General features: G+C 38.5%; 1 long non-coding RNA gene and 1 pseudogene across 1 annotated transcript; both read left to right on the forward strand.

Annotated features, from left to right (window-relative positions):
• The first annotated feature begins 981 nt into the window (after positions 1 to 981).
• LOC143676487 (uncharacterized) lies at positions 982 to 103,536 on the forward strand. The gene is made up of 3 exons (XR_013172124.1): positions 982 to 1,244; positions 99,050 to 99,131; positions 103,389 to 103,536. It is a non-coding gene; the product is annotated as an uncharacterized LOC143676487 (long non-coding RNA).
• Positions 16,775 to 18,288, forward strand: LOC143676486 (borealin-like; annotated as a pseudogene).
• Positions 103,537 to 144,179: the final 40,643 nt, after the last annotated feature.

Genomic DNA, 144,179 nt, shown 5'->3' on the forward strand with positions numbered 1-144,179 from the left:
ACTTATGGTGTTCAGTTAAGCTGTCTACATAAGTTATATTAGAAAATGCACTGGTCAAAATATAAATTTTGTACCAAATAAACACGTTTTGCTTTAGTCACACATAAGTTGAAATTTTAAAATATTACCGTCTATTTTCAGCACCCTGCAGTAATGGCATTCTTTTGTTCTTCCTCATGCAATAATATTTTTTTTAATTTGTACATTTAGTCACTATCATTATACACTCTAGGTATTCCTAGATTATGCCATCTCAGTCTTTATTGTCTGTCTTTCTTTCTGATTTCATTTGTGCCTCCACTCCTCCTCCATCATTCTCACATTCAGCTTCATTCAGTGTTTTAACATAGGTGTATCACAGTTAGGTAGTGTTGTGCTGTCCATTTCTGGGTTTTTACATTCAGTCCTGTTGTATAACCTGTATCCCTTCAGTTCCAATTACCCAATATCTTACCCTATTTCTATCTCCTGATGGTCTCTGTTACCAACAAAAATCTCCAAGTTTATTCACTAATAGTCAGTTCGTATCAGTGAGACCATACAGTACTTGTCCTTTTGTTTCTAGCTAATCTCAGAATAATGTCCTAAGGTCCACCCATGTTGTCACATACTTCATAACTTTATTCTGTCTTACAGTTGCATGATATTCTATCGTACATATATACCCCAGTTTGTTTAGCCACTCATCTGTTGATGGACATTTTGGCTGTTTCCATCTCTTTGCAATTGTAAATAATGCTGCTATAAACGTTGGTGTGCAAGTGTCTGTTTGTGTTCTTGCTCTCATGTCCTCTGAGTAGATATCTAGCAATGGTATTGCCGGGTCATATGGCAATTCTATGTTTAGCTTTTTGAGTAACCGCCAAACTGCCTTCCACAGCGGTTGTACCATTTGTTATTTCCATGAACAGTTGATAACTGTGCCTCTTTCTCCACATCCTCTCCAGCACTTGTCATTTTCTGTTTTATTGATCATGGCCATTCTTATGGGTGTGAGATGATATCTCATTGTGGTTTTGATTTGCATTTCCCTAATAGCCAGGGAAGTTGAGCATCTCTTCAAGTGCCTTTTGGCCATTTGTATTTCCTCTTCTGAGAAGTGTCTGTTCAAGTCTTTTGCCCATTTTGTAAATGGAATTACTTTCTTTTTAATGGAGTTAGAGCCACAGATGACATCAACATGCAACCTGCTCAACCTCAGACCTTCTAGTTATTTAAGCCAAGAAACTTCTTTATTTTGGAAGGTAGGTTGAATTAGGTTTTCTATTTCCTCCTGTAGCACAAACTAGTGAAAATAACTACTAGAAGTACGTGTTCTGAGTTCTAATGGTTAAAAAGAAGAAAAAAAAAGGAAAAAGAAACACTTATGGTTATATACCCATCAATTTAAAAACATTTTTGGGGTGGGCCACGGTGGCTCAGCAGGTAAGAGTGCTTGCCTGCCATGCCAAAGGACCTGGGTTCAATTCCCGGTGCCTACCCATGGGAAAAAAAAAACCAAAACATTTTTGTATATTACCAGTCACCTGATGAAAAAGCTGGAAGGACATATACAAATATATATAGTTCTGACACAAATGTTGGTTGACACTTTCCTTTATGTTAACAAGTAAGGCAAATTGAAACAACAATAACGTCCGTTGGAGCATCACTGGTGCATCAGTGAGATGAGAGGCTTATTTGCTGAATTAGATAATAATTTACAAATACCGGAAGGATGCGTCTTCAAAAAACAATTTTTTTTTTTTTTGCTATTTACAATATAATGGCTACATTACGTACAACATGCTTTTAAATTTGTTGTGCATTATTAACATTTTCTCCATCACTTCAGGTCTATTCCAGGGATTGAAAGTCTATTGCTTGTGGGTCAGGTCTGGCCTGCTGCCTGTTTTATAAAGTTGGAATGAGTTGTCATTCATTTACATATTTTCCATGGCTGGTATTGCACTATGACAGCAGACTTCATGGCTTGCAAAGTCTGAGATATTTTCTATCTGATCCTTCATAGAGAAGGTTTGCTGACCACAGGTTTAAACAATCAACAATAGTAAATCAAGCTCTGATTTTCAGCATTTGCTGATTTCTATGATGTAAATACTCCCATCATTGTTAATTTCAAGCTATCAACATGATGCAACTGACCATAAAGCTGGGAAGAGGTGTACTCCGTATAGATAAAATGCAATGGACAAAAACATCTAAACAGCATGGAGAGTAGTAAAATGTAGTAAAACAATCAGGAAGCGTTGAATTTTTGATATTTATAACCTTTATTTTAAGCATATTTTACTTAATTGTAAGTTTATGTAATTTAATTTCTAATTATGGCTGTGTTTGACAACTGGCTTGCAAAATTTCTGAAAAGTTAATAAACGATCTTTCAGGTTGATACAGGCCACCTCCAGAGAACTATTGCTTATACTACATTTATATATATATGTAGTACTAAAGTACTGCTTAAGATTTATAAGCAACTTAGGTAAGTGATGCAGACACCACTGGTGTCTATATGCATCCATTCCCCTAGGCAAATATCTTAAAGATTGTAGAAAGTTGATTGTCCTATAGCACCCTATACAGAGATTTGTACATAGTGCTTGCTCAATAAATGTTTGGCTGCTTCATTATAGTAAAGCTCTAGTGATTCTGGTACATAGAATACTTGCCCTGTGTCAGTGATTCTTTAAGCTGACCCTTGTTTTCTGATTTGTTGCCTGTATTATTTTGGCAATTATAATTTTATGCAAGCCTAACCATCAGATATGCTCTCATTAATGGAAAGTGTAGTAACTGCATTTTTTTGTTTGAGGTCCATTTATAATTAGAAACAAGTTAAGTGAGTTTGGAAAATAATTGAGGTCCAAATAACCCAAAGTTCAGGTTTTCCACACCTTGAATCCTGTTCAGGAAAATCTCCACGTGGGATGTGGTCTGGAATGCTTTAAGGATCAACCCATCTAAAGGAGGAGGATGAACAATTTCTAAGGCAAATTAGGTGAGTGCCAATATCCAGGTAATGCACCGTGTTTAGCATACTGATGCTAGGATCCTTAGTTGATGCAGCAAACCCGCTTCAAAAGATGGCCCCTTCAAACCTGGCCCACTCTCAGCCTGGAAATCGGAGGTAATTTTCACTGCCATGATTCTCTGCTGCCCTTCCTCATGTGTTTCCCACATTCTGCCTGCAGGCTGGAGCTCTGGGAATCTCTGAGCACTCACATAGAACCGAGATGTTGTGGAATCCATTGGATCACAAAATCTATTTCTGCATTAGAAGTGTATGGCAAGGGAGACCTTCTAAATCAAAATCTCTGAGAGGATGACCCAAGAATCTGTGGTTTGAAGCACACCCAGGGTGAATCACAGTAGAAGGTTGGAAGCCACTGCACTGTTTTTTTCCCATAGGAAGCCAAGATTCAGCATTTTTAGATACTTTATCAAGGCTCCTACCTAACAAATGGAACATCTGGAGCCAATGGTCATATCCCCTGACTTCCAGGCTGTGGTGGTCATCCACTGTCTCCACCAGTGGTTCCTTTCTGCTCTGTGATGCCTTATACTGTTCACCTGACACTGCTTAAATCTCAGGACTTGGAGAAAATAGAGGAAGCACTTCTTCTGAACTTGGGCTTTGGCTGTTTAAAAGGCAGTTGCTTTAACCTAAAACCCTCCTTTAATTTTTCAGGTGCTAGGTATTTTACAATTTCATCTCTATTGTATTAAATAATATGGAATGAATAATTCTTTACTGCTTCTTGAATAAATAATTACAACCTTTTTAGCTGCCTGTAAGCCATACTAAAGCTATGGCCCAACATGAGTTCTAAAGACTTAAATTAATGATTAAAGACAAGAATATTGTGAAGCCATAATTAATAAGAGATCTTCAGGCTATTAAAGCCACAGGTAGCTTGCTGCCACTGGAGAAAGCATTGACTGAGACCTACTAATATCCTAATATTTCTCACCTGCATTAGAATCACCAGGAGTGCTTGTTAAAATGCAGATTCCTGGGCCCTGGCCCAGATGCACTGAATCAGAACCTGCAGGACACAGCAGCTGTGGATCCTTATCAAGCATTTTTGATCAAACATTAAGAAACAACATGACCTTCTGTGTGACGTTGAGCAGAATTGTCTTTGAGTCTCATTTGTAAAATGAGGAGCTTGAATCTTATGAGTTCATGAAACACATTTAAGATTAGTTGTTTTCTCACAGGGCAAGAAATTAGTAAAAGAGGCAAGATTTAACTGTTCTTTGTTTAAAAATACATGCCCATGCTACTTTGTACTGTATGCCTTCTGATGCGCTTTCTCTTGCCATGGGTTTTTGGCAACAGTGGGCATTTGTGACAGGACTACTGTATATATATACAACCTCTTGGGTGTCAAATGGAGTATCATTGAATCCAGAGGGGTGCTGAATGAGTGGGTCCATCCTGTACCTGCCGTCCTGACTGCTAGAACAACGGGAAGGCTTCGGAGGGATGAGTTAAAGATGAAGTGTGCTACTTGATGGGTGCTGCAATGGCTGCTCTCAGCATCAGTGCCCTGCCTCTCTCCATGCAGGTGCCTGCTTCAGTCGGGTACACCTGGTGGGAGATGTTTTGTTTTTGTTTTTTCAAAAACGCTTCTGCTGATGATGAGTCATATTGATGATGAGAAGAAAGCAACAAGACTCTTACCAGGCTGTGTTTATTGACCAACTTTTACTTTTTTCCTACAGGATTTCAACAAAGTATTGGTGGCCAAAAATTCAGTGCTTTCTATAAATATTTCAAGATCAGAAAGAGTAGAAAGCTATCCAAAAATGTCATAGTAGCTGAATTAGTCAAGGTTCTTCAGAAAAACAGACCTAACAGGATATATACATGTAAACATTGTGAGATTTATTATAGGAATTGGCTCACACAACTTTGGGACTTGGCCAGTCTGAATCTTGTAGGGCAGGCTGTAAGCTGGGGATTCTGACAAGGGTTTCTTTGAATTCCTCAGGAGAAAATGGCTGAAGTATAGATAGAAATTTTTCTTTCTGACTGCTGAAGTCATCAATTCTCCCGTTAAGACCTTCAACTAATTGAATGAGACTTCTCTCACTGCTGACTGCATCTATGACTGATTTATATTAACAATCAACTAATGCTTTAAATCCACAAAATATCTTCACAGTAACAAACCAGAGTTTGCTTGACCAAACAACTGGATACCATATCCTAGCCAAGTTAATACATGAACTTAATCATTACAGTAGCTAAAAAGAAAGAACAGGACTTCACAAGGATACATTATGTTCCTGTTGTAATATTTCCAAGTAGAAAAATATTGCCTGTTCGATGTCTTTTGTAATAGAATGTGGGTCATTCTGCCAGCCATCCTTCATAAGGTTCTTAATTTTCATATTTCACTTATTGCCTGCTTAGGACTGTACCATTCTCTTTCTACTTCTGTTTTTATTTTATTTTTTTAAATACATATTTTTGCAGAAACACCTTAATTTTAAAAAATGACAAAATGTCTTTGGCTGCCAGTGGAAAATGAGTTGCCACAGGAAAAAACATGTGGTGGAAGCAAGAGGAAAAGACTTGGACTCCTAGGATGTTTTTCAATCATTTCCAGCTCTCACACAAACTTTTCCAGGCACAGCTTATGGAAAAGACTTGGCTGTGTGTCCTTGCTGATGAGCATTCCACAGGCACATTTTCCATATACAAAGGTTGGGCTTCCTGCAGATCCAAGTGGAGGCCAAGTGGTGATAGGGGAAGTAGACACCCCTTTTCATCTGCTCACATAAACACTTTCACTTCCCTCTTCCCTAAAATTCTGTGAACTCAAGATTAAGTAAGAATAATGAATTCTGAGGGCCTAAAGAGAAACAACTTTCCCAATCATTTTTCTAAAGTAATATTAGAATTAGGAATAATAAAGGGAAACGAGGTAAACCCAGATGATTTAAAGTCCATCAGAGAGATTTAAGACAGGAATCACTTTCATTTTCTATTTAATATTTGTTTTTTGATTTTTCTAAAAAAAGATGAGGAAAAAAGCCTATTTAAATAAGCGAAAAGTTTTGCTGCAGTTACGTGGGTTGCATTTGTTGATCAGCATTAAATTAACCCCCTTTAGTCAGTGGATTCTGTATTAGTTAGGGTTCTCTAGAGAAACAGAATCAGCAGGGAATACTCCGAAATACAAAATCGATAAAAGTGTCTCACGTGAACGCAGAGTCCAAAATCCGCATGGCAGGCTGTGAAGCCGACAATTCCGATGGAGAGTCTGGATGAACTCCACAGAGAGGCTCACCATCCAAAACAGGAAGAGCCTGTCTCTTCTGAATCCTCCTTAAAAGGCTTCCAGTGATCAGATTAGGCATTACTCATTGTAGAAGACACTCCCCTTTGGCTGATTACGAATGCAATCAGCTGTGGATGTAGCTGACATGATCATAATTTAATTCTGTGAAATGTCCTGATCGTAACAGACAGGCCAGCACTTGCCCAACCAGACAAACAGGTACCACCACCTGGCCAAGTTGGACACATGAACCTGACCATGACAATACCCTTTTTTCAGCTATTTTAAACAACAACTGGCGAATGGTTCCTGTGTATACAGTAAGTCTTCTTTCCTCCACTTCAGCCATCCTATCCCATGGTCACATCTTTGAACTCATCCACGTTTGCACACTTCTAGCATCTACTGCTCTACTCTTGGCATTCCATTCCAGCAATTCTTTGACCTCATTGAGGCCTTTAGTCTATTGGCCTTAACACTTGCTCATTATCATTCCTCCTCACCATGTTCTCTCTTTTTTCCTATCCTACTTAGATCCTGAGGTCCATTGTTGTGGTGACCTTTGCCTTTTTTTTTTTTTTTATCCCTTTCTCCCTCCAGGGTTGGCAGAGCTAACAGCCTGGTAAGACCAAAACCTCTACTTTCTCCATGCCTTTTTTCCTCCCAGTAGCTGGAATAAAGCACAACTCTACTGACTGCTCTCACTGCAGATGCATAGTACAAATCTCAAATGACTACTCAATACCATCTGATGGTTGTCCTGTACCTCTCTAATGTGCTGGCCTTTCTATTGCCCAAAATGATTATTTCAGCACTACTCTTGTCTCAAATTTCCTCTAAACCCTGTCTCCACCCTAGCAGATAACATTGCCTCACAATTCAGAGAAAATAGGAAGTTTGCAGGAATTATCATTTATCTACCACCAAAATTATAACTTATTGGGGCCTGCTTTGTCTCTAGTTATAATAAAATATCCATCTTCCTATAAAAGGTATATTCCTTCTCATGTGTTATGGATCTACTACCCTCTTGCCTTTTTGAAGACAACCCCCCTAGCCCCCAACAAATACTCTTACTCCCTTTCTATAGGACATTTCCTTCTAGCGTGTGAATATACTCTAATATCTGTCACATTCGAGGTCTTCCCTTCCCCCCGTATCATCCTCTAACTGTGTTTATATCTAAAGAGAACGTAGACTCATTCTTATGATATAGTTAACCTTGAATATGGGACATTCAGTTTTTCCTTTGGGTTAAGTTTACAAAATAACCTAGTTTTTAAATAATTTTTAAATATTTGTTTTGAAATTTTTAACTACTAGAAAAATTGTGAGAGAAAAATGAAGAACTCCTGTATTCCCTTTACTCATAATTGTTAACATTTTATCATGTTTTCTCCATATTTATCTTTCCATATACATATACACTCACACACTTTTATCATTTTCCTTTTTTCAGAACGATTTGCAAACATAATGCCCCAATACCACAGAATAATCCAGGGTACATTTCCCGCTACTGAGGGGCACGCTCTCTCATAAAAAAGTTCAGTTCAGATCTCCTGATGCTGGAAACAGTTGACTGACACCCCAGCTGATTTACCACTGCACACATATCGAGTCCATACTTGCCCTGGGCAGCTCAGCCTATGGCAAAGCATGTGGGGGTACAAGTGCAAGCACTAGAATCCTCTAATTGGTGACCTTGGCTTGAAGAGTTCCCATCTTCCTGGGTAGAACTACCTTTGGAACTCTCCTGTGTCTACTTCTTGAAGGGTTCCTAAATGGAAAGTCTGAGAAAACAAGCAGTAAGATGAATATTTTGAATTAGCTTGCTTACTACCTAGTAGGCAAAGAAAATTCCATTCTGGGGGATGTGTGAGGCATGGATTGTTCCTAGAACATGACGGGTCAAATTGCTAAGGATTTCACTGGAAGGGACCTGGAAAAATGCTCCTGTGGAAGACAGTGGCCTTGTAGACATGATGATTCAGCCATCTGAAAGATAAGAAGGCAACATGACTAAAAGGATGGTGCAGATAGCTAGTTATTTCTAAGTTTTATTGCTGACCTGCACAGGAATAATGAGAAAACCAAGGGTCATTAATAAGTAAGGTTTAAGTGTGAGAATTTATGAAGATGTCTCTATCTCATGCAGAGGCAAAAAAAAAAAAAAAAAAAAAAAAAAAAAACAGAGCTAAAGGGCAGACTCAGGACTTGATAGTAAGAGGTAGCTCCAGAGATGTGTAAATGCTCAGCTAACTTAGAGCTGTTAAGCTTAAGTCAAGACCCTGGTTGGGAAAACTCAGGACACTAAAACTAGATGGCTAGATGACTCTGAGGTTGTTGGTTCTGCAGATGTTCCCCCGCCCTGAATCTTCAGAGGTTGCCTGACAAGGCAAATGATGTCCCCCCATGAGTTACCCCACTATCCATCCTGGCTGTCAGGCCAATAGCAAGGGTCAAATCCCAGCAAACATAGTTGGGGGACTACTGGATCTGATAAAGGAGGAACAAGATTATAAATAGTAAAGGAACCACAAGAATTTGCTAGCAGGTACTGGTTGTAGCTAGAGGAATACTCTTGGGATTGGCATTTGGAATGTTTTTAATGGAGGAGGCTAAAATTTAAGAATGGATAAGTAAGAATTTGTTGACTTGGAGTACTTTTTCAGGACATGAAATTTAACTCCCTTGCAAATACCCTAGATGATGGCACAAAGTTCACTTCTAGGAGCCTCTTAGGGGCTTGAAGAAAGCTAGGTCTGTTCTGAGCGAGGTGGAGGTAATGTGTTATACATGGTAGAGGGAGGAATGAAGATGGCATTCCTGATGATGAAATAGAAAGGAGACAGACTGAAGGAGATAGCCCTAACCAACAGTCACAGTTCCTTACTTCACTGAGCTAAGTCCATTTTTAGATGTAGGAACTATCAACAGATGAAAGGGCCAAGTTCTTAGAAGAAAGAATCCTATAACATGTTTTCCATAATTGTCCTCCCATTCTTTTCCAAAGGGACTTATGGTCATTTCCTTAAGTAACTGCTCACTAGGAGGAATATCCAGGCATTTAGAAGACTATTATAGTTGCGGACCCAAAGTGTCATCATGGCCCCTGTGTTAGCTTGGTCACCTGAAGAGACCACAATAAATGAAGTCCTAGCTCATGTTCTGAAGATTCATCCAGTGGTCATTGTTACTGGGTTGGTTCCTTTTTTGTAGGCCTTTGCTGCAGAAAGTGTCAAGAAATATATGTACATATATACACATACATGTAAGAATATGTCTATCCTATGACCTGTATTTGTTTATGTATTTTTAAAAATGGATTTTTCACTTGGAGCTTCCCTTTTATTCAATATCTTTCTAATCATCCCCCTTTCCAAATTTTTAACTCCCTTATTCTGCAGTGAGTAACCTTTCTCCAGCTGAGATCCATATATATTCTTAAACTTGCTCATATGTAATTAATCTCCCAACCACATTGCCACCTCCTTGGTCCTGCCACATCCTTGGCCCCTGGCCATGACACTGCCTTCAAGGAAAAACTATGAAATAGAAGAAGAAATTTAAAAACTCCTACTTTTGAATGTTGCCTGAATATCTGCTTGTGGCACGACATGATATATTTATGATATGCAAACTGAAACCTTTTCATATTTTTATGCTGAAAGAACAATGCCTGATTTATTCTTTTTTTGTGTGTGTGTGTTCCTATTTCTCCATATCCTCTTCAACACTGTGGTTCCCTGTTTGTTTAATAGTGGCCATTCTAGTAGGTGTGAAATGATATCTCGTGGTTTTGACTTGCATTTCCCTAATAGCTAGTGCTTTTTAGCCCCTTGTATCTCCTCTTCAGAAAAACAGCTATTCACAACAAAAAACTGGGTTGTTTGTATTTTTATTATTGAATTGTAGGTTCTTTATTTATTCTGGATATCAAACTCTCATCAGATAAGAGTTTCCAAATATTTTCTCCCATTGAGTTAGCTGCCTTTTCACCCTTTTTTGACAAATTCCTTTGAAGCACAGAAGTATTCAATTTTGAGGAGGTCCCTTTGATCTACTTTTTTGTTCATTGCATGTACATTGGGTGATCCAAGAAACTTCTGCCTATCACTAGATCTTGCAAATGTTTCCCTATATTTTCTCCTAGGAGTTTTATGGTACTGGCTCTTATATTTAGGTCTTTGATCCATTTTGAATTAATTTTTGTGTAGGGTGTGAGATAGGAATCCGCTTTCATTCTTTTGCTTATGCATATTCAGTTCTCCTAACACCATTTATTGAAGACACTATTCTGTCCCAGTTGAGTGGATTTGGGAGCCTTGTCCAAAATCAATTGACTATAGATCTGAGGGTCTATTTCTGAGCTCTCAAATCAATATGATTGATCACTATGTCTATCTTTATGCCAGTACCATACTGTTTTGACCACTATGGCTTTATAATATTCTTTAAAGTCAGGAAAACTTTATTATAAAAGAAAGTTTTTTATTCTTATAAAATTATACTCACATATTTACTATACCTGGTGCTTCTATGTAATGATATTCTTCCCTGAAGTCATTACTAAAATTGGGGATGTTATCAAAGATCAATCTGTGATCTGAACTCTACCATAATGACAAGCACCATCCAACATTATAGTAAACTTGTCTTAATTCTGTGTTTTTTGCTTGCTTTTAACCATAAATTTTTAAAAATTTATTATGAAATATTTTCTACAGAGAAATGAGTGAATGCATAGGTACAGTTTAAAAAGTAATATTAGAATGGCCGTCTGTATATAAATCGCTCAGGTTAAGAGAGAGAAACAGAAGATTCCTGTGTTCCTCCCTGATGGCAACAGCACCCCTGGCCAAGTTAACAACTGTACTGAAATTTGTGTTAATCATTTCTTATAGTTTTGCCCACTATGCAAAATATGACCATGCGTACAAGTTCACCCAACACAGTCCCAATTTAAGCCTGTTGTCCCTGATAATTATGAATGGTGCTCCTCTTTAACTGTCAATCATCATTCTGTTTTGGGCTGTCTAAATCATATGGACACCAAATGTACATATGTATTCCTAAAGAGTGTGATATTTAGTTTTAAAATTGAGCAGCAAGTGGAAACCTAGTTTTGTAAATGAAGGACTTTATTACCATGTTTCGATGAAGGCTCCAAGAGAGCCTCTGGGTCAGGATTTGGCTTTGGCACTCCCCAGAGTTTACAAGAGCTCCTGCTGGAGAAATACTGGGCTAAGTAGTGAATTAGTCCTGAGAAACCTGGGACTCACCATAACGCAGGCATCTGTCAGGGCCACAGTGTCGGTCAGTTTCTTAACCATGTTTTTAAAATCTTTTAAAATGTTTAAAAAAAAAATTATTGAGGAATAATATACATACCATAAAGTATACCATAAATAATATACATACCAAAATATTCCTGAGTATACAAACCAAGGAATTTTTATATATATATATGTATATAAAACGGATCTACCACCCACATCAAGATACAGAACATTTCCAGCTCCGGGAGTCTCCTCATTCCTCCCCCTCGTAACTAACTCCCAAGATAACTACTATTCTGATGTCTGTCAGTCATGATTCATTTTGCCTGTCTTTAAAACTCATGTAAATGAAATTATGCAACATTTACTTTTGTGTCTGGCTTCTTTTGCCCATAATTATTATCTATGAGATTCATCTAAGTTTCTAAATGTATCAGTAGTCCATTCTTTTTCTTGTGTACAGTATTCCATTGTTTGGCTGTGCTACAATTTATTTATGCATTCTACTGTGGATGGACTTTATTCTTAAATTTTCCCAGTTTATTCTTATAACTGAAGCTATACGAATAATCTTAAAGATATCTTTTGGTGGACTTATTGACCAAAGAGCAATGTAGTGCAGTTGCTGAGTCATAGGGGAGGCGTATGTTTAGTTTTGGTAAATGTTGTTGAATGCTTTTCTAAAGTGGTTGTATCACCACCACCAATCAAATAAGAATCCCAGTTGCTCTATGCCTTTATCACCATGTTATTATATCACTCTTTCTGCTTTCGACCATCCGCATAGGTACAAGGCCATTTTCTCAACATAAAATTATTCAAAAGTCCGTGTCAATTATATGAAATTCACAAAAGCAATGTCTCACAATAAAAGAAATCCCTCAAATGTTATCCTTAGTTTTGCTAATTGTTTAAAAATTCTATTTCAGAAATTATCAATTTTAATGAGATTCATGAAGCTGTATAGTGTAAATAAAGAATAAGCTGGCTGAATTTAATCTAGAACTTATTCTCTTTTATAGCGTTAATGTTAGCAATTGTTTTCTACCCATGTATATTCCCCTAAAATGCTCCAGAGAAATACATTTAGAATTATTTCCCATTATGTTAGGTATGATTCTTTCCAAATTACCCTCCTTAAGAGGAACATGAAGAGTAATTTTTCTGTCCAATTTCTTGATTACATGGAAGATTATTTTAGTACAGACCAAAAGGTGACTCCATAGTATGTAAAAGTTGATCATGAGACGGTATTACTGAGACTGGTGTTTGGGCTAAGGAGTCATTCTCAGGAAAAGAAACATAAATGAGAAGTGACAGAGGTAAAGAAAATATTCAGGGTTTTAGAAAAGAGAAAAATAGAAGTTGGGGTCAACAACTTTTATGATTGTCTTGAAGGAAATCATTTAACAAAACCTTGAGAGTGAACTCAAATCTCACAAGGACTATGAGCCCAAGGAAAAGAGACTATTTCTGTGTGATCAAATTAAACTTGTTACTATTTCAGAGTAAATTCTGAAATGGGAAACTAGAAAAGCATTTATATTTGAGACATCAAGAGCTGCTAGTGGAGGCTAAATTGATCCCAGGAGGAATGAATAACTTCAGAAAATCAGTCTGAGACAGGATTTATCTCCTTTGTGATAAAGTGTGCTGAGAGGACACTGTCTTGCCTAGGGGTAGAAGCAAGGGTAGATCTTGGAAAAGATTTACTAACCCATCATAAGCATTCATGCCCAAGTTCATTAGTAAAACTAAGTTACCTAATTCAAAGAATTCATTAAGCCAGTCTTCTTGGAGTCCCTTCTCTGTTAGTCACTGTTCTGGGAGTCAGGGAAAGAGAGATCCACAAGAGGTGACATTTCTGGGAAAGAGTTAGTGATAGCTGCAGTCATGTGGGTAGAAAAATAAAGGGTGAAGTGGAGTTGCAGAAGAAAGAGCGACTAGTTGCCCAGAATATCAGAAAGTGATTTTCAGATGAGGGGTATTGAGGTCTTAACCTGGCCAGATTGCTTGTTTTCTTAATGGAGCCCCTGAGTTGGAAAGAATATGATGTGTCCAAGGAGCTTTGTGGCATGGAGTGCTAGTGGAAAGGGGTGAGGTTGGTCTGAAAACAATTGTCAAAGGTAATGGGACTGAGGCTGAGCTCCTTCAAATGGGTAGCTAGAATATGGTGCTTGATCATTTTTAGCATCTTTGGTAAAGATGAGCAAAGCCTATACAAAGAGCTCTCAAATAATGAATATATTTTTGAAATGTACTAGTATATCCAACTATTAGGAGTTATTGAAAATTTGATGTGTGCATTGGAGAATGAAAATAGTTAGCTCCTTCTTTCCACCTTTCTAGTGGCCTCCTTTGATTCTCACCTGCTAGGTGCACAAATACATTTAGGGAAGGAACACAAATTACGTGATTGATATGCTCCTAGACTCAGTGAGGCAGAATTACATGTGCATTTCAACCCAAACATAGGAGGTGTACTTTCAGATCTGTTTAGTGTTAGTAAGTTTGTATTAATTTCCCTCGATGTGTAAATATATTCTAACAAATTCAGAAACTTAGTCCCATTTATAGTTTGGAATAAAAAGTCAGGGCCAAGTTTTTCAAGTCTGTTACTCTTAGGAGAGCAATAATGGGGACATAGAGACATCTGCTAGCCCATGAGGTGTAAGGAATCTAAAGTAGGCTGGTGTTGGTCATGAGCCAACCAGCACTTACGTAAGTCCTAGGAATATCTAATCTCAAATCACATCAGCAGGCATAGGCCCCATCCCAATATCTGCACCCGCAGCAGACATGAGTAATTGATGATATAATTGTCTCCCACTGATTACAGAAGGTAAGATCTGCTCTAACTTTTACAAATGGTTAGGCATCAGGTGGGCCTCCTGGTCTTGAATTCCAGTCCTGTAGTTGCATTTACCAGTAGTTGCGCTTACCAGTGGATTAACTTTGGGCATGATCTTACCTTCTTGTCTGTAACATAAGAATAAAAACAGCAGCCAGCCAACAGAGTTCTGATGATACCATACTGCATGGAAAGAGCTCAGTGCCTGATGTTATGGATCCAAACTCTTTGTCTATCTTAACTGAATAATATGCCATGGGCAAAAGAAGCATAGGGAGATAAATATGCCTTGCAGAAAAATTCCAAATAATGCATATAGATAAGCCCTCCTTCATGAAGTGGAGCTTAATGTGCCACCCTGAGTGTGGGCAGGACTTAGTGGCTTAATTCCAAGGATAGAGTAGGGAAAATTCTGCTAATACTACCTTAATAAGTCATGTTGATATCATGTGCCCCCTGGTATGACATGGCTAGAAGGGCACTACATGTCTGTGGAATTCTTCTCAAAAACCTTTAATCCAGCCTAGTCGGGAGAAAATGTTGAGGGGCATTTTATAGACCATCTGACCAGTGTTCCTCAAAATTGTTGAGGACATAAAAGGAAAGGCTGAGGCACTGCCTCTGACCGGAGAAGACTAAGGAGATAAAAATACTAAATGCAACATGAAACCTGTTTTGGCTCCGGAGTCCAGCCAGTGCAAGCACTTGATGTCCCATCTGGGGCGAGCCCTCTGTCTCACTCCCACATGTCTGGGTACCTGCTTTGGGCTGAGGCGAGGCTGTTCCAGGGGCTCTTGAGCCCTCACCTGCCACAGAGCAGCTCAGGTTAAATACAGCCTGTGCACAAAGCCACAAGCCAAAAGCCTGATGGAATTGTTTTTATTAATTATTCAAAATTTATCTATTTTCATAATTAGTCCCTGAAGGTATACAAGGTGCCTGCTTGACTCTCCCAGACCAGCAACTTCTCTTCACTGTTTGTGATCTCCATGTCACTCTTCATACAAGCAGTGCAGCTCAGCGCTCCCAGTCCTTGCCTCCTTCCAGCTGCGGCATCACGGCACTGCGGCCTCCCCCTGCTGCCCAGGCACACCGTTTCCATGGGGTGGGGCGGTGCAGTCTCCTAAAGCTCATCTTTTTTGTGACTGTCTTAGATGATGCACAGCTTCTTCACTAAACAGCTTCCTATCCCTGTCCTGCTGCGTGGCCCTAAGTCTGGGACCTACATTTTGTTGTTGTTGTTGTTATTTATGAACTTGTTTAAAGAAAATATTACCCGGCCTTTAAATATATATATATATTAGTATTTTTAACCGGGTGTAACTGGGAAGACTGGTGACATCTGAATAAAATCTAGAGTTTTGTTAATAGTATTTATATTCATTTTCTACTGCTGTTATAGCAAAGAACCACAAATTTAGGGGCTTAAACAATGCCACTTTATTATTTTACTGTTTTCTAGAAGTGTCAGAAGTCTGACACTGTCCTCACTGGGCTAAAATCTGTGTATTCTTTCTGAAGGCTCTTGAGGGGATCATTTCCTTGCTTTTCCATCCTGTAGAGACCACGTGCCTTCCTCGGCTCATGTCCCCTTGACCCCATCATCAAGCCAGCGGTGGAGGGTCAATTCCTTCTCATGTCACAGCTCCCTGACACTTCTCTCTGACCAGAGTCTGAAAGGGTTCTCTGCTTTTAAGGGCTCATGACTAGATTGGGCCCACCCAGATAATCCAGTAAACCTCCCCATCTCAAGGTCTGTAACCATAATCGCAGCTGCAAAGTCTGTTTTGCCACATACAGTATCATATTTACAGGTTCTGGGTATTAGGGTATGGGCATCTTAAGGGAGGCATTATTCTGTCTAATGTACCAATGCATTTTTTTTTTCCATATTGTAAATGCGATTTTTTAGATATATTCACATACCTTATAATCATCCAAAGTGTACCATGGCTCACAGTATTATATAGTTGTGCATTCATCACCAGTCAATTTTTGCGCACTATCACTATTACAAAAAATAAAAGTAGGAATAAAGGTTTTTAAAATGTTTGATAAATGTATCATGGAATATAAAATGTTAACATTAAGGGAAACTGGGTAACTGGTAAACAGTAACTGTATGATTTTGAAGTCTTTCTGTAATTTAAAATTTATTCAAAAATTAAGAGTTTATTTAAACAAATAGTGCTAAGTGACCAAAAGTCTGGCAGTATCCTATCATACCTAAAGAGACAGAAATATTCAATTGCCTCCATATGTAAAAAAAAGTATTCTGTCCCTCTTGGCTGGAGCAGCCAGGTTTCCCTCTGCCCTATTTTGGGACCCGCAGCCTCCACCCAAACGCCATGGCTCTGGCTAGGAAGGGCGGCGGACGGACCACCAAGACTAACTCTTCACGGAGCAGGAAGCTCGCTTCCTTTTTCACGGACTTGGACCACGAAGCGCAAATGCGATCTAAGCAAATTAAGTCAGACAGGCGGATCCTCCTCAAGGAGGCGGGTACCCTGCACAGCACTGAGATCTTGCGGCTCCCCAAGGCCCTGTGTAAGATGGTGTTCTAGTTTGCTAGCTGCTGGAATGCAATATACCAGAAACGGAATGGCTTTTAACAAGGGGAATTTAATAAGTTGCAAGTTTACAGTTCTAAGGCCGAGAAAATGTCCCAATTAAAACAAGTCTATAGAAATGTCCAATCAAAGGCATCCAGGGAAAGATACCTTGGTTCAAGAAGGCCAATGAAGTTCAGGCTCTCTCTCTGAAGTGAGATGGCACATGGTGAACACAGTCAGGGCTTCTCTCTTGGCTGGAAGGGCACATGGCGAATACGGTCTCATCTGCTAGCTTTGTCTCCTGGCTTCCTGTTTCATGAAGCTCCCCGGGAGGCGTTTTCCTTCTTCATCTCCAAAGGTCGCTGGCTGGTGGACTCTCTGCTTCGTGGTGCTGCAGCATTCTCTGCTGTCTCTGAATCTCTCATTCTCCAAAATGTTTCCTCTTTTATAGGACTTCAGAAACTAATCAAGACCCACTCAAATGGGTGAAGACATGTCGTCCCCTAATCCAGTTTAACAACCGTTCTTAACTAAATCTCATCAACCAGGGAGATGATCCCATCACAGTCCCAAATACACAGCATTGAATAGAGACTATTCTACCTTTAAGAAATGGGATCCATATTAAAACATGGCTTTTCTTAGGGGGCATACTTCCTTTCAAACCAGCACAGATGGATTGGCTGGTCTACTTCGCCCTTGGACGAAACAAGCAGGCTTTGGAAGAGGCAGCAATGGCTGACCTAGATATCATAGAAATAAACTAACTGCAGAAGCTATTCAGACACCCCTGAAATCTGCCAAAACACAAAGAGCAATACAAGTGGATGAAATAATAGTCGAAGGAAATAAAAATAAGAATCTTCAAATTGCAAGAGTCATAAAGGTGTCCTCCATCTGAGAAGAAAACTCAGTCCATACATGGAAAAGGTAAAAACTAAAAGGGTGAAGCTGCTGGAACGCTGTTACCCCAGCTGTGGGCCAACTGGAGCTGTCCATGGTGAAACCAACTCCAGGTCTGACACCCAGGTTTGATTCAAGGGTCTTCAAGACCCCAGGCCTATGCACTCCAGCAGCCAGAGAGTGGATTTACAATATCTCAATGAATGTCAGCCCCCTCACTGACAGCAAAGAGATTTTTCTTACTGTGCAGATGGGAAGCTGAGAGAGTGTGTGATTATCGGCCAATGACTTGCAGAGATTTGATGTCATACAACTGGATCCAGAGGACTTGGGAAATATTAAAAAGCTCTCTAGCTGTCTTGCCCAGATCTGCAGCAGCATACAGAGCCATAAATAGGGCTGCTATTCTAAGAAGCCAAACCCAACATGATGGACTTTCAAAAGGAACTTCTTGGACCCTAATGAGACCTTGTCCCTTCAGATTTATTGTTTGTTTGAGTGTGAAGTTCAATCGCAGGGAACAGGGTTCCTGGGATTCCTCCTGGGGAATTCAGGAAGGGGGAAAGGGAAATTACGTTGTTCCCCCATCACTTAAAACTTTGCTACTGCTTCTAGCCTCACATGTCCCAACCCAGGGGGCCCTAGACATTGCCTGCTATGATTCCTCTTGTTCTCCCTGCTGAATTCTCCTTTTACCCTCAGAGCTGCCTTTTGCCTCCTGTAACTCATCATCCTCTTTGCTCTGCCCTACCTCCACTCAAGGTGGTATAGAAGAACCTAATGCTCTTGGGGGGGGGGTGCTGCCTATTCTCCCTTTTCAGAGAACCTCTGCATCTGGAAGTTCTGAGCATGCTTGGTGCTGGGAGGTTTAGGCAAGGAGCAGTGAGAGCTCTGGGCCATGAGAGGGCAGATGGGAGGAGCTGAACAAATCAGGTCAGGACAGAGTAGAAGTACAGCACCAGTGACCACAGGAGGACACCTGCCCCCTCCCACACCCCGCCCCTCTTTTTTTTTCTGTGTTGGATACTAAATGATGCTATGGAATCTTTCACCAGCCATGCTCAGTAGTTCTTTTAAAGTTGACCTGTGGGACAGTGTTTTCTTTCTAGCCCTGTTTTCCAAAGCCCCCAAATTAATTTGGAAGCAGCTTCCATGTTTTGCTCCTCTACCTTTGTAGTTAGTGGGAATTTGCATCAGGGACTTTCAGACCTTAATTAGTCAAGAGTTTTTACGTGACTAGTTGCAGAGTAAGGTTTATCTAAACTACCCATGGTCCAGTGGTCCTTACCCCTGGAGAGAACACCTCTTTTTTATGGTGCTTATTGTGTGAGTAGGTGTAACTTGTCTGTTGCCCTCATTCCGTGTATTTAGCATGGTCTAGTTATACAGCAGTCGGCAGTGAGGTTTCATGTTCCAGCTAACCTCTCCTTCCCAAAGTATCATGAGATGTGGTCCAGGAATATGGGAACTGAGAGTCCCCTACCCCCAGGCTTGAGGATACACAATTTTCTCATGTATGGCTCTTTGTTGTGTTTTGTATTGTTTTGCTGGGTGACCATTCTAGTAATTCAATCATGTTCATGTTGTTTCAAATAGTTTTCTTCTCCCTTTCTTGAGACTTTTGTATATGTTACTTTCCTGAGTAATGGTATCTCAAAGCTGGTTTTAATCAGAGCTATTGAAAGGTACCTGTTTTCAAAAAATTGTGGGGTTTTTTTCAGTGGTAGAACATTCACCTTCCATGTGGGTGACCTGCGTTCAACTTCTGGACCATGCATTCCCCGCCCCCCGCCAAATAGTGGGGTTTTAGCAGTTAAAAAAAAAGTGTTTTGGATTATAGAAAAGTAAAGCTCTTGTCAGACTAAGCTTAGATACCTTGTCCTAACAGTTTACCTTAAATGCATTCATTAAAAAGATGAACTCAGTTGTTCAGAAGTCTAGCAAATGTTTTATTTTAGAAATAATTTTGCAAGCCAAGTGTGATGGATAACTTGAGATCTCACTAGTAAGTGACTTCCAGTGAAATTACATTATCATCAAGCCCTTAAATTACACAGGTTTAGAGCCTCCAAAGGATTGGTGGGTCTTCAGATCCCCTCTATAAAGTTTCCTCCTTCTTCACCATCTCTTGGTGTATGCCCAAGGGAAAAAGTATCTCACATGTGCTCCCACTCTGGTTTATGCCACTACCTCTGCCTCCATCTCCACCACTGGGCATAGATTGTTCCTCCTCATCTCATATACTACCATTTCATCCTAAGAATGAAATAAATCCATTCTTTCATTTCTCTAAACCTAGTTGAAAGCAGATTCTAACTTTTATAGTTAAATTTTCTGTTTCTCCTTTCAATTATGACACTAATTTTGGAGCACCATTGTTAGGTACCTATGTATTATAATTGTTATGTTTTCCTGACAGATTGACCCTTTTAGCATTATAAAATGTCCTTCTTTGTTTCTAATAACAGTTTTTTTTTTGTCTTAGGGTCTATTTTACTTGATAAAACCATTCCAGCTCTTTTCCCATTCTTTTACTTTAACCTATTTGTGCATTTGAATCTGAAGTCTGTCTCCTTAAACAGCATATAATTGGGTCATGTTTGTTTTTTAAACCCTTCTGCCAAACTCTGCCTTTTTATTAAGTGTTCAGTACATTTACATTTAGGGTAACTATTGATAAGGCAGAATTTATGTCTTTTTTTTTTTTTTTTTAACATGGGCAGGCACCGGGAATCGAACCCGAGTCCTCTGGCATGGCAGGCAGGCATTCTTGCCTGCTGAGCCACTGTGGCCTGCCCAGGATTTATGTCTTATAACTTACTATTTGCTTTCTGATGTCTTGTGTCTTTTTTCCTCTCTGTTCCTCCATTATTGACTTACTTTGTGTTAAGTAGATATTTTTCTAGCATACTATTTTAATTCCCTTGCTATCTTTTGTAGTATATATATTTTTAGTTATTTTCTTAGTGGCTTCCCTGGGTATTAAAATTAACATCTTTTTAAAAAAATTATTTTATTATTTTTTAAATACAAAAAAGCATCAAATAAATGCAAGCATTCCTATTTTGATCATTCTGTTCTACATATATAATCAGTAATTCACAATATCATCACAGTTGCATAGTCATAATCATAATCATTTCTTGGAATATTTGCATCTATTCAGAAAAAGGAAGAAAACGAAAACAGAAAAAAAATTATACATACCATATCCCTTACCACTCCCTTTCATTGATCACTAGCATTTCAAACTAAATTTATTTTAACATTTGTTCCCCCTATTATTTATTTTTATTCCATATGTCTTACTTGTCTGTTGATAAGGTAGATAAAAGGAGCATCAGACACAAGGTTTTCACAATCACACAGTCACATTGTGAAAGCTATATCATTATACAATCATCTTCAAAAAACATGGCTACTGGAACACAGCTCTACAATTTCAGGGAGTTCCTTCCAGCCTTTCTATTACATCTTGATAACAAGGTGATATCTACTTAATGTGTAAGAATAACCTCCAGAATAACCTCTCGACTCTGTCTGGAATCTCTCAGCCATTGACACTTTGTCTCATTTCACTCTTCCCCCTTTTGGTCGAGAAGGTTTTCTCAATCCCTTGATGCTGAGTCTCAGGGTTCAATACCAGATTTGGGTTTTGAACCCCTTGATGCTGAGTCTTAGCTCATTCCAGGATTTTTGTCCCACATTGCCAGGAAGGTCCACACCCCTGGGAGTCATGTCCCACATAAGCAGGGGGAGAGTGGTGAGTTTGCTTGTTGTGTTGGCTGGAGAGAGAGGCCACATCTGAGCAACAAAAGAGGTTCTCTTGGGGGTGACTCTTAGGCCTAATTTTAAGTAGGCTTGACCTATCCTTTGTGGGGTTAAGTTTCATATGAACAACCCCCAAGACTGGGGCCTCAGTCTATAGCTTTGGTTGTCCACACTGCTTGTGAGAATATCAAGAATTCAACTTGGGGAAGTTGAATTTTCCCCCATTCTCACCATTCTCCAAAGGGGACTTTGCAAATACTTTTTTATTCACTGATCAAATCACTCTGGGATTTATCAGGGCATCACTCTGGACAGACCAACAGAATCTCATGTCCTACTCAAGGTTCCATGTACTTATGGTGTTCAATTAAGCTATCTACATAAGTTATATTAGGAAATGCACTAGTCAAAATATAAATTTTGTACCAAATAAACATTTTTTGCACCTGCAGTAATGACATTCCTTTGTTCTTCCTCATGCAAAAAAATTTTTTAAATTTGTACGTTTAGTCACTATCATTATATACCCTAGGCATTCCTAGATTATACCATCTCAATCTTTATTGTCTATCTTTCTTTCTGGTTTCATTTGTGCCCCCAGCCCTCCTCCCTCTATCATTCTCACACTCGACTTCATTCAGTGTTTTAACATAATTGTATTACAGTTAGGTAGTATTGTGCTGTCCATTTCTGAGTTTTTACATTCAGTCCTGTTGCACAATCTGTTAAAATTAACATCTTAATTTAAAATGATCTAGTTTGGATTAATATTAAAATAATACCAATAGTGAATAAAATTTGCTCCACTGTAGATCTGTTCCCTCCCTCTTACTTTGTATAATTGTCATACAAATTCTATATTTATATATTATAAGCCCACCAACACAATTTTATAATCATTGCTTTATGTGGCTGTCTCTTGAATCCAAAGAGTTACAAATATATACTTATATTGTCTTTTATAATTATTAAGTAATTACATTTCACAATGCTCTTTATTTCTTCATGTGGGTTTGAGTTATTGTCTAGTTTCCTTCCATTTCATCCTGAAGAACTTCCATTAGAATTGCTTGTAGGGAGCATCTGCTAGTGATGAATTCTCTTAGTTTTAGTTTATCTTTTAATTTCTCATTTATTTTTGAAAGGTAGTATTTCTGGATATAGAATTCTTGATTGACTTTTTCTTTCAGTACTTGAGTATGCCACCCAAATGCCTTCTTGTCTTGATGGTTTCTGATGAGAAATCAACTGTTAATCTGATTAAGGATCACTTGTACATGAGTTGCTTTTCTCTTGCTGCTTTCAAGATTCTCTGTCTTTGTGTTTTGACAGTTTGACTATCATGTATCTAGGAGTACACCTCTCTGAGTGAAGAAAAGCACGTGGGTTTCCAGGTCCAAATGACTTTTTGTGTAGCAATGTAAACGGAATCCCAACTTCCTCATCTATAAGAACACTTACATAATGTTCCTTGGAGTTGGTTGAGTTTCTTGGATATGAAAAAAAAATATTTAAGTCAATTTTGTGAAGCTTTTGGCCATTTATTTCTTTAAATATTATTTCTGCCCCCTTCTCTCTTTTGTCTTCTTCTAGAACTCCTAATATACATGTTTATATGTTTGATGGTATCCCGCAGGTCTCTGAGGGTCTTTTCATTTTTTAATCCTTTATTTTTCTGTTCCTCAGACTGGATAAACTTAGTTAAGCTGTCTTTACATTCACTAATTCTTAATTCTTCCTGCTGAAATCTTGTATTGAGCCCCTCTAGAGCAGATTTTCAGATGTCCTTTATGGAAGTTGCCTATAAAGTTACAATTTTTAAACCAGATTTACTCAAGGTTTGAAGAGAATAAAAGGGAAGAATAAAAACAGAAAAATAGGCAAATGCTTCTGAATGTGATAATTTTCAGAATCCACAAATTCAGACTCCTTCTATTGGAAAGTCTTACCAGGACTTCTAAGCTTAATTCTAACATGGAGAGCACTGATGCCCAGTCTACCTTAGCCTATTTCCCCATAGCCAGAAATGACTTGGTCCTCATTACTATAGAAGCAACAGAATTTGTTTCTTCTTTGTAGACCCATTACAAATAGCTCAAGGCAAGAAATGTGCAAGAAGTTTTAATCTTCACCTAAGTTTAAGGGTTTTCTCCCTATTTCCTAGAATTGCGTTTTCTCAGGTGATTGGTAATGGGAATATCCTCATTCTTCAAGGAAAGTCCCAACCCTACTTGCAGGGTGTGGTTTCATACTTTGGCATCAATGAGTTTATCACCTCAGAACCTGATGCTCCAAAATCAGTCTATTTTTCAAAGTCTGGGTTGACTCATATGAAATCACATGGAGATTATTAACAGTGTGTTCTTTCTTGAATTTCATTAGGTTCTCTCCTGGTTTTTTTTTTGCATCCTTTTTCCAATTTGACTTGAAGAAGCTTGTATATTTTTACCCAGGTTTCTTGGACTCCTTACCTTGTTTAAGAGACTTTGCTCAAATAAGAATACAACTACTTCACACAAACTCAGAACTATTTATGTGCAAAGCGTACACTATATCCCAATAGGAAAAAGAAACATTTTTCTCTGTCCAACTGCTCAACAAAAAGCAAGAATGTCTTCAGACTCCACTCAGTTTACATCAGCACCCTGAACTACTAGCTGCTTATTCATATTGCCAGTATAAGGGTTCATGGGGCGGCAGAATTTTCCCCAGAGAGAATGAATTAATATTTGTTTTATATTTTTATAGAAGGTGCTCATTCAGTCATAATCAAGAACAAAGAAATAAGTCTCAGTTATTATGTACCTTTATCTTGCCAGATAGAATATTTTTGCAGTTGTTAGTTTCTTTACAGCTTCTACGTCTATGGATTTGGTTATTTTAAAGGGGTCCTCTTGTTAGAAATGTACTATTATCAAAAAGTTCATCTAAACACACACAAACACAAGAAGAAATGACCCTTGTTTAAGGATAAAATACTGAATTTATATTGTCCAAGACCACAAAGACAACTATTTTTAAAACAGTGATTTAATGGTGACAAAAATACTGCTCTATCCCCTATTTCTGTTTGGAGGGAATTCAGCTTTCCCATAATCATAAATTCCAAGTTGAGTGTTTGATATTATAAAGACTCAAAGACCTGACAGATGGAGATGGAAGTATGAACTACTGCAATACAAGGTGAAGTCTTGGGTATCCAGGCAACAGTCATATAATTTCCGTTTGAAACCAGCAGAGAGATCACTGGTGTTGAATTTAGCAGAGAGCATTGTTGCAGTGAGCTTTGATGTCCAACTGAGGCCAGTCTGCTTGTGGTCAAACAGGTGATGGCTCCTTTATAATAATAAACAGAGTCAACAGTGCAAATTGGGCACAGCCTTGTCTGGCATAACTTCATCTTCTCTCTGCCTCTGAGACTTAAACTGTGGGACTTCTTGTACTGAGTGGTTAGAGAGAACTGCCCACAAGACACTTAGAAAAAACACAAAATCCCTACTTTTAGAATCTAGGGAGATCCATTACATTTATGCTTAATTCTGTAACCTACGTCATATAAGCGGAATGGAAAGTCTTGTTCTGATTCTATCAAAAGTGATGGATTGTTTTGATTCTAGATTCATCCTCACAAGTTCTGCTGCCCAATCTATCATTTTAGTGAACAGCACTATAATTAGTTATGACATTCTAATGCCTTCAATCACAAAGCAGGAATTAATATCTGATATTTAAGGATTTGCAGATGAAATGATTTAAAAAGCCTTATAGGGGTTGCACTGATTTCTATGACACTTCAGTCATCTAAATTAAGGAAATAAAATATATAGATTGTAGTATTTGTCACCAAAATTGTCACACTGATGGAGCCATGGTAAGTATTGTAAAAGATAAACTGAGGCAATTAAAAATTTTATCAAAGTTTACTCAGGCAATAAATGATTGGTGAATCAGGCAGCATGGAACTGAAAGTGGTAAGGAATGCCATTGAGAGAGTAGAAAGAGGAAGCTTATAAAGGGCAAATGTAGAAGCAAGTAAAGAAATTGTCTTTCTGATTGGATACTAAGCTACACTATCTTATTTGGGCTATTTTCTGGTGGAAAGCCCCCCTTTAAGGTATCTATTTTTAATTGGCTAGTGTTAAGATTTTAGTACAGCAGGTGTTTAGAGCAGACAGCACAGCCTCTCAAGGTTCAGTCCTTCTACTCGGGTTTGTCCATCAGGGACTGGCCAAAGTCAGTCATCTCAACCTAATGCCCTTCTTAATTTTAACAATTTACCTCCTGTGGGTCATCCTTTCAGTTCTGAGTGATTGAACCAAACTTGGGATTACCAACATTCTCTGCACCACCATTTTATTTATATTTGGCTTCATTGCATACAAAGACAAAAGATTTATTGATAGTGTCTATCTTTTGTCTTTTCTTTGTTTCTGTTGCTCAAGTTGTATCATGACCATCTGCTGGGTTAGTGGCTGTGAAAAAGCACTTAAGACTCTTGAGAAAATACAGTATACCAGGAAAACTTATGATGCCTACAAGGAAGACTAAGCAGGAGACTGGAGGAGATGCTGTAACCAAGGTCCCTAACTTCCAAACCAGTTGTTGCTGAACTGATCAAAGAAGGAATTGGAGGTAAAAAAAAAATACATAAAATCCCAGGTGTGTTCTCCCTTGTTTCCCTGCACAAATGACACCCACATTATGTGCTTTAAAATTCCTATTAATGATAACCAAGTGTGTTAAGCCCAGTCCAGAATGTTGTCCTCTCTCTTCTCATTTTAATCATTCGCACAGGGTTCACTGGTTTCTTTAATCAGGTAGGAAGTTGGAGTCATCACAATTCAGTGCCTGCTGCAACCTTTGAAGGGGACATCTCTTTAACATGATAGGATGCTAAAGCCAGATAGCAAAAACAAACACTGTGCTACCTGTGAATTTAGCCAACAGCTGGCATACAAAATCTTATGTATTGATTTATTTATTGAGCATGTGCTACATGTTAGGCCTTGTTACGTTCTTTATATGTGTTATTAGAAATTCTCATTGTAACTGTATTAGGCAGATTTATTTCCCAGCTATCTCTTTCTTTTGATTCATAAAGTTGAAAAATATATAATATCCTCAACTGGAAATAAATAAACTTATATTTCGCTATATTTTCAGATGCATGTCTAAATGGACAGTCTCTTAATATAACTTGAAGGATGAAAGGTTATTATTAGAAAGTTCTCAATAAATAATATGGCTTGTTGTTAAAAAAAAAAAAAAAAACAAAGAAGAAATTGGATATGAGGACCTTTCGTTGCCCATGGCTCGTTCGGTATTTTGTGAAACTGAGTTTTTATAGTACCAGAATTGTTTAACCATGGCACAGACTTTGCCCTGTTCAGCTGATAAGTAATCCAAGACTATCTTGTTGTCCAACACCACAGATACAAGGGAGTTGAGAGATTTTATGGGGCAGCTATTGCTTTTAATGGCTTTGTCAGTGTTCTGGTTTGCTAAAGCTGCCAGAATGCAATATACCAGAAATGGGATGGCTCTTAAAAAGGGAATTTATTAAGTTACAAGTTTATTTCTAATGCCATAAAAATGTCCAAACTAAGGCATCCAGAGGTAGGTGCCTTGACTAAAGGAAGGCCGATGTCTGTCACACAGGAACACACATGGCTGGCATCTACTGGTCCTTGTTCTCAGTTCCATTGCTTCCAGCTTCTGATTCCAGTGACTTCTTTTGTAAGCATCTTGGGCCTTCGCCTAGCTCCTCCAGGACCCAACTCTGGGTTCTGAGTTGCTTAATGTCTCATGGAAAGACACATGGTGATGTCTGCTGGGCTCTGAACATCACTGTCTAGGCAGCTCTCTCTGTCGACACTCCAAGAATCTCCAAATGTAAGCATCCCTGAAGCAACCATTCTCCAAGTGCATCTGAGGTTTCTCCAGAATGATTCTCCTTTTAAAGGGCTCTAGTAAACTGATCAAGACCCACCTTGAATGATTGGAGTCATCTCCATCTAATCAAAAGGCCACACCCAGAATTGGGTGTGTCACATCTCCATGGAAGCAAACTAACCAAAAGGTCACACCCACAATTGAGTGAGTCAATCTCCATGGAATACGTAATAGTTTCAAACCAGCACAATCAAAGTGCATTTAAGATTGCAGATACATTTTTGATTATAACTTTATTTGCATTAATTTTTAGCCATGTGAGAAGAGCCCCATCAAAGGAAGCAAGTCCTGAATTATGGATGCCCCCAGGCAAATTTCACCACACTCAATTATGTAAATTTAGAGGAGAAATCCTCTAAAAGGAACAGGGAGGAGATTAACTGTACATTGTCTGGTCATTTGCCAACTATTAAGACAATTAAGTGCCTAGGCAAACAGAGTAGTTGTTTTCTCAGAGCTTCTGTAAATAAAAACAGCCTGGGTGATCACATGTAATTCTGACCAGGTTGGTGGTGTTTCTAGATTCATTGATGAGAATGCTATCCCATGTCTTAATAACCATGGGTCCGTGACACTGGAAGTGCAAACAAAAGCAGATGAAAGTATACTAGCTTCTTAATTTTTAGTTTGTTTGTTTTTTTTGCATAATTGGCATTTGGTGCCTGTAACTGAATATTTGTTAAGAAAATTAGTAGTTTGTAGTAGCCTGTGGGCTAATATGGAAAGGTCTCTTAGTTTTGCAAAGATAATTTTTTTAGACCGTTTATATTTAAAGTAAGGTTGGGAGTACAAAAGAGATCAAAACAAGATAAAATGAATCTAGTATTCATACTCAATATGCAAGTATTGGTGCAGTTCAATGAAAAGAAATAGAAGCATTTGGAGTGAAAGAGAAATTAGTATTCAGGTAGATATAAGAAAGGGTCTCTGAAGGTCATGAATGAACTTGGATTTTTATGACAGAGCTAACATGCAGTTAGGCATTTTGCTGTAGCTATTGCTTGTGAAATCTTAATAATTGCATTATCTTTCCAAGCATAGGTGGGAAAAGCAGAAAAGGGAACAAGAAGAATATTGTAGGAGGAAATGTATTCATGGTGATAGGAAGATTGCTTGATCTGCGATCTGGGAAAGCTGTCTACTTCCTGATTTTTCCTATTTTTTGTCTTTTGTTGCAGTGTGAATGATGAGGAGTATTTGGTAGGGTCTTTTTCAGCAGGGCTCAAGAACGGTCTTTCCTTGGTTTCATTTCCAGAAGATCCATTCTCCTGGCTTTTAGATACATGACAAGTCTCAACAACTTAGATATCCCAGAATGTTTTTTTTCACCTGATGGAACTATTTTTTTGCATAATGTATTTGGGTTTTATAATACTTAGTCATGTTATAGTTTATCAGAGCAGGTGAGATACAAGGCTCTATCATCAAGGACATTAGTCTACCAGTCACTGTTTCATAGGGAATAAGCTATGTTTCCCAACAGGAGTTGATTGTATAGTCATTAATGCTAAAGGCAATTTTGTGGATTCTGTCAACTTTGCGAATTTTAGTTTTAATATGCCATTTGCTCATTCTGCCTTTCCAGATGATTGGGATGGTAAGGCAATGAGTATCTGGAGGAAATTATTAAGTTGCTCAATTATCTGACCTGTAATATGGGTCCCTCAGTCACTCAATATTTCATGAGTGGCACCCTACAATGGGGACACTTTTTTTTCAGTTTCTTTGCCACTATGATTTCATGTAACTTCCTGCACAGTAAAGCTTCAATCTATCCTGAGAACAGGCTTACTATAACAAGTTCATATTGGTAGACTTGGGCATTTGATTGATATCCATCTGTAAATGTTCAAATGGGCCAGTAGGTGGTGAAAATATGCTGCCTTAATAGTTTTAACAGACTTTAATAGTTGTTTTAGTTCACAAGCTGCCAGAATGTGATATACCAGAAACAGAACAGCTTTTAAAAGGGGGAATTTATTAAGTTGCATGTTTTACAGTTCTAAGGCTGTGAAAATGTCCAGTAATATTAAAGCAAGGCTATAGAAATGTCCAGTGTAAGGTTTCCAGGGAAAGATGGCTTAGGAAGGTTGATGGCGTTCAGGGTTTTTCTCTCAGCTGGAAAGGCACATGGGAAGATCTGCTAGCTTTCTCTCCTACAGCTTCCCCAGGGCTGTGCCCATTCTGTTGGCTCTGTCGGTTCTGGTGGCTCTCATGGTTCCAAAGCTTTTTCCAAAGTGGTTTCCTCTTAAAGGGCTCCACCTTGAGTGGGTGGAGGCACATCTTCATGGAAACCATCAAAGAGCTCCTACCTAGCAATATTGAATGAGGAATAAAGAACTTGGCTTTTCTGGGGGTACACAACAGATTCAAACTGGCACATTCCATGCTTTGGACCCCACAAAGACATGTTCTTTCCAAATGCAGAATACATTCATTCTATAACAAAATCAGAAAGCCTTAAACCATTTCAATAGCAGTATAAATACAATACAAAGTCAGAAACAGTACAAATCTCATCAGTCAGCTACAGGCATGTTCTTTCTGAAGGCAAAATTCTCGTCTGGCTCTGGACCTGTAAAAAGTTATTTGCTGCCAACATACAAAGGAGGGACAGTCATAGGATACATATTCTCATCTCCATTTCACATGACCCAGGCTGTTTGGAAAAGCTTCAGGGCAAATGCCATTGATTTCAAAGTCTGAGAATCATTTATCTTTGGAACTTTAGAAAGCAGCAGTCCCACCCTTTCAAAGGGCCTACAGCAGTCCACCTCTCTTTGAATGCAACCTTGGGGGACATTGGGGGCCACCTTTTTCTTGGCTCCATCCTCTCCAAGCACTGGGGCCACACCCTGGCTCTCTGCCATCTCTGGGGCACATGCTCAATCCCTCCATGTGATGGCATCCAGGGTCTCCCCCAAGGAATGTGCTCCACTGTCTCCAAGGCCTGAGGCAGCACAACTCTTCCACTGCAAGGAGATGGAAGGTCCACATTCTGCCTTCAGGGCAAAATCACCCTCTGCAAGTACTGGAGTGGGTCCGCTTTCCTGGCCCGAGTTCTCTTGACCTCAGACCTTAGCCTCCATGGTTCTGCCTCTGAAGACATTTTACCTTCTCTTCATCCCTTTTTGAGCCTTTTAGTCTAGACTGGCAGCGATTCCTTTTATACAGATCCCACAACACTTTTGTTTGCTTTCTATGTAGTAAGCAAGGATCATGACCATCAGACAAAAGAAGTATCCACAAATCCTTCCTGGATGACTGTATCTCCAATCCTGGCTTTTTCTGAAATGGCTGACTGGTTCCACATTATGTTAAATCCTCATCTGGGGCACTATTCTCTGGGGTTTCCTTTTCTGGAAGCCTAGAATTTTCCAGAACATCAATTTCTGGTTTCTTTGTACCCAAGAGTTCAGTTCTCAACTTATCTCTTTCTTTTCACATTTTACTATAAGCTTCAAGGAGCAGCCAGACTGCATTTTCCACATTTAGTTTGGAAATTTCTTCTGCTAAATTTCCAAGTTCATCACTCTCAGATTTTTCTCTCCATCTACAAAGAATGCTTTCCTTACAATTTGGAACAATACATTCATTATTTTTATCTAAGGCCTTATCAGAAGTATCTTTAGAGTCCACATTTCTACCAACAGTCTATTCAAAGCATTCTAGGCCTTCTCTATCAAGCTCCTTACAAACTCTTCCAGAATCTTCCCCTTATGCATTTAAAAAGCGGTTCCAACATATTTGGTATTTGCAAACCACAGAGCACCCAAAAATCAAAAGTTACCACCCACAAGTGGGTGGGTCACATCTCCATAGAAACAATCAAAAAGTTCCCACCTAGCAATATTGAATGAGGATCAAAGAACTTGGCCTTTCTGGGGTACACAACAGATTCAAACAGGCACAACAGTCTTTTTGACCATGAGTTTGGCAGACCAGACATTGGTTATAAAGCATTCCAGCCACCTTAGAACAATCTCCTCACCAATATGGTGCCATAACCTCTTTCATTGTTTTTGTATCCCTGAAAGATAATTTTATGGATCATTTTTATTATAGGTTCTTTTAGGGCCTGTGGGGCAACAGGTGGCCAGTTGGGCCTTCCCAGGATCCATTCCCAGAATTAAGTTTAAAACTACTGAAGCCACATATATTTTTAAAATTTAAAAGCATTAGCTGACTGTTAGCTTACTAATTTGGAGACATCTCACGAAAGACCTTATTCAAGCTACAAACTTTAGTTGTCTGTTCAATTTGTTGAGTTGTTAATTTTGCTAATGATCAGCCAAAGTTTTCCTTTATATTTTGGCTCAATTTTATGAGTGTAGGCCTCCATTTTCATCATGGCTATTTTTTTCTTCAGGTAATAATGCTTCTAGTAGGTCAGGTACATGTTTACCCTTTTTTATTGGGGTACCTAACCTTGTTTCCTTAACTTTCCAAAATCATGAGATTGTAAGTGTACATCTCCTGTTAGTATGAATATTAGCAGTTTTTCTTGAGTTGGATTAACAGGTTTTCTTTAAAGAATTAACTCAGCTTGGCAGAGGTGAGCTCAGAAGTTGATTAGCCTTCAGTTATTTCAACTATAATGGCTACTGCCTAACCTGCTTGATATTTTCCTGTTTCTGATTTAATATAATATCCACTTACAAATAAGATTAAGTCTGGGTTAGTCAAGGGTTTTTGTTTGTTTGTTTATTTGTTTGTTTGTAAATCTGGTAGTGGTGAGGGTAACTGAGAAACTTTACCCTCACAATCATGCAGTATACTTTCTTCAGGCAGGGCAACAGAGTTGCAGGGTTTAAAATATTCCAGTGGTGGATTTAGATATTTGAAAGGGAAAGCAACAGGATTTCATAAGAAGTCAGTCTGCTAGCTGACATATGCTGGCTTTTGTTTTGCTTTTAGATTAGAAGCTGGTAAACAGCCTGTGGTGCTTTTAACTGCAAAGTGTGTCCTTGGCCTAAATTAGTCAAATGCCTCAAGTAATTTGACAGTAGCAGCTAATGGATTTAGACAATCTGGGAATGTTCTAGTCACTGCAATCAGTTGAAGCCTGTATTATGCTATGGGTCTCTCTATGCTGACCCCATGCTTTGAATGAAGACTCATAATGTTTGATTTTGATTTTTATGCACAAATGATGGGAAAGTTCATTGTAATTGGGTAAGCTTAAAGTTGGTGGTTGTAGGGACTATATAAAATCCATTTGAAGATGTTTAAAGGACCTGTCTGTTGAGGTATTTGACCTCCATCTCACTTTTCAGTTTTACCAGGGTCACGTTATTGATGGATGGAACATGACTTACACTTGCCTTTGTTGAAGATGGAGCTGTGGCCTGTAGCTAGTTGCAAGCACATTCAGGGAAGCATCATAATGGAACAGTGTAACTGATGAGGATGTTTGGTTGCTTTGTGGCATATAACATTTTTTAAAGAGTAACTGAAATTATAACTAATAGCCCTACACTGTTGTCTAATACCATGTAATACCAGAATATCTCATGGTCAGTGAGGATATTGACATATTTTTAGGAAGTTTATATATCATTTTGAAATAATTATATTAGCACTTCATCAATATAAATCCAACCAGCAGAAGGTTAGAAAATCTCTTTTGACAGAACTTCCCGTGCAACTTATAATATGTCAAATAAACCTATTTTCACCTCCTTTCATTTAACGAAGGGAAAGACCAAATACTTTATTATCCTCCAGAGACCCTCTGGAAAATCCCAAAGACAGTTTGACATAAAAAAATGTATATATCATTTAGAGTCTGATTTGAGCATTGGCTCTCTAGTCAACTGGAGTGACAATAAAAGATTTTAAAAATAGATATAGGAGATAACATGATGGTAAAACAAAATAAAGCAAAGCACTAGTTTTTTTCTCTAAAGTGAGAGATTTATTTTTCTTAATCAAGGACATGATAAAGGCAATATAATGCACAAGAAATTATTCTGATAAACCACAGCCTCTGCCTTCTACACTGCTAATTAAAAAAAGAAATCTTTTGTTCTAACTAAGAGCAGAACAATAATTCAAGAAAACATTGTCATTTTAACAGAGAGAAAATCAAACTGTAGTTTTGTATCAGTACACTATTTGACATTCAGGCTCTTAAAAAATCTAATAGGTAGATACATTAGACTTAGACCACAAGAAGTAAAATTCCTTTGCTGCAAAATTTTATTACTTTCTGTGTCCATTCAGGTTTTTAAAAAATGAAATTATACTGAGTTATATTCACACACCAAATAATCCATCCAAAGTAAACAGTCATGGCTCATAGTATCGTCATATAGTTGTGCATTCATCACCATAGTCAATTTTAGAACATTTTTATTACTCCAAGAAAAAAAATAAAAAGAAAAAGAACACTCAAGACACCCCATTCCCCTATTGCTGTCTTTAGTTTATTATTTATCTGCCATACACTGGATAAAGGGAGTGTCAGTCACAAGGCTTTCACAGCACATAGTCACACAAGAGATTTATAGTTATTCAATCATCACCAAGAATCCAGTCTACTGGATGATAGCCCAACAGTTTCAGGTATTTCCTTTTAGCTTTTCTAATACACTAGAAACAAAAAAGATATGTCTACATAAAGCAAATTAACCTCCAGAATGATCTCTTAACTCTAATTGAAATGTCTCTGCCACTGAGACTTTTTTTTTTATTAATTAAAAAAAGAATTAACAAAACAATTAGAAATCATTCCAATCTACATGTACAATCAGTAATTCTTAATAACATCACATAGTTGCATATTCATCATTTCTTAGTACATTTGCATCAATTTAGAAAAAGAAATAAAAAGACAACAGAATAAGAATTAAAACAATAATAGAAAGAAAAAAAAAACAAAAAAAACAAAAACAAAAAACCTATACCTCACATGCAGCTTCATTCAGTGTTTTAACATAATTGCATTACAATTGGGTAGTATTGTGCTGTCCATTTCTGAGTTTTTATATCCAGTCCCGTTGTACAGTCTGTATCCCTTCATCTCCAATTATCCCTTCTCTCTTTTTTTTTTTTTTAATTAACGGAAAAAAAGAAATTAACCCAACATTTAGAGATCATACCATTCTACACATGCAATCATTAATTCTTAACATCATCACATAGATGCATGATCATCATTTCTTAGTACATTTGTATTGGTTTAGAAGAACTAGCAACATAACCGAAAAAGATATAGAATGTTAATATAGAGAAAAAAATAAAAGTAATAATAGTAAAATCAAAACAAAACAAAACAAAAACCTATAGCTCAGATGCAGCTTCATTCAGTGTTTTAACATGATTACTTTACAATTAGGTATTATTGTGCTGTCCATTTTTGAGTTTTTGTATCTAGTCCTGTTGCACAGTCTGTATCCCTTCAGCTTCAATTACCCATTGTCTTACCCTGTTTCTAACTCCTGCTGAACTCTGTTACCAATGACATATTTCAAGTTTATTCTCGAATGTCCGTTCACATCAGTGGGACCATACAGTATTTGTCCTTTAGTTTTTGGCTGGATTCACTCAGCATAATATTCTCTAGGTCCATCCATGTTATTACATGGTTCATAAGTTTATCTTGTCTTAAAGCTGCATAATATTCCATCGTATGTATATACCACAGTTTGTTTAGTCACTCTTCTGTTGATGGAGATTTTGGCTGTTTCCATCTCTTTGCAATTGTAAATAATGCTGCTATAAACATTGGTGTGCAAATGTCCGTTTGTGTCTTTGCCCTTAAGTCCTTTGAGTAGATACCTAGCAATGGTATTGCTGGGTCGTATGGCAATTCTATATTCAGCTTTTTGAGGGACCGCCAAACTGCCTTCCACAGTGGTTGCACCCTTTGACATTCCCACCAACAGTGGATAAGTGTGCCTCTTTCTCCGCATCCTCTCCAGCACTTGTCATTTTCTGTTTTGTTGATAATGGCCATTCTGGTGGGTGTGAGATGATATCTCATTGTGGTTTTGATTTGCATTTCTCTAATGGCCAGGGACATTGAGCATCTCTTCATGTGCCTCTTGGCCATCCGTATTTCCTCTTCTGAGAGGTGTCTGTTCAAGTCTTTTTCCCATTTTGTAATTGGGTTGGCTGTCTTTTTGTTGTTGAGATGAACAATCTCTTTATAAATTCTGGATACTAGACCTTTATCTGATATATCATTTCCAAATATTGTCTCCCATTGTGAAGGCTGTCTTTCTACTTTCTTGATGAAGTTCTTTGATGCACAAAAGTGTTTAATTTTGAGGAGTTCCCATTTATTTATTTCCTTCTTCAGTGCTCTTGCTTTAGGTTTAAGGTCCATAAAACCGCCTCCAGTTGTAAGATCCATAAGATATCTCCCAACATTTTCCTCTAACTGTTTTATGGTCTTAGACCTAATGTTTAGATCTTTGATCCATTTTGAGTTAACTTTTGTATAGGGTGTGAGAGATGGGTCTTCTTTCATTCTTTTGCATATGGATATCCAGTTCTCTAGGCACCATTTATTGAAGAGACTGCTCTGTCCCAGGTGAGTTGGCTTGACTGCCTTATCAAAGATCAAATGTCCATAGATGAGAGGGTCTATATCTGAGCACTCTATTTGATTCCATTGGTCGATATATCTATCTTTATGCCAATACCATGCTGTTTTGACCACTGTGGCTTCATAATATGCCTTAAAGTCAGGCAGCGCGAGACCTCCAGCTTCGTTTTTTTTCCTCAAGATGTTTTTAGCAATTCGGGGCACCCTGCCCTTCCAGATAAATTTGCTTATTGATTTTCTATTTCTGAAAAATAAGTTGTTGGGATTTTGATTGGTATTGCATTGAATCTGTAAATCAATTTAGGTAGGATTGACATCTTAACTATATTTAGTCTTCCAATCCATGAACACGGTATGCCCTTCCATATATTTAGGTCTTCTGTGATTTCTTTTAGCAGTTTTTTGTAGTTTTCTTTATATAGGTTTTTTGTCTCTTTAGTTAAATTTATTCCTAGGTATTTTATTCTTTTAGTTGCAATTGTAAATGGGATTCGTTTCTTGATTTCCCCCTCAGCTTGTTCATTACTAGTGTATAGAAATGCTACAGATTTTTGAATGTTGATCTTGTAACCTGCTACTTTGCTGTACTCATTTATTAGCTCTAGTAGTTTTGTTGTGGATTTTTCCGGGTTTTCGACGTATAGTATCATATCGTCTGCAAACAGTGATAGTTTTACTTCTTCCTTTCCAATTTTGATGCCTTGTATTTCTTTTTCTTGTCTAATTGCTCTGGCTAGAACCTCCAACACAATGTTGAATAATAGTGGTGATAGTGGACATCCTTGTCTTGTTCCTGATCTTAGGGGGAAAGTTTTCAATTTTTCCCCATTGAGGATGATATTAGCTGTGGGTTTTTCATATATTCCCTCTATCATTTTAAGGAAGTTCCCTTGTATTCCTATCTTTTGAAGTGTTTTCAACAGGAAAGGATGTTGAATCTTGTCGAATGCCTTCTCTGCATCAATTGAGATGATCATGTGATTTTTCTGCTTTGATTTGTTGATATGGTGTATTACATTAATTGATTTTCTTATGTTGAACCATCCTTGCATACCTGGGATGAATCCTACTTGGTCATGATGTATAATTCTTTTAATGTGTTGTTGGATACGATTTGCTAGAATTTTATTGAGGATTTTTGCATCTGTATTCATTAGAGAGATTGGTCTGTAGTTTTCTTTTTTTGTAATATCTTTGCCTGGTTTTGGTATGAGGGTGATGTTGGCTTCATAGAATGAATTAGGTAGTTTTCCCTCCACTTCGATTTTTTGGAAGAGTTTGAAGAGAATTGGTACTAATTCTTTCTGGAACGTTTGGTAGAATTCACATGTGAAGCCATCTGGTCCTGGACTTTTCTTTTTAGGAAGCTTTTGAATGACTAATTCAATTTCTTTACTTGTGATTGGTTTGTTGAGGTCATCTATGTCTTCTTGAGTCAAAGTTGGTTGTTCATGTCTTTCCAGGAACCCGTCCATTTCCTCTAAATTGTTGTATTTATTAGCGTAAAGTTGTTCATAGTATCCTGTTATTACCTCCTTTATTTCTGTGAGGTCAGTAGTTATGTCTCCTCTTCCATTTCTGATCTTATTTATTTGCATCCTCTCTCTTCTTCTTTTTGTCAATCTTGCTAAGGGCCCATCAATCTTATTGATTTTCTCATAGAACCAACTTCTGGCCTTATTGATTTTCTCTATTGTTTTCATGTTTTCAATTTCATTTATTTCTGCTCTAATCTTTGTTATTTCTTTCCTTTTGCTTGCTTTGGGGTTAGCTTGCTGTTCTTTCTCCAGTTCTTCCAAATGGATAGTTAATTCCTGAATTTTTGCCTTTTCTTCTTTTCTGATATAGGCATTTAGAGCAATAAATTTCCCTCTTAGCACTGCCTTTGCTGCGTCCCATAAGTTTTGATATGTTGTGTTTTCATTTTCATTCGCCTCGAGGTATTTGCTAATTTCTCTTGCAATTTCTTCTTTGATCCAGTCGTTGTTTAGGAGTGTGTTGTTGAGCCTCCACGTATTTGTGAATTTTCTGGCACTCTGCCTATTATTGATTTCCAACTTCATTCCTTTATGGTCCGAGAAAGTGTTGTGTAAGATTTCAATCTTTTTAAATTTGTTAAGACTTGCTTTGTGACCCAGCATATGGTCTATCTTTGAGAATGATCCATGAGCACTTGAGAAAAAGGTGTATCCTGCTGTTGTGGGATGTAATGTCCTATAAATGTCTATTAAGTCTAGTTCATTTATAGTAATATTCAGATTCTCTATTTCTTTATTGATCCTCTGTCTAGATGTTCTGTCCCTTGATGAGAGTGGTGAGTTGAAGTCTCCAACTATTATGGTATATGAGTCTATTTCCCTTTTCAGTGTTTGCAGTATATTCCTCACGTATTTTGGGGCATTCTGATTCGGTGCGTAAATATTTATGATTGTTATGTCTTCTTGTTTAATTGTTCCTTTTATTAGTATATAGTGTCCTTCTTTGTCTCTTTTAACTGTTTTACATTTGAAGTCTAATTTGTTGGATATTAGTATAGCCACTCCTGCTCTTTTCTGGTTGTTATTTGCATGAAATATCTTTTCCCAACCTTTCACTTTCAACCTATGTTTATCTTTGGGTCTAAGATGTGTTTCCTGCAGACAGCATATAGAAGGATCCTGTTTTTTAATCCATTCTGCCAATCTATGTCTTTTGATTGGGGAATTCAGTCCATTGACATTTAGTGTTATTACTGTTTGGATAATATTTTCCTCTAACATTTTGCCTTTTGTATTATATATATCATATCTGATTTTCCTTCTTTCTACACTCTTTTCCATATCTCTCTCTTCTGTCTTTTTGTATCTGACTCTAGTGCTCCCTTTAGTATTTCTTGCAGAGCTGGTCTCTTGGTCACAAATTCTTTCAGTGACTTTTTGTCTGAGAATGTTTTAATTTCTCCCTCATTTTTGAAGGATAATTTTGCTGGATATAGGAGTCTTGGTTGGCAGTTTTTCTCTTTTAGTATTTTAAATATATCATCCCACTGTCTTCTAGCTTCCATGGTTTCTGCTGAGAAATCTACACAAAGTCTTATTGGGTTTCCCTTGTATGTAATGGATTGTTTTTCTCTTGCTGCTTTCAAGATCTTCTCTTTCTCTTTGACCTCTGACATTCTAACTAGTAAGTGTCTTGGAGAACGCCTATTTGGGTCTAATCTCTTTGGGGTGCGCTGCACTTCTTGGATCTGTAATTTTAGGTCTTTCATAAGAGTTGGGAAATTTTCAGTGATAATTTCTTCCATTAGTTTTTCTCCTCCTTTTCCCTTCTCTTCTCCTTCTGGGACACCCACAACACGTATATTTGTGCGGTTCATATTGTCCTTGAGTTCCCTGATACCCTGTTCAAATTTTTCCATTCTTTTCCCTATAGTTTCTGTTTCTTTTTGGAATTCAGATGTTCCATCCTCCAAATCACTAATTCTATCTTCTGTCTCTTTAAATCTATCATTGTAGCTATCCATTATTTTTTCTATGTTTGCTACTTTATCCTTCACTTCCATAAGTTCCGCGATTTGTTTTTTCAGTTTTTCTATTTCTTCTTTATGTTCAGCCCATGTCCTCTTCATGTCCTCCCTCAATTTATCAATTTCATTTTTGAAGAGGTTTTCCATTTCTGTTCGTATATTCAGCATTAGTTGTCTCAGCTCTTGTGTCTCATTTGAGCTATTGGTTTGTTCCTTTGACTGAGCCATATTCTCAATCTTTTGAGCGTGGACAGTTATCTTCTGCTGCTGGCGTCTGGGCATTTATTCAGATTTCTCTTGGTGTTGGACCCAGCAAGGTTGTAATATTTTTCTGTGAAATCTCTGGGTTCTGTTTTTCTTATCCTGCCCAGTAGGTGGCGCTCGTGGCACACGTTTGTCTGCGGGTCCCACCAGTAAAAGGTGCTGTGGGACCTTAAACTTTGGAAAACTCTCGCCGTCCTGGGGGTTCGCTAGCCGAAGCGGCTTGAGCCGGCCCGGGGTCCGAACGCAGGGAGGGTTGCTGGTCGCCGCAGCCAGGGAAAGAGCCCGTCCGAATTTCCTAGTCGGCCCTGGGCAACACGCGTGGCGGGAGGGCGCCAGCGGCAGCAGCCCGCCCGAGAGAGTGCACGTTCCCCGGGAGTCACGGGGTCACCGTTCTCCGCGGCCTGGGGGTTTCCGATCCAATTCTCTCAGTTGGTCCGGGGGCTGCGCGTGGTGTGGGCACCAGTCGCCTTGGTTTCAGGGGACCACCTCTCCAATTCTCCCAGCAGGCCCGGGAAGGGGGAAGGGAGTAACTCCGGCCGCTTGCCACCCCGCCTGGTAAGGCCCACGCGCCTCGGCGATCTCACCCGAGCTGCTTCTCTCAGCCAGCCAGCCGTTCCAGGATGGGGTACGCTGTCTTTTTTATCTCTGTTGTGGCTTTGGGCGCTTTCTGTATCGTTTCTACTCCCCTAGTAAGTGTCCTGGAGAAGAAACTAAGATCCGCGCGTCTTACTAAGCCGCCATCTTCCAGGAAGTCCTAGCCATGTTTCTTCCATTTTTATATTGTTTGATTTCCTTACCCATTTTTTGTCAGGAAGGCTTTCTCAACCCCATAATGCCAAGGACAGGCTCATCCCTAGGAGTCATGCCCCATGTGGCCAAGGAGATGTATGCCCCTGGGAGTCGTGCCCCACATAGGCAGGGAGTGAGCTTGTTTGCAGAGTTGGCTGAGAGAGAGAGGCTGCATCTGAGCAACAAAAGAGGGAACTGAGATGGGGACTCTTAGGTGAATTATAAGTAGGCTGAGTTTCTCCTTTGCAGGAGTAAGTTTCATAAGGACAGACCCCAAGATTGAGGGCTTGACCTATTAAATTGGAATTCTCTAATGCATGCATGAATATCAGGAAGTCCTGAAGTAGGGAAGTTTAATTTTCCACATTTTCCCTAAGTCCCTCAAGGGGATTTTGCAGATACTTTTTTATTTTCTGCCTAGATTACTCTGTTATATATCAGGCTATTATATTAACCTATGCAAACCAACAAGATTCCACTCCCTATACAAGTTTCCATGTAATTATGTTATCCGAATAAACTGACCATACAGGTTAAATTAGATAGTGTGGTACAGAAAATATAATTTTTTTTTACCCAATAAACATACTTTCCTTCAATCTTACACAAAAATTGAAGATTTAAATTACAGTCAAAATCATCCATTACACTGTATTGGATTTACCTTAGTCCAAACCAAGTCCATTTCATTCATGTCTCTAATTGAAGTCTGATCTGTTTTTCAGCTTCTTTAAAATTGTTGTATGGAATAATGCTGACTTTCAGAGCTGCAGAACTGCAACTCTGAGTCTCGGGTGTCTCACAATACCCAAAGTTCCAAGGAAGTACCAGCTTATATACAAAGAGCTCAGCACCTCAGAATTTAGAAATAACAGTTAAAACTGAGGAATAAATCTGACTGCCATAAGAGCTTTTAATCTAGGAGCCTTTATAAAAGCCTTATTGAACATTCTGTTCTCATTTATCATTAACTGCCCAATCTCTGCCCACGGTCTATCGCCTGATAACTTATTCTCTCAAATTCAATTCTCAGGGTTTGCTCATTAGAGTTTATATTAGTAAGGCCTCACAATATTTGTCCTTCTGTTTGGGGCTTATTTCACTCAACTTATGTTGTCCTCAGGGTTCACAATTTCATTCCTTCTTTTAGCCACTCAAAATTCCATTGCATGTGTATACCATGGTTTACCCTTCTATTCATCTGTTGATGTACACTTAGGCCACCTCCATCCATTGCAAATCGTGAATAATGACACCATAAACGCCAGTGTGCAAGTGTGCAAATGCCTGTTCATGTCCCTGCTTTCAGTTCTTCCAAGCATAAACCTAATAACAGGGTTGCAGGATCATGTGGCAACTCTATACTTAGCCTCCTGTGGAACCACCACACTTCTCTCCATGGGGTCTGCCCATTCTACTTCCCTACCAACAGTGGATAGGTACACATCCCTCCACATTTTCTCCAGCCCTAGTAGCTTTCTGTTTATTTTAAAACAATTTTATTTACACACAAGCAATCCATCTTAAGTAAGAAATCAATGGCTCTGGTACAATCACATAGCTATGCATTCACCAACACAATCTATATGAGAATATTTTCATTTCTTCTACAAAGAAAGAAGAGGGAAAAAATAAATAATAAAATAAAAAGCAGAAACAACACCCAAGAATCCCATGCCTCTCCCTTATATCCCCCTCTTATTGAAATTTAGATTTGTATATTGCCTTTGTTATAATTATTACTACATATTATAATGCTGTTCCCTATAGACCAGAGTTTGCATTGATTGCATTTTTTTCTGTATACCATCCCATTTTCAACACTTTACAAAGTTGACATTCAAGTGTTCTCCCTCATGTAAAAACTTTCTTACATTTGTACACTTAATTACTATTGTCCACTCTATGTTTTGCTAAGTTATACAGTCCCAGTTTTGTTTGTTTGTTTGTTTTCATGGGCAGGCACCAGGAATCTAACCTGGGTCTCCAGCATGACAGGCAAGAACTCTGCCTGCTGAGCCATCGTGGCCTGCCCATACAGTCCCAGTTTTTATTCTCTGTCTTTTCTTCTGGTGTTATACATATCCCTAGCCTTCCTCTTTCATCTATACTCACACTTAGCTTAGTTCATTATACTTACCATATTGTGTTACTGTGATGGTTAGGCCAGGTGATGGTGCCTAGTTGTCTGGTCAAGCAAGCACTGGCCTGTTACTGCAAGGATGTTTCCTGGCTGGCTGATAAACCAGAAGGCTGGGTTATTAAATCAATAGTCAGTTGATTGCATCTGTGGCTGATTACATCTCTGATCAATTGAGGGTGTATCTTCTGTGACAGAGAATTCAATCAGCTGGACTTAATCCAGTCAGTTGAGCACTTTTAAGGGAGAAGAGAATTTTAGTTTCCTTTTTGGTCAACCAGGCTCTCCTGTGCAGTTCATCAAGGACCTTTACTGGAGTTTCCAGTCTTGTGGACTGCCCTATAGAATTTTGACTCATGCACCCCCACAGTTGTGTGAGACACTTTTATAAATCTCATATTTACAGATATTTCCTGTTGATTCTGTTTCTCTAGAGAACTCTAATACAGCTTGATACCAGGTGTGTGGTCTTGAGAAATAGGATCTTAAAAATGGGTTTTTACAATTGATTTTCTACTCTGCTTAGATTCAAAGGCACTGACAGTCTGTGGTGTGAGTTGGCAACACAGATAAGCAAAATATCACCACTTAATTCTCCTAATCATACTCTTATATGAGGCAGACTTTGGATGACAATATTATTGAATGTTAACAGAGTTTGTGGAGTTATGAGGTATAATGATCTTGGCTGGTTGCTGTTCTTAAATATGCTGGATATAATTTGAAAGAAAGGGATGTGCTGAAGGCTTCAAATTTGCAATTTAAATGTTGTATGAAAGATGCAAAAGTTTCTATGTGGGCCCTGAAAGAAAATTTTACTTCCTGTGGTTGCAGACTTGAGAGCTCTGAAAAATAGACCCAGAATCTCATTGTATGAGTAGCAGATTTCAAACATAAACTAAATTCTCAACCTTGCAGGGTATCTGCTTGTTAAAGTAAGGGCTTTGATTGGGAATGAATGGGATCCTGAAGCTTGGGCTGGGGGCATATGAGTTGCTAATGATGACAGTGGGGCTATGGAAACCTGGATTCTGCTGAGTCTTTGCTATATAGACCTATAAATTCTGTCCTGAGGAAACAACCTCCTTATCTCCAGCCTGAGGAAGTAGCTACCATATATCCAGACTACCTTTAACAAACAGCTTCCCAGCCTCCAGTGTTCCCTGAGGAGGCTGCCATCCAACCTCCACCTAAAGAGATATTAACCCTTCAGTGCCTGCTAAGCCAGTAACCACCTCCCCTGAGGAAATAGCACCTACTTCTCTTTCTGGAGTGGTTGAGCCTGTTTCTTCAAATGAAACTGCAATAGAATACCTTGAGGTAATTTGCTTGAAAGACTCATCTAATTCTTTTCATGACTCACCCCCACCAACCCTCTTTTCTTCAAGACCTATAACTAAAGTCCCAAAAGGTCCCAAAAGGTGAGGTAAAAAGTGTGACCTATGAGGAAGCACACTATGCTCCAAAGAACTGCATGAGTTTTCCAGTTTACACAGACAGAAATCAAGATTAGATATGTGGGAATGGATACTAAGTGTGCGGTATAGTGGCAGAAGAAATATAAAGTTGGATCAGGCTGAATTTATTGATATGGGCCCACTAAGCAGAGATTCTGCATTCAAAGTTGTAGTTCGAGGTGTTAGGGCATCAACAGTTTTTTGGGAGGTTGGCTGAAACATGGATCAAAAGGTGGCTGACATTATCTGAGGTCAAGATGCTAGAACTGTGCTGGTATAATGAAGATGAGGAGATCCAAAGGCTTAGAGAGATTGGAATCACAGAGTGGGTTTATCATGGGAGACCTGGTCACGTACTCCAGGAATGTCCATAGGATACATCTTTTACCAGAACTTTGAGGAATAAATTTATGATACTAGCTCCATTGTCCCTGAAGAACTCTGTAGTTTCCTTTTTTTGTAGGTCAGATATTACTGTGAATAATATCTGAGCTGTAATCCTTGAAAACAATGGGGATGATTAGATCGTGAGTTGGCAGAAGCCATATGGCAACAGTTACTCATCATAGACAAGGTGGGCATGGCTACCTTAATGGACAGCAGACTCGTAGTAGTAGTCAAAATCCTCTGACTCACAGAGACTTATGGCATTGGCTAGTAGATCATGGGGTATGTTCTAGTTTGCTGAAGCTACTGGAATGCAATATAACTGAAATGGAATGGCTTTTAAAAAGGGGGAATTTATTAAGTTGTAGGTTTACACTTCTAAGGCAATGAAAGTGTCCAAATTAAGGCATCCAGGGAAATATACCATAGTTCAAGAAGGCTGATGATGTTTGGGGTTTCTCTCTCAACTAGAAAAGCACATAGTGATGCCTGCTAGCTTTCACTCCAGGCTTTTCCACTGGCTTCTCTGGGGCTCTGTCCATTCTTTTGATTCTGTCAGTTCTGGTGGCTCTCAAGCTTTTTCCAAAATGGTTCGCCCTTGATGGGCTCCAGTAAGCAACCCCACCTTGAATGGGTGGAGACACATCTCCATGGAAACCATCTGTGCTGGTTTGAAAGGATGTATGTCCCCTAGAAAAGCCATGTTTTAATCAAAATCCTCATTTCATAAAGATAGAATAATCCCTATTCAATACTGTATGTTTGAAACTGTAATCAAATCATCTCCCTGGAGATGTGATTTAATCAAGTGGTTTCTAAGCTGGATTAGGTGATGACTTGTCTCCACCCATTTGGGTGGGTCTTGATAAATTTCTGGAGTCCTATAAAAGAGGAACCATTTTGGAGAATGAAGAAGATTCAGAGAGAGAGCAGAGCAGAATGATAAAGCCACGAGAAGCAGAGTCCACCAGCCAATGACCTTTGGAGATGAAGAGGGAAAATGCCTCCCAGGGAGCTTCATGAAACAGGAAGCCAGGAGAGGAAGCTAGCAGATGATGCCATGTTTGCCACGTGCCCTTCCAGGTGAGAGAGAAACTCTAACTGTATTCATGATGTGCCCCTCCACTTGAGAGAGAAACCCTGAACTTCACTGACCTTCTTGAACCAAAATATCTTTCCCTGAATGTCTTTGACTGGACATTTCTATAGACTTGTTTTAACAGGGACATTTTCTTGACCTTAGAACTATAACTAGCAACTTATTAAATCCCCCTTTTTAAAAGCCATCCCATTTCTGGTATATTGCATTCTGACAACTAGCAAACTAGAACACCATCTCATCAAAAGTTACCACCCACAATTGTGTGGGTTACATCTCCATGGACACAATCAAAAAGAATCCAGCCAGCAATATTGGATGAGGATTAAAGGACATGGCTTTTCTGGGGTACATAATAGCTTCAAACTGGCACTTCCACCCTTTGGACCCCCAAAACACATGTTCTTTCCAAATGCAAAATATAGTCATTTCACCACAATATCAGAAACCCTTAAACCATCTCAGTAACAGTACAAGTACAATACAAAGTCAGAAACAGTATAAAATCTCATAAAAGTCAGCTACAGGCATGGTCTGTCCTAAGGCAAAATTTCCCCCTGGTTCTGGACATGTAAAACTCAGAACAAGTTACTTGCTGTCAACATACAAAGGAGGGAGAGTCATAGGATACATATTCCCATTTCCATAGGGAGAAATTGGAAGGAACACAGGGGTCACAGGACCCAAACAGTTCTGGAAACCTGCAGGGCAAATGCCATTAGATTTCAAAGGCTGAGAGTCATTTGTCTTTGGGGCTTTAGAAAGCAGTAGTCCCACTCTTGCCAATGGCCTATACAGTGGTCCACCTCTCTCTGAATGCAACCTTGGGGGGAACCACCTTTTCCTTAGTCCGCCCTCTCCAAGCATAAGGGCTGCACCCGGGCTCTCTGGTATCTCTGGGGTACATGTTCAGTCCCTCCAGAACAATGGGGTAGCAGCTGAGCTTTCCCCAGTTGCCAAGGAATGTGCTCCACCCTCTCAAGGCCTGAGGTGACACAACTCTTCCATTACAATGAGGTGGAAGGTCCACTCTCTGCCTTCTGGGCAGACTCACCTTCTCTAAGTACTTGGGTGGGTCTGCTCTCCTGGCCTATGGTTTCTTGACTTCAGACCTTAGTTTCCATAGTTCCACCTCTGAAGTTATTTTTCCTCTAATATGTTCCTTTTCTGCCTCTCTTAGTCTAGAGTGGCAGTGGTTCCATTTATACAGATTCCACAACACTCTTGTTGGTTTCTTAAGCAGTAGGCTGGGACCATGCCTATTGGACAAAAGGACTTTCCACAGATCCTTCCTGGATAACTCCTATCTCCAGTCCTGGCTTTTTCTGAAATGGCTGATGGATTCCACATGTGGGACACTGTATTTTAGGGTCTCCATTTCTGGAAGCCCAGAATTTTCCAGAACATCAATTTCTGGTTTCTTTATACCCAAGAGCTCAATTCTCAGGTTATCTCTTACTTATGTTTCACTATAAGTTGTGAGGAAACCACCAGTCTGCATTTTCACATTTAATTTGAAAATCTCTTCTACTAAATATCCAAGTTCATGGCTTTTAAAATCTGCCTTACATCCAAAGCCAGTCAGTTTTGCTAGATTTTTTGCCACTTTAAAATAAGGATCACCTTCCTTCCAGTTTGCAATAATGCATGCATTATATCTAAGGCCTTATCAGAGTATCTTTAGAGTCTACATTACAACCAAAAGTCTCTTCAAAGCATTCTAGGCCCTCTCTATCAAGCTCCCCATAACTCTTCCAGAATCTCCCCCTTATCCATGTTAAAAGCCATTCCAACATGGTTGGTATTTGCAAACTGCAGCAGCACCCCACTTCTCCAGTATCAAAATCTGTCCTATTTTGCTGAAGCTGTTGGAATGCAATACACCAGAAATGGAATGGTCTTTAAAAAGGGTAACTTATTAAGTTGCAAGTTTATAGATCTAAGGGCATGAAAATATCCAAATTAAGGCATCCAGGGAAAGATACCTTGGTTCAAGAAGGCTAATGATACTTGGAGATTTCTCTCTTAACTAGAAAGACACATGGCAACGTATGCCAGCTTTCTCTTCAGGTTTCTCCAACAGCTCCCCCAGGGGCTCTGTCCATTCTTTTGGCTCTATTGGTTCTGGTGGCTCTCAAGCTTTTTCCAAAATGGTTCTCTCTTAAAGGGCTCCAATAAGCAACCCCACCTTGAATGGGTGGAGACATAGCTCCATGGAAATCATTTAATCAAAAGGTACTACCCACAATTGGTTGTGTCAAATCTCCATGGAAACAATAAAAAAAAGATTCCAGTCACCAATATTGAATGAGAATTAAAGGGCATGGCTTTTCTGGGGTACATAATAGCTTCAAATGAGCACAGGATACTTAGAAGTAAAACAGGTGGATAGTCTACTAAATTCTTGTTTGAGCTGTATAAAGAGAAGAGTTCTAGGTCAAGTGAACAAAAGTCTAACTTGAGTTACAAAAACAGAAAGTCATGACCCCTTAATCAATTCCCAGACTTGAGACAGTTTACAAACCCAGAGCCCCTTGAATGAGGGGAAGGCCAGGTTATACTGCCAAAAGTTTATACTGTTAACCTTCCTCCCATCCTTCCCCAAGGAGATCTACAGCCTTTTACCAGCATAACTGTGCACTAGGGAAAAGAAATGATCAGATATTTCATGCATTTCTAGACACTGGCTCAGCAATAATACTAATTCCAGGAGACCCAAAACATCACTGCTCCATCAGTCAGAGTAGGGCCACAGGAAGTCAGGTGATGAATGGAGTTATAGCTCAGGTTCACCTCAAGTGGGTCCAGTGTGGTTATTTCCTCAGTTCCAGAATGCCTAATTGGAACTGACATACTCAGCTACCCCATATTGGTTTCCTGACTCGTGGAGTAAGGGCTATTATGGTAGGAAAGGCCAAGTGGAAATCACTAGAACTTCCCCTACATAGCAAAGTCATAAATCAGAAGCAATCCTGGATTTCTGAAGGGATTGCAGAGATCAGTGCACTCTTAAGGACCTGAAGGATGCAGGGTGGTGATTCCCACTACATCTCCATTCAGCTCTCCTGTTTGGCCTGTGCAGAAAACAGATGGGTCTTGGAAGATGACAGTAGATTATCATAAACTTAACCAGATGGTGACTCCAATTGTGACTGCTGTAAAGATGTGGTATCATTACTTGAGCAAATCCACACATCCTCTGGTACCTGGTATGCAGCTATTGATCTGGTAAATGTTTTTTTTTTTTTCCTCAATTGCTGTTAGTAAGGACCACCATAAACAGTTTGCTTTCATCTGGAAAGACCAGAAGTATACCTTCACTGTCCTACATCATGGGTATATCAACTCTCCAGCACTATAGTCATAATTTTGTACTCAGGGACCTTGATTGTTTCTCCTTCCTATAAGATATCACACTCGTCCCTTATATTGATGATATCATGTTGATTAGACCTAGCAATCAAGAAGTAGCAACTACTCTAGACTTATTGGTAAGGAATTTGCATGGCAAAGGATGGTAGATAAATCCAAAAAAGATATAGGAGTCCTCTACCTCAGTGAAATTTCTAGGTGTCAGGGAGTGTGGGGCATAGCAAGATATCCCTTTTAAGGTGAAGGATAAGCTGTGGCATCTGGCCTCTCTTATGACCAAAAGAGATGCACAATGCCTAGTTGTCCTTTTTGGGTTTTGGAGACAACATATTCCTCATTTGCATGTGATACTCTGGCCCATTTACTGAGTGACAAGAAAAGCTGCTAGTTTTAACTGGGGACCAGAAAAATAGGAAGCTCTGCAACAGGTCCAGTGCAAGCTGCTCTGCCAATTGTGCCATATGATACAGCAGATCCAATGGTGCTGGACATATCAGTGGCAAATACAGATGCAGTGTGGGGCCTTTGGCAGGCCCATATAGGAGAATCATAATGCAGGCCCTTGAGATTTTGGAGTTAAGCCTTACCATCCTCTGCAGATAACTGCTTTCCTTTCAGAAACAGCTTTTAGCCTACTACTGGGCCTTTGTAGATACTGAATGCTTGACCATAGGTCACCAAGTTACCATGAACCTGAGTTGCCTATCAGGAACTGGGTGCTGTTTGACCCACCTAGCCATAAAGTTGGGCATTAACATCCACACTCCATCATAAAATGGAAATGGTATATAAGTGATAGGGCTTGAGGAGGTCCTGAAGGCACAAGTAAGTTACATGAGGAAGTGGCCCAAATGCTCATGGCCCTGCCACACTACCTTCTCTTTCCTAACCTAGGGCTATGGTCTCTTGGGGTGTTCCTTGCAATCAGTTGATGGGGGAGGAGAAAATTCAGGCCTGCTTCATAGGCAGTTCTGCATGATATGCAAGTATCACCCAAAAGTGGACAGCTGCAGCACTGCAGCCTCTTTCTGGGATGTCACTGAAGGACAGTAGTGAGAGGAAATCCAATCAATCAGTGGGTAGAACTTTGAGCCGTGTACGTGGTTATTAATTTTGCTTGGAAGGAGAACTGGTCCGAGGTGTGTTTGTATACTGACTTATGGGCTGTTGCTAATGGTTTAGCTGGGTGGTCAGGGACTTGGAAGGAGCATGATTGGAAAATTTACAACAAAGAGGTCTGTGGAAGAGGTATGTGGATAGAATTTTCTGAGTAAGTGAAAAAAAACCCATGAAGATATTTGTGTCCCATGTGAATGCTCACCAGAGGGTGATTTCAGCCATGGAAGATTTTAATAATCAATGGATAAGATGACCCATTCTGTACATACAAGTCACCCTTTCCCCCCTGCCACTCCTGTCGCTGCCTAATGGCTCATGAACAAAGTGGCCATGGTGGTAGGGATGGAGGCTATGCATGGGCTCAGCCACGTGGACTTCCACTCACCAAGCTGCAGCTACTGCTGAGTGACCAGAGTGCAGCAGAGATCCACACTCGGTCCCTAATGTGGTAACATTCCCTCAGGTGATTAGCTTGCTACCTGGTGGCAGGTTGATTACATTGGACCACTTCCATCTTGGAAGAGCAGTGATTTGTTCTAATTGGAATAGACACATATTTTGGATGTGGATTTGCCTTCCCTGCATTTAATGCTTCAGCCAAAACTACCATTCATGGATGTATGGAATGCCTTATTTACCGCCATGGTGTTCCACACAGCATTGCTTCTGATCAAAGAACCCACTTCACAGCAAATGAGATGTGGGAATCGGCACACACACATGGAATTCTCTGATCCTATCATGTTCCCTGTTATCCAGAGGCAGCAGCATTGATAGAATGGTGTAATGGCCTTTTGAAGACCCGAGTATGGAGCCAACTGGGGGGCAATACCTTGCAGGACAGGGGTAATGTTCTCCAAGAGGGTGTGTTTGCCAGTTTGAAAGGGTTTATGTACCCTAGAAAAACCATGTTTTAATCCTAATCAATCTTGTGGGAGCAACCAATTTTTTTTTAAATCCTATTTAGTATTCTATGTTGGAAACTTGATTAGTTTACCTCCACAGAGATGTGACCCACCCAGTTGTGGGTATTAACTTCTGTATAGAGGGAGATGTGAATCCACTTATTCCTTGTGGGTCTTGATTACTTTACTGGAATCCTTTAAAAGAGGAAGGATTTTGGACAGAGTTCATTTTTTAGAGCCACGAGGCTGAGAACCATAGAGTCTACTAGCCAGTGACTTTTGGAGATGAAGAAGGAAAAAGCCTCTGGGGCAGTTTCATGAAGCAGGAGGTCTAGGGAGGAAGCTAACACATGTTGCCACGTTTGCCATGTGCCTTTCCAGTTGAGAGAGAAACCCTGAATTTAAGGTAACCCCTTGTTGGTTCCTTAATTTGGACATTTTTATAGACTTGCTTTAGTTGGGACATTTTCATGACCTTAGAACTATAAATTAGCAACTTATTAAATTCCCCCTTTTAAAAAGCCATTCCATTTCTGGTATACTGCATTTCAGCAGCTAGCAAACTAGAACAGTGTGCATGCTCTGAATCTGCCTCTACTCTATAGAGCTATTCTTCCATAGCCAGGATTCACAGGCCCAGGAATCAAGGGGTGGGAATGGGAGTTGCACTGCTGTCACCCCTACTGATCCAATAGAGAAATTTTTGCTTCCTGTCCCTGCAACCTTAAGCTTTACGGGTTCTTAGTCCAAAAGGAGTAGCACTCCTACCAGGAGACACAACAATGATTCCATTGAACTGGAAGTTAAGGCTCCCACGTGGCCACTCTGGGTTTCTCAAGCCTTTGAATCAACAGGCAAGGAAAGGGATGACTGATCATGATTAACAAGGGGAAAGAGGACTGCAATTACACAATGGAGATAAAGAAAGTTTTCCTGGAATACGGGAGGATCCCCGAGGGCATCTCTTAGTAGTACCATGCCCTGTGACTAATGTCAATGGAAAACTGAATAACCCAATCCAGGCAGACTACCAATGGCCCAGCAACTTCAGGGATGAAGGTTTGGGTTAGACCACCAGGCAAAGAACCATGACCAGTGGAAGTGCTTGCTGAGGGTAAAAGAAACTTGGAACGAGTAGTGGAAGAAGATAGTGAAAAATATGCATTACAACAATGTGACCAGTTACAGAAACAAGGACTGTGATGAATATTTCCTCCTTGTTCTGTTATGAGTATGTTTGTATTTGTACATAAAGCAAACATCCTATTTTCCTTCTATCACATGACATAGATTGTATTGTTCATGTTATAGTATTCAAGTTTTAGGATATCAGGTTTAAGAGTGCATGTTACCTAGGACTTGCACCCTATTTTGGAGAAATTAGTGTGTTACTGGTTGTACAGAGGACGGTTGAGTATTTTTAGGTGAGACATATGTCTGTTATTGCATTGAATTTAGAGGTTAAGTGTGGTTTAAGGTGATATATGTAGCTGTCAAATTGACAAGGGGTGAACTGTAATAGTTAGATTCAGTTGTCCGCTTGGCCAGGTGATGGTGCCCAGTTGTCTGCTCATACAAGCACTGGTCTCTTATTGCAAAGATATTTCCTGGGTGGTATAAACCAGAAGTCTGATTTATTAAATCAATAGTCAGTTGATTGCAGCTATGACTGATTACATCTCTAATCAACTGGATTTAATCCAATCAGTTTAACATTTTTAAGGGTGATAATTTTCATTTCCTCTTCGTCCAGCCAGTATCTCCTGTAGAGTTCATCAAGGGCCCTTATCAGGGTTATTAGCTTTGTGGCCTGCCCTTCAAATTTTGAACTCTTGCATCCCCAAAGTTGCATGAGATACCTTTATAAGTCTCATATTTACAGATATCTCCTGTTGGTTCTGTTTCTCTAAGAGAACCCTGACTAATATAGCTACCATCAGTTAGTGTTGTGCTATCCATGACTGGATCTTTACAATTAATCCTGTTGAACATTCTGTACTCCTTCAGCATCAAATGCCCAATCTCTACCCTCTTTCTATCTCCTGTACTGATAATCTTCATTTCTACACTCTTCTCTAAATACCTGTCTCCTATCTTTTCTTATCTGCCTGTAGTACTCCCTTTAATATAGCTTGTAGAACAGGTCTCTTGTTCATAAACTCTCAGAATCTATTTGTTTGAAAATATTTAAAACTCTCCCTCACTTTTGGAGGACAGTTTTGCTGAATATAAAATTCTTGGTTGGATGTTTTTCTCTTTCAGTATCTTAAACATATCATTCCACCACCTTCTCACCTCCATGGTTTCTGCTGAGAAATCCACATACAGTCTTACTGAGTATCTCTTGTATGTGATGGATGACTTTTTTTTTTGTGGTTTCAGAATTCTCTCTCTGTCTTTGACATTTGACAATCTCATCAGTAAGTGTCTTGGACTACGTCTAATAGGATCTATTCTGTTTGAGGTGTGCTGTGATTCTTAGATCTGTATTTTTATGTTTTTCATAACAGTTGGGAAATTTTCAGTGATTATTTCCTCCACTAATCTTTCTGCCTCTTTTCCAAACTCTTCTCCTTCTGGGACATCCATAACACATATATTCATGTGCTTCATTTTATCATTCAATTCTCTGAGACCCTGCTCATATTTTTCTATTTTCCTCATCTGTTCTTCTGTATGTAGGATTTTAGATGTTCTATCCTCTAGTTCAGTAATCCTTTTTTCTGCCTCTTCAGGTTTGCTGTTGTATATGTCATTTTGTTTTTCATCTCTTCTATTGTGCCTTTCATTCCCATAAGTTCTGCCATTTGCTTTTTCAAGCTTTCAAGTTCTTCTATTTGGTCACAGGGTATCTTCTTTGTGTCCTTCATCTCTTTTGCCATATTTTCCTTCATCTTACTGATTTCATTTAGAAGATTTGTTTGAACATATTTAATTAGTTGTTTCAACAACTATGTCTTATTTGAAGTCTTAGTTTTTCCTTTGACTGGGCCATATCTTAGTTCTTTCTAGTGTGACTGACCTTTTGCTGTTATCTATGCATATGATTTCCTTGATTAGCTTATTCTGGAGTTCATTTTCTCTCTTTTACCTAGGTTTTTCTTGTTAGCTTTGTTCTTTATCTGTTCTTTGTCATCCAGTTCAACTTATTCTAGATCTCTAACATGGCATTTGTTTAACTGATGAGAATTTTTCAGCTCTTGTTTTTCTGGATCTTGCTTTATCTATATGGAAACCTTTTGGGTGGAGGGTCTCCCCAGATATAACTGACCCCAATCAGATTTTCCCAGATAAAACTAGGTCTCAGGAAAAGGGTGTAATCCACATCAGGTTTCCCTGAGGATGAGGAACCAGTAGGTTGCGAGTCTTTACTGAGAAGCCTCTTGAGTCTGTGCTTTTCCCTATCCTGCCCAGCAGGTGCCACTTTTCAATCTGCAGTTCCCCACTGGCGTAAAGTGGTATGGTGCCTTTAATTCTCAGCAGACCTAGTCCCTCCAGGGGCATAGTTGAGACAGAGGCTAAAGTAGAAGTTGGGCTTACGTTGTTTTTGTTTTCCATTTCCTGGGGTCTGGATTATCTGATTGAGAGCCACCAGTTGTGCTGGGCCCTATCCTCCCCTTTTCTTAGGGAAATATACTCTTTAGGGAATTATTTCCTTCACTTGACTAGTTACTTTTCTCTCAAACATCTCCTAACTCCACCCTTGCTGGGGCAATGCTGACAATTGAAAATACCTGAGATTTTTTTTAATGGCTGCTAAAAAAGTTTTTTAAAATTCTTTTTAGAGCTGGTGCCCATCCCCCTATGTTCACCAATCAAGAGCTGGAGTTGGTACCCAGCTCTATTTGCCTCTTTTCTTGGAACACAACCCATTCCATTTTCTGAGCTCAGCAGACTCCAAAAGCCTGTTTTTGCTTTTTTTAAAATTTTCTTCTCATCAGCCTCACATCCTCTCTGCTAGGATCCTTTCATGCTTTCTCTTGGCTTATCTGTGCTCAGAGCTTATATTCAGCAGTCTGAATTTGTTAATTAAATCTGCAGTTGGAGTTTGCTTGACTCTCCGTGCCTTGCTTCTAGTAGAGATTGCTTCTTTTTCCTGTGGGGAAGTTTCTCCAAAACAGCCTGCCACGCCAGTGGGGGAGGGGTGCCAGGCTGCACAGTTTGGGGGACTTTACTTACAGTTCTGTGCTGGGATCTCAGCTCTTCCACCTATTCCAGACTGGTTCACAATGTGAGTCCAGTCACAGAAATCCCCTAAACAATTCTTCCAGACAGTTCATGGGGATTTACTAGCTGCCCTAAAGGACTAACTAAATTCCACAATTTTCTATGCTAACAGCTTGCCCCTTTTCCTCTCAATTCAAGTTTTGTCCTATATTCTGCTCTTTTTCATTCTGCACTAACCAGTCATTTTACTTTGGGGCAAAACTATTCTCTTTTTCCTTAATAAAAATACAACCTGCATACCTTACATATTTAAGCCACCAAAAAGATCTTGGAGATTTTCTTCCAGCTGACATCCTACAAAACACAATTACTGTTGAAATAAACCTTCTCAGAATAATGACTCATTTCACTGAAATGAAAATGTGCATTTTTCAGCATTATAAACATGTAGTAACACTCATTTATTTAATCAGTAAATCTGTACATGTTTTAGAAGAACATCTCCAAAAATGCATGCTTGTTTTATACTTAGCACTAACTCAGAAGACCTAGCTGTTTTCCTTTTAAACTAACAATCTTAAATTAGCCCTGCCTGCCAAAGTTTTATGTAAGTTATATGGACTTGAATTTTTAAGGTATTTGGGTTAGTTTTTAAGAACACTTGAAGTATTTGAAGTTTAGTTTCTTTATTTTCTGGGATTTTAGGAGTATTTAATTTGTATAAGCACTTTTAATCTTTAAACCAATAGACTAGAGCTCCTTTAAGGGATTTTATAAGTTTATTTGGTAATGCTATTTAGAAGTAAGAAAATATGCATACAATGTATGTTACAGACAGACATAAAAGACTCTGGTTCAAAATCTTCAGCCATAAGTCAAACTGCCTCTAACACCGATAGATAAAACACAGAGATACAAAGCTCATTAGTTTAAATAAAAGAGTTGGCATTTTATTCTTGCCTGACTTCTACCCCCACCCCCCACACACTGCAGCATGCTTCCAAGAATCCTTTAAAAGGCTATTTTACAATTATAATATCTTTTAGAAGCTTTTGAATACCAAAGAATCCACCACCAATTCTTGGTGGATTCCTGGAACCTTTTTTTCAAGTGCATCTCTCAAATGTATAACATTGTCTAAATGAAAACTTCTCCATTGCAGCCACTATAGCTCATGGCTATCTTTAATAGTAACTGCCCAGTTTTCTAAGAAAGTTTATGAGGAATCCATTTCAAATTGGGTCTTTTATGGCTAGTCCATACTTGGTTTTTCTTCCAAAGGGTGGGTGTCTTACCTGAGGTCTCCTCTGGACCCAGTGCAGCTTTAATGTGTCCAAATAAACTTGGAGAACTACATACAAAGCTGTGGAGTTCAGATCTGAGAGGAACTTAGCCAGCCTCCACATGCAGTGATAAAGCAGTACATGTGAAACGCCTTCTCATGTAGTGAGAAAGCGTTGAGTGCAAAATGTCTCCATGAGTACCTTCACTTGGATACACACCATTCTTGGTGACCATGGAGTGCAGTGGGGTGGGGGTGGATGCGGTTTGAGTCCTGTAGACTCTGCTTCTGATGCCAGATGCTGTAAGAGATAAACTGAGACAATTTAAAACTCTAACAAAGCTAACTTGGGCAAAATGATTCGGGAATCAGGCAGCTGCCAACAGAAAGTGGTGAGGCCATCCACTGAGAGGGTGGAAAGGAGAAGCTTATATAGGGCAAATGCAGAAGCAAGTGAGGAAATGCTTTGATTGGATATCTAAGCTGCATTGTCTTATTTAGGCTGTTTTCTGGTGGAAAGTACCCTTTTTTAAGGTGGTGTTTTAAATTAGCTAGCCTTAAGATTTAATTTTTCACTACAGCAGGCATTTTTGGAAAAGTAGCCTTTCTCAAGTTTTACTTTGGCTACTTGGGTTTGTCCATCAGGGACTGACCAAAGTCAGTCACCTCAGTCTAATGGCCTCCTGAATTTTTTTTTTTAGCAGTAAACTTAATAAATATCTGTTGAATTTGAAAGTGAACTGAACTTAAACCATTGCATTTTCTAACTTGAATTGTAATACACATAGGGTTCCAATAGAAAGCTTCCTTTAGAACACACACACACACACACGCAAAGTAGCCCAAAGTCCACCACCCAGAAAATCCCTTTAGTAACAAACCCTGAGAAATTGTTACCTCTCTTATCTTTACTACAAAAAGGCTCTGGCAAATGAATTTCATGAAGAACTTCTGGAATACTTTATTTCAGAACACTATACTCAATTTTCTAAAATGATGTCTTAGTTTCCTGGCTGCTAAAACAAATGCTGTGCAGTAGGTTCACTTAAACAAAGTGAATTTATTGGCTTGTGGTTTTGAGGCTAGAAGTCCAAAATTGAGGTGTCAGCAAGGCAATGCTTTCTTCCCAAAGACTGGCATTCTGGGGTTTTGGTTTTTCATTACATGGCAATGTACATGACTGTGCCCTTTCTTCTATTCTTCAGATGGTATAAGAAAGTCTTTCCTGAGCTATGCCTAGGTGATTTATAGTACCATGTTCCTCTTCTTATACTAGTTAAATTTGTGCTTGGGAGATTGATTAATGTCTGATTCCCCACTAGACAGTAAGCTCGATGAGGACAGGGACCATGCCTGTTTTGACCTCATGTTGTATAATATTCTGCAAGGGTGCAGGAGGAAGTGAATAATTCTGCCTAGAAACCAGTATGAAGCCTGACACAAAAAGCATATTACTTGAGCTTGGCAGAAGATGATCTGCCAGACAGGAAAGGTGTTCCATTCGTAGGAACCACATGAGTAAAGGAATAGAAGCGAGGAGTACATGACATATTTGGAAATAGAGAATGGGTGTAGAGGAGAGACTGAGTGGAAATGAGCTTTAAAAAGGCAGATTGAGACCAGATTGTTTAGAGCCTTGGGCTTGTTAAGGAGGTTGGATATTTTCTAGGCAGAGAGGAGCCATTTGAAGACCATTAAGCAGTAGATTAACACAGTCCCATCTGTGTTTCAGATATAACTCTGGCAGCAATGTGAAAGGCAGTGGAACTAAAAATAGGGTTATAAATAATGTGTTGATTGCTTTTCCCCTATTTACACAGTAACCCAATTTTTGGCCTTGACATATATCCTGTTTGTACAGGAAAATATGTCAACCTGAGGAAGCAGCTCCTTATATAATCTTAAGGAGAGTTTTATTACAAAGCAAAAGGGCATAGTGGCCATCAACAATGTGTTTCGTGTCATGTGCCAACAAGTGTCCAATAATGAAATCATTTAACATGAGTGATTAACTTAATATGTGGAACTATAAAATTCAGGTATTGTTGAGACATTCTTAGAAACTTATCTTTAGGAAATACTGCAAAGAAATAGTATAGGGAATCATTTTTCTAAAACCTCAGATTTCCAGGTCAGCAGGAGAAGTCAACTAATTCTAAGAAAATGGTAGCAGTTTTACTGAAATAAGAAGTAATGGAAACCTGGAATATGGCATGACATAACAAGACATCTTGCAAAATGACATTTAGGTGCCATGGACATAGTAATATTTTCTAAGAATATATCATGTACCAGATGCTGTTCTAACTGCTTTAACATGAATAGCCCATTTAATGCTCATAACGTTATGAGATGCTATCACATATTTTTAGATATGAAGAGAGATTAAGTAGCTTGCCCAAGGTTTCATAGGCAATATGTGATAGAGATGGAATCAAACTAGGCGGTCTGTTTCCTAGTCTACGTTATTAACAATTATCAGTGTACCTCATCACACAGAGCCTTTGGGTGAAAGGCCCCTTTCTCTTCTCCATGCTCACATCTTTACTCGTTCTTTGCAACTCAAGAGAAAATATCAGTTGAACTGGGTTTGGATATGATTCTCAATGTTTTTTTTTTTTCCATGTAAAATCACATGGCTTTTTGCTTAAGGATTTAAAAACACCTGATTATAATGGTGGTCATTTAAAAAAATTAAGGCAAGTCCTCTGTCAGGAGATAATAAGTACTGGAAATACAGGCTGTTAGAAATCACCTATGTGCAACAGAAGCCTGCAGCTCTAACACCGAACCCCAGTTATTCCACCTTCTGGATATTGCTTTAGACTTGAATATATTTCTATTTAAAATTCAGCTTTTTCCAAGTGTTCTGTTCTTAGAATTTCTGCTGTTAAATAAATAAATCTACATTTCCCTATGCCTCACTATCATATCTTGCAAAACCTCTGCAATAACAGATATGTCTGAAGCAGGGTTTTGTATGATGTTCTTTCTTGGTGCTGTGTTTGAAAGTATTCATATATAGATCCTGACATTGTTTGGTGGCTTTGATACAGTGATGTCCAGAGTTACTCTAATAAAGGGAAAAAATCAGAACACTAGGTGACATGAGCCACTTTGATAAAACCTATATAAATTCAAGAATGAGAAATTTTGAATTAGTTAAATAATAGTAATAATTTAAGTGTTTTCACATGGTGATACTCTCTTGATCATGATAATCTTCTAATTTTATACATGACTTGAATAGTTTGCTAAAATGAAGTGTAGTCTGAAAAAAATCAATGGAAGCTGCTAAGATGCACTGTTTTTTGGTTTTTTTGTATGCCATATAGCGGGGGCACATTTCCTTCTTTTTCCTTGTGAGTATCCCATTATTGCAGCACCGTTTGTTGAATTTTTGTTTGTTTGCTTGCTTCCTTGTTTGTTTTCGGCAAGTGCATGGGTCAGGAATTGAACCCGGGTCTCCTGCATGGCAGACGAGAATAGGATGCACTGTCTTTTCAAGTTGTAGAATCCTAAGGCCTCAGGGATAATGTAGTTCTACTCCCACCCTTTCCCTAACAGCCTCTCCCCTGTCAGCAGCTGTATGGACTCTCCAGGGTTTGTAACCTCAAATGCCTATAGGCATCAGACCAGGATGAAATGAATAAATTAGATGGAGGAATCCCTCTTTCCTTTTTTGAAACCAGCAGTACTTTCTTCTATCTTCTGTTCTTCTACTTTTGATAGAGACAGCAGTCCAGGACAGTGTTTCTTTACTGTGAGGAACATCAGTGCAATTAAGGAAATAAGAGGCAGTTGATACCTTTGGATTGGGATCCCCAACCTTCATGCTGGAACATTGGGCGCCACACTGCCTTCCACCTTTTACAGACTTTTTCTTCATCGTTAGTTGCAAATTCTGGGTTAGAGTGCTCTGAGTTGCAAGTAATAGAAAATACAAATAAATTGACTTAATAGTTATTTGGCTTACAAAACCAGAGGTTGCATTTCATTCCAGAGGTTGCATAGGTTTCAGGTGAAGTTTGACCAGGGTTCTATCTCTATGCTTTGTCTTCCTATATATGTTGATATATATATATTTTTTGCTGTATTCTCTGAAATAGTCAAAAGGTTAGCACCCTCAGATATCACACTGGTATACTACACAGTCCAGGGCAAAAAAAGAGGTCCTCTTTTACACTAGCCATCAAACAAATCATGCACATTCCACTGCTAGGACAGATCACTATGGCCAGAAGGATGGTCTTATACTGATTGGCTGGGACTTGGGCCAATCCCTCTAAACTATGGCTGCTATTACAATTAGAAAGGGGTTAAGAAGGATGCTGAGGAGCTCTAGGCTTACAAGGTTCTCAAAGGCCACAATCCAGAGAGAAGAGAAATCATCACTCAGGACCCAGATATCAAATATCCCAGTAGGACTTGATCTTACATGGGGATTTGACCTTGCTGAGTCTGCTTGACACTTGGACTAATCAGAGCATGGAAAATCACGTTCGCCAGTCTTGCATCACTTGCTCATTCCAGTGCCAGGGGTCAGGAAAGGCCCTGTAATTGATTCTTCCTCCCAACTTACATGGATTAGGGAGGGGTTCTTTCCAAATAGAAACAGGGAGACTAATGGATAAGAAACAACAGATGCTCACTCTATCTTGTGTTTGTTTTCTCTGTCCCTCCGCAAGAATCTGATGTCTCTTAGACATGGTACCACATCCCCAGGCATTGATTAGAAAGACAATAATGTGACACCAGTATGTTTTTAGGACACCATGAGTATAAAACATGGGATTTTATATCTAAATGTATCTGGCAATTAATATTGTTTGGAAAGATTACATACCAAAAGTATATTGCGTGTAAATCATGAGTCATTCTATAGTATACATGTTTCTTAGCATATTTCCAAATTATAGTTTTTAGCAGACTGTTCTCCCCTTCCTTTAGTTTTTAATGGCATTTAAGAAAAAGGCTCATCAGAGAATCAAGAGACAGAGGTGGCCTCTCGTTTTATTCCTTTAAGGGTTTCCCTGACAAAAGGGAAATGCCATGCCAGCTTTACCCACACGTTCTTATTAATCAGCCCCTGGAGATCCTTAATAAGGGGGTTTGAAGTATAGCCTAGGGATTTGCAGGATGTTTTGAGAAGCAACCCAAGGTAATCTTGGTGATTAGCTATTTTTGGAAAGCTCTGAGAAAGGATGTGCTGTTTTCTCCTGATCAAGCTATTTAGAGTCTAGTGCACAGGTGGCATAGCACTGGCCTCGTGAGTTAACAAGCCTTTTATGGAAGACACTTGGAAAAGTCCACTTTGATGTGGTATCTGAATTTCTTAGAATCACCAAGTGACCTCTTTTGCTTCTAATGGAAATCAGTACCATTAGCACACAGTGGAAATGGTGTATTATTCCTTGGCTGTATTTATCTAAATCTATACCTCCTTCCAATGTACCCAACAGATCTGTGTCAAGGAGGAATACATACGACTTTTGGCAAAGTTTGTATGGGAACCTCTCTCTTTAAGGGTCATGTTCATTTGCTTTTACATGTTTCTAAAAAAGAAGCCTGCTCCTCAGTGCCCCAACATGTAATTGATGTGAAGGGATTTTATAATGGAGCCACAACATCTGTCCCAGGGAAAAGTAGTAAAAAGGGTCACTGTCCAGGTATGCATGTGTGCATACAGAGTCAAGTATAAGTTGTGGGCAACTCCTCTGCTATCTCCCTCCAACAACTGAGTGACAAGACCAATTCTAAAGAATAAGACTGTTTGGGTGAGGGAAAGAATCCCACCTTCAGGTGAGGATATGGAAAGGGCAAGATGAGTACCGTCTAGACTGGCATTCACATTGGAAATAAATGCAAGCCCCAAATGTGAGCCAGGAAGTAATTTTACATTTTTTAATAGCCATGTTAAAAAAATAAACATTACTTGACATTAAATTTGATAGGGATTTAAATGAAAGTGAAATATTTTTGGCTGGTCTCTTTCTTGAAAACTTGCAATTTTTGCCTCACTTTGACTAAAAAAAGAAAAAGAATCATCAAGAAAGATATTGCCTGGAGGAAGGAGGCAAATCTCAGTTTGACAGATGCTGACAGAGCTCCGAGCATCACTACATGGAGCGCATAGCAACCTGCTGTGGACTGTATGTTATTCCATAGCTTGTACTGAACGGACTATAGGATGATTCTCTAATGAACTGGGAGTCTAAGGAGAAGAGATAAGTTCATAGATCTGAAAATTATGACCCACAAATCTTTGTCTTACAAATACATCTGAGCTGTAGGAAATCAAGTAATATTTTGAAAAGTGTGTATTTGTATTATCAGGGCATAGACAGATAAAAATGCTTACTTTAATTCAAAGTGATATTGAATATTTTTAGGAATTTACATTGACATATACAAGGACAAGTGGCTTCCCTACACAGTTTAAAAAGAAATAAAAGAGCAATCTGTTTGCTGTGATTGTGATATTATTCCTGTCATACATATTTTAATGATAAGTTGAATATCTGGTGTGTGTAAATTGGTATGTTCAACAAAGGTTTGCATGACTTCAATAACCCACTCAAATTAAAACTGAAATATTGAGCTTGGGATACTGATTCAAACATCTAGAAACTGCAGTAAACTTAGGTTAGCAATGATTCTAAGTGTCATTGAGAGTGGACGCAAACAGCATACCTCTACATTCATGAAATGAAAGTTGACAAAAAATATTAGATGCTTCCTAAATTAAACAAAAATTCCCCAAAGCTGTCCACCTGTTCAGGGCAAACACACAACCAATCGGGTTTAAGGTTTGTTGTTAAAGGCACTGTGAGAAAAAAGGAAGTTGAGTATTAATAGTTGAGCCTTAGCATGATTAATTTTCTTGCACCTCTTTTAGTTTGCTGTATTATAGGATCATATAGTTTGGGAGATTTAGAAGAATAATAAATCTGCACTAAAGTTAGAGAAATAATCATTATTTTGAATTTTCCCACTGTTCAGTGATTAGAGTGCTAGGTGATATAATATTTTTCTTTAAGTAAAGCCCATATGCTAAGGCTGAGGTATTAGTGACCAGAAGGTAGTTGTTCTTTTCTTATTTCGCATCCCAAACTCTAGAATAGATTGGTGTGTCTATAATATACAGCACATGCTTTTACAAAGTGGGAAAGATTTCATTTCTTCTTCTCACTCAAAATATTTATTGAGTACCTGCTATGGACCAGAGCCTATGCTAGGTGCTAGAGGGTACAAAGATGAATGACCAAGTCCTGCCCTTGAGAAGCTTGCAGTCTAGTTGAGGGTGAAACATGTACCTGCCACAATTGCAATGTGATATAAAATGTGTAATGGTTACTAGTGTTTTTTGGAAGACTGTAAGTTGATAGCATCTTGTTTCTTCAATACTCCATTAAAAAGTCACATTGTGAGTCTGTATGGGTTGAGATCTGAAAGAAGGAGGTGGCCTCATAGGAGACTGCAGCCAGATGGGGAGAGCAATAGTTTGGGCCGATATACATCATGTAGTGAAGCAAATATAGAAGGGATGCTGCTGCAATCAACTGTGGGCTGCCAAGTGGTGTTTTAAGAGAGCTTGGAATTATGGGGATGAGCAGGTAGGGTGTTGAGTAAGGGAGGCAGTGAGGCACCTCTTTCACAATTCTAAGACTGGCCTTGGTATGGCCTTTGTTTGTCTGCCAGCCCCACACTCCTTTAGCAAAAATAAAAGCTGGATAGAGTCAGGGAACAGGTCTTGTAGAGAGAAGCAAGTGCTATGGCTGAACTCTCATTAATATGCATGACCAATGCAAGGATGAATCTGCTGTACTTGGGGTCTTTTAGGTTGACTAAGAGCAATTGGAGCCCAGGCACAGCTCATTACTCTGAAAATTGATAATTAAAGGGAAAGGAGCATTCATCTTGGCTTTCTGGTATGAACTATTTTTCAGGGTAATCTCATAGCCTTGGTGGAGTAGGGTAAGTTTTTCTGAACAGAAGGATTCAGCTAATAATTGCAGAAGGAATACTAAAATTGGAAAAATTACTGTTTTGCAGCCCCTCATGAAATAACTGCTGTAGGTAATGGTCATCAACAGAGGGCAAAACCATTAAGTAGACTGTTGATGGGGAACTGAACCTTCTGATCAATCTTAGCTGATCCATGTCTAAGGAATCTTAGCATCACCCAAAATGAGAAAATCAGACCTGATATGCTTCCTGATGGGATACAAGATGAAGTTCATGCCACCACCAATGAAATATGCATGTCAAACTATCAAACCTGAATTGAATTAACATTAATTAGGCTATTAACTTTGAAATCGAACTTCCAACTCATAGGAAACACCGGGAATAGAGCCAGTTAATATCTGGCAAATGTCATCAGCCAAACCCAGACACGGAACATTAACTGAACTAGTTTCATGTTTTTAATGGACTTTTCCCAAAAGATGGAACATTTTGACTAAATTGATTTTAGAAAAGTCGATTATGTTCCCACAGGTTTATATATATTTTAAATTGTTAGTGGCTGTATACCAACATTTATAAATTCCAGAGTTACAAACCCAAATGTAACAAAATGCAGAGTCTGAATTTGATAGATTTATGGGCAGATTCATCTGCTAACAGATGAACCGGCAGAGATTCTGCTCATACACTGCTTTTTCTGATTTCTGGTTTCTTGTCAGAAATTAGTGTAGGGACAAAGAATAAACTTGATCCATGTCTAAGGAATGAATTAGTTATTCTCTCCAATCCACCAGATTAGTTTCCCATCAATTTGCTAAGCTAATATTTGTGGTTAGTGTATTAGTTGCTAGAAATGCAGTATAGCAAAAATGGGTTGGCTTTTATAAAGGGAATTAAGTTACAAGTTTACAGTTCTAAGGGCATAAAAATGTCCAAACTAAGGCATCCAGAGACAGAGACCTTGGCTCAAGAAAGGGCTGATGATGTTCATGGTTTCTGTCACCTGGGAGGGCACATGGTGACATCTGCTAGCTGCCTTTCCTGGCTTCTCATTTCAAACAGTTTCCCTGGGGGCATTTTCTTTCTGCATTTCCAGATGCATCTGTGTTGGCTCTGAAGCTTTTTCCAAATGGTTCCCTCTTAAAGGACTCCAGTAAGCATCCCTACCTTGAATGGGTAGAGACAAATTTCCATGGGAACAACCTAAAGTAAAGCTTCCATCCACAATTGGGTGGGTCACATCTCCATGGAAACAGCTTAATCAAAAAGATCCCATCCAACAATATTAAATCAGTATTGAAGAACATGGCCTTTCTGGAGTACACAACAGTTTCAAACCAGCACAGTTAGATCATTGCTTGTCATAGCAAGTAAAACAAAGTAACAGATGAATTGCTTAAAATGGCAAAACAAGTTAAAATATGTATTCTAGCTTGCTTTTGGCTTTGATATTGAAACTTGTGATCCAGTGGGATTTAAAAACTAGGATGTGGTTCAGCTATGGTGATGGAGGAGGTAAACAGTAGCTGAAACAAAATAAGGTCTGTTTCTCTTCCAGAGATAAGAAGTTTCGAGTTAGGCAATTCAAGGCCAACCTAGCATCTCATTGGACATCAGCATCCTTGTCTCCTTCTTATGCCCTGCCATCTTACTTGCTTCTTTATTGTGTCTCCACCCATTGTCTAAGAAAGATGGGGGAGAGAAAAGGGGTTCTTCCTCCCAGCTGAGTCCATTTACTTTAGGCAGCCTTCCCAGAAGGAATTCTACTTACATCTCATTGACCCGTTAGATGCATGGTCATGCCTAGTTGCAAGGAAGATTGGAATGGTCATCTTTTAGCTTGGTGTACTGCTGAACCAAATTAAATTGGAGTTTTGATGCTGAGGAAGAAGAGGTGAATGGATTGAGGGTCTCTGTCAATGAAGAAAAGAGACATTTATGAGAAAATTAAAATAACTGGTTAAATTTTATTTCTGAAAAATGCTGTGAAGTATAGCATTCTGTGGGAGACCCAATTTTGTAAGATACTTTGTATTTTTAACAATATATCAGATTCTGGGATTAAAAGTATGAATCTATTGCATTTTAAATGCAATTTTTAAATTGCATTTCTTAAATGCAATTTTTTAAATGCATAAGTTATTTTAAATGCTTTTGAGGAGAGACAAATGGCCCTTGTTAGCATGAATGATTTTAAATATGTATTACTTCCATTTTGATGACTTCATAGTCCATTGTTTTGATGCAAGCTCTTGTGTGACTTATTGTAAATGTGTTGATACCCCATTAACTTCACCATTTTCCCTTTCTCACCCTGCTTCCATGTATGGATTATTACCTCCCAGCAAAAAGTGGTAGAGAAAGCCCAATAGTTAAGCAAAACTGTCATAATTTCTTTTCCAAGAACCACATAGTTGAGGTCAGCAAACTAGCAATGGTCTGGTCAGTGGCTTGGTTTGTTTTGCATCTGTTTCTGTCATAAGGTCAGTTCCCTGGAGAAAGTGCATGCAGAGGAGGAAGTCTGTGCAGTCTTCCAATCTTTTAAATCTCATGGGTATAGGACTCTTTAGCCTTGTTCCACAAAATTCCATTTGTGATTGAGATCACACAGGATTTTAAGTTATCTAAGAGGCTTTCTGTAGGGATAAATTCCTAGGGAACAGAACTATGCAGTTCTCCTGACCCCAAATGCCAAATATCACAGCAATATATCTTATAATATTTAACTTATGTCAAAGCTGAGTTATTCTTTTAAGCCAGTCTCTCATTTTAAACTATATATCACTGCTTTGTTTGGAATAACTGACTGAATCCATAAACATGCAGAAAGAAACATCATCTATGCATCATGTTATAGTGAGCAAAGCATGGACTTTGGAGTCTGAGGACTAAAGAGTCCTAAGCCTGCCCCTTTCCAACTTTGTGATACTGGGTGTTACAGATCGAATCATACCCCTTAAAAGACAAGTCCTAACTGCTGGTTGTGCAGATGTGAACTCATTGGTAAATAAGATATTTAAAGACATTATTAGTTAAGATGAGACCAAACTGGATCCGAATGGGCCTTAGTTTAATATGTCTAGAGTTCTTTTAGTGGAGGAAATTTAGGCACAGGAGTAGAAAGAGACATAAGGAGACAGATGGTCATGTGATGGGGGCAGAAGTTGAGTTACGGATTGCCAGGAAGCCACTACCAGGATGCTACAGACTTTGGAGAAAGCATGATCCTGATACTTTGGTTTTGGACTTCTAGCCCCCCAAATTGTGAAACAATAAAAATCCCTGTTGTTTAAGCCAACCAGTTTGTGGGATTTCATATAACAGTCCCAGCAAATTTAGACACTGGGCAAGTATAAAAGTTCTCTGAGCCTCTGTTTTCTCATCATCACTTCTAGGTAGATTCTATTTTGATAGCCAGTTACTGCTGTCTGTTCTAATAGGGAGACAACTGTGAACATGATGTAGGCAGAGTTGAGGTTGCTAATTCCATTGCTTTCTTAGGTCAGGCAGGTAACATAAATGCCTGAAGAGGGGGAAAGTAAAATAATTAAGGAGAGATGGATACAGCTGCTCAATTTGGGGCTGTACTCAATAAAAGGCATTCAGGTTCAAAAAAAATTTTAAATATTAAATCGGCCTAGTAATACTCTGCTCTGGGCAGATCTGATTAGCAGTCTACTTTACAGCCTGAAATTAAGTGTGGAAGGGATATAAGCAATTGATATAATCCATAGTTAATTCCTTGCTTGGATGCCCTAGCTTAGTAGTTTACCAGCAGAGCTATGGAGGCGTCTGTGTTTCAATCCCAGCCTTGCTATGTGTCCAGCTATGGCCACTTGTTCAAATGAATGACTTTAGGCAAGTTACCTAACCTTTATATACCTCAGTTTTCTTCTTTCTAAAATGGCTTCACAGTTAATTGGGTTAATTCATGCAAAGCAGTGGGAAAGGTGCCTGGTATATACTTAACATTTATTGAAAGTTATGGGAGTGAATAAAAGAAAGACTCCTCAAGAAGGCTTTAAAGGGTGAGTTAGCATTAGAAACAGTATAGAGAAAAGACTGGCAGCCGGGAGTGCCTGCTTTGTGGATGTACAGGAAAGGGCAAGTTTGGTGAGAGTGGCTGGTCATGAGAATAAGTGGATTACTGGGACTTTCTACTCTTTGAAAATGACATTTTGATAGTCAGAATAATAACTCCCCAAAGGCATACACGTCCTGGTCCCTGGAGCATGCTACATAGGAGAATAAAGGCAAAGGAGAATAAAGGTTGTGGATGGAATTAACATTACTAATCAGCTGACCTTAAAGTAGGGGTAATGGCCGGTGTTTTGGTTTGCTAATGCTGCTGGAATGCAATTAACCAGAAATGGGTTGGCTTTTTAAGTTGGAATTTATTAGTTTACAAATTTACAGTTCTAAGGCCATGACAATGTCCAAATTAAGGCATCAAGAGGAAGACACCTTCTGGGGAGTGGGGAGGAGAAGGCTGCTGGCTTTCAGGGTTCGTTTGTCACTTGGGAAGGCCTGCGAGTCCTTCATTTCTGGGTTCTGGTTTCAAAGTGTCTCTCTCTCTCCTTCAGGGGCTTTCCACTCTTTTATCTCTCACAATCCAGTGAAGTATTAAGACCTATGTTGAATGGAAGTTCTCAATTAACTGGAAGTTCCCACCCACAACAGGTCTGTACCCACTAGAAAGGATTAGCAGAGCATGATCTTTTCTGGGGTACATAAAGCTCCTAATGATCACATCCTGGGCTCCATGTAATGAAAAAGATCCTTAAAAATAGGAGAGGGAAGTAGGAGAGTTCAGAGTCAGAGAGAAATGTGACAAGAGATGCAATATTTCTGGCTTTGAAGACCAAAAGGGGCCACAAGCCAATGAATATGGGTGACCTCTAGAAAAGGCAGGAAATGAGATTCCAAAACAGCCCTTGGAATGTTTTCTTAGGGGTAGTAAAAGTCATTGAAGAATTTTTAAACAGCGAGTATATATATATATAATCAATGGTAGGACAATATTCAAAGATATTTAGTTTTTTTCTTTCCCTTTATTTTCTCCTTTCTTCATTCAGTTCTGCCTGGTTCTTTATATCTTCTTGTCTCCAGACCTTTGGTGAGGTGGGAAAGGTTGGGTGAAGGAGATGTGCTTACTGACCAGAATTCTTCCTGTATATTGTAGAAGCTCAGGTTATGGAAGAAATTATGCCAGTCCTTGAGAGAGGGAGGGGGAAGTCTGTGAGGGTATTGAGGGAGAATGAGCTTGGTAAACATTTCAAGGAAGAGAGGAATTTTCTCAAATCTGGGAAAGAGATGCAATCAGCGATTCAGGATGTGGTATGACCCTCCCCGTGTAACTGACCTGTCCCGTGCACGGCTGACTAAGTGCTGTCAGAACCACAGCAGGTACTCAGACTTTTCAGGACAGGAAAGCTTAGATGTTGAATATTTCAGTAGTGAGCTTTGCATGTTGAAGACCGGAGAAGCTTTGGTCCTACAGGCTCTTTGTGTGATCCAAAGGAAGAGTTAACCCATTCATGACTGAGGATGAATTTCCCAACAATATCTTTGACTATGGGCTCAGAATGAAATTGAAGGTGATTTAAAGAAATATATTACCTATTGCCCTTCATTTGTGGGAAGATATGCATTTTAAAAACATGGTTCTTACTATAGTGCAGGAAATGGTTTGGAAGAGAGCAAGATGAGATGCAGGAAATCCAGAGCACTAATCCCGTTCTGGTTGAAGTCTATTGGTATTTTCAAGTTTGATGAGCTGGTCATCAGATTTTGGGCAGAGGTGAATGGAAAGAGGATAGTGCTCCGGGACTCATAAGAAATGTTAGGGCCACAGTAGTACTTTCTCTGAATATTATTTCAGTATAGTTTGTACCTGATAAGCTAAGAAGCAGGTCTTGGGGCAGCTAAGGTGCAGAGTGAGTATATCACATAGGATACCTTCTGCCACAAAAAGAGAAAACCCAGTAAGAGTGGCTTAAACAATACAACATTTAATTATTTTAATAACTGGAAGACTGGAGGCTTCTTCCATTCCTTCCCTTTCAGCTCCAGCCTGATAGATGTTTTATCCTTATACTTTTCCTAGGGTAGTCTCAGACATCAGGAACCCATACCAGAACTTTAAACAGGAAAGAAAAAAAGGTGGTGGTGAAGGCAAGTGCTTTTCTTTTTCTTTTTTCTTTTTTTAATACCTTTTCAGAAACCCACAACCTGTATTTCATTAGCATTAGCAGCCAGTCTTGGATCAGATGTTCTCTTCCTATCTCAAAGTGGCTAGAAGTTTAATATTTGGGAAACAGTAACGGCATGACCATGATGGTTGTAGTCTAATTGTGATTTGCCTCCTGAGGTTAGACATGTGGCTGCCTCCCTGAATAAATTCAAAGTTCACTGGTAAGATAGAAGAAAGGAGAATGGCTATTAGTAGACATACTCCATAAGTGGAGGGAGGCAGGTTGGTAATAATGAGCAAAATACTCAGTGGATACTGGAAATTTACATTTCTTCTAACTCTTGCTCTAACTAGAGTAAGGCTATGAGTTCTTTGAAGGCAGACAGTGTGTCAGTGTTGTTTCTTTCTCCTATCTTTGTTTCCAGCAGGTGGGATAGAACACGGAACAGAGTAGCCCTAGCAAAAAGTAGCTGCTCAATAAACATTATCGAATGAGTGATTATTATATTGCTCCTAAGGAAAAAGTTGAAGCATGTTGTTATCTACTGGACTTATAATTAACTTTGTACTAGAATGTAAAATCCAGAAGTAACCACATCATTAAACCCTAGCAAATGAAGACAATGCAGGTAGTTAGTAGCAGAGCCATGACTTCCAGGCTTCCTCTTGGAAACTATATTTTGGAAAAATAAACAACAGCAAAGGAAGGTGAACCTTGTGTTCTGATTCCCTGCTCTCAATTAACTATAGGTCTAAAATACCTTTGTCTTAGATAGCCATTCTTTTGGAGTGAGTCAACCTCCCTGTAGACAATGCATATTATGATTAAATTTACCTTCCTTAGGGTTGGTCTTGTATCTCTCATTATTTTTTGTCAATGATGTTTGACCTAATTGTCATTTGGTTGCTGCCCTCTTTCACTAGTGAGCATGGTTTGCTCTCCCATGAGGTCTAGGAATTAGAGTTCTAGCTCCTTATGTTACATTATTAGCTCTAGGCCATTCCACATTTCACTCTTAACAACAAACAACAAAAGCCTTATTTTTTCAGACATATGTAGCTGTCCTTCTCATGTTCATTCACTGACTTCCTGGTTACTCTCTTAGGTTTGCAAGGCAGTCTGGCACTAGATTCATTCACTTCCCTACTTTAGCCCCATTTTGCTCATGGAGCTAAATCTTCTGACTACATTAACTTCACATTTCCTGAACTATTCAACCTCTGTATCTTTCACTCCCACTCACCTGGAGTCTTCCACTCCCATGGCCAATATAGGATGTTGTTATCTCCAGCTGCTCTTCCACCTCAGAAACATTAAATGCAACACAGTTCCCTGATCATAACTTATTCCAGGCCTCTCATTCCCTTATTATCTTTTCTGACTTCATCATAATTTCTAGTTCCTGGACAGCTTCCTCCCAGTCTATCACCATCCTCTCCCTCTGTCTTTACTCCTTTCTTTTTTCTTCCATTTTCCATTCCACGGTACATTGCAAACACTTTCGGAAGCATGGAAAAGTAGAAATGACATAGACTTTAGAGTCAACCATTGGCTCAGTTGTTTAACACACGGTAAGTGACAGAACTTGTGCTAGAAGCTTATGTTCGAGCCTGGATTTCAATACTAGTGCTTACTGGTGTAATGACCCTTACTAGCTGGGACCTTGAAGAAGTTTCTGTTACCAGCCTAGATCCCAATTTGAAAGAGATGGTATACCCAATTTAGGATAATCTGAGGAGGCTTTAATAAAGGGATTATTTAGGAAGGTGGGGGCAGAGTCTAGGTAAACTGCAAGGCTATTGACATAGCTAAGCCTAATGGGGGTGAGGGAAGAGAGAAGCTACAGGAACCCAGAAGGATAGTTCTTTGGAGAAGGGCATCTTGAGAGGCATTCCAACCTTTGGCTGAAGGTCACAACCTAGGTCACCCTGCAGACCTCCAACCTTACTTTCCTCCCTCTTTGGATCTCTTTCCAGGACTCCCCAATGGTTGACCTCCATCAGAACCAGAGGGCAAAGAAGCTGCTAATGTTCTGTGCATAGGACAGCCTTCTGGGGCACAGAGCAACATGGAAAAGGGTTAGGGGTGCACATATAAGATAATCAGCTTGGTGTTCTTCCCTCTCTTGACTGCAGTTTCTTTATTTGCACACAACAAAGAGTGAAAGATTTGGTTTAATGCTTAATATGTAGAAGACATTTGAAAACAATATTAGCTAAATAATTATTTCAATAATCAACAATTAACATTAATTGATAAGACTAAATCATTGCATTAATGAGCACAATTAAGAATTACTGAGCAACTACACGTGTTGGGCAACTTGCTATGCCCTACGGTTACAAAAGTGAACAAGGGAGATGTGGTCTCCACCCTTATGGAGCTTATAGTCAAGTTTAGCACTAAGTGTATGATCAGAAACTTATTTAACTATAATGACAGTACTATGAATGAAAAGCATGTTTCTCTCTGCTTGCTAGACTGTGGCTTCCTTAAGTTCAGTGCATATTTCTTTTCCTATCTGTGTAGTGGATATCATTTAATGAATCAGACACTCATTGCAAAAGTGGAATATACCTAATTTCTCTACGATGGCCCAAGTTCTATCTCAAGACTACATTATTTCAGAAGCAGGAAACTAATCCTCTTTATTTGCAGGTAAACTTCATCCCTTCAGTGGTTTCTATTCTTCAAACTCAAGATGTCTAACAAATCTGTGTGTTCTTCGCTCTTTGTTGCATTTACATTGTGGAGGGGACTTTGGCATCATGCTGTGTTGGTAGGAAGGAATCTGGACGTGGAGGATCCTTTCAGGCTCCATGGCATCTTCTGACAATGTGATTAGCCCAGTGGTTATAATGATCAGCAACATCCCCCATTGGCACCCACTGAGGCAGCCAAGTTTCTGTTTGAGCTTGATTCCCATAATCCATGTGTCATGTAGGCTGTACTCTGTCCTGCTAAGCCTTACCACGAATGCAAGACCCATCAAGGACTACTGCTTCTCAGCATCCCGTTCCCACTACTCTTGGCTGCCATGGGAAAAGATTTGGTTGCCTTTACACATCCCATCAGCAACACATGGAATTAATTCCCAGGTAGCTTCCTGAGACTTCAGCACTCCATGCAACTATCTCTTACCCATAGCTGGGCAGCATGGGGAATTCTGAGTGGTTTGCCGCCACAGACAGAAGTGTTCTATTTCTGTGCCTTGTTGCTGTAGGACACTTTCTTTCTAAAGCTTGCCATTCCCTAGCTTTCACCCAGGAGGTGAGGCACAGGTGGCCTTAATCAGGTTTAATGGGAGTCTATGGCGCTCCTCTTTCTGCAGGACTTGACCAGTGCGGGGCAGGAGACAAAATCTAAGGTTTACTCTCATTACCCTTTAAAGTTCCAAAACACTGGATCTTGCAAATCACAAGTCTTCACTTTCAAGACCATTGTCTCTCTGAACAAGGGGAGGATCAATGCAAGGGATGATGACAAAATCAGTGTGGTTTTTTTTTTCATTTTTTTTTCTTTATTAGAGAAGCTGTGGGTTTACAGAAAAGTCAAGGTTGGTGTAGTTTTTTTTTTATTAATCAAAAAAATTAACTAACAAAACATTTAGAAATCATTCCATTCTACAGGTTGGTGTCGTTTTAACCAGCTTGCTTGTGTCTTCTAGACTCTAACCCATAATAGACAGTGTAATAATTTACATAAATGAGGAGATTAATCAACAAATCAATGATTTCATCAAAACCCTGTTAGCAGAGTTGAAAATCTGGCGGACAGCTGTCCTGTCTAACCCTCAATGTGCTGTACAGTCTGATGAAACAGTCTGAAAAGTAATTGCTGCTGATGCCGATCAAAGGGCCGCCCTGTATAGCCTTAATTCTACTCAGAAGTATTCCTAGGGGGAGAGAATGGGGTCAATCTGTTTCTTGGGAAGACCTGAGATTAATACACCCCCTAAGAAATCAGTGTCCCCCCACCCTGTCTGAACAGTGTTTAGGGGTTGTTATGAAAGCAGAACCAGATCCAAGCTACTGGGAGTTTTCTTACAAGTGTGCGTAGCAGCTGCTAACCAAGCAGTGAGAAATGAGTGGTTTAAGCCTGTCCTACCCTCTGTTCTTTTGTCTTTAACAAATTTCTAACTTGCTTACTGTTGAATGCTTTCCCCATATGTTTCTGAAGTAGTCAAAAGTGAGAGTGGAGAGTTCTTTAGTGTAATGACTGCAGATGACAACAATTTTAGAGGAATTGCAAATAGTTTAGAAGGTGTTCTTAAAGTAGAATTTGATCTTGATAAATGGAAGATATGGGCTGAAATCAGTAAAAGGAAATTTAATAAAGCTGCACATGTAGGGAAAAACAAAAACATGATATTCAGCTGGGAAAAATCTAGCTTCAGTAATATTGTTAAACAGGCTTTTGGAGATTTGGCTATTAGTGAAATGTTCATGACTCATGTGACGATGTTAAAATGACAATAGAGTTATCACTAATAAAATTACTTTAGAAAGAACATTTTACTATATGTGGAACAATTAAGTGGCTGTTGTAACTGAAGCAAGAATAATAGTAAATTTGGAAAAAATAGCCTTCAAACAACTTATATTGATGGACTGAATATTTTCTGATGCCCAGAAAAAAAGGGGTGAGAGGAAATATCAGAATTGAGGATGACACAACATCTCTCTACTGTCTATAGAAAATGTCTTGAACTGCCTTACTTGTAAAGACAGACTATTTTTCTGTAGTTTTTACTTCTCTTTGAAACAGTTTCCTTTGCTCTGCTTCACTTATTGGCGATAACTGTGTAATCAGTGTAAGTATTCTGTGATTATCTTTTTGTAGATCATTGTAGAGCTGAATTTCCATACATTCCCACTCTTTCCTCCGTCATTGGACCTCAAGTACACAGACATAGACTATTCATAAATGCAATTTATAACATGCTTCCAACATAGATCTACTGATGGCTTCTTTTAATATTAAGTAATTTTTATTAACAGTATAATAAACAATAGAAAACCCACCACTTGAAGAAGAGCTGGGAATTTTCAATTACTTTCTTTTTCACCCCAGGGTCCCCTACATCTTCAATCACCCTGCCTCCCTGATCTGTTGTCCTAAATTTCATGTTAATCATTTCCTTGTTTTCTGGTTTACATAGATTTATTGCATCTATTTAGAATCCTAAGAGGTATATGTTTCAGTTTGCTAAAGCTGCCAGAATGTAAGTTTAGCTAAATAAATCCACTTATTAAAAGCCGAGCCAAAAATGGATTGGCTTTTTTTTTTTTTTTGCATGGCCAGGCACTAGGAATGGAACCCGGGTCTGCCTGCCGAGAACTCTGGCTGCTGAGCCACCACGGCCCACCCTGGACTGGCTTTTAATAAGGGAATTTATTTAGTTAAAAACATATAGTTCTTCAGAGAAAAGGCAGCCTCCTTACATCTGAGTTTCTCTGTCAATGGGAATGCACAGGGCGATGTCTGCTGGCCTTCTCTCCTGGCTTCTAGGTTACAACGGCCTTCCCTGGAGTGATTTCTTTCTGTATCTCCAAACATCTGGGCTGAGCTACAAGCACTGAGATGAGATATGCTGAGCTGCTGAGCTCCCTTCTGATGTCTCTCTTTTAAGCCTCCAGCTAATTACATTAAACCTCACTCATTGTGGAAGGCACTGCCCCTAGCCGACTGCAAATGTAATCAGCCAGAGATGAATTTCATATACGGATGATTCAAGTCCACAGAAACAGAAAGACAGGGCATCGTCACCTGGCCAAGTTGACACCTGAACATAACTACCACAGTGTATTTCAATTTTTTGTTGTTTTTATCTTTCTAATGCATATCATGATATATGTAGTTGTCTGGGTCTTTAGTTTTTTTTCACCTATATTGCCATGATTCATCCATATTGTTATGTGTTACTGCACTTCCTCTGCTTTTACTGCTGTATAATATTCCATTTTGTGGCTATAACCTAGTTTATTCATCTTACATGTGTGGATGGGTATGTGGGTTATTTCCAGGGTTTGCTATTGTGAACAGTACTGTTCTGAACATTCTAATAGTTTTCTTGATCTAGAAGAAAGTTTCTCTTGGGTGACTGGATCATTTTCATCATCATACATATGCTTTATTGTCTACTATACTAAGTTCACCTATCCCCACCTCTCCCTGACTTTCCCTTGTAGCTACTGCTTGATCTGTATGTTTTCCTTCCCAGACTCTGCAAAGGGTTGAATCCCCATTCTCTCCACTTCTTCACCTTTTTTTCCCTCTCTTCTGGCTTCCGTACCCACCACTCCGCCCAAAGTTCTTCAGCTAAGGCCATCAGGAATTTCCAGGTTGCAAAATTCAATGGATATTTCTCGACAATCTTATTACAGCTCTTGGCTCTATCTGACTGAGTTGAGCATTCCCTTCTTTAGGCTTCTCGGTCACTACATTCGCCTGGATTTCCTCTTCTGTCTGTATTTCAGCTCTTCTTCCTCTATTAGTTTTTTAAATATTGGAATTCCTCTGACGTTGGTGTTAGGCCTTGTCCTCTTCTCCCTCTATGTTCACCCACAGGTGTGGCTCTATTAACGCCTGTTGTCACAGCAAATTTCTTACTAGCACCCCCTTTCACTCTCAGAAGTGTACTAGTTTGGATGATACATTTTATATACTCCCTCCCTAGATGCCACTGACTTCTTCCATGACTTCTCATTTATCAAATTTTCCACTAATCATCCTTCCTTGGATATTTTACAGGCACTTCAAACTTAACATTTCTAGAGCTGGACTTTGGTTTTTCCTTCCAAAACCTACTTCTGCCTGTCTCCATCTCAGAAAATGCAACTGCTGTCCACTTAATTGCTCAAGCTCTAAAGCCCTGGAAACTTTTTGTTTAAATATAATTTTCTATCCCTCAGCTCAGCTACCTGGAAGACCTGTCATTTCAGACTCCCTCACTGTAGTCAAAGCCACTGTCCTCTCTTGCCTGGGAGCTGTGAAGGGCTCTTAACTGGCTCCCAGCTTCTGCTCTTGCTCATCTCAGTCCAGCCCTATCCACTCTTCTACCCTGATATTTGTAAGACATATATGAGATCCTATCACTGCCTGTTTGAAACCCTTCACTGGTTTGCCATTGCAGTCAGAATAAATCCATGCTGCTTTCTGTGGCTTCCAAGGCTCTTTGTGTCCTTTCTCACGACCGCTGGTCCGATATCAGCCTGTGTCAGTCAGACACAGTCTCTGAGTGCTTCCAGTCCTTTGTGCTCGTCCCTGTCCCAGGACCTTGGCTCATGAGGGCCTCCCACTCCCACTCATAATCGGGGTAAATCATATTCATTCTTTTTTTTTTTTTTAATTTTTTATTTTTTTATTAACGGAAAGAAAAAAAAAGAAATTAACACAACATTTAGAAATCATACCGTTCTACATATGCACTCAGTAATTCTTAACATCATCACATAGCATATTCATTCTTTAGATCTCAGCTCAACTCTCACTTCTGGTTGGAATGAAGCATTATTTTGGGGGAGGGGGAACCTAAAATCAATTTCCCAATTCTGGAGTAATTGATTTTGTTATTTAAATTAGAAAACATGGAAAAGCCAAAATAATCAGCCACAAGTCCACCACCCAATGATAAGTATAATTTACATTTTAGTGTGTCTGTTTTCTAGGTCTTTTCTCTGTCTAAATAGCATAAATACCAGTTTCTTATATAGCCCAGAATCCTATAGATAATGGAGCCATTTAATAAAATTTACATATAATTTACCCTGGAACTACCCCTTACATTAGAAAAGTTACCATCTTTCCCAATATCTCTAGGGATTCTTGGGAGGATGGGCAAATGGTTCTCCTAGTCACATCTTGCTTCAATTTCTTGCTTCCACTGCCGCGCCGTGTCCCTTCCTCCAGTCTCGTGTGTACACCAATTATGGAGCACACTTCTCCTTGATTCCCCCCAACACACACACCTGCCCCCCAACTCTACCAGAGGAGTTGTCCGTGGTAGGCTTTTACTGAAGTGTTGAGGGGCTGGAAAATGTCACAGAAGAGCACTGCATGCTCATAGTACATCTCCATTTTCAAAAGTCCTCGAGCGTGCCCGCATGTCCTCTTATATGTGTGCCTAATAAATTTTCTGTCTGCTTACTCTTAAAATAAAAAAAAAAGTCCTTTAGCTATTTCATCCTGAGGATGCCCTATCTCATCCAAGAGCTCACGCTGCCCACTGCCCTGCTGGGTCGGAAAAACTCTCTCTTAATCACTGCCTGTCCGCACTCAGCCCCTCCAGCTGCCTTGGATCCTGAGACTTTCCTTAGGGAGAGCAATGCAATGTCCTGTCTGTTGTGCTGATTCTTTCCAGACTGTGTTCTGGAGGGGTCTTCACTTTCACAGTCGAGCCTACTCAGACATCTTTCCTAAATAGAGTATTTTAAGTTGGAGAAAAATCACATCGCTTCTCAGGTGGGCAGAATCCATTCTGACCAGTGTCTTTTTAAATTGAAGTTTGTTTCCTCTTTTTGGCACATACTAATGCCTTTTTCCTTTCTCAAAAAATGGCAGCATACAAAATACACTGATTAGGATGTACTTTCTTTACTTAATCTATGGTGAACATCTTCTATGTTAAAACACGTACAAGGTGTAGCTGTGAGTAGCGCAGAATGTTTTCTACTTGAATACAGGGTTTTGGTGGGCCACGGGCTCTGAAACCTCATTAGAAATGCAGATTGTCAGACTCTGTCCCAGACCTATTCAACCCATATCTGCTTTTTGATCCTTAGGGTATTTATGTGCAGATGAGAGTTTGAGGCACACCGAAGTACATTTATACAACTGTAATAAGAGCCAAAGACCATTTTTTTATTTCTTCGTCATTGGAAAACCTATAAAATACAGTTCTGGAAATTTATGACTGCTTAATTTGTACTTTTAAAAGCTGGCTTTATTTATTAATGCAACTTTGATGCCAAAATGCAAAATGCTTTCCTAAAATGTGATGTCTTCAAAAGCTATCTTTACCTCTGCTTAAGTGAACTACTGAATCCACGATATTCACACTAAGTTTTTATAGAAAATTAAAATACCGATTTAGTGGTTTTGAAAATTAAGATAAACTCATCTCCATATTTCCAAATATTTAATGTAAAATTCTAAATCAGATGGCTTGTCTTTAAATAGTTTATACATATTTGAAACTAAAATTCGTTTTGCCTTTGAGTCATTGAGAACATAGTTACTTGAATATGAGCTCTTTGAAGTGGGACTGTCACCCATAGCATAGGTGGAATATATTTGTTGGATCAGTCTCACTTGTAAACACAAGTAAACAGAGGAATAAAATATCCCATGCCTGGTTTCCATATTGCAGAAGATTTATCAGGAAGTTCACTACTTTCACCTTGAAAACAAGTTAACTTCACAACATTACTTCTAATTTGTTTTATTTTAGAACCCTTGGAAACTTAATTTAATTAGTGATTTGCTGTGCAAGAGTAGCCATGTGAGAATAACACTTTTTGAAACTTCGCAACTGACGAGTCAACTAGCATGTTTTTCCCCTCACATTTGTAAAGTTTCAGTTTTCCAGCTGGCAAAAGCATTAAGTGTGCGCATGCTTTCAATTAGAAACACGATTTTTCCTGATATGCATTCCAAGGTTATACAATGGTCCACAGAGGATTTGTGGAGATTTTTCCCTCTTTGTCTTCTCATTTTCTGCAGCCATTATGTGGACAGTTTGCGTAACTTTGGCTGCTGAGCAAGATGTAAAGATTTCTGAATGTTAATTCATTAGGAAATAGCAGTTCAATCTATACAAATAGAATGCAACATTTCAGATTTGTTTCCTTGGAAATAGCTTTCAGGAAGTCATAGAATTGAAAACCAGAAGGGCATTGTTTCACAAATGGAAGCTATTTGTTCATGTGCCAGTGGCAACTATTTTATAATGTTTCTCTCAGAACAGAGCAGAATTAAATAATACATTCTGAAATTTTTCATCAGGCAATACACTTACAAGTTTTTATAAGCTGTAGGAGGGAGGAGAGAAACGCCGAAGTAAAGACTGAAACTATTCCCAAAGTCAAGCTATCATTTGTACCATAAAGAAAACACTGCTAAACAACATATGAAGAGAGAGGATATTCAGATATTGCACATGGATATCAGAAAAAAGGTAATTACACACTTCTGCTTCAGTATGTCAACCAAATTCTTGAAAGCATCCTACATGTTGTTATGACACAATCACTTTGAAATACAGAGTTGAGGCTATGTATAGAAGTTGCTTTCACATCTTTACAAGACATCAGGGAGCAGTTAGTTCTGCAGAAATCAGAGGCACTTAACCTGAAAATAAAAGAAAACATGTAGAGAGAGTTTAGTACATTTCCAAATGTTCAACACAGAGAGGACTTTTTCTACAAATATGATTTAATACAGAAGTAATCGAAATAATTTTTTCCCATAAATATAAACTATGCAGATTGAATAAGAAATCCACTTATATTGTAAAAGATTTATTGGATAACATTCATAGGTAGTTGTTAATATTGGTATTTGTTGAAATAAAAAGAAACTAATGTTCGAGGACTATTTCCTAGTCTGTCTTATCAAAGTTTTGAATTGATGGAGCTATATTTTGATCCAATTTCTTTGTGATTTTAAAGTATCATTTACATGCAAAAAAAGCTTGAAACTGATCTAATACCATATGTGGCCTCATGTGAGGCTTTCCCCGCTTTTCAGGGTGATACTGTGCTTCTCCTCTGCAAAGAACTTACATGCACACACCGCATCCTCACCCACAAAGAAAGCACTGCTGAGTATTAGTTTTGTGGTTTCAATTAAATTGACTCAAGGTGAACCCCATTGGAAGAGGTTTCACTATCTTTGGTCAATCTACTGTGGCAGGGGAAGCTGAAGAAAGTAGCTTTTTCATATTGTCCTTAGAAAACCTTACCAATGGAAAGGGTGATTTGCCCATGGAAACCTCTCTAGCCCAAGCCTCCCTCTTCCTTTACCCAACTGCTGCAACCATTTTCCAATTGATCTTCCATTCTAATCTTGTCCTCCTCCAATCCATTCTTCACATGGCAGCTGGAGTGATATTTTCAAAACAAGCGCCGTGCCTTTGCCTGCTTAACATTCTCAATGGCTTTTCATTGCTCCTTACCCTCATTGTCAGGCCTGAGTGTATCTGGCCTCTGCTTGTTTTTCTAATCTCACCTAGTGCTTCCCCCTTACCTACTCCCTGTAGGTCCTAGCTTGACACAATTTTCTGTCTTCCTGGTGCACAGTGATCTCTTTCTCCTCCAGTTCACCTTTTCATTTGTTCTTCCCTATGTCAGGACTGGCCTTGACTTCCCTTTGCCTGGATAGCTGCTTATACTTTGGGGCTCTACCTCCAGGGTGACATTTATAACCACTCTTTGCAAAGCCACTCCCGCCCCTCACCACTTTTATTCTTTCCCTCCACATCTTCTTTATTTCCTTTGCAATCTATAATGGTTGCATTTCTTTGCTTGTTTTCTGCCTACCTTCAACTTCATGAGGGCAAAAACACTGACTAGCTTTCCTATTGCCTCTTCAGAGCCTGGCAGTCACAGGATAAGTGTTCAACAGTTTGGAATTAAGTCACAATGGGTTGAGAATCCAAATGACAAAAGGGTAAAAAAATCCTCTTGTATTCATAACTTTTTTCCTTCTACAAATGAAATATATGTTCAATTTCTCAGAAATGCTAAGATAAAAGGCTTCAGACACTAAATTTGTGGTCTAAATCTGGTAACATTTTTCTTTTAGTGTTCATGTGTTTAATATTAACTAAGCTACATAGCTTAATAGTTGCATTACTAGACTCAAAACAGCAAAACAGATTGTAGCTAGATTGGTTGCATTCAAATGACTGGCAATTACAATTCTATTTTTTAAAAATCTGGCTATGTTTAAAAGATAAAATTCCTAAGTATCCTTTCATTCATTTATAGTTATAGTAAACTAGAACTTTTATCTAGATCACACCTGTTTGGTTCCAGAGTTCTTCAGTAAGTATGAAAAATACCAAATAATTTGTCAAAATAGGTTAAAATTATTTAAAATTATTTTGAAACCACATTGCTCATCTTGGGCGGGGGCAGGGAAAGTCAGATGTACCAGCGTCAATTTTACAGTTTATAAATAAAAGGAATAAATGAATTGCCTTGGGGTCATTGAACAAAAAATATTTCTATATGGAAGAGTTTAGGACTGTCTCTTTGTACTTTCACTGAGTATCTAGATGTATGTCTTCTTCTTATTTTCCTGGTGATAAGTATTATGAAAGCAATGAAGGATTCATCCTTTGATGCTGAGCGGATGCTTCCTAAGCACAGTGAAAGCTTCACATGTGGACTCCTCCAAGATTCCACCCTATTTGGCTCTTCCTTTGGCTGGTTCTCATTTGTATCCTTTTATTATTGTAAAACTCTAATTGTAAAAATAGTGCTTTCCTGAATTCTGTGTCATTCTAGTGAATTATCAAGCCTAAGGAGTGCACGGGAACCCCCAAGTTTGTAGTCACCTGGTCTGAAGTAGGGGTGGCCCTGGAGACCCCCAAACTTACAATAGTGTCTGAAGGGTGTCTTGTGGGAACTATTTCCTTAGGCTTTGGAGTTTGGCTAATCCCCTTCATCACATTCTAACAACTGTAACATTGTAGTCTTCCTAGCTCTGCATTATAAAAAAAATAATAAATTTAACAGGTAGCTGGATGGGAGGGATATTTCCAGCCCACAAATCTGGCATAACATTTCTGCCACAAGGTTCCATTTAGAAAACTTTTTAAGCGTGAATCAAATGGGTTGTTCTTAGGCTGAGAATTCTTGGGTGCCCTCGAGCTCTTGCCTGCTGTGACATTCTACTCTACTTCTCGGGAATCTATAGGAGTTTTGGTGTGTTGTTTGCTGTGCTCAGTCTAAGATATCACAATTTACTCGTGTACGAGTTGACTTCTTGCCTGGCCAGATTCATGATGGCTGAACCTTCCCTGAAATAATTAGCCTTCTCCCCCCTACCCCCACAAGCTCTTTCAAAGTCATATTACATCTTGGAGGTGGTTAGAAAGCCTGCATTGATTGGTTATACCAGGTGTATTAGTTACGGTTCTCCAGAGAAACAAAATCCACAGGAAACACTCACAAATATAAAATTTATAAAAGTGTCTCATGTAACCATGGGAATGCAGAGTCCAAAATCTGCAGGGCAGGCTGTGAAGCTGATGATTTCAATGGAGGGTCTGGAGGAACTCCACTTTAGAGGTTCGCTGGCTGAAGCAGGAAGAGAGCCTGTCCCTTCTGAATCTTCCTTAAAAGGCTTCCAGTGATTAGATTAAGCATCACTCATTGCAGAAGACACTCCCCTTGGCTGATTACAAATGGAATCAGCTGTGGATGCAGCTGCCATGATCATGATTTAATTCTATGAAATGTCCTCATCGCAACAGACAGGCCAGCACTTGCCCAACCAGACAAACAGGTACCACCACCTGGCCAAGTTGACACATGAACTTGACCATGACACCAGGACAGTCACCTCTCTGCTACCTTGCAGAAATTATGGGCCGGGGTGTGGTTCAATATGGCTAACTTCTTGATGTGTGCTTTCTTCCCTCTTTTTCGGCCCCTTTCAGTTCTCTTCTCTCTTTTTTCATCTCCCTTACCTGTTACACCCTTTAGTTTCCTAACACTGGTTCATTTCTCATTTCTTCCATATACACATTTTAGCAAACTGGACTTCTCGAGTTACAGTGGTTCAATATCTGTTCCTGGTGGCTGTGATTAGGCTTTTCCATGGGTCTGCTGGAAGCGTATGGTTTGGGCCATACAGCTCTCTTTTCCAGGCAGGTGGAGTAAGAAAGAGGTTGGCCAGCATTACTTCCAAGGTAGTGTCAAGAGATCGCCAGTGCACAACTACTTTTACCTCTGACTCTGCCCCCTCATCCCCATTTCCCATCATCTGCACATTTTCTTGGCATGCGCTGTGTGTCAGCCACTACAGAGCAACACTGCAGAGCACAGAGCTACAATGCAAATCAGAATTAGGATGCACTCAAAGAGCCTTCAGTCTAGGGTAGGGGAACAGACATAAACAGAGAAAATTATCATGAGCATGCACAGATAAGGACACGTACAGGGTTTTTAAGGGTCCCCCAGCCTAGTGTGCATGTGTGTGTGTCTGTGCATCTTCCTGGTAGAGAACATATGCCACATTTTAGATTATTTAAGGAATAGCCCACTACCCGGACTAAGATTTTTGTCAAAATAAAGTTCTAAGTCTAGATAGCTTTAGTCTCTTGTTCCACAATTAAACCTCCTAATGAATTTCCAGTCTAAAGCCTTGAATCCATGTTTTGGTTGTCTGTGAAATCTATCAGTACTTAATTTTAGGGGGATCAGAGGGGGTGACTAGTAGGGGATTTGAACATACATATTCTGAGTATAAGTAAACTGTTTAGGATTTTAAACAGAACTGATAAATCCAAACGAGAGTTGACCCCTCTACTCTGAAGTATGCTTCAATTGCCCTAAAACATTTTCAGAATCACCTTCAGAATCACACCGATATGGATCCATATTGCTTTCTTCTGTATTTTTTCTAAAATTCAAATACATGTTTATGACGGTACTAAGAAAAATACAGTAATTAGACTTTAACGGTACTTTGGAAAATGTACAGAGACTTCTGTGTAACTCCATTTTGTTTGATCTTCTCAATAATAATGCTTCTGTGATACTTCCTTTGAGGGAAGTGAAGTTAATCGCACCGTTTAAAGATAAGGGTGGCAAAGTCTGGGAGTGAAACCGCTCATTCAGGGCTGCGGTCAGCCAGGGGCAGAGAGTCACAGGGAGGCGCGTCTGAGGCTTGCCTGGAGTTCTGTGCTTCTTTCTGGAATGAAGATGGTTACACCCCAGATTCTGGGGCCAGATTCCTAGGGCTCTGAAACAGTGTTCAAAGTTTGGAAAATCTAAAACCAGTGTCCACGAACTATTGAAATGTGTTTTCTTGTTTCATGTCCAATAGGCTCTTACAGGATGAACAGGTATGTTTTGGAAATTTAAATAAATGTAACTCCTTTGCCCGTATGCCCTTTATGGATGGTGACTTTTTACAAATTAGCCTGAGTGCGCTATGCTGGAAGTCCCTGTGGGAACCTCTAACGTACTGTAGCACATTGGGCGGCCCTTCCAATGTTCCTTCAAAGCTCTGGGCTCCCAGAACAGGGATGTCTTCTCACCTTTGTCACACCCTCATTTCCTTGTAGATAGCAGTTTCTCTGAAAAACCTCTTCATGCATGAATCATTTAATTATCTTAAAGCCTTGGGTCTATACTTTGGAGATTTAAATGGCCATGTTTGTTTTCTTTGTCAAACAGGCCGGTATCTATAGTAACGATATTTAGCAGAAGATAGTAAAGGAGTTGAAGACAATTGAGTGAAAACATTTAGGCATTTTAAGCTCTCACAACCTGCACATTTGCCGGGGTCCCATTCTTTGCCCATAGAATTTTGTACTGTGGCTGGAGAGGATCCTTCTGGCTACGGAGAAAAGATAGCTTCTGTTCTCCTTTCCTCCCTTTCTCACTCCTTCTTTTTCTCCCTTCCTCCCTTTCCTGGAAGCCAGATCAGGAACTATTTGGATGGAGAATTCTGGTCCCTGAATATACTGCACGTGGTAAAGAATTGGGGAACTTTGGGTAAAGGTTCAGTGGCCCCATGGGCCCAAATCTAAGGCCATCCTGCTAGTAGAGGCAGTGCTTGGTGTAGGTATAGGGGATGCTGGTGTTAATTAGGACCTTTCTAGGGACAGAGTCATTCCTGGGCAAACTTGTCTGGGAAACCATAGGTTTCCTTCCTCTGTCTGAAGCTTGGCAGGACTCCCCATTGGCTAAACTAAACCAGAATCAGAGGGCTGGGAGCCTGGTGGTGGGGCTCCCTAGGACGGAGAGCAGGTGGAGATGGGTGCAGAGTTAGTCTGGAGGGATAAGGAAGACGCTGAGCAGGATGTGTGAGTGAGCAGGACCGATGCAGCTCCCCGACCTCGTCCACGGTAAATGCTTTGCCAAGTCCAGAAAAAAAACAAAAAAGTGGCAGTGCCCATGGCCTGGTGTCGATTGGCCCTAGGGCAATGTCCCAAGGGGAGCCTGGGAAATGCAGAGCCTTTGACCTGGGCACTTTTCAAGAGTTGAGCACTTGCAATCACTGGGAGGCTAGAGAGGCAAGAAAGGAATTAGCAACAATATTGATAGATGTTTGTCACTTGTGAGGCCCTTGAAGCAGTCATTTATAGGACATTCTTTAAAGTTATTGCATTTTATGACTTTTCACAATTTCTGTGAAGGCATCACTAATCCATATCGACTAACATATATTGGGCATCTGTTTGGTGCACAGTGCCGTGCTAGGTCCAGTGTGCCTGGGGAGCTTGTAGACTAATTGCAGAGACCTGGATTCTAGGCACAGCTTGCAGATTTTTCCCCTGCTCTGTAGCTCATTCTGTTTTCTTTCTTTTTCCCCTTCCCCATCTTTTTACTTCCTCTGGGCTCTAAGAAAAAGTTTAAGATAGTCCAGGGAAGAGAACTACGGGAAATTTCACTATGTAAGAGGGGATATCTGGGAGAGAATTGAAGGGAGATAAAATTAAATTAAAGAAAAAAAAGTGTGAGTAGCTTGGAAGGTGGAAGTGAGTGAAGCAGATTAAGTTATCAAAGAAGAGAGGTTATTTAAAAGATCATGAAGCAATACAAAGAAAACAGGTAAAAGGGTTAAACAGAGGAAGGTCTCATCTTTTACCTATGCATTCATTTTTTGAGTATCCAGGCACTGAATACCTTTTCTCCTTGCTTGTTGTACAAACACTGATTATTATTAATGCACTGTTAAGTGCTTTGAAGACTCTGTTGTGCACTAGTTCTTTCAGTGTGTCCCACCCTATTTCTGCCACGTTTCTTTGTACAATTATTTTGTAGGCCACTGGAGCAGTGTGTTTTTTAATGCAAAATTTAAAGGGAGTGCCCTAAACCTCAGTAATTGAAATAAATAATATTTTAGTGAAATATTTTTGAAAAAGCAAAAATTAATGGACAGAAAAATCTATGATAAAAATATTGACACAAATAATATTTTAGTGAAATATTAAAAAAAAAATCAAAGGAGAAAAATCCATGATGAAAATATTGACACTTAAAATACAATATCAGCCGGCTGGGACTGAAAGCACGGAACATTTTTGTTCCCATTAATAGCAGAGCTCTTTATTGATTTCTTATAATTAAAAACCAGAGGAGGGGCGTAGGAAAGACACCAGTTAGAGCAGCAGCAATCCTTCACAGCTGTGTGGAATTGTGCAGGCTCTGGTCCGAGCGGCTGGTGTCTATTCTGTGGTAGGTTCCTGCTGCCCTCTAGTGGCACAATCGTGATATATGCTGTTCTTCACTTAATGGGTCTCTTTTGAGGGGAAAGATGATTAAACCTGAAAAGATCCAGGGCAAAGAGATAGATAAAAATTTTCTGGGTCACTAGGTTTTTTAGAGTTGTTCTCAAGTTTAACCAGCTATATTATGTTTCTTTCTCTTTCTTTACTAAATATAAATTGGACTCCTATGTTCCAGGACCTGGGCTGAATGTGGGGTATGGAATGACCAATAAGTATGAAAAGGTTCCTGTCCTGAGAAGCTCTATTAGAAAATGAGTAGGAAGGGACTACACAATCCCTCTTCCAACTTAATTTAAAAACAAAACAAAACAAAACAAAAAACTGTGTAGCCTGTGGGAGTAAGTGATATGTGTGAAGTCACAGTTCTTGTTGATAGGAGGGCCAGGCTTAGAATTTAGTTGCACATACTTTCCATTGCATTCTGCTGTCTTTCTCACCTTAGTGAGCTGAGACAGCATCTTAAAGCCTCTCTTCATATATTGTCTGTTAGAGGAATAATTGGAGCATATTTCTGACAAGGATTAGGGAAGGCAGTCGGCTACATTTCTGTCAATAGTAATTCCTGCCCAACTTGCATCAATTGGTTCTGAGTACCAAAGAGTCAAGATAAGATAAGTTTTACAAGATTTGTATTTGTTAAAGGTAATTTATTTAACTAATACTTGAAAAAGATAAGTGATAATCTATCCCTGGTCCTTGTGTCAACAACTGTTTCATTCTCTTCTTTTTAAACTGAGCTGTTTCCCACTTCAAATCCCACTAAAGACTCTGGCTACTAATATCTTGAAAATAACTTTATTTTCTTGATGTTGGCTTCTGAATGTGCACTAACAACTCTTCTATTGAAGTTTCTTGTTCAAGAAAAATAATAAATTCCAATAAGGTAGAAATACTGAGTAAGGGCTAAGCAGAATGCATATTGACTAGACTGTATTCGATTTTTAATGCAAAAATTTTCAGACACACAAGTACAGAATTTGCAATGAGTCCCAATATGTCTGTGCTGGTTTGAAGCTGTTATGTACCCCATAAAAGGCCATGTTCTCTTAATCCACCCCTGTGGGGGCAGACCTATTGCGGGGTGGAACTTTTGATGAGACTGTTTCCATGGAGATGTGACCTAGCCCATTTAAGGTGGGCCTTAATTCCAGCAAGTAAGGTATGAGAGGTAAAAGACAGATGAAACTCAGAGACCTCAGAGAAGCTAAGAGAGTAAATCCAGAGAAAAGCCTCCAGAGGAGAGAGAGAGCCGCTGACACCAACCCAGGAGAGGAAGACTGGCAGATAGAGCCATCTACCTTCCCGTGGGACAGAGGAACCCAATGCCAATGACCTTTCCTCCAAGAAGGCATCTTCCTCTTGATGCCTTAATAGGCATTTTCATGGCCTTAGAACTGTACATTTGTAACCTAATAAACCCGCATTGAAAAAGCCAACCAATTTCTGGAACATTGCATTCCCACAGCTTTTGCAAATAGCAAAAGCATCCATCACCCAGCTTACCAAAAATAACTTCACTCAGTCGGACTCTTCCATCTTGGCTATACCTACCTGCTTTCCTTCCTTTTTACCCCTGAAGTATTTGAAAGCAATTATCAGTCATTTCATCCTTATCCCTGTTATTAGGAATTTATTTAAAATATGGACATTTTCTTGCCACAATGCCATCATCTCAGTGCAATTAACAATAGTCCTTTGGTGTCATCTAATACCCAGGCCATAAACAAATGTCCTCCATTGCCTCAAAACTATCCTTTTTACTGTTGGTTTGCTCATGTTTTGATTTGAGGAAGGTACATACCTTATGTTTGGTTGTTATGTCATGTCTTTTATCTAGATGGGTCCTCCCCCCTACTTTCCCCTGTATTGCAGACACCAGGGCAGCTGTCCTGAAGGATGTGCCGCCCTGGATTTGCCTGTGGCTTCCTGGACCTCTGTCCTCTACCCACCATCACTGCTGTGAATGGATGATGAATCTAGAGACTTGGGTATAGTCAGCTTTTGTTTTTTCCTTCTTTTTTATTCTCTTTGCAAGAATGCATCATAGGTAGGCTGCAAGCTTAATAGGCCCACTATGTCTCGGTAGTTTAGTTCTGGTGTGCATACGTTTTCCAAAAAAAAATTATTTAAAAAAGATTTCAGACAGAAATTTTGAAAGACTAGTACAACACATGTACTCTTTAACTAGTTTCGCTAAGTTCACTGAGCTTTTGCCTTATTTGGTTCATCTCTTAAGTTTCACCCCCAAAGTAAGATAATGTCAGCATTGATAACAATAAATTTGACTTGATATAATAATATCATCCTACATCCTATATTGTTTTATATCCAATTTAAAATTTCTCCAATTTGTCAATAATGTGCTCTGTAGCCTTTTTAATTTTCTTTCTTTCTTTCCTTTTTTTTTTCGAATCAGGATCTAATGTAGGGTCGTGTTTGCAGCTACCTTGTCTCCTTTACCATTCTCCTTGCCTTTTTATTTTTGTCTTTAGAGCAGTACCAATTTGAAGAGTCTAAACCGATAACTTCAGAATTGCTTTTGATTGGATTCAGGTTGAATATTTTTGGCAGGAATAATTACACGGATGATATTGTGCCCTTCCCTTTGCCTCACACCTGAAGACAGATAATTCTATCTGTCCTGATACCAATGAGGCCAGTGTCCGTCCTGTGATTGAGGTGGGCTCTGCCAGACCTCTCCAGGTATGGGCACTTTCACCCCACTGGAATTAACGAGGACTTTATGGGGTGGCATCCGGGACTATGTGACGCTCCTGTTCTGCCACATGTACAAGAGTTACACATTTTTAAAATACTCAAAGGCGCTAGAAAGTGCGTGGAATAGTAGAAAAGATAGGGATAAGTTTCTGCAAAGTCCAGAACTTCCAGCAGAGTTCAGTCCCAGGCCAAGGTGCAGATTAGAAAACTAAGGGTGGAAGATTTCCATGGATCTCACAGGTAGCGCCATCCAGGGCCAGCCCAGGGTGCCGGGGCTCACCGGAAATCCAGAACCAGGCAAATCCTGGGGTGCTCCCAGTTTTGCTCACCTGGCTCTCTCCACGCGCTGGGAACTCGGGCCTCCTGGGGAGAAGGCAGGAGGGGCTGGTTATGCAGGCTCAGCGGGAGGTGGAAAGGTGGTTGCAGCCCCCATTTTAACTTAGAGAACTCGGGAGCCATCCCTGGAGAAAGAACGATCTCACTCTGCAGATAGGCGCAGGGCACGGCCTGATGCTGGGTCTTCCTTCCGCGTCACCCATTCACAGGGCCTGGCGGGCGGGCGGGTCCTGCGGCGGGAAGACGGGACAGGCCGGGCTCGCCAGCCTGTGCTAAGCGCTCACCGCCCCTTTGCTCAGGAAAGGACTCGGCCCCAGGAGCAAAAGCCCCTTTCTGTATGAAACGCCTTTCCAGTAGTCCTCCTCTCACTTAAGCTTTCATCGTCGTTATTGTTGTTGTTTATGACGTGAGGTAGGCGTGTATAACCAACCGATGTCACTCCCGTGTCACTTTATACACTTGCAAATGCTCTTTCCGTTTTAGGAGTTTCATTTTTTTTTTTTTTTTTAAGAGAGAGGGAGGAAGGGAAGGAAAGACAGAGAAGGAAGGAAGGATGGAAGGAAGGAAGGGAGGAAGAAAGGGAAACATTTTTAAACATTTTCTTGTTTTATTATATTTTGTTTATTTGTTTGTTTTTTACATGGGCTGGGGCCGGGAATCGAACCGGGGTCCTCCGGCACGGCAGGCAAGCACTCTTGCCCGCTGAGCCACCGCGGCCCGCCAGGAGTTTCATTTTTATTCTCGCTCCCCCGTGACTTTTCTGAACAATAACCATTTCATATAAACACTTTGAAAAGTTTGCTCTCTCCGATCTCCTTAAAAATAAATAAGTAAATAAATAAGCAAGGCTTTGCCACGTCCTTTTCTAGCAATTGCTCTAAAAGGTATTGGTTTGGGAAGTATTGGAGATAGAATCGGTGGGACGATCAATTCCAGGCTACCAAGAGCTTCAGGCTAATTTACATAAGAATATCTTGAAGAAGGGAATTAAGCTTACCAAAATAACTTACATTTAATGTAATGAAATAAATAACTACAACTCTACATTAGTTTTAAATTGAACAAAGAATGGATAGGTAATTCTCTGACAAAGGGCACTTTGAGGATGGGAAGTTATATAAAGTCACTTTCTTTAGCGGACTTATTTATTACTCTTATCTATTTACCAAACTACCAGCATTTCTTTATAAATTAAATAATTATACGAAACCTTCTCATGTCACTCATAAAATTTATTTTAAAAATTTCCCCAATGTTTTAATCATAATGGTACATTTACTCAAAGGCTTCTAAATAATCAATTGTTAACACGAGTTTAACAGATTAGGTTATCTTTAAAAATTTTAGACCTTTAAAGACAGACCAAATGCAAATCTACAGGGATTATAAAAGTGCTCAACACACTTACTATTAAAACAATGAATATGACATCTTGATCCTTGTCTTTATTTTTACTTCAATGTTTATCCTTATTCCTATTTATTCCTGAGGCTGCCTTCTGAGGATTTCAGGTCTTGATCATCTCATTAGACAAGGATAAAAAGAGACTTCGCCTCAGACTGGCAGGGTTACAAGATCTGGCTGTCAGGACCAAGAAGCCTTGGGTTGTCGTGGGGCCTGCTTATTTAGCCCCAAAGCTTCAAAGCTGCATACTGATCATTAGGCTGAATATATATATATATATATTTTTTTTTTTTTTGCATGTGCAGGCACCAGGAATCAAACCCGGATCTCTAGCATGGCAGGCGAAAACTCTGCCACTGAGCCACTGTGGCCCACCCTAGGCTGAGTATCTTTTAATAATCAAGGTTTTCATTTATGTTTTCATCATTAGAATGTGTGTTCCTTATTCGTATTTTATGATGGTCTGTGGTCTCCCTAATGCTTTAGCTCCTAGGAGGTGGGGAAATCAGTCTGCTCAATGAGTCCTCCTCTTTGGCCAGTGTTTCTACTTTATTGTGCAGTACACCGTGGAAACTTCCTTCTACTTGGTTGTTTTTTGTGACTATCAGACATGGTCAAGGGCAGCTGCCCTGGGTTACTTATCACACTAGGCTTGCTGATAAGACCCTCCTATTCCGGGTAGAATTCCTTCTATTTTTCTATTAGCTCAGCTCACTCACAATTATTCTGTCTATGCTCCTTTCCTACTTCACGAGAAGATATATTAACTATTTCATATACATACATGCATCTGTTTATCAACTGATGTGTGTAAATGAAATAGCAAATACGTGTGTGTGTATATATACACTGTACATGGATACATGTATATTGGCATATGAACACATATACATCCCTTACTTAATGATATCATTAATGACTTAAATGTATATCTTTTTTACAACCTTCTTTTGTATTATGACTTCCTTTTTGTATTTTTTATTTTAACGTTTCCCTTTTGACTCGCTCCCCCAGAAATGAGCTTACAATCTTTATAAATCAAAATGTTTCAATTAACGATAATAATAATAGTGATGACAATAATTTAATATTATAATTATACAACTTGTCAATGAGAGCTTGTTAAATGGAATACTTTGATCTGTTATCACTGTCCCTGGTATCCAAGACTTATCCTTGCTCTCTGGTACCTACAGCATGTTCCTGGCCCATCCGGAGTGTTTACCTTCAGTCCTTCAACTCTGACACCCCCTTTTCTCCTGTCTCTTTCCCGGCTACTGACTGCGGACTCACTGTCTCCCTGACCATCCTCAGCCATGAGCTGTCCTCCTCTCCAAGTTATAGGTCCGAATGCCTTTCAGGGCAGGATGTGGAACAACTTTGCCTATAATTTGAGCAGATCTCAAAGACACTTTCACTGGTTCTGTCTTTTGCAAGGATTGCATTTCCCTTCTCAATCAGTTCGCAGTGTTTTAGCATTGTATTATTGAAAATTTACAACAGTGGGCTACCTGGAGGAAAATCTGATGGATAAAGACTTTTATGGGTGGGATGGGCCAGGGGGGTTGTTGGCCTGGAACTCATTTTTATAAGTGGTCAGGTGGTTAGTGAGTAATGCTATAGTGACTTTTGGGTAAACAAGGTGCTGCTATTCTATCTAAATCTGGTGGACTAAATCCCAAGACTTCCAACCTAACCCACTTCGCAAAACATGAAATTATTAATCAACTTGATTGATCATCTGGAAGAGCTGAGAACTCTTTAGACGATTTCTTTTGACACTGAACTTTGCCTAGACTGTGAGCTTGGGGACACTCTCAGCCTTTGGGGGCTTCCCGGTCCACAGCGTGGCTCTTCCTGCATGTTTACTCTTTCCTGAAGAAAGCAACTCTCAACCTCTCCATCTCTTGAAGACATGGCCCACCAAGTAAGTAAGTAATACGGGCTATCAAGGTTCTTTTTGTCTCTTGGTGTTGGAACAGGCCTGATGAGAGTCATTATTTGCTTTATAAAAGGGAAATTGGGATAATGGTTTTCATGAGAAGTTGCTGGAAAATCCACATTACTTAACAAAAAGATCAGCAGACAGATATTTTTGCTTTCACCTTTTAAAGTTCTGATTGACCCTAGGGTAAGGTTGCCTCTCCTGGTGGTAAATTTTGGGCTTTGATAATCTGAAAAAAATTAGGACTGCCCCCAAGTTCTAGATTTCCTAGATAGAGAGCACATTCCCTCTTTAGAGATTATGATTTTCCTGTAGCTCATGGTAAAGTGGTCCTTTGTGGATTTCTCCTTTGCTAAGCCTCCCCAAGCCCTACATCCCATTGGTTTTGCCCTAATTGTTACTTATTTAAGATATAAGCAAATGTAATCCTTATGCACTTTGTTCCATAAATTTATCTAATAAAAATGTTGTTTTGTAAGAGCTTTTTGAAGTCCAAGAAAACTTTGGAATAATGTTTATGAGACTTTAAAAATCTTTCTTCTTAGGGGCAGGAAGTTACATTTTGCCAAGAATAAATGAACTCAAATAGCAAAGGGATTGGGTTTGACTTGAAATGCCAAACCCACAGTGTTTCAGTGGCTTCTTAACTGGGCCAAGCACATTTTCCCAGTCCTGAGAGTCAGGGCTGGTATCTAAAGTTTCAGACCAACATGTTATTACTTATAAATAATTATTTTAGTATGCCAGTTGCTTTTAATGTAAAAAGTTTGGCTTCATTTTTGAACCAATTTGATTCTTTAGGCAAGGAAGGGTGAGACTGTTGATTTTACAAGTCATCCCTTTATTAGTATTTGTTGAACTTTTGTGGGAAAAAATTGAATTAAATTTTCTGTTTGGTATTTTTTGAATGTTCTTAGTATCTTCGCTCATATTAATTCAAGATAATTTCATGGTGTCTTTTTTTTTCAAAACCACATTCTGAAGCATTTTCTAGGAGTGTTCCCTAAAAGGAAAATTATGATAAACAATATAATTAATGTTGACAGCCATGATAAATCCATGAAACTTCAAAGAAAACATATTAAGTCATTTGAGGGCTCATCATTCCCAAAGATGTTTTTCTGAAAGATGAGTGTAACATAAAATTAATAGCAAATTCTGTTACTATTTTAGGACAAGTTATTGGTTTAAGAAACAAAACATTTCATCAATGACCTTTTTCCTCCACTTGCTGACACTTCTTTTCCCATCAGTCTAAGTGTCTCCAGTTTTATTTGCTTTTTCTTTGTCTTTCCCTGCTACTCGTGAACTTCCATCATTCAATTTCATTCTTGCTGCTGCTGCTGCTTTTTCTATTTCTTCTTCTTCTCCATCTTTTGTTTGATCACCTCCCAGACTTTTACTCTGGAGATTTGTCTCAAAACTGAGGCCCAATAGCCTGTCTTTCTTAAACCCATCCCCTCTACCAGTTCATGCCATCTCTTTCTTTTATCCTCTCCTCTCATTCCACCATCTTTTTTCAGCCCAACACATCTCCCAGGTGCTGCCTTTCCAGTGGCCCTTGTATCAGCCACCAGACCTCCTGTTTTCCTGACCATCCCTTAATGGAGGGTGTGAAATTTTCTTTTGCTTCAGCAGGGAGAGCGCAGGCACCCTTCTCATCCCTTGCGGCCCATCCTCTGGTCTGTAGTCAGCACACAGTTTGTACGGCCATGGTCATAGTCATTAAATCCACTTCCATCTGGTAACCATTTGGGGAGGACCAACCCTATTCCGGGCATAGGGCCAGATGCTTTGTATACAAAGGTGAGTAAAAAGAGACCTGATCATTATAGTGTGTGCAATGTAGAGAAGCCACACGGAGACGGCAGTGATTAATTCCATTGCAAGACAAAGGTTTAGGAGGGAAGTCTTTGCAGAGGAAGCGGGTTTGCGCTACAAGGACATGAGATGCTGAACGGATGAAGGGAGAAGATCATTCCAGAAAGAGGTAATGCATGTCTAATCTATGGGGTAGGAGACAATCGGATGTGGTTGAGGTCATACAAGCAATTATGCTTTGAAAGAGAGTCAGTGACAATGAGGAGGTACAGGGACAGATGGTGATAGAAAAACATGCAGGAGTTTGTGCTTTTTGCCACCAAAAGCTTTGAAGCAAGGGAGTGCTGTGATTCCATTCCTCTGGTGAGAACATGGTGGTTGGAACAGCGAGAAGAAGGAGGGGAGAGGGTCTGAAATCTGGCAGACTAGGAAGGCAACTACTACAGACATGCAAAAGGAGATTAAAGGTTGGAGCTTAGGTGAGGAAAGAGAGGAGGGAGCAGGCTTCCTTGTGATGAGGAGGTGAGCAAGCCACATTCACTCTGTAGCTCATGATGAGGAGAGGATGTGAAGTTAGGTGATCCCAGGCCATAGAGTTTTATGTAGTCATGGAGATGGCTATTACTCTTTAGCTCCCATCTAACGCCTTCTTCCCCAGAACCTTATATCCTGTCTTCTCCTCCGGAAGGGTACTTTGGGCCTGGCTCTCTGAGAGTATGTATGTGTATGTGTCTCCATCAGAGCTAAGTATATCTCCCACGTCTATTTCTTTCCAATTTTCATAACTGCTTCCTTGATCTCTTCCCTAACTATTCTTCTTATAAAAAAAAACTTGTTTCTCTCTTCACGGGAGACCCCAGGAGACACCTGAGTTTCCTTACATCTCAGTTGGGTGTCTCACCTTCTGTGGTCATCAGTGTTCGATGCTAGGTCTAGTTTGGAAGGACCATGAGGGCAGGGTCATGTTTGCTAGGCTCCCCACTGAACCCCAGGCGCAGGTGCTCAGGAGAGGATGGCCACAGGGCATGGTGGCTCTGAGTGCCTGGTGAGACGCCATCCCTCTACTTCCTCCACCTCCTTGCCGTGTGACCTTGCGTAGGTTGTTTAAATTCCCTGTGATTTAGCTTCCTCTTGAGTAAAATAGGGGTAATAATAGTAACTACCATATAGGGTTGTTTTGAGGATCCTGTGAAATGATGCTTGTACACAGCCTGGAATAGTGCCTGGAACACAGAAATGGTTCAATAAGCATTCATTCGATATTGGTCTGCAATAAATGCTCATTGAATGGCAGAATGGACGCCAGGTCCATCTGGCTCCATTACCTGCTCCCATGCAAAATCAACCCCACAGCTAAATCCCTCCAATTTCACTCTGCTCCATGGACTCCTTGCTACCTTTCTTTTTTTTTTTTTTTTTTTTTTTTTTTTTTTAGAAAGGGAGGAAGGGAAGGAAAGACAGAGAGAAGGAAGGAAGGATGGAAGAAAGGGAAACATCTTTAAACATTTTCTTGTTTTATTATATTTTGTTTGTTTGTTTGTTTTTTACATGGGCTGGGGCCGGGAATTGAACCGAGGTCCTCCGGCATGGCAGGCAAGCACTCTTGCCCGCTGAGCCACCGCGGCCCGCCCATTGCTACCTTTCTTAATGTGTCTGCCCACAGAATGGCACATTCTGTGTTTAGCTCCTATATCACATATTTGTCTTTAGCTCTTCTTAAGCTAATAGACAAACTAACCCTTTTTTGTGTGTTGCACAGTTTAAAATGCAATTTTGTGTACATTGTCTTTTTTTTTTTTTTTTTAAATATTTGTCAACCATCTTGAGAGATAGAGAGATTCTATTAGTCCGCTTTACAGGGTAGGAAATTAAAATTCAGTACAGTGTTTGACTTGCCCGAGGACTTTCAGCGTACGTGGAGCAATCAGGACTCTTAACCAGGGCTTTGGTTCCCAGTGAGGGAAAGCCTTTCCCGCATGCCTCACGGCTTTCTAAGACAGTGTGCGAAGCACTTGGAAAATTAAAACAAGGTGACTGTGACCTGGTTCCTACCCTCAAGGAGCTTGCCCTCAGTCAACTAAATACAAGTCCAACTTTAATAAGGCAAGGACAACGTTCTCCGACACTCTGAGGATGGAGGAATCCATTCTAGCCTGGGATGGGGATGAGATGGCTCATCTCACAGCGATGAACTGGAGATGGAGAATTTAACAAGTCTTTTATTTTCATGTCCATTAAGATGCCTTCTGATTTTCTGCACCACTCATTTGCATTATTACTTCTTATGCAGATGGTGAGAAATTTAATGATTAAAATACTTGGCCAAACTTTCCTTTCTGAGAGGAAGTGAGTAGGAGAAAGCAGTGAGGGAAGACAGAGGGAAGTAATTATAAAATGAAATCCTGACATGTTCCTTTTTGTTTTTAATCGCTGAGAAGACAATAAAAAAAATGATGACAGAAGCACCCTTTGAAGTTAATATGTATATTATAGTATGTGACTCATAAAAACTAGGAAGCCTTTTTTTTTTTTTCGTTCTGCAGGGAGATGAAGAATAACCCAGAAGTGTGTGCCCCAGTGGCTTGTCCTCTGAAACTCAGACAAGAACTCTTGGAGTTTATCTTGGTAATTGTATACTTACCTATCATTTCAGATTTATTCTCAGGGTCTGAAAGAATAAATACATATTCCCAAGAAAGGGAATTTTTAGTGTAATTACTTCTAGCCCTGTATTAAATAGCTAAGCTACAAAGATCGATTAATTGCCTATTTTAAACCTTAGCTTTTTCCTTAAATAAGTATTATGTGCTATCTCATTAATAATTCATAAAGAGTTATTATCCCCATTTTACTGATGATGATACTGAGGCTCAGAGAAATGACCAGATCTGATCCAGATCTTGGCAAAACTTTGATTCCAGTCCCAGTTCTCTGTCTTTTTATCACATCCTTATTCTACCTCACAGCTGCTTCTGCAGATTCCTGCTTTAAATTACTTCTCTTTGTTCTCATGATTGTGAGACTTCTTATGACTTATAAGGTATTTATTTTGTCTCTGGAAGCTTCTGAAATAGCCCTTATTTGTCAGTTTGCCAGGCCTCTTGCCTTTGGAGTTAAGTTTAGTGAATTCCCTTGGGGAGTTTAATGATGCCTTTAAGAGAAATAAAGCCTGTGTCCCAGACAAACGTGGTCATATATCAGAATACAGTGTAAATATAAATTGGGTGGTTAGATTTTGATGTATGCCATCTGAGCTAAATTTTAGTAATGAGGAATAGGGCTGGGATCAGATGGCTTATAACATAGGTGCCAAATCGTGTTTTATGATATCTCCACCAAGCAAGGAAAAGGACTAAGGTGGATGCTTTATTAGATGTGAATTGGGAAAATTAACTTTAATGTGCAATGTGACCTTTTATACTGTAATTGCCAAAATACTAAACTTGTCTGCATGAAGTCAGGTTTAGACAATTTTCTAATATTCCTTCGCCTTTTTTTTTTTTATGGGAATAGCCAGGATAGCATTAACCATGGGAATCTCAAACAATACTGAATAGGTATCATCATTGCAGTAATAGAACTTATGGTTGGGTTTCTAAAAATATTTTGCATTATAGTTTTTGGGAGAAATTTAAGTAAAAAAATTAATGCTTTTAAAAGGATACTTGGAAAGAGAGACGTTTTAAAACCAAACTTTTGAAGGATTAACACATCCACACAAATTCATATTAGTCATAAAAGTCAAAAATATTTTTGTTACTAACATTCTATAGAAAAGACAGCTCAAATGATCAAGGAGTCAAATGGATACAGAGATTATTTTTTTAATTTGAAATTGTATATGTAATATATGTATTTTAATGGAATAATATTTTTATGGCTGTAGTAATTCATGTAGAGAAGATAAATTTGATTTCTGAGTGAACTCTTAGAATTTTTAGGAACTGAGTGGGGTGTTACGGGGTGAATTGCTCAAAAAATTCGCAGAACAAATCTTATCTCAAAGTGGACACAAGAGGGCGCCAAGTCTCTATGTCAGATCTAGAGTAGCTGATGGAGATTTAATGGACAAAATAAACTCTGGCACTTAAAAATGAAGCCATGTTTGTTTTATTCTGGGTAATATATTATGCACCTGCTTGTTTTATTTTTTCGACTGGTGTCAAGTGACATTCCAGAAATATGACATGTGTACTGACTGAATCCAGGCAGAGCTAATCTTTCAACGAATGAGTAGAACTATTTTGTACAAACTCTGTTCCATGATATAATGAAATCTTACTTTATTGTACTCACTCTAAATGGAATTAAGAGAATGTGACAAGTTGGCACATACTTTTTCAATCATTTTGTCCCTGTAACTCTGTAAGAAATAGTTTCTGGTCGTAGGCTATTTACTACACACACACACGCACGCACACACACACACACTTAAACACAAACTTCTTGGTTAGAGGCAATGAGGAAGGAGTCTTTGTACAGGGAGTTCAAGGGTTAATTTAGGACTGAGACATCTGGGCAAAGAGGGCACAAGATGATGCTGGGAGGAACTGCAGTTTCCGTGGATGGGGAAGAAAACCTAAGGCATTTTTGCCAGGTAAACCTTTGGCTTGGTTCCTTGTTTGGGAAAGTTCAGTGTGGTGGCTGGGGAGAGTAGGGTAATAGTTTCCCTACTGGCTGAGTGTGTTTATTGACCGGTTTCCAGTGAAACCACTCCTGTGCTCTGCACACATCAGCTGCTTAATACTCTTTTGTTGAATAGGTGCGTTCCTGGCCTTGAAAGGACACCCATTTTACTCTGCTCAGGCTTGTCTGCAATCCTTAACTGCCTGACAGGTAGCAATTAACTGCTGAAAGAAAGGCGTAAATACTTCCTTTTCAGCATTGACATTATGTCCATCTAGTGAAAGAAAAGGAGAGAGGCAAATAAAGAGAGTTCAGGAAATGCTGAAATTTCTTTGAAATAATTTCATTGAAAATTAACAAGTTGATTATTGTGAAAGCAGATTCCAATTTAAGCATAATAGCCAATCATCTAGCTTTCCTGGCCTTCAGTGAAACCCCTACTACCCAGAGGGATCTGCTTTTTACCCCTCCATGATGGTTATTGAGGTCCTCTGAGGTTAATTTGCCTTTCATACTTCAACCGCTTAAAGATAATACCTTTAACTCAATGATAAGCGCTCGTTTTTTCACAGTGCAGTTTCTTGGCGCCCCGGGAGCCCCGCCCAGCCCTGCCGCCCACGTGCCCCTCACCTGGGGTGTGATAGCGCAATTCCTTGTCATCGGATCCCCAAAACTCTAGCTGAGAGGCCTGCAGCGTTAGAAATCAGGGACCTAAGAGTTGCTCCACTGCTCTGGGAAGAGTTTCTGGTGCCCTGGCTTTCCTGGCCGGGCAGAGGCTGAGTGAGGCCTCTTGCATGGATCAGCGGGAATGTGAAGTCCTGGTTCCCGGGGCCCATTCCAGAGGCCTCTTCCTTACGGCCCTTGGATTGTGGGTCTATAGTCAGTCTGTCCAGGCTTAAAGGGCCGGGTCGGAGGCACAGGAAGATAAGGGAGGGACGTTCAACTTGGACTCTATTTATAAGTTTCCCTCCCTAGAAATATGTTCCTTTTCCCCCAAACAGCTGATGAATTATTTATTGATTTCTTAAATCTCCTGTTCTCTAGTTGGGGAGTGTGGGCTAGAAGATAAGGTGTTAAGTTGTCTTTGGATTTAAAATGAACACTCTTTATGCCTTGTCTTCAACTTTCTCCTGACCTTTTAAAACGATTGTTTCTTCCTCTTATCTGTTAGTTTTCCCCCTTTCAGGTTATGGTTAAGAAGTTCTTGATACTTTTTTCACAAAACACTTTAACAAATCCTTCCCGTTGGCAGGGAATTAGCTCATGAATAAATGGATAATAATGACGGCTGACGTTTTTTGGAGTGTTGACTGTTTGGCAGGCACTGTGCTGAGGGATTTGCTGCATTATCTCACTTGATTCTCTCAACAGATTTATGGTAAAGCCCACTCCGCGAACGGAGAAACCAAAGCAGGGGGAGGAAGTAGCTCGTCCGAGGTCATAGGATTAGGAACTGGAAATATCCGACTCTAGGGTGTGGGAGATAGGAGATGAGGTTGAAGTGAAAATCTTTGGCTCTGAAACACACGCAAAGATGGAAGGTGACAAAACGAGCCTTTATTAGTTACAAACGTGTGTCATGAACTTGCTGTACGCCTCATACTTTGAGGGTAACAAAAAGGGTGGAAGCAACAGATCCTGGCCCTGGAGAGGCTTTGTAGTCTAGTCTAGTGGCCCCCAAACTTTGCCGCACACTGTAATAATCTGGGGTTCTTTAAAGTGGGCTAATGCCTGACCTGACCCCCAGAGATCTGTATTTAAATGGTAGGGAGATGGCACTGGGGCCTCAGGAGTTTAACCCTCCCCAGTGAGAATCAGTGGTCGGAGAGCAAAGCTACAAAAAATAAGACTGTGAAGCAGGAGATAAAATACATGTGACATCGTGCAGCTGAATTATCAATGATAAATTCTTTTGCCATTGTAATTCCTCTGCCATTGAAGGGTCCTCGAACTGTGATTTTAAAAGTTTCCCTCACTTTGGTGTGGTTAGCAGGTTGCTATGGTTCACAAAGCCTCAGGGAACAATTGGTGTTTAGGATACCTTTTTTTCCTAGCACAAGGGAAAAGCCTCTCATTGGGTGAACTTCCACCAGTTCCCGCTGGGTTTCTGGGGCCGTCAGACCCTCTTCTGTCCTTTCTCCCCACATATTTCTTCTCACAACATGCCTAGCTTCCCTGTTTAAGCTATTCATCTCTATTTCCCCCTGTTCCTTTTTTTCTTCCCCTACTTAATATTTCCCTTCATTTTCTCCTCAGATATCACTCATCTGCCTCCCTGATCAACGTGTGACAGCCTTGGTACTTAAGAAAACAAAAACAAAAGCTTCTGTCCTTTGTGCATTCGTTCGGTTAGGAAATTTATACATGCTCTGTCTTCCTTTCTACAAAATAAATTGAATTCCATTTTCCCGTGCCGTTTCCTGTGCCCTTGGTAATATGTCACTGAGTTATATTTCATCCGGTATCTGGTGATCAGAACCCCCCCCCCCTCCGAAAACACCGCCATCCTTCTTTCCATGGTCGTATTTAAATCATTGCAAAGATACAGAATTTTCCTTGCTTGTTACCATTACTCCATTTGGTGTTTAACTGTACTGAACATATTGAAAGGTTGACAGAGACATTACTATTTTGGATATTTATCTGTTGCCGAATGTACATCAAAAGATGGAGCTTTTCTTCCAACGTTCATCAACAGCAGCTAGTATTTTATGGCTGTAGAGGTTTGTAAGGCAATTAGAGCTATTCATTTACATTTTACTAACTGTTAAAATTTACTAATTTGGACAATGTTAGGAAAATATAATGATGGTTTAAAAAAGGAACCATGAGAAGATATTGAAAGAGAAGTACTTGAAAGGGAGAGTACTAAAATATGAAATGAATCCAAGTAGATGTCACCTATAGAATTAAGAGAACCAAATACAGCGAAAGTTGCAGAGAACGCACACATAGAGCTATGCATAGAGAAATAATTCTTAGATAGGCATTGGCTAAGATTAAGAAGAAAGACTAGAAATTAAAGATGAGTGTGAGAATGGGAAAGAGAAATTAAAAACATGGTTTAGCAGCTAGGGACAATCAAAGGGTTTTCTGCTTACATCAAAGGGTGGGGTGGGGTGTGCAAGACGGGAGCTAGTTGTCCCGGTGTTAGCTACAAAGGTACAACATCATATTTGTTACTGAAACATCCTGTATTTGAAAACCTGCCTGAGAAATATTCATTCTCCGAAGGAGGAACTTTCAACAGTTCGGCTGAAGTAGAATGTTGGAATTACTTTATTCATGAAGCCAGAAGATGGCAGTATTGTTAACGTTTGCTGGGAAAATACAGCTCTCAGTCTTGAAAACTGGGTGAAGAAGAAACGGCTGTCAAGCTGGTTTCTGTACTGTGCAGCCCAACAGAATATACTCACAGCAGGATTATGCGTAGATGTTTGTTATATGAGATTTCTATAAAATAGCAACATGTGATACAAAACCAAATTTGAAACTCAAGAAAGGTGATAACAGCATGAATTTTTTAACTCCATATACCTGCTGCCCATCTTCTGGCTAGCATGGTATCATTGCAGTGGTGTTCTATTTTAGTTTGGTTTTTAGTTCATTTTCCCATAACAGGCAAACTCTATGTCTACTTAAGGGTAAGCGATAGATCTGTTGTATTACATTTCTAAGTTAGTATGTATTGGAAACATAGAAATAATTGTGTGCTATTGTTTCAGGATGTTAAAAACCTCTGCTCTGGGTGGGTGTCATGTTTTCCAGCTGTGATTGCTCACCTTACTATGGTAGGATGAATTATCATCACGCTCTGAATAAAAAGCCATTCAAAGAAAAGCATTTTGCTCTCATTTAAAGTAAATATGTAACAAAGGGTGTCTGCTAAAATTCCATTGCAGTAACACATTTTTTCAGTTTTTTTCCAAAATTAAAAAAAAAGAAAAAGAATTAGCTCCAAGCAAGTTAGACATGATCTTAATTCCTGGACATAAAGGGGCAATAGCAGTGAAACCCTCAAATGCAATCTTTCCTTTCATTTAAGTGTGTGTGTGTGTGTGTGTGTGTGTGTGTGTGTGGAGGTGTGCTGTTCGTGTGTGAAGGGGTGTTGGTGAGGAGGAAAAGTGAGGTGAGGTTAAGGTAAGGAAATGGAGCTGTGGAAAGATTTTAACTTTGGCTGTTTAAGTTTCATGATTAAATACTGAATTTGATCACATTTCTTAAATAAATCTGGCTCTGAAGCTCTAGGCTTTAATATCACGTAATGTTTAAAAAGGTCATATTTCAATATAACTTTGCAACTTAACCAGTAATTAAAGAATAACTATAAATTTTGTCATGGAATAGACTTTTTAAAAACTGCATTTGTATTCTGTTAAATGATCAGTCCAGGTAAACTTCCTGTATTTATTCACACAGGTGGGTAAATTTCATTGCAACCGCATATGACTCCGACTTCTAAAAAATAAAAACATGACATTTTTGGTTAATAATTACTTCAGCAACATTTCCCAAGCATCTTTTATATCATAAACAACTCAGATCCTGGTTCAGCTCTTCTGGATTCCATAATAACAGATGGATTGCGAGACTGTTTACTGTTGCTTCCCACAAACTTCCTCTTTGTAAACTACTATATTATTTATGAATCAGAAAAGTTTCAAAGAAGACTCCTATTCAATTACTGCTTACTGATGAACTTGCATCAGAGAAACTTTTAGTCCAATCATACCAATTCATTAAAAAGAACTATTATTATTTCAAAATTTGAATTTTACAGGCTACTAGGCTTGCTTCCCAGGGCTGTGTACTCGCGAAGACCCAGTCAGACAGATTGTATTAACGCTACCCTCAGGAAACAGGAATAAGTAAATACATTGTCACTGAAAAATTGAGTAGGTTAAGAATGAAGTGTTTTTGTAAATGGCAATACCCCACCAGACACATAGCAAGTAGTTTAGAAAATGTTGCAAGTAATTTTGGTTTTGAAATGGTTTATATTCATCCTTGTGGCATACTTTATCTACATTTCTGCAAAGACCTAATAACAGTTTATTAACATTTCAGGTCCCCGAATTTGACACAATTGTTGATTAGAGTGTCATGAAGAAATAAACACAGAAAAAGAATGAAGCTGAAATGCACCTCTTAAACGTTTATTTGATCCATCATGATTTTATAATTTATTTTAGTAATAGAAGCAATTTTCTCTTCTGTGTGTATGTGTGTGTGAGAAGTGGTCACAAAGATATCCACATTGATAGACTTTTATTTAGATGCAAGACAAGACAAAACAAAACCAAAGAAAGCAAAAATCCCCACTAAAATGAAGCCCTGCAAATAACCCTAATCTGACATTTCCACCCTCTGTGCTCCATAAGGATATGCAACCTGATTATGATTAATTTATCATGACCTCGATAAGAAACATTTACAGAGAAGTGTCATCAATTTACAGTTGTTCTTGGGTTGAACCTAAGCTAGTTTTTTTGTGGACAGGCAGGGCCTTTTATGTAAGCATTCTGTTAAAAATATAATGGTAAATATGCCCTGTGTGAAGTAAGAGCGTTCTCGCCTGCCCTAGAAGGTGTTCTCAACAGGGACTCTTATTGCTTGTAAGGGAACCTATTGCTGGGGCAAATCAGATGCAGGATCCCTGGACGCCAAATTCCACGAGGAAGGAGTCTGCGACAGATGCTTCTGCATTTTATGCAAATAGCAACTGCATGGATCAGTTTTCCTCCCCTCTATGGAATATAAGCATCTGGAAAATAGAATTCCAAGAGTCTTAGCACATTAACAAATGAACAGAAATGACCAAACAAAACAGGTAACATGACTGAATTGGGATGTCAGTGAGGAATATGTTTATGAAAGCTCTAATTACAGTATTTTTCTCAAGCCGCATGTACTTTTATAATTTCCCAGTCCATTTCTTTCCATACATATATAGAAACCAAAAAAAAGTATATTTGTTGTATTTATTTGCCTCCCAGACACATACCCTAGTTTCATAGTATCCCAGGTTTGTAGTCACGGTAAGGATTTCAACACAGTGACTGAAGATGTGTTTCAAACTACTTTAAACAAAAGCAAAAAGAAAACCAGAAAACCCTTTCCCAGAAAAAGTTTAAAAAAAAAATCCAAAGTAGAAATGTCTCCAAGCTTAAGCTTTTAGATACGTTTGCAGTGAATTATATTTTCTTACATGATTGTATCACTTAAAATCTATTTATAAAAATCATAAGCTTAATGATTAAAGAGGTACAAACATTTATCTATATCCTGGTAATCAGCTTCAGCTTCCAAATGGAGATTACTACTATTCCAATACATAAATAATTTTATAGTACTCATACATTTCCTTTAATAAGGCTTTCACATTATACCTAATTTTATGTAAATGTTATTCAGATTCCAATCCAAGAGTTTCGGAGGGGAGGTTAAAGGGTGTTTATCTTGATTTGTTAAAATGCATCATTAAAATTAAGCAGTGACAAATATTATGACTTTTTAAATTGTTCTAAATGGTTGTATTTTTTTTTATTAAGCTTGTGTTTATACAAAATATTTTAACTCTTTATATATAACCTAATTTGATAAATTGTTCATAAATGAGCTGTAATGAGAAAATAGACCTGGTAATCTCATAAATTTGAACAATCAGCTTCTATTCTTAGTAAACTCCTCTTTATGAGTATTATTTAATGAAATAAAATGCTATCTTTCACATTTAGAAAAATTGATAGAAATTGAAATTAATCCAAAAGGAAAGCTTTTAGATTATTTTATTTTCTGAAATGCTAGGCTTTATGTCGAGTTACCGTAATGATTAGTCCTTAAGTATATATTTCTTGGACATACCGTTTTAACATTTGGAGAGAGTATACATTTATTTAGAATAGTCATAATAAAAGATAAATGCAAATCAGCAAAAAACATTTCGTTTGTCTAAAAGTACTTCTAAAAATGATATTTTAGGGATGAAAGGAAATGATCAGAAATGTCTTTCATAAAAATACAACTCTAATATTCTTACGTTACTTATTAAAAATATTCAGCATTCAGATAGGGTTTATATGCAAGGTTCTAAATGAAACTTTACTCGAAAATTCAAATAGCATTTCAGAATCAAGTATTAATAGAATAAACTTAATTTTAGATTCTCAGTAGTGCAGCTGCATTTTCCATTTAATTACGGGTTTTCAACAGTAGTAATTTCTCCTTGACCTACTCAATCTCAAAAGTAAGAAAATTGCTTCCTTTTAAAAATTGACAATGGCACGGTATGTTTCCAAAGAAAATGACAAATTACAGAAAACCATTAGTTTAAAAATATTTAGCCCAAAAGAAGTTTTCATAGAAAACTTGTTTAAATATGTGGAAAAGTTATGTGTCGCTTTTATTGTGTGGCATAATGTGAATGTTAAGATATTATTTTCTTTTTTTCTAATAGTAAAATAAAAAATGTGTTATGTAATTGTAAAAGCCCAGAGTCCATGGAGGATTACTTGTTTCTTGCTCTTTGGGAAATAGAATTCTTCGCAAGTGTAAATTCATGGAGATTTCAGCTTTAGCCTTATATAGTAGATGAACAGAAAAAGGTGTTTTAAAGGAGAAAAATCAAGCTTAATAACTGTTGTGGAATAGGATAGCAAGTTAAAGAAAGACCAGAGCATTGGCCTTTGAAAAGTTATTAAGAATGAAGCTCAGAATGTACTGACAAGTAGAGGAAGAGAACATATATATATTTTTTTACCTAAACTGCCAAATCATAGCTCAGAATGCAAACATTCAAATTCTCTCTGAAAGAAAAGCAAAATGATCTTCCTGATTTAATAAAAAAGACTTCTCAACCACAGAGAAGAGGGAATGGGTATTGTTTTGTTTCTTTGATACAGAGATTTTATACAATATATACTTTTCAAACTGTTGAGCCTCATGGAGCCTATGAAGGCTTTGAGTCATTGATTACAGAATGAAAAATTTCATAATCAATGAATAATTATTCACTATTAAATCTTCTCACTTTTAGCATGCTCATATACCCTTTTGGTGTGTATGTCTTGTGACTTCTCCTTACTTTTAAGTGGAATTAAAAGCAAATTGCATATAAATAAGTTAAACCTTTCAAGAGAATATTCTTTCTCAAGTTTATTTATTATTAATATTTTCCTTTTTATTATTTATAATTCCAACACAAATTATGTCTCCATAGCCAAACATGGTTTTAATATCCAAATTGATTAAAAGGGTCGTTTTATAGATTCTGAACCATTGGCAATGCCAGGGTCTGCTGAGAATAGAATATCCAGCTCAGGGAATCCAGGGAAGTGTTTAGTAAAAATCAGAGATGTGGAGCTATTCGGTTCTTTTTCTCTGCTAAGTTTGATAGACTCGATATCACCAAATGACCCAAGATCCCCTTCTAAATGCAGATCTGTCAGAAAAAAAAAAAGACGAGTTGCCCCAGAAGTCAGAGGCTCACATTACTGTAAACTTTGTGTGGCAGCACCATAGACGTTTAGCTTAATGATTTTTTCCCCTAAAGTTTCAAATGGACACACTGCATTTTTAAACTTACTTAGTAAAATATCTCTTTTAAAATCTACGGTTGGCTTGGGAGCAGGGTCCAAAATACGTGGGGCACTCAGATGCTCAATAGCTTCCTCAGTGGCTAAGAATTGAAACAAAAACACATGGCTTGAAAAAAAGCAGCAGCTAAACAGTGTGGAAAAATTGGGATTTAGTCAGGTAGGTCAGTGGTGAGTCTGCCTTTTGAAGGTAACAACAGCCTTCTTTTGTGGGATAGAAACTCATGAAAAAAGGATTCTTTGGAGTAAAAGAGACTATGAAAATCTAAATAGCAAAATTAAATTCACATTTACACCCGAATTCTTGTAAATGACCCGTGTGTCATTGTCAGCGACTATAAATATTCTTACCTATTGACTATAAAATTGTATGATCTCTATGAGCAGTTGGACCATAACAAATGCATACTAATTTTGGGTGCAGTTTGGATAAAGAAAGTCCTCACAAAGTGACATAAGTATGGATTCAGTACGATACTGGTTTCTTAATTTGTTGAAATCTAATAAAATGAAACTACAGGGAAAAATCAGCCGTAGGTCTACTAAACAGAATATTAGAATATTATTTAGGAGTTCTTGGATCTTGTTCCAGCTCTCTGTCTTAGTACCCTCACGTGTAAAATGAGGGTTTCAAATTAGATGATTCTTCAAGTCCTGGTAAGCTCTAAAGTACTATGACTTTTAAAATTATGAATGAAATGTCCTTTGATTTTTCTTTTTATTTAAAAAGTGTTGCTCAGATTTTTTGGTTAATTGATACTGTCTGACTTTTCTGTGTTAGATGCCTAGTTTTGTAAAGTGAGTTAGGGAATGCCTTTTGGTATGCACAAACAAAGGAATCAATTAAAGGTCCTCTAGAGAATGAAGACTGCAGTGATTGCTGAGAGCAATAGAATTGCCGGAATGAAACTTACAGGTATAGATGAATGCTGAGAAGCTATCACTCACCGAACAATAATGATTCCAAAGTAAATAAACACCCCCCTCCCCAAACACACAGTATCAAAAAAAAGGCCAAAGAGACAAAAAGAGGAAAAAAGGAGAGAAGAGAGGGAAAGAAAGAAAAAAATGTGGGCTATCTATCTTTGCACAGGGGACTTACCAAAGGTTTCCCAAATAGCATTAAGGGTATTTTCATCTCTTGCTTGCTATGCTTTGTTACCACTAAAAATATATGTGTGCATTATTAAAATGGCAAGACAATGAGTTAAGAGTTTGAGCAAGTGAGTGCACAGTAGTTAGGTAAGGGAAAGGCACAGGTGAGAGTTGCTAGGTGGAAAGGTAAATAGGAAGTTGGGTGGTTAGGAAACTAAAAGGTGAGGGGCAAAAGGACCTTGTAATAGCGACAGCACTTAATGAATAATTCCCTACTTTTTCCCCATCTTATCAAGTAAACTTGACCCTCTTTGCCTTTAGTCCTCTTTAGAAAAAAATAAAATAAATCTGCCACTAAAGGAATTGCAGTTTTACAGTTGTGGTTTTGCTGTGAAGGTGCTATTTGCTTAGGAAAATCCCAGTTGCCTTCTGCACCTGGTACTTAAAACTTTTAAGACCTGTGGCTGGAAACTGTTCCCTCGTTTTCTGTCAGCACCCGGTGGGCAGTGGACATCAGAAGATCCATACTTCAAGTTTCATTATTATCTTTTTCATTTGCCAGAAAACTCTGGCTGTCAACTGGGTGCTCTGGTGGATTATCACAGCTGAGGTCCAGCCTTACAGCTGGGAAGGTTCTTGCCATGAGGCTGTAAGGCTGGAGTAGAATTCTTGGTGGCCTCTTAGTGCTTCAGTGGCTCCTTCAGTTAGAGATGCTCTCAGAAAGGGCTCCGTTCAGCTGTCTGGTTAAGGGTCCACACAGGAGTGATATCCAGAAAATTTAATAAACTTTCTGACCAATAAGAAAAAATCTTGAACCTTACAGCGGTCCGAGTTCTCTAGGATGATGGTAGGCTTCAGCAGGATGAGCTTAAAGCTGGTATCAACATATATTTCTGCTGAATGCTAACTCAAAAATAAATACAAGATCTAGGAGGAACCCTTTAATTTCATAAACAGTTATTAGTTTTGTTTTGTTTTGTTTTTCTTAATATCTTTCTTCATATCGGGCTCATAGATGGTTCTTACAAGAAAGATCAGAATTTGGTGTTAATATCTGAGCCATGTAGACATTTTTCAGTTTATAATTCTTAAATTGTATTAATTGTTTGCTTAGACCTTATCATTCCCGGAAATATTAGGAGCGTGTGTCTCTGCTTCACTTCCTGTTGCCTCTGCAACTCCTCTCACCCTTTTCTCAATTCCAAAATCACTGCTCATCTCGGGGTGCCTAGGGTGGGTGGATTTGCCAACCGGCTGTATACATCTGGGGGGATACAGGTGTTTCACTGTCCTCATCTTTCCAGGTTATCCTTCTCATTTGTCAAAATTTCATCAGTTTGACGTTCAGGATATATTTCATTCTAATGAGTCTTTTTAAAAGCAGGGATAGCAGTTTTCATGGACTTTATGAAAGGAAAGAAAAGGATGTCACTTGGTGGTCATAAAATTTTTGTAAATCAGGTCTCATTTCCCCATTTGCTTGATTTACAATTTCAGAAAATCTTTAGATTCATCTCAAATATTTTTTTTCCAGATTAAAAATTTCTGAACTTGAAGCATTTGCTTTATTTCTGCTTTATCCTCTTCCTCATTCACATATTGACCTAAAGGAAACCAACACAGGAATGTACAAGCTCGGCAATTTTGTTTCATGTGGTTGTCACCTCAGAACCAGGCAGCTTAGTTTTTCCAATATGAAATGCTCATAAAGCCTAATACTTTATCATCATTACGTAGTAGCTTTGTTCCATTTATCATAAATTTTGATATTAGTTTAAATTTTTATTCAGGAATCATTGTGAAAGGAATAATTTTGTCCTTTCCCATTACCCAAATATTTATAGAATCACAAATAGTATGTAGAAGAAGATAGCTTTTTTTCTTTAAAATTTCACAATGATTTATAGGGGGTTTGAAAACGAACCTATTCCCATATGTCTAATTAACTATGGAAATGCGGCTTTTGGGACTGGACACAGTGAATTCTTCCCAGATAGTAAACTTTTCAATAGAAGAATAGTAAAATGCCTTTAATAGTATAAGCTATTTCTGGTTTTCTCCGCTTGGTAAAGCTTTTGCTTTTAGTTCCAGGTTGCGTTGCTGATCATTGAGATAAGCTTGAATGACACTTAAGCTGAACTTTAAACAAATCTATAAAAACTTGTTAGAAATAGCAACAAAATTTTGTGGAATCTGGTGGGTGCCCTGTGGTAGTCACATATATCACTTATGTTTTTAAAAATATTAAAGTAAGATATAATTAATATTTCTGATCTTTATTCATGATTTATCATAGAATTTTCTTTTTAAGGATAGAAAAAGTGCGACCCTTTTTGAGGGAAAATTTAGTATAGGAATTTGGGGAGGGGCACTGAGTCATAGAACTAGGGATCTTTGGTATAGGGTTATATTAAAATTGTTATTTTCATTTTAGTATTTCTTTAGGGGATTAACTTTTTCTAAAATTTGACACAGCACTTTATTTTTCTGTGGTATTAAACACTGATAGGTAAAGAAAAAGATGGTCCTAGAAATAAACTGTGCAATACAGTTACCATATACCTAAGTTATGAAGCTAATTTAGAAAGAGAAAAGTGGCCCAGAGACCTCTTTGTGTGAAGTATCTCAACATATTGCTGCCTGTTATATTGTACTGAACACATGCACTTCTGTTTAGTAATATTTTGGGGAGCTGAGACTCGGGGCAGAAAAGACTGCAGCATTCTTGCAATTCATTCTAAAGCTTTATAGGGTTATTTATTTATTGATACTGTGATGAGCATGCATTATTTGTAATAACATTTTCGGTTGAACCTTCCTTTTTTATTTAACTCTCTGATTTTTAGACTGAGTTTTTCTTTGCTTTAGCTTAGGAAAACCAAATAAGTGCAAGTTTCCTTCAAGACACCTCATGAAAACATTTTTTTTTTTTAAATAAAATCAAGAGTGAAACGAGTCTATATTTATTTGGAAGATCATCTGACTACTGCTAAATGGAGTATCTCAATCTGAAAGTGAAATCTGTTTCACTGCTAAAAATTGCCAAGAGTTTTTTGACTGAGATTTGGGAATCTGCAGAATATGTAAAAGTTTTTTTTTCTACAATAATCTGTTCAGTGAACAAGCTGTGAAAAATAGTTCTGTATTTTGTCCATGTGATGCAGCAGACGGTAAATTTCCATTTTAAAGAACGATATGAGTAGCTTCTGGCACCCATCTCTATTGCCTTACTCGAATCTACTTACACTGAGTTACAACAATGCAGTTTTTTATTTCTTTAAAGCAAAGATCAGAAGGAACCTTTTATTCTTTTTTTTTTCTTTTCACCATTCTATTCTTTCATCTGGGATCAGTAACAAGAGAGCACTTTAAGGTACTATTAAATGTGCCTTAAAATACCATTATTTATATTAAGATGATACTATTTACCTTTACTTAATGCTTTGCATTTGAAGGGCTTTAGAATTAATTGACTATTTCTTTCCAAACAGATTATTTTAAAGTAGGCAGTCCCATAATAAACAATTAAAAGAATTTTTTTGTTTTGTCTTGTTTTTGTTTTTTTCTTTTTAAGATAATTTTTTAATGATATATTATTACTCTTATATGAACATAAAATGAACACGTGTTAAAGATTTTCTTTAACTTATCCATTAATGAGAGAAGCAGTAAGATGTTCCAACCTGCTTAAAGTAGAATTCAAATTTATATTCAAACACTCATATAGACAAAGAATGCTGAAATGAATTTAAAAATAGATGCAAACAGGGCAATATCTACAGGGCAATAATCAATTGCATTCGGAGGTCAGATTATTTGCATTTCAATGGGCCAGAAAAATTTGTTTTAGCATTAATTTTATATAGCTTCCAGAGTTATAAATAGCTCAAGGACAATGAAAGGTGGAGATAACTTGAAAGGTCGTGCTAGCCAGGGTACCTGATAATCATTTTGGTTTATTTCAAAGTTTTCCACCATTTTTTACCTAGAAATTACTTTGCACAACTTCCACTCATCAATTCTGTCTCCAGGTTCATATTTCCCTTTCAAATCAAGTGACGAGAACAGCATCTGATACATAGTAGGTGGTCTATAAATATTTTGTTGAAAGAATGGGATTTTTCTTCATATCTTTTGGGCATTTTACAAATGACACAGTAGGGCAAATGAGTATGTATTTTTGTTCCCAAGTCCCAAGAATATCAGAAAGATTCTGAAAGCAACTGGGAGCAGTATTAATGGCTTTCATACATACTTTTCTCTTGCCTTTGGCTGTTTTACCTCCAGGTTGTCACCTAGGCGAGCATAGGATAATACAGAAAAGGAAACCATGAATCAACTGCCCACTGCATTCCCAGGGTGAAATCAATATCAAATTGGCCATAGGGTGGGTGGCCCCCGGAGGGTGAAAAAGTCATACCTTTCTGAGGCCCCTAGAGTAGCACACTGGCTTCTGATTATTGCAGAGCATCTGCTGGTCACTACATGGGATTTGACACTATTGGATTGTTCCAGGAATTTGTTTTATAGTCTCAATTTATTTCCACTGGGTCATGGCCTGAGGAGTGAGGGTTCAGGCTGATCAGGAGGACTCTGATACCCACACAGTCTTTCTCCTCTTCACTTGGTTGATACCTGAGATGCAGCTCACTATTATTACTTCATTCTTTGAACTTGTCAACTGCAGCGATCCAGTGGTCCATATGTTCTCTTGGGAGACGTAGAGTTTCTTAATGTTTTCAGTGTTCCATACTTCATTCAGAAGAAAAAATGAGAGCCCAGATTGTAATCTGCTATTGTATGATGACCTTGATGGGGAAATGAGAGGGTAAGATGACATCAAGTGTTGAGAAGAGGTTAGAGCAGGTTGAAGTCGGGAGTAAGGAAGTGGTAGACGGTGGACGTCAGTGTCTTCAACGAATCGACTGGACTACACTCTTTTTGCTAATGACTCTAATATATTCATTGCAAAAATATTCTAGTGTTAGTATTATAAAGGGCTTTCTTTTTACCACGGAAAAATGTTAGCAACACTGAGAGTTTTTCATAACTTTGGCTATTTTGAATCTTTATGACACCATTGGATTTTTGTTGTTGTTCCTTATTAAAAAGTTCATGAAATTTTTCTTTGGATATTTCATCACACGGTCCTTGATCCATGGCACTTTTGAATGTTTTCTTACAAAGCATTTTCACATACATTATCTCATTTAATCTTCACAACAATCCCCTGAAGTAGTTTCTAGCTGAAAAAGGTGACCTTTCACTCCAAAAGCATTTATTTTCCCCTCACTCAAGGCAGGCGTTTTTGGTGTGAAATAAATGACTGTAACATGATCAGTGTGTTCTCATCGGCTAATTGAATGCTGGCTGTTGATCCCCACAAATTATTTTTGTTGCGCTATTCTGTATCCTGCATGAAGATCAGAAAAAAAGAAAAGACTCCGGAGCCACAGGCTGATTCATCTGCCATTTATAGGTGTGGTTTCATCTTTCCTTCCTTCCCAAGCTCTGCTCTTACCACTGAAAAAACCTAGTTCTATAAAAACTTTAAGTCTTAACTCGCTGTCATTTTGCCCATTCTCATCCAAAATTTTCAGATACAATAAAATTTGAAGAGACCCTGGAACATAGGTTATCCATTATCCTTACCCATAGCTCTCTATTAAAGCAGTAGGCATTTCGGAATGAAAGCTGGACTTTGTAAAACAATGCAGCTTTTGAAGATAAGCATAAATGATTGGGTCATTCCCACTCTAAAGAGCTGGTGTGACTTTTGACAAGTGACTTAATTTTCTAACATGAAAAGAATATTTTCAGTTTAGGGCATAGGGGTATTGTGAGGATTAGGATTAGTAAAGTATTCTTAGTTAAAAGGATAAATTTATAAATTTAAGGAATTATTGCCATGAAGAGGAAAGATGGACATGAGTTAGGTTATGATTAGATTTGTTTTTAAGCTCTTGAACCTGAAAAGAACCTAAAAAGTCTCTGCTTATTATCTTATGTATGATAGCTGTCAATACCCAAAGCAACTGTATTTGGATGAACTTTCATTAAATGAATGAATGCATTTCATTAAACCATCATAATTGGCTTTATTTTTTCTAGATCAGTGAACAGTATTTACAAATTTGGGTGGTTGACAGATAACAACTCAAGCAATGGAATGATATAACATAGGTGTAGCCTTAAATAGTTATTGAATTCCAATTCCTGCACTTGGAAAATACTTAACCTTAGTGATATATCAAACACTTTTATTTTCCCACCCTTTCCTAGGAATAAATCTTTATTTTAGACCTTCTCTGATCTAATTTGACTCTAATATTTGTCTATTTTTGGCTGCCTAGAATCTCTATCATTTTTTAAACACTTTTCCTCCTTTTTGGGGAATTGCCTCTCCATTATCATAAGTTGTTTTGGGGTGATGTTGAAATTTCATCCAAGGGACCCGATTCCATCCTTTCTTATCCCTAGTACTGCCAGGCAGTGTGTATTAGTTTGTTAAGCTGCTGGAATGCAATATACCAGAAATGGGACAGCTTTTAAAAAGGGAGTTTAATAAGTTGCAATTTTACAGTTCTAGGGCCATATATGTGTCCTAACTAAGACATCCAGAGAAAGATACCTTGAGGCAAGGAAGGGTGGTCAGGGAAGGCATGTGGCTGGTGTCTGCTGATCCTTGTTCCTAGTTCTGTTGCCTCCAGCTTCTGATGCCAGTGGTTTCCTCTCTAAGCATCTGTGGGCCTTCGCTTAGCTGCTCCAGGACAACATTCTGGGTTTCATCTCTTAGCTTAGCATCTGCCGGGGCCAGAGATTTCATCTCTTTAGGTTCTGGCCATTTCTGTCTTGATCTCCAAACATCTACATTGGCTTTTTCTGTTGGCGCTGAGATTTCTTCCAAAAGTTTTCCCTTTTAAAGGACTCCAGGAAACTATTCAACATGCCATGAATAGGCGGAGTCACATCTCTATCCAATCAAAAGGTCACACTCACAATTGGGTGCTGTCACATCTCTGTGGAGATAATCTAATCAAGTTTCCACACTACTATATTGAATCAGGATTAAAAGAAAAGGCGGCTCCCACAAGATTGGATCAGGATTAAAACATGGCCTTTCTGAGGTATATAATAGATTCAAACAGGCCCTGAGTGAGTGTCAATTTTGCCCAATTAGTCACTGGAAACAACAAATCTTGAGGAAATGACAAGGTATGACACATGACTAGAGGCCATTTGGCTGGAATGGTAGTGACATCTTGACCAGAAATTCCAACCAAAAGTTGGGTGCTTTGTTTTCTATTGCTTGTTTCTTAGTTCTTGGGAGAATCCTTGGATCCTATCCATCTCTAAATCCAGCATTTTAACTTCCTGTCCATTTTGTGAGCCCCAAGAGTCTTCTGGTAAGTTCCCTTTTGCCTTAAATATCTGTTTCTGCTGTTTGTAACCAAGACCCCATATGGAAGCAGTGTACCTATGCTTCTGAGGACTAAGCAAGTTAGTACAGGAAAAGTATTAACTCACCTGGTACTGAGTTAACACTGAAATGTTGGCTGTTATTATTTTTACTCCTATAGCACTATCATCTGGTTTGTGATGGCCTGTTTAGCTTGTTAGCCTCACAAAACCAAATGCAAGCACTTTGAAAGAACTTTGTCCTAATCATTTTTACACTTAGTACAGTTGTTGGAGAATAGTAGGTATTTGATAAATAGGTACTGGGGTTTTACTAAAAAATAAATTGAATTTGGTAATATTAAGTGCCAAATAGGTAACAAATCCTTAAGTTTAATTAGATTCACTATTAAGTTAATTTGATTCGTTGAGCTCTACTATGTACAATTTACCATGAGGAATGTATAGATGAAGGTCATGCCCTTTGCCCTTTAGTGAACTTTTAGCTTCATAAGGAAGGAAGAAAGAAATAAGAAATTTATATTTGGATTTATATGTCTACATGCTCATTTCTTTATTATTAAGGTTTTGATGCGATAGTGCTGTACATTAAATTTGAAACCTACCTTTAAGACTGCCTTCTTTCAAACATAGGTGCGATTTAATGCTAAATATATCAAAATTGATTCCAACATCAGAAAATACATATATTCTGTACATCAGAAAATACATATATTCAAATACATAAATCTAATGGTTTGGATTAGAGTTGACCTATTACCTCCATAACTAGAGATAATTGAGATTTTTCTATATTTAACTGACATTCTGATTTTAATTGATTTTATTGAAATATAAACAGCATTTTGTACTCAAAGGTTATTGTACTCAGTTAATGACTGCACATGGCATGGCCATTCATAAAATATTGATAGAATTGAATGAAGCTGAAAATTGGACTACATGCCAGTAAAAATAATTTTTTCTTCAAAACACCCAGAAAGAATTGCAGCCGTATTTCTACAATGCAATATAGTATAGGAGGCAGGAAGTAGGATGGGCGTGGGCATGGTCTTCAGGGTGTCCATTTGCAGGCATTTGACTTTATAATGACTCATAAAATGGAGGGGACTTCAGTTTATAGGATCTGAATTCCCATATCTCAGTTTTCTTAGAGCCGGGTTTTTCCAGCCTACCTTCTACCAGCGGCTCCGCACGGCACGGAATGTGCCTGAGTGCCGGCCGCCCACTGCTGGTGTCTGCTCGTGACAAGCAGCTTGCTCAAGAATGAAAGTCATCTTCATCCACAAACTGGATAGTTCAGCTGATTTTTTTTTTTTTTTAAGCAAGACTTTACCGATGAAGGAAGCAGTGTGCTGATTTATAGTCTGACAAGGACTCCTGTTCTCGTTATACCTCATTGAAGACTGAAAGCAAGTTAATTTGGGTCTGGGATACTTTGAGCTACACGAGTTGATTTTGAATCCCCTGGGTTGCTTCTTAGAATGCAGAGTCTAGGGCCACATGGAACACTTACTGAATCGGACGTTAAGGGAGCAGAGTCTCTAGGACTCTCTAGTTTTAAAACAGCTCTGAAAGTCCCCCTTCTTCCCATTTAAGATTTAAGAAAGACTGTTGTAGAAAAATAGCAGTGCCCCTGTTATTTTTCTTCAGAGCATTCCAAAGCCATGGGGCTAAACCTACTTTAAGACTTTCAAAAAATGTGAAATTACATCAGCCTCAGATTCCTCGGACTGCTGTAACACAACTAGGTAGCTTAAAACGACAGAAATGGATTATCTCACAGTTCTGGAGGCCAGAAGTCCGAAATCAAGGGGTCAGCAGGGTCATGCTTCCTCTAGAGCCGGTCGGGAGGACTCGATTCCATACCTCTTGGTTGGCCACAAATTATTTTTGTTGTGTTATTCTGTATCCTGCATGAAGATCGGAAAAAAAGAAAAGACTCCGGAGCCACAGGCTGATTCATCTGCCATTTATAGGTGTGGTTGTGCGAGCCGCCCATGGCATCCTCTCCTTCAGTCTTCCATGGCATACTTCTTTTGGTGTCCGTGTCCAAATTTCCTCTTCTTATTCTTCAGTTTGCTATCATATTAACTAAAGATCCTATTTCTGAATATGGGACCAGAGGTTAGGACTTGAACATACTGTCGAGGGACATATTTCAACCCATAACACCCTACAGGACAGCTTTCCTTTATAATAAGAGTTCTACACTCTCTCCAAAGTGAACATCAATCTCTCTGGTTTATGCTGCATTTTCCAGATTTGTGCTGTCATACCTACTGAATACTGATAGCCGGACTATGTGGATATATGCACGTTATTTTAGAGAGCTTTATAAATGTCAAAGAAATTTTCTTGCCCTGTCTCACACCTCCATTGTTTCAAAACAAAAGCTTTACCTGTTGTGCTGGTTTGAAACTGTTATGTGCCCCAGAAAAGCCAAGTTCTTTTCATCCACTCTTGTGATCTATTATCGGGTAGGATCTTTGGGTCTGATTGTTTCCGTGGAGTTGTGATCCCCCACCTATTCAAGGTGGGTCTTAATTCCCTTACTGGAGTCCTTTAAGACAGAGACATTTTGGAGAAAAGCATAGATTAAGATAAATTAAATAAATAAAATGCCCCAGCAGAAGCCAGAAGGACCAACAGGGGCTAAGAGAGCCATTTTGAAGGGCCAGGAGACATTGCATGTACCTTCCCACATGACAGGAGGACCTAGATGCCGTTTGCCTTTCTTCAGTGCCTTAGCTAAATGCCTTAAATTGGGCCTTTTCATGACCTTAGAATTATAACTCATAACTTAATAAATCCCCTTTGTAAAAGCCAATCCATTTCTGGTATATTGTGTTCTGGCAGCTTTAGCAAACTGAAATATTCACTAATTCACCTTAGGAAATATGAAAACTTAAGTGGGATTCTTCTAAAACCCTATTTGAGTAGGAGGATGAAATTTTTAAACCTTTGATGTTTTTGTACAAAAACGAAAAACGAATCTCACATTTGTCCTTTCTGATAGTTGGACTGCCTTGGCTCTTGAGGATAGATAAATATTTGATCCGTGTCGGTTGATAAATTGTGAAGATCCTTCAGTCTGGGGACAGTGTGAGGCCAGACCCGTGGTCTGACAGCTCCATGTAAAGCTCCTCATAGCTTTAGGAAGTAGAGATGATCTAAACTGATATAGCATTATTGGTCACTTACAGACAAAGAAAGGAGGTTAAGCCTGTTTAACATGAAAACAAATAATTTCTCTTTTGTCATGAAAGGCAGATTGGAAGACTGCTTGTCAATAGACTGGGATTGATCAGGGTTTCTTGAGACTTAATATAGGAAGTTTGAGCTATTATAATTTTGCAAAAATGCAAACTTTTCCTTCTGTTATGGTGGGATTTAATGATTTTGATTGAGATTACTAGTGCTCATCAATATCTGATTCTTCTGTTCTCTCTGGTGCATGGAAGGCTGTGCTTTAGGCCTGCTGCAGTTTGGGGTGACTGTGGCTAGCTCTGCTTAAAGGGCTGTGAGTGGAGGTGCTTAATGCTACCTTTGGGCTGAAGCATGGAAGAGTGGGTATGATATCTCCATATGTTCTCTACTTCTGCCTTAGCAACTTAAAGGACCTCCTACTGAGAAGGCAGAGCCACAAAATCAAAGTAGCCTTCATTCTCCAAGATAATGCATGGAAGACTGATGCTCTGAATTGCTGCCTGAACTCAGAATATACTTTGCATAAATGTGAAATAAACTTTGGTAGTGTTGAGAGATTTGGGGGCTGCAGCATTGCCTATCTTAACTGACTAGTACAATGATTTGATAATACTTCTTTGAATATGTCACTCTTTAGGTATCAGAAAAAATCTGGATTCTGAAATGCCTGACTAAGTCAGAAGAGGGAAACTCTTTCTTTGTATCCCTTCATTAATCTGTTCAACTATTCAGCAGACAAATATTGAGTATTGATTGCACGTCAACTCCTTTACCATGAAGAGGGCATCATATTAGTATGGTTAATAACATGTTCTCTAGAATTACTACCTGAGCCACCATGTGCCAGCTGTGTGATCAATGTCAAGTCTTTAATCTTTCTGTAGTTTATTTTCTTCACTTGTAAAATAGGGATTATAATAGCACCTCCTTTACAGAATTTTTTGAGGATTGAAAATGATAATATATGTAAAATGCTTAGCAGTGTGTCCTCCCACGAGGCGAATGCTCAATAAACATTGGCTGTTCTTATTTGATAACATCCCTGCCTTCAAACTGCTTTCATTCCAACTGAAAATATCACAATCTAGTAGTAAATGCTATTTATAGTAACAATTCCTGCATTCCTATTTTTATTGCTGCCACAACAAATTAGCACACATCTAGCTGCTTAAAACAACACAGATGTATTATTTCATAGATCTGTAGTCTGTAGATCTGGTTGGCTTTACTGGTTCCCTGCTTTGGGTTTCACAAGGCTGTTGATTGGTTGGACTCTTATTAGGAGGCTTTGGGAAGAATCTGACTGCAAGCTTATTCAAGTTGTTGGTAGAGGCCAGTTCTTGCGGTACTAGGACTGAGATCCCTGTTTCCTTGTTGACTTCCAGCTGGGGATTGCCCTTATCTCCTAGGCACCTAGTTCTGGTTCTTGTTCGTGGGCCCCTACATCCCATAGCCAGCAACAGCGCATCAGATCCTTCTCATATTTGGAATATCTCTGATTTCCATCTCTATCCTGCCTTCAGCTGGAGAAAGTTCTCTGCTTTTAAGGGCCCATGTGATTAGATTGAGTCTACCTGGATAAGCCAGGCTAATATCCTTAATATAAGATTTGTGGCTTTAATTACATATCCAAAGTCCCATTTGTCAGGTAGTATAACATCTCTACAGGTTCCAGAGGTTAGGTTGTGGGCATCTCTGAAGGGGAGGGGGCATTTTGTGGCCTATCACAGTTCCCTGGGTCCATAATCTACTTTTTTTTTCACCTTAGTAATTATAATGCTATATATGGTGTGCTGTGTGCTAGGTAATAAACCACATATTTTCTCTATCTCTGCAAATTTCTGTCTAATTTCCCAAAATCATGCCAGTAAGTCATTCCGAATATTCTCTCTTTTTTTTCTTAAAGATAAGGAAGTGATTCTTAGATTATTGAATTTGCCTGAGTTAAAGTTCTACATGGTGAAAAGTGGTAGAGGAGGGATTCCAAATCAGGTCTTTTGGAACCTGACTGCTGCTTTTGGAACTTCTGCTTCACTGTTTGTCCTTATTGGTCACAGGGTATCTTCAACATCTCTGCTTAGTCCTTTATGTGAGATCAGTGGATTTCAAGATTGACAGTGGTATAGTGATTAGTTGTGCTCTACTTCTCTGGTAGAAGCTATATAGATGCTTATATGTGTTGAGAGTAATAAACTTATTTTGGCAGTCTTTAGTGCTTTGGGCCAACATAAGGACGAGAGGTGAGATGTGGTTTTATGTTGATTGGGGCCAGTGGTCAGGGGATGGACATTATTTACATTAAAATCAAGAAAATTGCTAATATTTATAAAGAACCAATTGCATGCTGGGCATTGTACTAAGCACTTTACATGAATCCTCAGTACTTAATTCTCAAAACAAGTTCGCCAGGTGGTTGCTATCATCATCTCCATTTCAGAGCATGAAACTGAAGTACAGAGAGGTTATGTAACTTACTTAAGAACACACAGCTATAAAGTTACAAAGCTATGGTTTGAACCTGAGACCTAGAATTCCCTTATACTTTAACATTGCCCAGAAAACAGTGGCAGTCCATAGATTCTTATGCCTCAGGTTGTACTAGAGTGATTTGCCCTTCCTTTCCCTCCTCTCTGCCCTCCAGTAAAGTTGGGACAAAGGGAGTTTATAGTCAGGACTGAGATCTGGCTCTTGGATGGAGGCAGTGAGATGATAAACTACAGCAGAAGTGGTGGCCTTATCTTTGGCTTAAATTATAATATTTAACCTGCCAGCTTCTCTCTTCAGCATGGATGTAAGTGAGCCCTTGCGAATGTGGACAGCTTGGCTGTTATTAATATACTGCAGAATCTAGATGAGATGCCCCCTTTTCTGATACTACCCTGACACCGCCATAAACTCCCTTTACAGAGAGTTACCCTGCCCGGACCCCAGAATGCTTCATCTGTGTGGATGGTGTGGATGTCATTAGAAGCAACACATTTCTTCTTTTCCAGATTGTTCTGCTAAGCAGCTGCCTTTCCCGACCTTTATTCCTTTTCACTCTAAAAAGTGGTGACTTTTTATAAAGTACATTCCTCACTCTGTGTGCACTTTAAAAATTTTTTTCTTTTGTTTTGATTTAGACTCCTTTTTACAATATCTTGAAAACAGTACTACTTATGTGGCTGCTTTAAGCTGCTTTTGAGGAATATTATTAGAAAGTGATAGAGGTGTGTGTGTATGTACAAACGTGGTGCAAGATGAAAAGTTCTCAGCCATAAATTAAAAGCATAAAAGAAAATTAAATACATGTTTTCAGAAATTATTATACTCTGGAGAGTAAGGACACATAGGTAGTTTGGAAAAATCCCATATCCTCTATATCTTTTTCAAATGTCATCGAATTTAACATTCTGCTACTTAGGAAGGATGCGAGTTATGAAGGCAGTGGCAAGTTTGGTCAACGAAAGAATTGAACTGAATTTTGTTGCATTGTAGATGAAATATGTAATGGTGTTATTTGGGCTGAATTGTGCATTGCTTGGTGTTTTTTGTATAGTAACACATTAAGAACTCATAAGAAATGCAGCCGACTCACATCCTTGTGTGGGCTTAACATCCCCTTGAAAACATGTTTTAACTTAACATTGAAAAACAATGACAATTAAAATGTGTTCTTAATTATTGGTTTATAAACATAAATATTGTCTTTACTTGTTTTTTCTTTAAGAGCTAAAGATATCTCACAAGATATAATGTATAGATATATAGATTTTACTGCCTTTAATCTAAATTGAAGTACTTTTATCCTTAAGGTTTCCTGCCACTAGAGCTGACATTAATTAATTTAGAATTGATAGAAGATGATCTTACAAAGTTTTATTCACTTTCATTAATTTAAAAGGAAACTCTCTGTAATATAAAAATGTTTCTTATGCCACTGCCAACTTAAAAACACATTAGAAGAGTCATCTCAAATATAATAAAAAACATAACACTCAAATGCCGAAGGCTGTCATTTGGAAAACTTGGATGAGACTGTACAGAGGTGGAGTCCATTTCACCTTTTGACTGCAATGGAAATTGCTGGTTCAGAGGTTTTCATGTTATAAGGTATATTCTGATTCCATCTGAAAAAATAAAACTGTCAACCTCCCTTAGAAATGGACTCATATTCAATTTTAAATTCTCCTTTCTCTAGTAGTTTTAAAGTGTCATACAGTTACTCCCTCTTCTTTTCTAACTTTTAAGATGGATGATTAGATCAACAAGGACTGGCCTAATAAATACCAAAACCTTTAAGTACTTCTTCTAAGAAGAAAAGTTGGGATTCTCAGTAGACCTTTTGGGTTTTAATGAGCACTTGGCAATCTTGCCACATTCGTCAGGAAACAGAAAGTTTGAGATTTGCTGTTTATAAATCAATTATAGGCTAAGAATGTGCTGTACTTTTCGGCAAAGTTTAATATTGTTTTTGAACTTAGTAACTCAGGGACCTTACAAAAGGAAAGAGATCCTTCTACTTCAATTTCTTTGTATTTTTATTTCTATAATTTAATACAGCAGTAGATGCTTAATGCTTACTGACTTAATAATTCATCAAAGACCAGTGATTGATAGAAATACCACCCATAGAAAATGAAATCATTAGTTCATCCCTTTAACACATAGTTATTGTGTAAAGAGCTGGCGGAGTCCTGGAGATACAGCAATGAGCATAACAGACAGGGTTTTGCTATCATGGGATTTAAAGGCAAAGAAACCAAACCTCCTCTCTTTAGGCAAAACACAATCCATTGACTCTTCATGACATTAATTTTGAAAACAAAATCTTAAGTTATAGATGAACTCTTTCAGTTGATTTCAAGTTATGATATATTTTTAAAATACTACATGCTGAACAGAAATGGTCACATACAGTTATTTATTTCAATTATCTTACTGAAACTTTTTGAAAATTAACAGATAGGTTTACTGTTACATTGGTATGTGTCATATTGAGATTAGCTCTCCTTCCCTGCAGTCTTTTTAGCCTAAGATTTACCCATTTAATAAACAAATCAAAGCCATAGGTCTTAGTTTCCACTTACCCTCAGGGGAAAATGGTGAGATATTCTTAAATTCTCCTCTCTTGCCTTTTCTGGTGTTGTTTTACTTTGTTATGTAAGCACTACGTGAGACGGACTCCTGTCTGATTAATCTTAGTGGCCCCATAGTGATCAGCATGATGAAAAGTACAAAGTTAAAGTAACATTACATTCCATTTGCATTTACTATGTGTCTCACACTGTGGTAAGCACTTTATATTATTATTATATTTTTTTGTATGCTGAATGGCAGGGTCACATTTCATTATTTTTCCACATGAGTATTCCTTTATTGCGGCACCATTTGTTGAATTGTTGTTTTGTTGGTTGGTTTAGTTGTTGTGCTTGTTTATTTAGTTTTGGGGAAGTGCATAGACCAGGAATTGAACCCAGGTCTCCCGCATGGCAGGAGAGAATTCTCCCACTGAACTACACTTGCAACCCCCTATAAGAGCTTTATATTATAATTACATTTAAATCCTATAACTCTCTGTGGTAGTTACCCTCATTCACATTTTACAGATGAGAAAACCGAGCACAGAGAGGTAATTTAACTGAGATCACACAGCTAGAAAATGGTGGAGAATCACTTGAACTCCAAAGAGCATGCTCCCAAGCCTTTATATTAAATACCGAATGAGGTAAGCACCATTCTTGCAACTCCAGATTTATGGGATACAGGATGAGTTTAAGACACATAAAAGGAGAATAAGACAGCGACTCTCAGATGTAGAAATGGTGTACTGTGGCCCTCTCCTTGTTGAGAGAGCAAGGGTTAGGGAAGGTTTCCTTTCCCTCATCTGTTTTATCTATTAATTTTAGTATTCTCCAGACATCATTTTGAGGTTGCTTTCTTTCTCTCCTCTTTTGCTTCAGCTCTAACAAGTCAAACAAATTTTAAATTCAACTTACTAAACTTTGAAATCAGCAATTTCTTTCACAGGAAACAACTACAGCAACAGTAGTCATCTTAAAGAATACAAGTCTATTGAAATAACTGTAGGAGTGAAAATACAAATTTATATTATAGGGCCAACCAACAATGCCACTTCAAAATTCACAACATAGTAACAACAACAAAGGAATTTCCAACTTTTTTTTTTAATTCTCTAAGTTTTAAACTGACTTCTGACTTTTTTTTGGTGGGAGTGAGTCATTCCATGCGTAAAACTCAAGTATTTATATCCTCGTGCCACAAAAGTAGAACACTTGCAAGGATTTCTCTTCGTAAGATTTTTACATTAGTATGAGAATATAGCAAACCTTAGAAAAGAAAAATGCCTCTTCCTGATTTAAATAAGCTGTATTTATGAGAAGCTTAATAAATATATTTCCTCTTTTGCTGGAAATAAACTCCAAATATAATGCAATAATGAATTGTAAATTTGGTTATGAAGATAGGAAAGTCTACTGTGGTGGTGTCAGGCCTGGTAATATAGATCTGCCTCTAGACACACTCATAACCTGATCACCCAGTGACCAAATATGGGACCAAAGGCAATTTTAGTTGTTTTAACTTGATGTGTTGGGTAGTGAGTGTCTCCTCACCATTGTGTGTGTGTGTGTGTGTGTGTGGGGTGTTGGGGGGGGTTTGAAGGCAGTTAATTAATCCAGGGTGAAGCACCTTCAGGTTCTTAGAGATGGGTGCTTTACAAACATGCTGCCCTGGACAGGTCCCTTGAGAATGAGCAAAGCAAGGAGTGTGCAGATGTGATCAAAAGATCAGATTCATTACAAATAGAGATAACATTCTAACTCTCTTTGGAGGTGCCTAAGACTATGATCTAAATGGCAACTTCACTTGACTTGGCATTTAAGGAGCCCTGTGGCCAAAGAGCTTTACAAATGCAAAGTACAGGTGCTGGTCAGTTAATGGCACTTTATATAGGACAGTCTGTGCTTTCCTTCAAAGGGAACAGATTGGTATTTGATCAGCTATCATGTGGGGGTTGGGGGAGGGCAGTGTTTTGGCTAGGTCATCTTTACAGATAAAACTCTACTTCTATCTAAATTAATTAGTATGCATTGCCCAAGACTCTATTGCTGGACCAGAAGCCCTAGAGGTCTCCTGTGGTCCCACCCTGAGGTTCTCAGCCTGGTGATACTGTTTACCCTCTTGGAGTGAAGCTTGTGCTTTACAGGCAAGAAGTAACTGCAGCTTCTTGTTTTGCTTGAGACCAAACTTCAGGACATATTAATATCAGAGACTGTTTAAACAGAGTAATAAAATAACAACATACCACTTTAAACCAGCTTGCAGACTAATTTTAAGGCACCCCTGCTGGAGGAAGCCCATCCATTATTTTACGAGGGGCGGGGAGGAAGAGGAAAAGAGGTTGAAAGGCATTGTTAAAAAAAAAAATCTCATGCTCAATTTCTCTCTATCCATTTTTTAGGTGTTTAACACTTGTACAATTTGGTCAAATTATGGGGAGGACAGCAAGAGAAGCTAGTCAGTTTTAAAAAGCAGAGAGCGTGTGAGACAGGACATGATTACTTTGCTGAATCCCCACTCTTTTTTTTTTCTTCTAAAAGAGACAAAGGGAAATACTTAAGAACCAATAGTGACTGCAAGGAAGCAATCATTGAGTTGCAGGATACCTTTGTCTCTAGGGGGCACATAGTAATTTTTACATGTCTGCCACTGGGTGTCAAACCTTTTCTTTTCTTCTTCTTTCCATTCTGGATGGCCAAACTGATTATCTAAAATAGAAAATTAGCACACAATGGGTTTACTCTGTGATACCCCTTATGCAACTAATGGCAAAGCTTGTTAATTGGTTGTAAATGCCAGCAGGTTGCCAGGATAATACTTCAGAAATAAGCGGGTATTCTGATAATTACAGCAATCTTCATCTATAAAAGCTTAAGTAGATGAAGTAGTGGCTGGCTTAAAACCAAGATTTATCCCGCTGCACTCACATTAAAAGAAAAAATAAGATGAAAACAATAATGTAACAAAACAATTATATAGCAGGAAGCTTTGTAGGTTTTAGAGATTGTGAAAACTCAGAAAGTAAAACAGTGCTGTAATAACCAGTTATGGAAAAATAGGCCATTTACATTTGTGTATAATTAAATAGTAGGCTATGCAATTTCACTTTTTAAAGTAAACTGCCTTTTCCTTTTTTTTATAGGGCAACGTAGCCATAATTGCTGCATTAAAGCTTTAATGAAAGAAAAAAGCAGCAGATCAAGATGACATGTAACGTCTACATTTGTACTGTGGTGCTCTGCTTGTTTAGTAATGGGAAGCTACTGAGGAGATTAAAATTGCAGAATTCTTCATAGTTTGTTCTAAAATTGCTATAGGAAGATCATTCAGGGTCTAAAATACACACAATTTATTTTTCTACCTCCAATCTGCAAGAATTTAATGGCTTTCGTAAGTAGTAGGTGGTTGGAGATATGTTTTATATTAGGGAGCAAACTACTTCAGATCATAAAAGTTATCAAAAGTGAATGGATTAGAATTTAAATCTTAAGCGACTTCCTTTAGTGTATTAGAATATTGCTCCCAATACTATGTCATAGTTAGTGCTTAACCTCATGTGCTTTAAGGAGCTTTCTTGTTCAAAATATCAACAGGTTGGTTTGTAAAATTGTTCCTTTACATTTTGCAGTTTTCTTCTCTCCGCTAACATCAGGAACTGGTGATGCATAAGGCAGCAAACTAAATGAGGAGGTAACGTTCTGGTAAACCGATAACTGGCATGTGGGCTGATTTAGTTAAAAGCCTAGCAATAGTCTCTGCTGTGAGCTTCCTTCTCATAAATTCAAAATATTCTTCAGATGCTAACTCCACATAGGCTGGCTGTTGTTTTTTTGCAAACCGTCCCTTGCAAACAATGTAGGCAGGGATTGGAAAACTTCATTATATGTTACTGTACTGAGCAGAGGGTATAAAAACACGCTAAAAACACACGGACAAGAAAACTAGGAGAAAAACACTCCTAAGGATATTAGTGCCATGGCTATCGGGACAAAAAGGGATAAAAATAGACTCGAGAAGCTGTTATAACATTTATTTTATATCTACAGGATTTTATTCTTCACTTTGTCAATAGAAGAATGGAAAAACAACTCTCATAAAAAAAAAAAAAAAGACACCGTAAAACCCTAGAGTTTTGGGTTCTGGGTTTTAACACCTAAGAAAGCGATTGAACTGCTCTAGGGTTTTGTTTTGGTGTTTACTTCTTACAGGGTTGATGAGATGCATCTTTATCTAGTGCAATTCTTCTGGTATGAAAAACTTTAAATACATAGCCTTCTGGAGTGGCTGGCTTCCTCACAGACATCAGAATCTGGTCTTGGCATGGGCGCTGGCGCCGCGGGTGAGCAGAGCTCTGGAAGGCCCGCGGGCCCCCGGGGAAGCAGGAGGCCTGCGTTGGGACCTACTAAGCATCATTTCCCAGACAGCATCTACAGCTACTTTTTGTGAGACGCTATCTGAAAGCAAAAAATAAAAAATAAAAAATAAAAAAACGGGGCGGGGAGGGTGGATTTTAGAATACATGTAGAATAGAGGAATAAAGAAGGAATGCCTTTATTCCCCCCTCGGATCCTTTTCTCCCACCAAGTACTTTGGGTAAAAGAAGTGAACGTGTTGGCTGGTTCTGCTGTTTTCTTCTTACGATTGAGATAAGATGTGGGGCAACCGGTCTAGCGCCCGCCTGGACCAGTATTTCATTTCCCCTTGAGGCTGGTCAATGGTGCAGCACTTAGGACAGGGTGAGGAAGGATTCTTTGTTTTGGGATGACTTGACTTAAGAGGTGCTTTAACTGATGTCTTTCCAGGTGATATGAAGTAGCCGGGCAAATAGCAGAAGATAGCTTTCGTTCTAAGTAGCTTGGAACTAGCAGCTTTTGGGGGGGAGTGGGTAGGGAGGGAAGAGAGAAAGGAAACCTAAACAAATAAAGTAAAATATTCAGAGTAGGGAAGAATGGAGGCATAAACTAGGACTGTCTTTTCTTTGATTCCCCAGAGACCTTAGACACATCTTTCCCATGTATCGAAACTTCATTGAGAGATACGGGAAGGAGGCATTATAAAATGAATGGAGTCTATGTTCAGGAAGAGAAAAACTTTCTGATAAGATAAAAATATTTATCTTTTTAGAAAGAAGTGAAAGTTAAGGCCAAGGATAGATGAAATAATATTTTGTCAATGTGAGAACTTATAGAAATTATTCATCTAATATATTTTGACATGTTTTGCAAGAAGAAAATAGTATCTTAAATCTGCTTCATGCTTGGCTTGAAACAGATTTAGGCTATTAATTCTTTTTATTAATGGTATGACATAGTTTTATATTAATGGTATCACATAGTTTTCCATATGTATGTGAAATCCTCATGGTAACTTTTATGAATAACAACAACAAAATAATTAGCAAATCGAAGAAGTCAGTGCTTTGCAGATTTGTCTTTTACATATCCGGTGAATATTATCTTTTTCTCCAAAGCTTTAATTTCATCTAGATCTAAGTTACTCATCCTTGAAGGACCATTGCTGCCTTTTGACATCTTTGAGAATTGTCAATATCAAAGAGTAATATATATATAATTTGATCAATTTGTATTTTAACTTCTTTATAATATCGGTATATTTTATTTTTTTCTGCCACAACGCACAGAGTAGCATTTGAGAAATATTTGTGAATGAATTCTTTTTAACTAAAGGCTAGAACGTTTTGCAAGACTTTAATGATGAACACATTAAATTGGTAAACATGCTTTCTTAAAGAAATATTTCCAAGTCAGTTTGAGGATTCACTACTTAAAAGGCAAATTTGTTAACTGGAATTCTCTCGTAGGAGCAGAACATACTTTAAGTGCAAAAAGTATAGTATGCCATCCTGGGAGCATTCCTGCATGGACCGTGTGTTCATCTTAACAGTGAACATTTTCTCTGTTTCTGTGTCAGTTGTCACTAATCACTTATGCATCTGATGTGAGGATCCATCAGGGAAAGAATTTAAGTCATTTTGGCTTTAGCACATATGATATGTTCGTTTAGGAGTTTACCAAAGCCCCCTTTGATACATTTTCAAAAGGGGACGTGCATATGTTATGGTACCTCTAGAGCAGCAGTGAGTGAACTAGCTGACAAGTGACAGGAGGGCTTTTTCCCCCTTTTCGGTATTTCATGAAAGTGTGCACAAATCATAGCAAGTTGCCTTTCTTTCATTAGACAGGGAACATTTCCCTTTAAGCGCACATGGCTATATGGTGTGTTTGTGTACATGAAAATTCATGCTGCTATCAATTTTAATTTTGCCATTTTTGTTGTTTTTAGATTTCAGGTTTGAAGTTTTTGAAGAGGCATAAATAATTGCTTTCAATTTCATCTTGACTGATTTTTTTTTTTTAAACTCCATCAAAGCCCTAATGGAAAAGTAAAGTTCTCTACCATTGAGAGAAGCTATGATATATGAGCGACTCATGCCCTCTGGGCTGTTGCTTTATTTGTCAAACGAGCTTGACAAATAGTGCAAATAGTGAACAGCAACTGTATGCCAGGAAGTCCTATGTTGCATGATACGTAGCAGACCATGATTCACGATAATCTGTCTGGATTTCTCACCGTGCTTGAAAGCAACAACAATAAACATCAGAGTCCATGCTTTGCTGTTCCTTCACTGCAAGGCACTTAGCTATGTGCTGTAAGAAATTCTGTGATAATTATTAAGGGTGTTTTTCTAATTAAAGGCAATTGAGGTTGACTGGCGGAGTGCAGAAGAAATGGGCTTTGGGGTTGGCTGGATGTGAGTTCAAATCCAGCTTTCAGCACATATGAGCTGGGTTTTTAACCTTGCTGGGCCTGAGTGATCTCATCTGTAAAACAGGGATGCTTTAGTGGAAATTACCTCCTATAGTGGCAAATAGGTGCTTAATAAATTTTGTTCTTTGTTCTCCCTTTTCTTTCCTGATTTCAGAGCAGCAAGAAGTTCTATATAATTCTTTCTAAGTAAACTCTAATCTAACTTTTTTTTTTCTGGGTAAAGTAAGATCTTTAGTGGGTAGTTTCTTAAATGCACAGAGGCTGACCATCCGTAAATGATCTACTCCAAACAGCTAGTTATATCTATGAAATTTCCCTTTGTCTCTGGTCAACAAATTTATTCTTTTAAAATTACCTGAACTCTCTACTATCTGAGACTGTGAGATGTACCAAAAGCACTGAATGGTAGCTTTCAACTACCTATGGATTTTTTCTTGAAATGGAGGGATACTCATTTAAAACCACAGAATTCAAGGTACTTGAAGAGAGGAAGGCATGGGGAGAGTTCACCATGAGGCTATTCTGAATCCATTAATCATTTCATGGGCCTGAATTTGGATTGCAGCGTGGCATGGTGCTTGTGTTTGTGACATGGACCCCCAGATTCCACTGCATGACGAGAGGGGCATTAGAGGTCGAGCTTTTATTTCAGAAGAAAAGCCTGCTTGCACCTGAGCGAGTACCACACAGTGCGTTATGATTTCCTTTCATGAATAAAGTAAGGTCAGGGTTACTGGGCTTATCAAAGTACTTGTTTGGACTCCGCAGTGAGGTCTCTCCTGGGTTGGCCTCTGCCTGCTAGCATGTCCTTTCTCTCTCCCTTCATACTTTCTCTGTTGCTTACCACATTCTTCCCTCCAAGAACTACAAGTGCGAATCTGAGCTTTTGAGGTCTTGTGGAAGAGTGCTCTTCCTTTTCCCCTACATATGAAGTGGCTTCTTTTTCTGTTTATATCTCCATGTGAACATTCTGGGGGGAAGAATGACAGATTATTGGCTCAGTCGTCATTTGCCTTACACATAACCTTACTGCCAATTTTATTTAAAAAAAGTCCTTCCTTCACCATAAAAAACAGCATATCTTGGTTGTGGTAAAAAAACAACAACAACAACAAAAACTGTCCCATGAACTGAAACTTTCCATAAAAGCAGACATACTTGCTTCGCAGGCTCTGGGATCTCATTTAACTTATTTCTTGCCCTACCCTCTCACAGTGTAATTATTATTTCAGGATGGGTTTTAAACGAATGTGAGGGAGCTCTTTGTGACAAAATAACAACAACAGCATAATATCTTACAAGGGTGCTTTCTACTCGATCTTCCATGCTGAGTGGTGAGCATGTAATGATGTCAGATGAGAAGATAATGTGGCATACTTAAGTTTCCATGTATTATTTCATTCCCAACAGCCTTACTTAACACATACTTACCCATCCTTCTTTTTGCAATGACTCTGGATATGGACAGTGAATAATTTGCCAAGACCCCAGAGCAGAAAACAATGGACAAGGATGAATTTTAATTCAGGTGGTGTGACCGCATTTTTTTGCTTACATCGCGAAAATCTGTTGGGAAGTTTTTTTTAACCACAGAATACAATTTAATAAAAAGAGAGAAACCGATTAAGTGTCTGTATTATTTAAACAGTTTTAGGGAGAAAATCAAATAGCTAGACTAACAATGATTAGGATTAATGGTGGGTGGGGTAAATAATAATGAGTTATTTTGTGGTGTATCTGTCTTCTTTGGGGTTAATTTGATTTAGATAGAAAGATGATGTTAACATCTTTTAATAGATTTCAGGTTCCCTAGGGTAGCTTATACTTTATGACGCTATTGCATACTCAATATGACTTTTATCATTGTCAGTGTTTTATCCCCTAACAGGCTGCAGTATTTAAGGGGCTCTGTCTCACAGTGTGATTTCGGGTCTCACTCTTATTCTCTTGAACCTAAGCAGAGACATGAACTTGAATTTTTTTCTCATAGCTTTAAAAACCGCTTTCTTTTCTAAAGAGGAAGCATCATATAGATGATAATAAAGAGAAGAAACAATATTTTAAGAAAAATTATTCTGGTTAATGTTGCATTAAAGAAAGCACATTTGATTATGGAGTTTGTGTTCTCGTGCATTTTAGGCCCCATTTTGTTGGGTCACTTTAGGAATGGATTAAGTGGTGATTTAGGATGAAAAAGGTTATTTAGCTTTAATGGCAGGCATTGTACATACCTTGGAAATTAATGTAGTTTTTATTTGGGGTATGTATTGAGAAGTTCATATGCTACTGTCGTTTGTGCAAATAGAGTTAAAATGATAGTGTCATTGGAAGTTTATGTGGCTTCCCTATAAATTAGATGAAATATTTTGAAGGACATACCATGCAGAATGGAACGCGTGATGCATTAGATATTTTTCTATACACAGCGGATCTGTGAAAACATGCTGTTCTGTTCAAGGCTATAAAGAGCGTCAGGTGTATAGTACTTTGCTCTGCTGGGTGGCATGTTTCTTTAAGGCACTAAAGCCTTTAAGAGGTTTGAGAGTTATGATGTCATTAATTAATAACTGGCTGCATGCTAATCAATACCATAGGTATACACCGTAATGGCCTATAAGCATGATGGCGTTTTAATGGCTTATGTATAAATGTTAATTGATTTAAACAAAGGGAAATTTCTGTCTATTGGGTCAATAGTTTATGGATTATGACTACCTTTTAGTTTGAGATTACTAACGAACACTTTCCATCCTGCCCCCATCTCTGCCTGGTCTATGTTTTTTAATCAGGAATGTCTGTAAACAAGATACATTAGACCAATTACTGATTCTGGAATCCAATAACACTTGTAAATCCCTAAAGACTTCCAAAAAGATGCCACACCGGGCATCACAGCAAATGTCCTACAGCTTAGAATATATGCTAGTCTGTGTCTACGTCCTCTTCTGTAATAGCGTATTTTGCACAAAATGTATATGCCATAAAAACATAAAACCCTTGAAAATTTGGAATTTTTATACTGAATGTGTATAGCGTTAAAAAATTTATGTAGGGGATTTGTTATCTGCCAGAATAAGTGGCCTAAAAGATAAAAGCATGATACTACTCTAATATCAAATGGTATCAAATACATTTAAAATAGATTTAACATGAGAAACAAACATCAGCAGATGGACTTTTATCTAGGAGATTCCTGTTGGCAAGCTTGGGAGTTGCTTATAACAGAGATATTATGAATATTTAGGAGTTGGTTATTATCGTACAGTTTTGTGCGATTTAATAGAAGAGGCGTGCGGTTGTCATTCCAGACGGCAGTCCTTGCTTCGTCTCCCTCTTCAACTGCCATGCGAGCGTCTTTCCCATTTTATTACTGCCTTCTTGGAGGTCTGCTTTGGAATGGTGCCAGTTATCTCATTTCATTTAGGCAAATTTTACATCAAAATGCTGATTATATATACATAAGGAAATTGGGGGCTTTGAAATATTATCTTTGTCACCTTTTATATGAATGTGTAAGAAGCCAAATAGTACTGTATGGGTATTGTTAAAATAGCAGCCCTTTTTCTCAAAGACCTCTGACTCTCCCCTGTCACTACCCAGAGGAACACTTTCAACTCTTCCAATTGACTTTTTTCTTTCCTGGGAGTTACCTCCATATTTAAAATAACTTGCTTTTACTGCAGCCTCTTCATTTTTCAGTTTTGGATATTATCTACTGATTTTTTTTTTTTGTATGGAAGATGGGAATTTAACATCTGCTCATTCTCCCCTCCACAACAATTCCTTCACCACAAACTTCATAGAAAGTTTCAGAGCCTACGTGACTCTCCTTATTATTAACCCATGCCCAAACTTTGCACAAGATGTGTAAACCTCTGCTTGGTATATTCAGATATCTCACACAGTCTACCCAGGAGTGGTAGGGAAAGCAAGGCGAGGAGAAGTCTGTTTTCCTAGGTGGTGGTGGTGCGTGTGCATGGTGGTGGGGGACGTGGGCTAATTTTAAGGGACAAACAGAAGAAAAGAGCTAGTGAAGAAGGCTGAGAGGAGAGGTCAAAGTTGTAGGAGGAACCCCAGGGGAAAAGGAAAGTCAAAAGAGAGCACGGCATCAGAAAGAGGGGTAAACAAATGTCAAAAGCCACAGAGGAATCAATTAAGAGGAATCCTGAAAAGCATACATTAGCCAAGACTGCCAGAGTATGGGTGTCCAAAGCTTCAACGCATTGGGACATGATAAAAAACATTAGATTGTTTGCTTGAGATACTTGGCTCTGAAGTAAAGGAGGGAGAAGGCAGTTCAAAAACAGTTGTAGATGATAAGTTCTAAGTTCAATTAAAAAACACCATTTTGAGATGGAAAGGACTAGAAATTTCTTCAGGTGAAGGTGTAAATTGAAAAAGCTGTAGGTGACCAGTGTTTTCCAACCATTCTTCTTTGACAATTATCTATGATTTAATAATAATGTCCTGTATTTATTTATATTGTACCTTACCATGTTTAAATGACTGTTAAAATAATGATCATGCTTTATTTTCATCCCCTCTCCACCCTTACCAAATATACATTTGGAACTAGCAATTTCTGTGAGGATAGGACAATTTTACAGATGGGAGTCAGCACACAAATAGCCCCTACTCCTAGGGCAGACCCTTTTCTACTGCTCGGCAGCTGCCCTTTGCATCACCTGTTATCTTACCCAGGCTCCTGGCTGATCATCACTAGTAAAAGTTTCCTCTGTTCTTCTTTGTCTTCTTCTTCTTCTTCTTTTTTTTTTTGCCAGGCTTGTCTGTCTGTCTGCATGCTGCTATTATTTCCTGGAAATCCATAGCTATAACATGTTAACTCACTTCATGGCACCATAAAGCTGTTGTTACTATTCAAGTCATTTGTTGATCTAGACATTTTGCAATAGAAAGAGATTCCTTCCAGTTTGGTAACCTAATTTGAGGACATGTTTTTATATGATTACATCACTGGGAGCATCATTATCTTAAACAACATGTGGACTTAGTGCCATACATCAGATAGATAAAACCATTTTGTATCATTGGAGTTTCACCTGAATACCAATAGGGCTTTGTGCTTTGATGCCAAATTTTACCTGTAAGTCTCACCAGGAGTATACTTGCTTTTTCATTTGATTTTTTTTTTATGACTTTGATCAACCAGAGTGCTAAAGGTTGGCTTATTAAGTGGGTAGCAAAAGTCATTGAAGTTTTTCAGTTCTGAATTACCATTGAAAATATTTGACTGTGAGTAGGTTTCCTGGGTGTAAGATAGTATATTCCATATTCATTCACCTTTCATGTATTCAGTTCACAAAATTTTCTTGAGCTCTTTTGTGTCAAGAATATGCCATACAAATCCCTGCTTTCATGGGGGACTTGGTCTTGTAAAACAAAGAAGAGTTGACACATTACTAGAATATAATGTGATAAGGGCAGGATACCTTCATCATGAATAATGAGCTGCCAGGAACCCTTAGTTTCCATCTTGGTGGAGATGCAATTCAAGGAATGCTTTTGGAGAAATTCACACCTGAACTTGAAGGATGAGTAAGAAGAGTGAACAGAGCAAAGAAGGAAAGGAAAGCTGCCAGACAGGAGTCATATGTGTAAAGGCATTGAGGCATGAGCAAGTCTGAGAAAGTCTGGTGCATTGGAGACAGTAAGCATTTAATATGGCTGGAGATAAGTGTGCATGTGGAAAGGGGGACGAGTGGCAGCGCTGCAGAGGCAGGCAAGTCCAGATCCTCAAAGAGCTTGCTATTAAGAGGGTTGTATTTTGAGGTGAGCACTGCAAATTCAGAACAGAGTTTTAAGCAGATGAGTCAAGTGATCCGATCAGTTCTTTTGGAAACACCAGTCAGAATAATGGGTTAGAAGGAAGTAAGTGTGGGGTTACTGAGGCCAGAAAGCAAGGTGAGAAGTGGTTCTGGCTTGAGCTAAGGTTATGGATATGGATGGAATGAGAGGATAGATCAGAGAGGCATTATGAAGATAGGATTACCTGATCTTGATGACCAGTTTGGGGTGAACATGGATAGAGGGGGGTTTTATGAATGGTCGTGCTGGGTTCTTGGTAATTCCTATGACTGATTCTTGGAACTGATGGTACTGGAATTGCTCTGCAGTATCCTGAATGGCTGGTTTATACACATGAACATTTATACCTGGGATTCAAGATTTTCTCAATGATGGTGTCCAGTTAGCTAAAGTTTCCTAAATCCAATATATAAAATAACTACAAATGGCATATGTTATCTGATATCTTTAGCACTGTCAGATAAATAGATTTTAAATGCCTATACTCTGTGACCAGTGATTACCATATACCTTTCTGGCTTTGTTAAACAGTCAGTTGCATAGTTTAGTTGCAGATGCTGGGTGACTTTGATAGGTCAACCAAAAAAAATGGAGAGAGATTGATTCTGGTCTTTGAACTTCTCAGTATTCATTTAAAATAGTGACCCCATTCTCTGTAGTAAATCACTTAATGAAATCACAAAACAATTCCAAGAAAGTGTTTTTGATGGTGTGCTTCTAAATTGGATGCAGAGACTAGCACAGGAAACTAATGCAGTTCTGAAATGAAGTTTCTTACCATTCTACCTGAGGAAAGAATGCGTTAGATTTGTGGGTACACCTGTTCCCCATGGTGTGGAACAGTATGTGAAGATATGTGAGATTATATATATGTGTGTGTGTATATATATGTAGAGCATTTCATTTCTTTTTCCAGGTATGATTTTGGTCCCAGAAATTTGAAAGTTTCCATACATTGTGACAACGTGATAACTTCAAATTCACCGCAAATCCCCTCAAAACTCACTTTTTAGATTCTAGCCAATTGACCTTGGAATCTTGAAAATGGAACCAGACAATTATATTTAGCTTTTGCATCATTGACGATAGAATGACTTCTTAATTTTTTAGAAAGAAAACATCTTTTTTTGCTTACAAACAATAAAGACTCATTTCAGATAAAAGAGAAGGAAATGAGAAATGTGTACAATGGAAAATCAAAAGTGCCTGACAGTCTGTCATAATCCCATCACTAGGAACAATGGTTATTGTTTAGGGTATATACTTCCAGATATCTATGCACATGTTTTTTAGTGGGATCAAATTATACATATATTTTTTTGCATAATTCACCATTCTCAATTAATGATGGATAATGGGATATTTTCCCATCCACATATATATATATAGAGCTAACCTTTAATTATGTTTTAGTTTTTATACATATGGTTTACTCAGCCAGTCCTTTTTTACTGTTGTTTTCCCCTAAATTTTCAGCTGTCACAAACAGTGTTGCTATTGCTTTCTTGTGTATCTCTATCTACCTATCTATGTATCTGTATTTACTTTATGCTTTTTTTCTCTCCAGTCTTCCTTGGGATAAATTTCTGAAGCAAACTGTAAAGTCATAAAAGAGTTTGATAAATATTTTCAAATTAACATCTAGAAGTTGTACTAACAGCTAAGTATGAAGATACTTCTCTTCATATACTAATACCTACTTTGACATGTTAAATTTTAAAATCCTTTTTTTCTTTTCTTATTGGGACATGTTTTCTTGCCAGGATATCCCAATTTTCCTTAGTGTTTTTGAGGGCATTAGAATATAGTATAAATTGAGGAAGGTTAGGGAAAAATGGATTAACATGGACCTACTAAGTCACGGAAAAACTGGTCTGACCAGTAGAATACTTATTATTTATTTATATACCCACATACGAATGACAAAAAATGCTTTGGAATCATCCTTATTTGGAATTTTTGAGGATATCCCAAGGGATGAGAAAAAGTAAAGCAGCATAAAAAAAGATAATCTAAAGAATTTAACTACCACTAAAAAGATAGGAGAAAAAAAGATGTACTAGTTTTTATTTTAACTAACTGTTCGGTAATTTTAGTATTGAGTTGTTCTACGTATACCTATGCCTAAATTCTGAGTTTCAACTTATAGGAAAATGCAATAACCCTCCTTCTTTTTTAATGTAGATACTCTCTTGAATGATTGAAAACAGTTTTTCATAAGCTTTGTTCACGAGCATTTTTCCGCTGAAAGAATAATCTTTTTTTTTATTAGTATAATAGCCAATTTTAATTCTATGTGACACAAACCCCCGTAACTTTATATGGTATTTTATGGAGTAATGTTTATTTCTATACGAACTCTCTAGGATGTTTTATATGCTTTATATCCCATTGAATTCTCCCTGAAACTGCACTAGTTTACAATAATTTTATTACTTTATTAATTAAACGTTTTCCAACAAGCTAGCTATGGCATTTCTTATCATCAAGGGTTCCATTAGTTTTTAATGGTGTGAGACAAAATTACCATTTACCCACATGCAATTTAAGAAGCATCATTAACACAGGAAAAGCACCAGGTAGGATTTCTAATAGTTACTGTTTCTCATTTTTGTTTTTATTTAAAAGGAATAACTGGTTTTGAGATTTTTTTGCTGCTATATTGCCAAATCTTCACTTGGATTTTATGATCAAGATAATTTAAAATAATGTTCTTCTATTTCCTTAGGCACTATTCAACAATATTTTACTTGTGCGCACAGCTCCAATCTAGCTCTTAATCTGCACAGCCGGGTGAGTGTCGTCTGCCCAGACAACAGAACAAAGAGGGTTCTGGGGGAACTCTGAACCGTGTGTGAAGCCAAGGTTGTGGGCAGTGCCGGTGGAGTGGCTGAAGAACCCCTGCTGCTGTCAGAGAGGCAGGGCCGATGGGACAAAAAAGATCTAGGGTCCTGAAACCCAAAAGAAATACCAGCCTTGTGTAGTGCGGGCGATGATTTTTTCCCCCTACAGATCATATGAACTCTTGAAAAGAGTAATAATTTGATAATGCTTGCCCTATGCATTGCAGAGTGGAAGAGTGCCCACTCTTACAAAATGAAAGCAAGAAAACCAATCACGAATACTCAGAGTGTGATGTTTGTAATAACTAGGCTACTCTCAGAAGACTGGGGAAATAGAGATGTCTTGCAATTCAGTGTATTATAAAACATAGAGCATAATGCAGAGGCATATTTCCTATAAAGCCTAATTAGAAGTTTATTAATTCAAGTCTTTAGCAAGATGCTGCTCAGCCATTAAAAAAAGACAAAACAAAACAAAACAGAAAGGTGTTATAAAGCCAGTTTGGGCAAACTGTTTTCATTTCAGGCTTTGCTTTTATTGGAAAGTTACCATTCTGGGGTACAAAGGTTCAAAGTGAGGGTTTGGGTAATACCCAAGCTCTTTGACACAAAATAGACAAAACTTAGTAAACTTGAGTCAATAGGTGCGGTAATACCTATTGAGGTATTCCAAGAAATTTTTTCATGCAAGGATGGGATGTATACAAAATAAATATACTCATTTGTCCCATAAAAGTTTAAATCATCTTTAAATATCTCGTATAGAGTTTTCTATAAATTTTATTTCCTAAATAAGCTATTGAAAAAAACTGAAGGAAACTACTAGCTCTATATCTAATCTGCCTGTCCTTTCTTTTGAGTGGTTTATAAATGAATGAATGGATACCTTGAACTTTTGCACATTGCAAAAGTATGCTATTTGTCCATCTGCAAATCGTTCTACTCTAAGATCTTTCTATGAAAGTACTAAATGCAATTCAATTCAATAAATATTAATTGATCATTTATTATGGGTTGATCATATGATAAATGTATCTTTGTTAGCACATTACATTACATGACAAATATTTGTTTCATTCCAAAGAAAATTGCCGTAATAAAGTAGATTTAAGCAAACAATGGAGAGAAAAATTTGAATGAAATAAAGTCTTCTAAATGTGAAATTTTTTTACCTGACAAAAATAATTTACTTTTTTATGATTAGGATATTTCATATTAAGCTAAAAATCTTCATTTCCCTCTTATACCACTTCATACTTTTAGTTACTTTTGTCCCATAGATATGCGATGGCATATAGAAAATACTTAAGCTTATCACAACAGCATTCTATATGTAGCTATTTTTTTCTTTGTTTGCATAATAATTAGATGCTAAATGGTTCTCCTGTTAGCATAGTAATTCTATGTCTTTGTTGCCTAAAAGAGGAAAAAGTCAACGAAGTTATTGATGGACTTCTGTGTTGCATTTGCTTTGTAATATTCTTCTAGGTTTAATTTGACTTATATAAGTTATTAAATTTCAAACGAGTCACTCTGTCTATCACTTTGAATGGAAAATCTTATTTGGACAGATTGCTTTCAGCATTGGTGTATAGGAAGAGTCAATCTATAAATTCTTCTCTGGAACAATTAAATTATTATATGGTTTATTGGGTAAGTTCTATTTTATTTGAATGTACCCTTATTGACACTAGATTTCTAGGGATCCAGTTAAATATTTCTGGCATTTCTGGATTCCTAGAACTCGTTCCATTTCCATTCAGTGTGCTTTTATTGTGCTTGAAGCTGATAGAAAATTGCTATAGCCAATCACCAAAAAGTACTTATTTTTTTATGATGTTTTATTTTCATTGCTCAACATTAACATAATGAAACTTCAGATTTTTCTATTAAAGCAATGCAGTATATGTGAAGTGTCATGATGAATGACAATCTCTTGTGATATACATTTTTGCACTTGTAAAATAAAGATCGACATTAGAGCTTCCTGGATTGGATACTCTCCAATTTTATTTAGAGACTTTATAAAAAGTAGACATATACTGCATGCATATATGCACACACACATGTGTGTGTGTGTGTGTGGTGTAGGTAATAATCTTAACCAGGAGGAAAATAATAAAACTTATTTTATTAGAGCCTTATTTCTATCAATATTGTTATCCATCATCTAATAAGCTTCCAATGCCTGAAAAAATCCAAGCCTTATT

This window comes from Tamandua tetradactyla, chromosome 3 (assembly GCF_023851605.1).
Source record: "Tamandua tetradactyla isolate mTamTet1 chromosome 3, mTamTet1.pri, whole genome shotgun sequence".
Lineage (NCBI taxonomy): Eukaryota > Metazoa > Chordata > Mammalia > Pilosa > Myrmecophagidae > Tamandua > Tamandua tetradactyla.